Source organism: Crinia signifera, chromosome 8, assembly GCF_055691185.1.
Source record: "Crinia signifera chromosome 8, ASM5569118v1, whole genome shotgun sequence".
Taxonomy (NCBI): Eukaryota; Metazoa; Chordata; class Amphibia; order Anura; family Myobatrachidae; genus Crinia; species Crinia signifera.
Genome location: NC_139224.1, coordinates 53,030,035 through 53,174,213, shown reverse-complemented (window position 1 = coordinate 53,174,213; position 144,179 = coordinate 53,030,035). Strand labels below are relative to the sequence as shown.

At 44.3% G+C, this 144,179-nt stretch overlaps 3 protein-coding genes across 12 annotated transcripts in view; all 3 read right to left on the bottom strand.

Annotated features, from left to right (window-relative positions):
* STAB1 (stabilin 1) overlaps nucleotides 1–43,092 on the bottom strand; it is a 367,238-nt gene extending 324,146 nt beyond the window's left edge. For all 3 annotated transcript variants that reach the window (XM_083156377.1, XM_083156378.1, XM_083156379.1), the window contains exons 1-3: nucleotides 42,934–43,092; nucleotides 27,522–27,658; nucleotides 25,200–25,315 (exon numbers count right to left, since the gene is read on the bottom strand). In XM_083156377.1, the coding sequence (XP_083012503.1) occupies nucleotides 25,200–25,315; nucleotides 27,522–27,658; nucleotides 42,934–42,996 (316 nt within the window). In that variant the 5' untranslated portion in view covers nucleotides 42,997–43,092. The remainder of the gene's footprint in view (nucleotides 1–25,199; nucleotides 25,316–27,521; nucleotides 27,659–42,933) is intronic.
* A 9,293-nt stretch (nucleotides 43,093–52,385) lies between these two features.
* On the bottom strand, nucleotides 52,386–122,463 carry NISCH (nischarin). 3 transcript variants are annotated; one of them, XM_083156374.1, is made up of 21 exons: nucleotides 122,256–122,463; nucleotides 120,465–120,548; nucleotides 109,710–109,892; nucleotides 106,312–106,360; nucleotides 105,522–105,685; nucleotides 104,952–105,047; nucleotides 101,654–101,749; nucleotides 99,121–99,273; nucleotides 98,918–98,986; nucleotides 96,056–96,241; nucleotides 94,098–94,226; nucleotides 93,372–93,485; nucleotides 83,862–83,955; nucleotides 77,897–78,009; nucleotides 71,196–71,245; nucleotides 67,049–68,359; nucleotides 65,331–65,505; nucleotides 62,650–62,803; nucleotides 62,429–62,557; nucleotides 59,391–59,552; nucleotides 52,386–55,817 (listed from the first exon to the last, which is right to left on the bottom strand). In XM_083156374.1, exons 1-21 carry the CDS (start codon nucleotides 122,340–122,342, stop codon nucleotides 55,198–55,200), a joined length of 4,218 nt encoding a protein of 1,405 aa, XP_083012500.1. In that variant the 5' UTR covers nucleotides 122,343–122,463; the 3' UTR covers nucleotides 52,386–55,197. The 3 variants fall into 3 exon arrangements, with proteins under 3 accessions (XP_083012500.1, XP_083012502.1, XP_083012501.1); XM_083156375.1 differs by lacking the exons at nucleotides 52,386–55,817; nucleotides 59,391–59,552; nucleotides 62,429–62,557; ... (1 more) ...; nucleotides 65,331–65,505; nucleotides 67,049–68,359 and adding an exon at nucleotides 68,391–68,833 and having other exon boundaries at nucleotides 122,256–122,462; XM_083156376.1 differs by lacking the exons at nucleotides 52,386–55,817; nucleotides 59,391–59,552; nucleotides 62,429–62,557; ... (1 more) ...; nucleotides 65,331–65,505; nucleotides 77,897–78,009 and having other exon boundaries at nucleotides 68,222–68,359; nucleotides 122,256–122,462.
* Nucleotides 122,464–140,677: 18,214 nt separating this feature from the next.
* CHL1 (cell adhesion molecule L1 like) overlaps nucleotides 140,678–144,179 on the bottom strand; it is a 170,708-nt gene continuing 167,206 nt past the window's right edge. For all 6 annotated transcript variants that reach the window (XM_083156373.1, XM_083156369.1, XM_083156370.1 and 3 more), the window contains one exon: nucleotides 140,678–143,862. In XM_083156373.1, the coding sequence (XP_083012499.1) occupies nucleotides 143,685–143,862 (178 nt within the window). In that variant the 3' untranslated portion in view covers nucleotides 140,678–143,684. The remainder of the gene's footprint in view (nucleotides 143,863–144,179) is intronic.

Here is a 144,179-nt window from a genome sequence, read left to right as displayed (position 1 = left end):
ATTGGATGGTTGTTTTGATTCTGAAAGTGGCACCGGAGCAGCTGGACCATCAGAGTGCCGACATGGGTGGACATGTATGTATATATATATATATATATATATACTGTGTGGTGACCGGCACTCCCAAATAGCAGGCTCAATATATGCTAGCCTGGTGCCTTCCAGCATGGACCCTCCGGTCCTATTATATGGGGTAGGGATCAGGCGGCACTCAAGGACTCCGTTTCTTGTGCAAAAAGGTTGTTTAATCGTCCAACATGTTTCGGGCGTGCTGCCCGTCCTCAGGGATCCCTGAGGACGGGCAGCACGCCCGAAACATGTTGGACGATTAAACAACCTTTTTGCACAAGAAACGGAGTCCTTGAGTGCCGCCTGATCCCTACCCCATATATATATATATATATATATATATATATATATATATATATATACTCCTTTTAGGCGGCACTCTTGATGTCTTTTAGAAGAATTTAAGACCACACAGGTTTCATCATCTATCTGTGTGGTCTTAAATTCTTCTAAAAGACATCAGAGTGCCGGCTTAAAGGAGTATATGTATGCCACACCTGATGTGGAGTTGAGCTGAGGAGGGTACCTGGTGCACCATACATCCACCCAAGCGAAGGAGTTCCGGCTATTTTCATATATATATATATATATATATATATAGAGAGACACAATGCAGCGGCACTCCCACAGGACTTTCACCCAAAAAACTGTCAGACCACTCTGGGGTTCCGTTCGACGTTTCAGTCGGGTAGACTTTTATCAAGAACAAGGCATACACATATATTCTGTGGGTAGTTCAGCACTGCTGCTGAATGATATGAATGTCCGTGGTGCCTTTCCTAAATAAAATACCAATGCGGGACCTTACTGAGCCGGGTCAGGAACTCCAATAAGGTGGGCGGCACTCCAACGTAGTAAATTCACAAAAAGGTCTTTAATATAATCGTGCCATATGTCGACGTTTCGAGGCTCTTAGCCTCTTTTTCAGGGCGTGCAAATTTATCAAGAAAATACTGTAAAGTGCTTTCTTTGCACAGCACTTTATTTTCTTGATAAATTTGCACGCCCTGAACAAGAGGCTAAGAGCCTCGAAACGTCGGCATATGGCACGATTATAATAAAGACCTTTTTGTGAATTTACTACGTTGGAGTGCCGCCCACCTTATTGGAGTTCCTGACCCGGCTCAGTAAGGTCCCACATTGGTATATATATATATATATATATATATATATCTATATAATAAGTTGAAGAGTCTGTGTTCGTGTGTGCATGTGTGTGTGCGTGTCCGTTGCATTGCGGGTACACCGTGGCACTCAGAGCTGCCAAATTTGGCAACAATGTACCTCTGGACCTGGTGATGTGCATCTCAAAGCCGTTTTTGGGAAATTTAACTTAGAAATTTAAAAAACACCAAGTTTGAATTTCCCTTCATTGATGATCTGGGGAAAAAGATTGACGATCGGGAAAACCGTAGTCGAAGGAACAACTCCACACCTGATATCATTGCTGTCATTGAGTATGAAAGACACATTCTAACATTATGGTGAAGGGTTTAAACAATTATTAGGAATAACTGAGGATATACATAGACCACACATATCACACACACACGTACATATTGTACACGCACACACACACAGTACACCACATATGCACACAACACACATATATATAGGTAGCACACCTCACACACTTACACATTGGACAGATACACACAACAAAACACACACATAACACACCACATGCAGTACAACACAAACCCATATACACTACAACACACACCCAAAAACAGTACAACAAACACACAGAACACACACACTTAAACATTGTGCAGATACAGAAACACACAGAACACACACACTTAAGCATTGTCAGGATACGCACAGCACACTGCACGCACATATATATGTAGCGCACCTCACATCAGCAGATACACATAACACAACACACACACATAACACCCCACTCATGGTACAACACACACCCACATTCACTACAACACGCACCCAAAAACAGTACAATACAAAGAACACACACAAACATTGCACAGATACAAACAGCACACTACACACACACACAAACACACATTTATACGTAACACACCTTACGCACTTACACATTGGGCAGATACACACAACACACACATAACATACCTCTAACAGCACAACACACACCCACATTCACCACACTCACACACCCAAAAAACAGTACAACACACAAAACACATACTTAAACACTGCACAGATACACAAATGCACAACACACACATACACATACTGTATATACATAGCACACCACACACACTTACGCATTGGACAGATACATACAACACAACACACAACCACATACACTACAACACACACACAAAAACAGTAACACACACAAACACATAAAAAATAAATTTGCCATTTATTTAACAGTCTTTACCGGCTAATAAAAACTGTACCTAATGTACCAGCTTTTCTTTTTTCCCCATATCCATCTCTGCGAACCCCGGCCAGTTGCACTGAGAAATCTTTGTCCTGGCCAATGCACCAGTTGATCAATACAAAGTGGGTACACTGCACTCACCCTGTTAGTCAGTTGGATGTTAGGCACTGCTCTGCCTTAAGGGTTTCCCAGACTCTTTTGGTTCATAGATAATGTTTGGTCGATGGGCATGAGCGCTGCATGTATTTGTTTGAAGTTATGAGTGTAAGAAGTTGAAGAATAAGACTGAGATGAAGATTTGTCACGTTATAGTGTACAATTTACTCAATAAATCATGAAATAAATATGTGTACATAGAAGTACAATCAAGAAATGAAAGTAGAATTAAAAAATAAATTCTGATTCAAACTGATAATTGTTTGGATGGGGTGGGTTGCGAAACAAATCTATAGGTGGAGGGGGTATGGATATTGTGGGCATAATTAGTGTTTTATACACCCACAGGGGTCCCCAGTTGATGAGAAATTTTCACTTCAGTGTCACCATAAGGGTATTTCCAATTGGGGTTCAGGTGGTCTTTTAGGGGTCCCTTTACAATCCCGTTGGTCTCTTCTCCTAGAGCCTACGGTCTCCCTCAGTGATTGACTATCATTAAGGGAGACCGTAGGCTCAAGGAGGAGAGACCTACGGGATTGTAAAGGGTCCCTAAAAGACCACCTGGACCCCAATTGGGAATCCCGCTATGGTGACACTGTGACCGTGACACTGTACTGAATATCCCATCAATTGAGGACCCCCTGTAGGTGTACCAAACACCAATTATGCCCACAATATCCATACCCCCCCACCTATAGATTTGTTTCGAAACCCACCCCCATCCAAACAATTATCAGTTTGAATCAGAACTTATTTTATAATCCTACTGTCATTTTTTAATTGTACTTCTATGTACACGTATATATTTTTTCACAATTTATCGAGTAAATTGTACACTTTAACATGGCAAATCTTTATCTCAGTCTTATTCTTATTTTTAATTAATTATGGCACGGTAAGTAATGCCCACCCCGGTCTCCACGCACTCAGCACCTGTAATTACACACCCTAGAAACTGTACCATTGAAAGTATAGAAATGGAGGTGTGGCCACGTCCCTTTCTGATTTTGTACCAATTTCTGACCCTCAGATGTTGGACGGTATGTCATAGGTGCTAAATCTCAGGAGTGGATGTGGAATTCATCAACACATACAAGTTATCAACTCAGGAGCGTTGTGTTTCAAACAACAACACCACACCTGATTTCATTGCCATCATTGAGTATCAATGCAAACACATTCTAACATTATGGTGGAATCTATAACAAATTACAATCTTAGGTCTTTGGCACAGCGTACTGTAAGATGACATTTTTCAGCAATTTTGGAAATAAAAAAAACCCAAGGTTTACCCGGGCAACGCCGGGCGGGTCAGCTAGTATATATATATATATATATATATATATATATATATATATATATATATTCTCAGTTGTTTTCCTTTTTTATTTGTGCCCTTTTTGCAGCACCTCTTTCAAGTAACCAGACCATGTGGGGAAGGGGTGTGGTCACATAATAGTACCAATTCACATTACACCACACCACACAATAATGTCCGTTATTCACATCATTTTTGTGGAAGGCATTCTTCACTTGTGTAGTGACTGTGTCTGTGGTGAGTCACCAGTGGCGCCCTCGTTGCTCCCCGGGCTTTTTGTCACTCACTCACTGTTTCCATCTGTAAGAAGAGCCTTCCATTTTTTATTGTTATATCAATAAACCCCTATTTGAATTATTTGATCTGCTTGGGTGCTGTTTCCTTGACTTGGAGAAAAGAAACCATTATGGGCGGATACATCGTTTAGATGAAGTAAGATCACGTGAGCATCAATTTTAAAAGATACCTTTATAGGTTTTATGAAATACTGTGAATGTAAGCTTATTGTAAGCACCTTATGGTTGATTCAGCACGAAGGGTGATCCTATAAGATTTTATCATCACAAAGACCCATACTGGACGGATTTCATTCCATTTGGAGATTTTAACATAAGACTCTGTGACATTTAAAACAGTATTACACTATGTATATTTTTTCTCATTTTTTTGTATGAGAAATATTGGAGGAGTTGGGATTGTACTACATCTTAATTTTCACCTCGAGTTACCATACAAGGATACGTAACAATACTTCCCATCTTTTTATTGTATGTGCGCAATTATTATTTCACCGATTGCTTGTTTTGAATTGTAATTTCTGGGGGTTTGGAACTTCCCCCTTTTTTTGGTGTTATTACTATTGCTGCACTAGGGCGCAGTAGGTACTGTAAAAATCGTCTTTTTGGTTGTACTTATTCGCATCGTGCCAGCTAGAGCTATGTAGGCACACTGCGCCAGATTGAGCCCCTTGGACACTGTGCCAGGATTACGCACACCATAATGCTTCTGTGATGCAGATGATAATATGGTCAGATCATTTAGATCATATTATCCTTAGACCTTAAAACATGAGTACTCAACAATGATAAAATGGTAATCTTCAATTAGGAACTTAATATCAACAAGCATGGATACACAAAAAATTATAATTTTACGTTAATTATAAATCCAAATTTTGAACATCAGAACAATGAACAATTCACAACAGACAGCCATTCCGAGTCACACGTAGCAAGTGAATGCTTGAAATCCAAACATCTACCACCAAGAGTGGTCATCATCATTGTCAGTATGGGCTTACACCAGCCTACATAGAAACATAAAATTTGATGGCAGAGAAGAGCCATTTGGTCCATCTAGTCTGCACTTTTAGGGTGGACTAGTACCAAACGTTACTCATTTTTTAGCCTAGTACCACAATTAATGACAATGTAATCTTTTAATGAATTAGGAAGGGACTCCCATGAACCAGAAGTCTCATGGATTCAGTAAGAGATTTGGGATGGTATTTAATCAGAGATTCTGACTTGGCAACGTCCCGACAGTCGGAATCCCGGGCCGTTTTCATCCAGCTCGACAGGTATCCGACATACGAAACTCAATGTTCTGCCTGTCGACTATCAAAAAGTGGACATGTCGGCGAAAACGGACGTGGATTGTTGAAAAACGGCCGTGAATGCAACAGTCCACTGCTGTTTCTGACTGGTTTAAAGTCAGATCTGTTTTGTCGAGTTCAATGCTGTCCGAAGTAGCAGCATTGAATAGGCGGCTGGTGCTACAGATGTATCGGGCCTTATTGTTGCTGGCGATCCGCCAGCAGTATGCTGCTGGCGGATCGCCAGCAACACAGCGCCTCTATCTGACTGAGACGCGCGTGCGTCCCCCACGCACGCGCGTCTCAGTATCTGGGCGGCGGGGTGGCGAGGCGGACGCAATACTGTCCGCCTCCCACTCGAGGGGGCTGGGGGGGACCTCTGGCCACTGTGGGGGGGTGTGGTCGCCCGGTGTGGGCACCGGGCGGGCGACGGCAGCACCGTCGGAAGGGGACGCGCGCGCACCTTGTGCGCGCGCGTCCCCTTCCTGCATACAGATGGCGGCGGGGCAGGGGATGGCGATGGCGACGCCATCGCCATCCCCTGCAAAGATGAATCCCGCTACATCTGTATTTCCCCTGCCCGAAATAGCACCCAGGATTGAATACTCCCCATAATCGAATGAGACCATCTTCATATTATTGTAGCAACTTTTTTTTGCCTCTAAATAATAATTCCCACAAAAATATATGCACAAGACTTGCTTTTTAAAACACATATGTTTCTCTTTCTGTGGATAGGCTCCAAAGTAGATAGATTAGGCAATGGTCTAGACCAGTGGTTCTCAACCTCGGTCCTCAAGGACCCCCAACAGTGCACGTTTCCCAGGTCTCCACGCAGAATTATAGGTGAACTAATTAGCTCCACCTGTGATATTTTAAAATGTGTCAGTGAATAATGAGTGCACCTGTGCACCTGCCAGGAAACCTGGAAAACGTGCACTGTTGGGGGGTTGAGAACCACTGGTCTAGACCAGTAGCTCCCAAACTAGGCACCCTGGGGTGTCCTCTGGACACTTGCAGGAGTGCCTTGGATTGGAGGTCTAGGAAAAATTCCTAATACTGTAGTTATGGGTAAAATAATAGGCAAACAAAAGCAAATCTGGTTCCGCACATACATAATTGATACTATGGGTGCCTTGAAAAACATTCTTATACTCAGGGTGCCGTGGTTTAAAAAAATTTGGGGGCACTGGTGTAGTTTCATGGCGGCAGTTAAGTAGTCAGCATAGCGGCCAGTGTAGTGTTTCTGCGAGCATCCCTGTCACAATCAGCATAGCATAGTGTTCCCGCGGCCGCTTAACATAGCCAGCATCCCTGTCAGAGCCAGCGTACTGTTCCCGCGGCCAGCGTAGTCGGTCAGCAGTACGCAGTTCATGGTATCAGTTATGGCTGCCGACAAATTAACCATTTTTAACCTGCCGCAGACGGAGGAGGAGTCGGTGAATTTCTTGCAGCTTCACCACTTTCTTCCTGAGTCCAAGACGTGTCCTAATGGCCATCCAATGTGACTCAATGTAAAGGAGTGGATGTGGCGCTGCCACATAAGAAGCTGCGGTAAAAAGGTTAGCGTCTGGGCCGCACAGTGGTTTTGTGGATGCCATCTCACGTTCATGATGCTCATACGCTTCGTGTTTTGTTGGGCGGAGGAGCTAACCAGCATCACGTTTTGTGAGCGTCATTTCTCCATTTCGAAAAACATCGGTGCAGTATAAAAACCTTATGCGGGATGCCTGCACCGTGGACCTAATGTCGCAGCTGTATTGGTGGTCCTGGGAAAATAGTTGAGGTGGACGAGAGCCTCTTTGTACAGAGGAAAAGTCATGTGGGATGCATGCTGCCTCAACAGTGGCTGTTCAGAGGCATTTCCAGAGACACCGGTGAGTGCTTTGTGACACCTGTGGAAAGACGTGACGCCAGCACCCTGATGTCCGCCATCAACATATACATCGAACCAGGGACGACTATATACTGGGAATGCTGGGGTGCATATAACACCCAGCAGCTGGAGCAGGCAGGGTACTACCATGCACGGGTGATCCACAGCTACTATTTTGTTGATCTGGACACTGGGGTTCATACTCAAAACATTAAACGCCTTTGGGGATCGTGTAAGTGGCGTAACAAACATCAAAGGGGCACTGCGCGCCAGAATATGGACTCCTACCTACAGGAATTAATTTGGCGAAAGACTGTTGGTGCAGAAAACGCTTTCCAGCGTGTACTTTATGCCTTAACTCTGCTCCCAAAGGCTGACAAAGCAGACGACACAGATGCACACACAACTGCATCCACTTCTGCTGCAGTTTCTGTCAATGCAAAATCAGAAGAATAACGGTTTAATTCTTCTTCTTCGTTAACACATGTTGTCATTACTGTCTCAGATGTATGATATGGCAGGTGTGAATGTGTTCCTGAAACACCCCCACTATCCACGCCAGCCAGAAGCGTGGTGAGCGGACGCGTTACGGGCCCCCCGGACCTTTACATACCCCCACTATCAACGTATGTAACATGGAGCACTGGCAAATGACTCCTTTATTGTGCATGAGATGCACTTGCATCCACACCCTCTCTTTGTGCAGGAGACGCATGCGCTACCGAACCCCTAACCCTGTCGGCAGGGTTGCTGTACCCTGCCGCAATAGTTACTCAGACGCAGAAGTGTATCAAACGCTTCTGCATCTCAGACAGATGGAGCGTCTCTTTGCCGGCGCCAGCGTGATCCCCTCTCCGCCAGAGAGGGGATCATGGGGGCGCCGGCGCTGTGTGAGAGGCACTCACTAGGCTTGCCAGGGACGCCGGTAACAGAGATGCAGTTCCCGGCAACGTAGCTGCCTCACGGGGACACTATGCTGACTACGCAGGGTTGCCATGGAGTCCTGCGCTAGGCAGCCGTTGGGCTACGCTGATAACGTAGCTTAGGCTGCCGCCGTGAAATTACACAAGTAAGGCAGCCATTGGACTACGCTAATAATGTAGCTTCAAATGTAGCGTAAGGTGCCGCCGTGAAACTATAAGTACCGATTTGGGAACCACTGGTCTAGAAAATTTGGGGGAAATTTACTAAAGGATATTTGTAAAAAAAATAGGTGTATTTGTATCCAGAAATACACTTATTTTTGACATTTACTATCCCGAAAATACGGCATATGATGTGCTATCAATACGAATACGAATTACCATATTTTCGGGATAGTAAATGTCAAAAATAAGTGTCTTTCTGGATACAAATACACCTATTTTTTACAAATTTCCTTTAGTAAATTTCCCCCATAATCTTGATTTTATAAAAATGGGAATGTTGGGAGGAATGCATCTATTATTAGCACTACACAAGTATGAAAAGTAAATGAACCAGCCTCCATTATCTCGAGATACAATACAAGAGAAATGCAAAGCACAGAATCAGGTCGCAGCTCTGCCTACACACACATGTTTATATTATACTCTATGTGTGCAAACTCCATGCTGCTGCCCATTAGCTGATCGGTACAGATCCAGACAAGTTACATGCAACCACACAAGAAAAGAAAGTATTGCTGGGTGCACTAAGACGTCCTTTTTTTATAATTATAAAATATAACTTTTAATGATTTTGCTAATAAAAAGGTGAAATATTAAAACGGTAGCGACAGATGTGAGAAAGATAAAGAAATTGGAATAAGTGTATTAAAACAGTGTCGGACCACTGCCTCATTAAATCCTTAATTTGCTGGGATACAATGTCCCTGTGTGTTTTTTGTATATTTGTACAAGTACAAATAGATAATGATATACACCACCCTTCTCTGTGTGTCTTTAATGTACTTTTATTATTATTTTATAACCAATACACTTTAATTCAGACACAGTGAGAGTGTGTATTCTTATTTAACTTTTTTACCACTGTAATATTTATTTTTTTCGCAAAATTGTCAGAGGTGAAATATTTTTTATAATTTTTTTTTATCTTGCCGTTTTTAAGTTTTTTAATGGTTTTTATTATTTTTTTATATAGCCATTCATCATTGTGTGTATTGATAATTGATGTAATTATAACGTGGTATTTTTCTATATTGTAGTGGATACCCTCTATTTATATGGAAACCCATTGCTATATTTTGCACATTTGAACGGTTCTCTATCATATAAAAATGATTGGGATACCATGGACCGTAAGCAAGATCCCTATATGGAAAGAGGAAGTGTGGCAACATTCCACTAATATTGTGACGGGGAGACAGGGAGCCCACGATGGAAGTGGGGCAATATGTGTTTCCTCTGAACGGAGTCTTTTCATTGAGAACCACATCCGGAACTACACGGCTGAAAAACCGGAAGTTCCTGCTGATGACATAGTGGGACCTGGCGATTGGACACTTTGATCGGGACTTGCCCTATATGAAGTGGGCAAGATGTCACATAGCCATTCTCCTTGATAAAGGACACAGGAGTGTCCAAAACGTGTTGGAGTGGCTATACTGGGACCCAGGAGCGGAGAAGGATGGAACTTTCAGTCAATCTATGCTGTGGGACATTCTCGGGTTTTACCATCTATTCCCACTAATGCCGGTTTGAGAGCCTGCTGGGTTCCCCATCACATTCGGTATTATCCATCCTTCCCTGGGATTCCATGTTGTGTTTATCTATGTTGTATTTTATCTATGTATTTTAAATAAATGTTATTGCACTATACATATCTCTTTCTCTCGAGTTCACCGTTGCATGAATAAGAGTGAGTGACTTCAGGAGACAGTGGTGAGAGCCCGAACTGGGAGTGCACCTCCGTTTAAGTTGTCTGTATTGGAGAAGAGGAGTCGCTTACTAATCCTAAGGAATGTATGGTAAATATTATTCAAGAGCTGGTGTGAGGATCTAACCCTATTGTATCTCAGGATACAAATTTTCTTGTGTTTGTAATTTACTGACTTGAGGAGGTCGGTTGTGTGGGAACAGAACCACACACTAGCAGCTATTGGAGTGGACTGGAGTTGCGCAGAACTATCTCAAAGTTGTATCTCTTTATTATTTTTATATATAAATATATATAGAGACAAATTAAACACTTTAATCAACAATTTGACATAAAGGAATGATAAATAATAATTTGTGGAATTAGAAGGAATAGCGAACAGTCTGAAAAAATGAGGAAAATTATCAGAGACAAAATATGTAAGAGAAACATCAACACAACAACACATAAATAACTGAACCTAGCAAATTCTAATACCACATCTCAACAAGCAAAGTACCAGGATAAACAAAGTTAGTAATAAAGTGGCACAAAATGTCAAGATACCAAAATATAAGAGACTAAATCTAGCATATTAACAATTTTGGGGAAATTTACTAAAGAAAATTTGTAAAAAAATAGGTGTATTTGTAGAAATACACTTATTTTTGACATTTACTATCCCGAAAATACGGCAATTCGTAGTCGTATTGATGTGCTATCAATACGAATACGAATTGCCGTATTTTCGGAATAGTAAATGTCAAAAATAAGTGTATTTCTGGATACAAATACACCTATTTTTTTACAAATTTCCTTTAGTAAATTTCCCCCTTTATGTCCAGAATACACGGTAATGGAAGGGATACAGAGCCATCACTTACGTGAAAAAAGGGACACAGTAGAAACAGTAGATGAATGATCTTAATGTCATATTCTACTTGTATCATAAACAGAGAAGGTGAATATTAAAATGTAGCTAGGCCTTCTGTAGAGGGAGGATTTCAAACTAAGGACAATTAACCAATTAAGAATCTGAGCAAGGCAGATGTAGATAACAAGTGACAACAAAAACAAAACCACAAAACTGAAATGCAGTACACATTTGTTAGACCTCTCGGCAGGAAATTGGACCTGCAGGACAAATCCAAGTACTCCAATCAAAGTTACACCTTTTAAGAGAAGATGCAGAAGAAGCACACGCTGAACCAAACAGAAACACACAGCAGGGCCATCTTAACGCATGGGCTTACTGGGCAGCTGCCCTAGGACTCCATGATTCTCGGGTGCTGATGACTCTGGAGTTTCTTGTGAGGTTAGTAGAGATTGCTGCCCGCTGCTTTGATTGTGAATTACACAAAATCAGAGCTGCCAGGAAACATTTTCTACAGCCAAACAGTTATCGGCTGTAAGCATTCTTATTGTTAGATGGCTGATAGTACGTGGAGAGACACCGCAGGAAGGTATGATTTTTTTTTTACTTAAGTAGGGGCTCCTGTGCATTGCTTTGCATAGGGCCCAGGATGCCGTTAAGATAGCCCTGACACACAGTTAATGATACATATGAAATAAGAGACACAACAGGCATTTTCAACCTCAACTTATTTGATGCTGATAGCCAATATTATCAGGGATTTTGTTTTAACTGCCAGGAGGCTTGAGAAACAAAATCCCTGATTAGTGACATTATTTTTCACTGCTGCAATCGTGAAAACAATGGATTCAGGAACTTATACCAGATTTCTGCTATTGGTCAGTCTTCTGCTACTGCACAAAAAGGCAAAAAGTCCGGGAAACCCTCACTGCACACATGCACATCCAAGTACTCAACAGTGTTTGCAATGGTGAAGGGTTTTGTATGCCCTACGCATTTCAGGGTAGAGTCTGCAAGGTGACCTAAAGTGAAATAAAAAATGCTCTGTTTCCTGAGAGTGTTATGGGAGTATTAGGGACATATCTGGGAATAGTTACTGTTGTATTCCTTATTGCAAATATGTTGCTTTAGGGGCCATGTTTAGTTGTATTTGAGGAGTGCAACTAGGCTACCACAAATATCAAAACAGGCAAGACCGGATTCCTATTACACTGGTGCACTGCTGCCTGAGTTAGTGCCACAACCTGAAATGTCACCACATTCCAAAATACATAAAAAATAAAGGAGGGATGGACGCTATAAATTTCGCAATAAAGAATTAACTTTACAATATATCGCCTTATAGTGGAATCTCTGTTCATATGCTTGTTCCTTATCTTTTCTTGGATGTTTTGCTCCATGTGCCAAGCCATAAACAGGAAGGAATAAAAACATTTTTATATTGCCTGTCTAATCGTTTAAATACCAGGCTTTTCACACTCCAAACATGTCTCGACAAAGGTCCATATTCAACCGAAATGCATACAAGGAAGAGTGTAACAGCTAACTTTATACATAGTAGTAGTAGTAGTACGTTTATTTATAAGGCGCCACAAAGTGTCCGCAGCGCCGTACATAGCAAACAAAAAAAAAACAAATTACAAGGTAACGTACAGGGTGTGTAGAAAGATACAGTATAAATAGGGGTATAGCTGGTAGAACTAAAATCAGCATCAGTTCAGAAGTAGGTGTCAAAATAGTCAAGGAGACCGAAGATGAAGTAGAGGAAGGGAAGAACAGGACAGTAGCACAGGTGAGGTAATGAGGTAGGGTGAGTACGTGAGGAAGGAGGGCCCTGCTCATAAGAGTTAACATACTAAAAATAGGTGGGTGGACGAACGAAATACAATAGGATAAGTAGGAACGGAGGGGAACGGAGGCAGGATAGGAGGATCAAAAGAGGTTAGGAGGAGGGATAGGCTAGTCGAAAAAAGTGGGTTTTGAGGGAGTGCTTGAAGGAGGTAAGGGAATCAGATAGCCTGATGGGTGGCGGGAGGTTGTTCCAGTGCAGGGGGGCAGCGCGAGAGAAATCTTGGACACGGGAGTGGGAGGAGGTGATTAGGTGAGAGGTCAGTCGGCGGTCAGCGATGGAGCGAAGAGGACGGGAGGGAGTGTGGATAGAGATCAGTGAAGAGAGGTAGGGAGCTGTGGAGGAGGAGAGAGCCTTGTAGGTGGTGGTGAGGAGTTTAAAGAGAACTCGGAAAGGAATGGGGAGCCAGTGAAGAGATAAACAGAGGGGGGAGGCGGAGGTAGAGCGGCGGGAGAGGAAGATGAGCCTAGCAGCAGCGTTAAGAATGGATTGGAGAGGTGCGAGGCGGGTGAGAGGTAGCCCAGAGAGAAGGATGTTGCAGTAGTCAAGGCGGGAGATGACAAGAGAGTGAATGAGAATTTTGGTCGCGTCAGTGGAGAGGAATGGTCTGATGCGTGAGATGTTGCGTAGGTGAAAGCGGCAAGACTGTGAGAGAGCACGAATGTGGGGGGTGAAAGAGAGGGAGGAGTCAATGATGACACCGAGGCAGCGCGTTTGGTCGGTGGACGTGATCTCGGTTTCACCAATGCTGATGGAGATAGTGGGAGAAGAGGGGATGTTCGGGGGATGGAAGATTAGAAGTTCAGTTTTAGCCATGTTTAGTTTCAGGAAGCGTTGGGTCATCCAGGCTGAGATGGCCGTGAGGCATTCGGAGACCTTGGACAGAAGTGATGGGGATAAGTCGGGGGAGGAGAGATAGATTAGGGTATCATCAGCATAAAGGTGGTAATGAAAACCATAGGAGCTGATGAGGGTGCCCAGAGAGGTGGTGTAGAGGGAGAAGAGGAGAGGGCCAAGGACTGACCCTTGGGGAACACCGACTGGCTGGGGGGTAGTAGGAGAGGAGGAGCTCGGAGTGGAGACGGAGAAGGAGCGATCGGAGAGGTATGAGGTGAACCAGGAGAAGACCGTGCCAGTGATGCCAAAGGAGCGGAGGGTGTTGAGCAGGAGAGGGTGGTCAACAGTGTCAAAGGCAGCCGACAGATCAAGCTGGATGAGGATAGAGAAGAGGCCTTTGGATTTAGCCGATAGTAGATCGTTAGTGACTTTGGTCAGGGCAGTTTCAGTGGAATGTAAAGGGCGGAACCCGGATTGGAGGGGGTCTAGAATGGAGTTAGCAGTAAGGTGGCTTAGGAGACGATTATAGGTCAGACGTTCTAGGAGTTTGGAGGCAAAAGGGAGGAGGGAGATGGGCCTGTAGTTAGATGGAGAGTTGGGGTCCAGATTTGTTTTTTTGAGAATTGGGGAGACAAGAGCGTGTTTGAAGGAGGAAGGGAAGATCCCAGAGGATAGGGAAAGATTAAAGAGGTGAGCCAGGTGAGAGCAGACTGATGGACTGAGACGACGGATAATATTGGAGGGGATAGGATCAAGCGGGCAGGTGGAGGGAGAAGCGGATTGAAGGATAGAGTGGACTTCAGCAGCAGTGGTGGGGTAAAATGAGGACAGGGGTTGGAAGGAGGGGAGTGGAGATGTAGGAGGGGAGGAGGGAGAGGGTGAGGTCATGGCAGCAGTGATGGCAGTCCTGAGAGAGGAGATTTTGGTTGAAAAGTAGGTAGCAAAATCAGCGGCTACGATGGAGGACGGAAGAGCTGGAGGAGGGGGGGAGAGCAAGGAGTTGAAGGTGGCGAAGAGCCTGCGGGGATTGGATGATTGGGAAAGGATGAGGGACTTAAAGTAGGATTCCTTGGCCAGAGCAAGGGCAGAGCTGAAGGAGGAAAGAATGAATTTGAAATGGAGATAATCCGCAAGGGAGCGTGATTTCTTCCAGAAGCGCTCAGCAGTGCGAGAGCACTTTTTAAGGAATCGGGTGATGGGTGAGTGCCACGGTTGGGGGTTGGAGCATCGAAGGGGGATAGAGGAGGGAGGGCAGGCAGAGTCCAATGCCGAAGATAGGGTGTCATTATAGAGGGAGGCAGCGAGGTTCGGGCAGGACATGAGGGCGATTGGGGCGAGAAGAGGACACAGCGTGTTTGAGAAGGCAGCAAGATCAAGTGTGTTGACGTTATGCCGTGAGACAATGCGCTTGGGAGGGGGGGTGGGAGAGGGGGAAGCAGTGAGGGAGAAGGAGATGAGGTGATGGTCAGAAAGAGGAAAAGCTGAGATAGTGTAGTCAGTAAGGGAACAAGAGCGAGAGAAGACGAGATCGAGGGAGTGTCCTTGGATGTGGGTGGGAGAGGTAGTCCACTGGGATAGGCCAAGAGAGGAGCAGAGAGAGAGGAGTTTGGAGGTGCCAGGATCAGCGGGGTTATCCAAGGGGATGTTAAAGTCACCAAGAATGACAGATGGCAGGTCAGAGGAGAGGAAGTGTGGAAGCCAGGCGGCGAAGTTGTCAAGAAATTGGGAGATAGGGCCAGGGGGGCGGTAGATTGCAGCGACACGGAGGTGGTAGGGGTAGTATAGACGGATAGAGTGAGACTCAAAGGAGGAGAAAAGGAGAGAGGGTTCAGGGTGAATGACACTGTGGGTGCATGAGGCTGAGAGGAGAAAACCCACACCGCCACCTTGGCGACCGTCAGGCCTGGGAGGTAAGCTATATTGATTCTAATTGGATGGACTTTATTTTTTTGCTATCACTTTTTTTAATTTGTTACCCATTTTTATATATATTGTAAAAAAATTCCCTTTAATTACCTTCATCCTGAATGTTTGGGAACACTATTGGAATACATTTTTTTGCATACATTCACTAATCATTTTGATCTAATTTTATGGATGCAAGGATATTAACCTCAAGAGAACAAGTCCACCCAGTGGCAGTGGCGGAACTACCGTGGGTGCAGGGGGTGCAGCTGCTATGGGGCCCAGCAGCTGGGGGAGCCCGGGCCCCATGGAGAGCAAGCAAACACTCCCCTGCACCGTGACCGCCAATATAATAAATGCTGCCAGCCGCCGTATTAAAAGAACCGCCGCCGACATTATGCAGCTCGCGCCTGAGGAGAAACCAGGAAGAGGATGCCACCGTGCACTTTGACCCACCGCTGCTAGTATTAGCCCCAGGCCCGGCCGCACAATGTCCTGCTGTTTGGGAGAGACTCGCTAGATGATGATGTCATCATCTTGCGGGTCAAAGTGCAGCAGCACAGCGGTGTCCTCTGCCTGGCTTCTCCCCCAGACTGCCCAGCACAGGCAAGCTTCTGTTCCGCCTCCGAGTACTGCTGCTTGTATTAGCCCCTCCCCGGGCCCGGCCGTGCTGCAAGACGGACACACGTGATGCTGCCTGGCTGCTACGAGGGATCTGATCTGGATCCATCATCTGGACATCATCTGGCTGTTGTTGCAGACATTGACTGCAGTGTGGGCAGCCGAGGGAGGACTCCTGAAGCAGCAGCAGCAGCAACTAATATCTCTGGTGAGCTGGGCAATCTATTTATTACTGTATTTTTTGGAATACATGGGTCGCATAATGTGTAATGGGGTCGAGGCATGGGGGGTCGGGGCATGGGGGGGGGGTCGCGGTCGGGGCACGGGGGGGGGGTCGGGGCATGGGGGGCCCCATTATGAATTTTGCTATGGGGCCCCCAAAGTTCTAGTTACGCCTCTGCCCAGTGGCGTAAGTTCTTCCCAGTTGCCCTGAGGCAAATAAGTATTGGTGACCCCCCACACAGAAACTTATATAAATATATGTATGCATGTATGTATGTTATGTATATTATGTTTAAAATACAGTGAGTGTGACATCTATGGAGGGAGAGTCAGCCACAAAAGTGATATCTACGGCTTTCAATTAACTGATTTAAACTTGCAGGGGAGGAGAGGTGCCCCCTTGGGAGCAGGAGCTCGGTGGCAGATGACTCCATTGCCTTCCAAAGTTCTGCCTCTGAGTCCACCAAAGGCGCGTCATACTGTATGCATAAGAAAATATATAAAGGAAATCCACAGTGCTCTGTTATATGCTATACTGCTTCAAATTTCTCAAATACAATGTATTTATCAGCAACAACAGTGACTCTCTGGTATTTCAATCAGACATTTCTCAAAAGAACTCCTCCAAAATATATTGTTGCTTCAAAGCAAAAAAACTCCAGTCCTCAATTTGATGAAACCAAAAAACACAGTCATTTATTTAAAGTAAAATATAATCCTCTTTTAAAAAAACAGAATAAATCCAAATAGCAAATATAAAATATAAAAAAGTCACATAATAGGACATAGCTCACCGGACCTTCAGGGTTATAATGACTCAAATTTTCAAATGGAATTCCCGAGATCTCACCGCTGATTTTTGTTTAAGCCACACGCCCTATATCACAGGTCTCCAGTGTGCAGGGGAGAGTGGGACTTGGTGGATCATATATGGGGGATTTCCAGCCTCTGCCCCCAGTATATAGGAAAACTCCTCTCACCTTCCTCAAAACTCTGTTGTCCCTGTGTTCATGAAAGAAAAGCTGTCCACGAACTCCGACCTCTGCCACCGATCTGGAGGGACACTTTGTCACACTTTGGGGTATTGGTGGGACTGGCAGGAAAGGGGTAGCTGAGGAAGTGAGTGGATGGATATGATGTTCGGTGGTTGGATGTACTGCCTTCCAGGATAGAGGATGAAAGAAGGAGAACTTGGATAAGATTGAAGAGTTTAATGATCAGGTCAGGAATACAATCAATAGGAAGAATAGCACATAGCTGGTAACGAGGTAAATGAATGGTAATAACAACGGTAACAGTTTGTATAATAATGGATAGACTGTGATGTAGAACTTGCAGATACAACGATAAGGAAGTTGAAGATGATGAAGGGGTTTGAAGATCACTGTAAGAGTTCGTAGTAAAAGATAAATGGCGGGATGTATCAATACTCGCATTTCTGCAGTGAAGTGGAGTCCTTTTTTTCGTGGTCTTTTCGCGGGCTTTTTGCAGAGTTTTCCGCATTATGTATCATTTTTTCCCTCTGTTCCTAGGTCTGCGGTAATGCAGACCTCCGTCGGAATCTTTTCGTTGTTTTTTTTTTTTTTGCGCATGCGCAATGAAGTGTATTTTTCCTCTCATGCGCAGATCTGTTGAATTTTTTTTTCTATGCACTGGACATGGGGCAGCAGACATTATAGGAACTTTCCAAACACACAGCCAGCATAGCACTATTTAGCATGATGATAACATGATTACCTGAATGCTATACATAGCGCTATATAGCGCTATGCTGGCTGTGTATATGGGTGATGTGTTTGTAAAGTTCCTCTAATGCCCACTGGCCAAAAGTCCCTGCCGCTGATGCGTTTTTTTATATGTTTATCGCCTGCAAAACTAGGCGAATATTTCCAAGGCATAGCTGAGCGCTGCGAATGTTAATACATTACACAGCGCGTCAGCTTACATACAAATAAATGACAGTTACTACCGCGCCGGAAACGCCGCGATAGTACAAGCCGGCGGAGTTTTTTTACTAACAGCAATGCGAAACTTTATTGATACATCATGAGAAGACACTGCGGATGCGTAAAGGGGATGTCAGCGCTGCGGTAAGCGTTAGTACATCCCGCCATCTAGATGTACTAAGCTTGAAAAGTGATAAAATGCAGAGTGATAAACCACCAGCCAATCAGCTCCTCCCTGACATTTTTCAAACACAGCCTGCGACATGGCAGGCAGGAGTTGATTGGCTGGTGGTTTATCACTCTCAATTTTATCACTTTTCAAGCTTGGTACATCTGGCCCATAGACCTCGGAGATGACTATGGTAATTTGGTGCTGTGAAGGCTTGGAGCTCCTAGAAGCAGCTAAGGATAGCTGCGGCACTTGGACAACTGAGGCACTTGGAAATACTGTGGATACTGTAACACACTGTGGATACTGGAACTATGAAGACTGAGGCACTTGGGTTACTGAGGCACTTGGACATACTGCGGATACTGGAACTATGAAGACTGAGGCACTTGGGTTACTGAGGCATTTGGGTTACTGAGGCACTTGGACATACTGTGGATACTGGAATACACTGTGGATACTGGAACACACTGCGGATACTGGAACTATGAAGACTGAGGCATTTGGGTTACTGAGGCACTTGGGTTACTGAGGCACTTGGGTTACTGTGAAGACTTGGTACTGTGGAATACTGTGAATACTTGGTAGTGTGGAATACTGTGAAGACTGGATACTGTGAACACTTGGTGCTTAGAAGACACTGTAGACGCTTTAGTATTTAGAAGACACTTTAGTATTTAGAAGGCACTGTAGACACTTTAGTACTTAGACGACACTGTAGACAGGGCCGGTGCAAGGCTTCTCAGCACCCTAGGCAAAACTTCAATCTACTCCCACCCCCCCCCCCCCCCCCCCCCAAATCCCCCACACAATTTTTTTTAGATCATGTGGTCAACCAATCCCCGTGACCCCCCCACTCACCCCCCCGGAAGGTGGCCAAGACCCCTTCTTTTTCTGGAGGTTCTCTGCACCCTCCTCTTTGCCACCCACAACTGAATACAAGGAGGAGGGGCAGCAATGTAGGAAGTATGCCTCAAAGGAAAGTATAGAGGTCTTAGAAGTTCCACAGCCACCACCAGTATTAAGTACAACAAGGATCCTCATGGACATCTTTGATTTTATAATTTGTAGACTTGGTGGCGCCCCCCAGATCCCGGCGCCCTAGGCAGCTGCCTAAAGCTGCCTAGTGGTAGAGCCGGCCCTGACTGTAGACACTTTAGTACTTAGAAGGCACTGTAGACACTGTGATACTTAGAAAACACTTTAGACACTTTGAGGATACAGTAGACACTGTAATACTTAGAAGACACTGTAGACACTTTGATACTTAGAATACATTGATACTTTGATGACACTGTAGAACTGTAGACACTTTGGTATATGTCGACACTTTAGAAAACACTGTAGAACTGTAGACACTTGATATACTGTCGACACTTTAGAAAATACGCTAGAACTGTAGACACTTTAGAAAACACTGTAGAACTGTAGACACTTGATATACTGTCAAGACTTTAGAAAACACTGTAGAACTGTAGACACTTTAGAAAACACTGTAGAACTGTAGACACTTGGTAAACTGCGGACTTTAGCATACTGTAGACTTTAGCATATTGTAGACTTTAGCATACTGTAGACTTTGGAATACCTGGGTAATTGCTGAGAGTCTCTGAGGAACTTTGAAGGTAACTGTGAGGCACAGAACGGCAATCCCAACAGGAGAGAGGTGGGTCTGCTGCGGCACGCTGGAAGATCACTGCGGTACTAGGACTTTAACCCCTTCCCGACGAGGCCTTTTTTGTTAATTTTTTTTTTTTTCCTCCTCGCGTTCAAATAAGCGTAACTTTTTTAATTTTCCGGCTATATAGACACATGAGGGCTTTTTTTTTGCGGGACAAGTTGTACTTTTTAATGGTACCATTTACTATACCGTATAATATTCTGGGGAATCAGGAAATAATTCAATGTGGGGTAAAAAAGAAAAAAAACGCAATTCCACAATTTTGCGCTGGTTACGGTTTTTTTGGAGTTCATAGTTCGTTTAAAATGATGGGTTATCTTTATTCTATGGGTCGTTACGATTCCGGTGATACCAAACTTATATAGTTTTCGTTATGTTTTACCACTAAAAAAAAAATTGAAACTTTTACGGTTTTTCTAATTTGCGTCGCGTCGCCATGTTCTGCGGCTTATAACTTTTTTATTTTTCCACCTACGGACCTGGGTGAGGGCTCATTTTTTGCGGGCTGAAGTGTACTTTTAATTAATACCATTATGGGATATGGGCGACTTTCTGATCTCTTTTAGTTATTTTTTTTTGGGTAGGCGATGTGACCAAAAAACGTAGTTTTGGCGTTGGGAATTATTTTCCGTTTACGCCTTTAACCGTGCGGGATAACTAATGTTATATTTTAATAGATCGGACTTTTAGGAACGCGGCGATACCAAATATGTTTATTTTTTTTATTTTTTATTTATTTTTATTTGTGAAATGGGGAAAGGGGGGTGATTTGAACTTTTAATATTTTTTTATTTTTTTTTATTTTTAAACTTATTTTTTTTTTTTTTTTTACTTTTACTACAAGGCCCCCTAGTGTACTTGACCACTAGGGGGCGCGATCGCCTGTACTAGGTTCAGCCATAGAGCTCTATGGCTGAACATAGTGATTTTCAGCACTTCCTATTACATCCTGCCTCAGGCAGGATGTAATAGGAATGCTGACACGGCCAGCACAGGGGTCTACATTAGACCCCTGGCTGCCATGGCAACCGATCGGCACCCTCCGATCTCGCTGCGGGGGGCCCCGATCGGCGCCGGAGGGGGGCGCCCCCCCTCCGATCAGCTATTAAAGCGATGCGGGCGCTTTGCCCGCGGTGCTTAAAGGGTTAAACGGCCACGATCGGCGAACTCGCCGCTCGTGGCCGTGAGAGCAGGTACTTGGCTGTAATATACAGCCATTACCTGCTCTCTTTCAAGCCAGCTCACTCCGTGAGCTGGCTTGATTCCCCCGCAACCGACATATGACGTAAATGTACGTCATATGTCGGGAAGGGGTTAAGGTACACCGGATAGAAGCAGCAGCAGGTTAGGCAGGAACACTGTGGCGCACACAGCCACTGAACCACTCTCCAGGAAGTAGACTGAAGCACTGGCAGGGAAACATGGGCCAGACCCCTTTTATCAGGGAAAGACACACCGGATTGGCTGGAGAAACCCCTAGCAGGGGATTGGAGAAACCTTGGTCTCCAACATGACTGCCCCCACACTGGAGACAAGCAGCAGGTCTGCCCCGCCACTGCACTGTGTTACAATGGCGGCCTCTGTTGCCGCACCATGCTGCCTGGGACCTGCCTTCTGTGTGCCCCTGCTCCCCGGCATCCTGACCACACCAAGCGGCCCGCAGGGCTGACAGCGCGACCCCTACCTGTGGTAAGCCTCTGCGCGCTGACACAATTCAGCCCCAAACACTTTAGGGCTTACAGATGTCCGCTATTCTACTTCTGCCAACAATATGCCCGGCGGGTGTACTCTGGGGCAAATCTGTGCCGCTACATGGGTTACTTGTAGCGGTGTAAAGATGTTGGAGGCACACTCTCAAAGCTCCTTCGTCTGTCCTTATTTAAAAGAAGTTTAAAAGTCCCAGCACTGTAATCCCCCTGGCTTCCGACACAAAGCTCACTGGTTACCAGGAGACTGAATGGAGTTCAAAGAACTACCCTGACCATAATACCAAAATTACAGATTATTACAGATTCTGACTATCTCTATTATAAATGCACAGATCAACGTAGGTGGGCATCTCAGTACTCACATAATCCATCACATAATGGATCCTATTGTAAGTGTTGTGACTAAGAAGCATTTTCTGCATAATAGAAACAAATAAAGATGCCCAAAACTACAAAGCTGTATGAATGCATACTGTATGTGTATTGGGATGGGACCTAATGGAAAGTCTGGGGGAAATTTACCAATATGAAAAACCTAGTTTTTCGTATTGGTATTTCCCCTACGGTTGCATACGACTGTTTAAGTCGTATGCAAAGTCGTGTTCCGGAGGATCAGTTACAAAGCAGTCAGATACGACTGCTTTGTAACCCTCCGATGGTGTAACCATCCGTATTAGCGGCCGTATATAAGGCTGCTAATACGAATTATTTCTAGCAGTCTGCACGGATCAGTCAGATCCGTGCAGGCTGCAGAGTGTAAAAAAAAATAGAAAAATAAATAAATTTTAAAAAAAACGGCGTGGGGTCCCCCCCACAGCTGTAACCAGCACCAGGCTGAAGGAGCCAGGGCCGGTAATTAAAAATCAGGGAACCCGACAAATAGGGGTTCCCCGATTTTTAACAACCAGCCCCAGGCTCCAGGTCCGGGGCTGGTTCCCAAAATACGGGGGACAAAATGACTAGGGGTCCCCCGTATTTCAAGAACCAGTCCCAGGCACAACCAGCCAGCAGGGTAATGTCACAGCCGGGGGACACTTATTATATAAGGTCCCACGGCCAAAACATTAACCCTACCGACCAGTCAGCCTGGCCAGGGGCCCTGGGGGAGTGGGGACCCCCCCAATGAAGGGGTCCCCCCCCTCCAGGACTTACCTGACCAGGCTGAAGCCTGGTACTGTCCCCGATGCCCCTGGACGGTGGGCATCGGGCTGATTATGGTGTAAAAAATAGATTAAACTATTGTTTTTTACTGTGGCACTACAAGTGCCAGCAAGCCTCCCCAGCAAGCTGGGACTTGGAGAACCACTAGTCCCAGCCTGCTGGGCATTAAAGGGCCCGCTGGCACTTGTAGTTCCACAGTTAAAAAAATAGTGCACAAAACACACTGACACACTTTTAAAATAAAACTTTAATACATACAAAGCCCACACATACTAATACTTACCTATCTTCTTCCCATAGGTCGCCCTGGTCCTGTGTCGTCGTCTTCTGGTCCTGTGTCGTCTTCTTCCTCCATGTGGACCGTCACTGTCGCCGTCCGGATCCGACGAAATCCATTTGGGAAGCTGTGGAAGGAAACCATACTCACCTGTCCCAGCGCGACGTAGTCCAGGTAAGTGTCTTGGCAAAAAAACAAACCGACACCCGAATCCAGCCGGACAGCAGAGAGCCGCACGGTGTTTGTTTACATCGTGCGGCTCCGCCCCCGAATGCCGCTATTGGCCGCCTTGCGGCCTAGCGGCCAATCAGGAGCCGCTAGGCCGCAAGGCGGCCAATAGCGGCATTCGGGGGCGGAGCCGCACGATGTAAACAAACACCGTGCGGCTCTCTGCTGTCCGGCTGGATTCGGGTGTCGGTTTGTTTTTTTGCCAAGACACTTACCTGGACTACGTCCCGCTGGGACAGGTGAGTATGGTTTCCTTCCACAGCTTCCCAAATGGATTTCGTCGGATCCGGACGGCGACAGCGACGGTCGACATGGAGGCAGAAGACGACACAGGACCAGAAGACGACGACACAGGACCAGGGCGACCTATGGGAAGAAGATAGGTAAGTATTAGTATGTGTGGGCTTTGTATGTATTAAAGTTTTATTTTAAAAGTGTGTCAGTGTGTTTTGTGCACTATTTTTTTAACTGTGGAACTACAAGTGCCAGCGGGCCCTTTAATGCCCAGCAGGCTGGGACTTGTGGTTCTCCAAGTCCCAGCTTGCTGGGGAGGCTTGCTGGCACTTGTAGTGCCACAGTAAAAAACAATAGTTTAATCTATTTTTTACACCATAATCAGCCCGATGCCCACCGTCCAGGGGCATCGGGGACAGTACCAGGCTTCAGCCTGGTCAGGTAAGTCCTGGAGGGGGGGGACCCCTTCATTGGGGGGGTCCCCACTCCCCCAGGGCCCCTGGCCAGGCTGACTGGTCGGTAGGGTTAATGTTTTGGCCGCGGGACCTTATATAATAAGTGTCCCCCGGCTGTGACATTACCCTGCTGGCTGGTTGTGCCTGGGACTGGTTCTTGAAATACGGGGGACCCCTAGTCATTTTGTCCCCCGTATTTTGGGAACCAGCCCCGGACCTGGAGCCTGGGGCTGGTTGTTAAAAATCGGGGAACCCCTATTTGTCGGGTTCCCTGATTTTTAATTACCGGCCCCGGCTCTTTCAGCCTGGTGCTGGTTACAGCTGTGGGGGGGACCCCACGCCGTTTTTTTTTTTTCTATTTATTTTTTTTTCTATTTTTTACACTGCAGCCTGCACGGATCTGACTGATCCGTGCAGGCTAAAACGCAAATAGAACAGGAAAATGGTGTTCTATTTTCCTGTCGTATTTGCGTGGGTGTTTCACATCACTTAGCAGCCGTATTATCAGTACGGCTGCTTAGTACATCAGGAACCACCATTCTTTTGAATGGTGATTTCTGTCATATCCTATCGATGGTGTAGGACATTCGTATTTGTAACTACAAATACGAATGTCCCATCTTTAGGAATACGAATTGTTGTATTTTTGGGATTGTAAATCCCGAAAATACAAATTCGTAAAAAAAAGGTGTATTTCTCCTTACGAATACACCTTTTTTCTACGAATCCATTTTGGTAAATGTCCCCCTCTATTTCAATGTATGGTACATAATGAATGAGCAAATTATGAACAAGTTACTGTAGCTTCTTACCTGTGCAGTCAGTACCCCAGTATCCTTTGCAGCATGCTGGTTCTAGAATAGTTTTCTGACAGACGTGAGTGCAACCTTGTTGTGACAATACCACTCCTCCCATATCCACTGAATACCTACAGGAGATAACCAGAGAGACTTATTAAGGAATACATTTAATGCCTGTGTATCAATATTTTCTCTACTATAATGAAAAATTTAGTATATATATTATAATATATATATATTGTCCTGGGACGGCACTCCCCAGCAAATTGCAGACAAATTCTCCCTCCTAGGGAGTAAGCAAAAAGCCGGTGCCCTCCGTACTGACTGTGTTGGCAGTCAGAAATGTATGCAGATGGGGTGGCGGCGACACTCGAAATAACCACACAGCAGGCAGGTATATCTGCAGGTATATCTGCCTGCTGTGTGGTTATTTCGAGTGCCGCCGCCACCCCCTCTGCATATATATCCAATAGACCGGCACTCCGTAAACAAATAGTAATATAACCTGGTTGCCTTTCTCCAGTTCTGTGTAGAGCTGTATTAACAAGGGGAAAGTGAGGCGGCACTCCAAGGGTTTAAGAAGAGACTGACACGGCTGTGCTCTGCCGTGTCAGTCTCTTCTTAAACCCTTGGAGTGCCGCCTCACTTTCCCCATATATATATATATATATATATATATATATATATATATATAACAAATGGGGTGACCAGGGCCGGTGCAAGGCACCGGAGCGCCCCAGGCGAGTCAGGGTGGGGGTGCCCGGGGGGGTACCTGTGTTATAAAGCTGGCGGCTGGCACTGTTCATATAGCTTTCGGTGTCCATGCAGATGCTGGAGCGGGCAGGGGGGTCGTCCGTGCCGCGGGGGTACCTGCGGCGCTGTCACTGGGTATAAAGCTGCTGGCGGCAGTGGGGTCCATGCAGTGAATAGAGAATAACTAGTGCTATGCGCGTGGCGGCGCGGGAAGCGCTTCTGATTTTTAAAACACTTGCCGCACGCTGATAGGCTGAATCTCAGCCAATCAGCGTGTGGCAAGTGTTTTCAAACCCAGAAGCGCTTCCCGCACCGCCGCGCGCATAACGCTAGTTATTCTCTATTCACTGCATGGACCCGCTGCCGCCAGCAGCTTTACACACAGTGACAGCGCCGCAGGTACCCCCGTGGCACGGACACCCCTGCCCGCTCCAGCACCTGCATGAACGCCAACAGCTATATGAACAGTGCCCTAACCCTCCATGCTGGGGGTGAGGGGCGAACTGCCGCCCTCCAGGTGCCAGCGCCCTAGGCAAATGCCTAGAGCTGCCTAGTGGTGGCGCCGGCCCTGGGGGTGACCCCTTCCTGCGCTAGTGTAGTGAGAGCAGCACCTCTGAAGGGTCCTCTGTTAGGCAAGACCCAGATAATAGAAATGGAAAAAGAGGGGCGTTTCAGAGGGCGCTTATTTGTAAACAATAAATTCAGATAGAAATTATCCGTTTAATATAAAATATTCAGCAATAAAAAACCATATCATGGTATAACAAATATACAAATGGTGAACAAGTATAAATAAATGCTGCTCAGTTCAGAATCTTGATCAAAACAGCTAGTCCAACGCGTTTCGTCATGTCATGACTTCATCAGGGGCAGACATTGCAATCGGCAGTAACAATGAGTGTCTTATACACAAAGTATCCGGATACGGGTATTCCAGTCCGGTATGTTTCCAATAATCAGAAATTTATCAATGATCCTTAAATCACATAAGATTCAAATGGTTTTGCAGGATGAACAGTATCATCAAAATTTCACAGGAGATCTGTAGTAATAACATGCAGCAGGGGTTCACTACAGATCTCCTGACCAGCATAATGATGTGATAGGGGTATTAGTATCCAACCCTAACCACAAAGCCAGCACTAACCTCTGTGATCTGTTAGTATTCTGACCGTTGGGATCCCGCTGTCGGTCTTTTGGATCCCGATTGCTGGGATTTTTTTTGAGACTTTGAAATAAGCAACAGCAGTACATACAGTATATAGGCATTATAACATCGCCTAACTGGGTTCCATTCTGATTGCCAGGATTTTTACCACATCCCTAACATTAAATATAAGATTTACATTTACAGGCCTTGGTTTTGGAATGTTTCTATAAGCCTTTCCACAGGGTCAGGTCTTATTCTTTATGTTAATAAAATGTTATTTATATATTATAAATGGGATGCGGTCAAACCCCGGCAGTCAAAATATTGACGCCGGGATCCCAGCCACCACAATCCGACATATTCTCCCTCTGTGGGTGTCCACGACACCCATAGAGGGAGAATATATTAGTATGCCACATAAGTAACCTTACCTGCACCCAACATTTCCCATTCCAGAAGTTAATTTTGCTGTAGACCTTGGACAGGAATACTTAATAGCTGCAGCGCATGACATGCAGTCTGAGGTTATCTTTAGCGTCTTCCTCACATCACAACGCTTTGTTTTCAACTGCAACAAAAACAGTTATATTGAGACTTTGACACAAAATGATAAATTATCTTAGGTAAGATGTATCAAACCTTCGAGAGAGACAAAGTAAGGATGTTTTCATAGCAACTACTGTATCTATCATTTGTATCACACAATTTTTATAATGACAGAACCTCATTTTGGCAGGGGGAAGAAAAAGTTTTAGCTACACCACTGCCCTGTCCAGTACATAATGCAAGTCCTCTAGACGAGGTTAGCCCTGCTCAGTACATAATGCAAGTGCTCTAGACGAGGTTAGCCCTGCTCAGTACATAATGCAAGTCCTCTAGACGAGGTTAGCCATGTCCAGTACATAATGCTAGTCCTCTAGACGAGGTTAGCCCTGCTCAGTGCATAATTCAAGTGCTCTAGACGAGGTTAGCCCTGCTCAGTACATAATGCAAGTCCTCTAGGCGAGGTTAGCCATGTCTAGTACATAATGCAAGTCCTCTAGACGAGGTTAGCCCTGCTCAGTACATAATGCAAGTCCTCTAGGCGAGGTTAGCCCTGCTCAGTACATAATACAAGTCTTCTAGGCAGGGGTGAAAGTGCGGCGGTACAGGGTGGTACGGCGTAATGCTTTATCATAAAGTGCAGGTACCCCATACCGCCATTAGAAATACGGCAAGCGCTGACACTGCGCATGCGCCGGAATGCGCCAGAATGCACCTTGACATCATGGCGCCGGCGCGTCCTAATCTTGCGTGCCGCGTCAGCGCTTAAACTCTGCAGAGGATGAGTTGGCGGGCACCGGCGGGAGTTTTGTGATGCAGCAAACAGGAGGGGGAGGCCAGCCAGGGCAAGTTGGAGTCAGCTTGTCAGCTACTTTCAAAGTACCCACTAGTATCCTCATCTAGGAAGTACCATTATTAGTCCCCATGTTCCACGTGACATGACCCACACCTCCAAATTATAAACTAATAAAATATTAATCACCACTGTAATCTGTATCTTTCAACTTTATTCTGCAAACACACAACACCAGGGGTGCAAGTACGGCGGTACTCCCCCCCAAGTGTTTATTGCGCATGCGCGCATATGTAAGTGGCGGGGGGGGGGGTGGCCTCCGACGCCCAGCCACAACTGATTCCCTTCGGAGGGGAGCTCATCGCGCGTCTCTCCTTCCCCTCCCTATGTCACTGTGACTGGGCTGTCAGTCAATCAGAACTCGCAGGCCGGCAGCCAATCAGGAGCCAGCCCGTGAGATATGATTGGCTGACGGCCCAGTCACACAGTGAAGCCGGGGAAGGAGAGACGCGTGATGCGCTCCCCTCCGAGCGACTGGAGGGGGGAGAGGAGACCTCAGAGACCCTGCTCTGGGGGCATATGTGTGGTACGTACTGTGAGGGCATATCTGGCACTGGGGGCATACAGATGGCGCCGGGCTTGTCTTTGCTGGGGATGGCGGAGGACTCGCCACCCGCCATCCCCCGCCCCGCGCCATCTGTATGTCGGAAGGGGACGCGCGTGCACGAGGTGCACGCGCGTCCCGTTCCGACGGTGCTTTTCGCCGGGTCCCCGCCGGCTTCCCCGGGTCCCCGCCGGTCCACACCGCCCCCCCGCAGCCCTGCCCGTCTCCCTGAAGCTGGAGACGGGCAGGACTGCACCCGCCGCGCCGCCTCGCCGCCCGGCTATTGAGACGCTCGTGCGTGGGAGACGCACGAGCGTCTCATTCAGACAGAGCGCCAGAATGCTGGCGGATCGCCAGGGACACGGTCCTGGCGCTCCGCCAGCAATAATAAGGCCGGCGCCATCTGTATGTGTGTCACTGGGGGCATACTTACCACTGTGGGGGCATGTGTGGCACTGTGGGGGCATATCTGGCTCTGGGGGCATATGTGTTGCACTGTGGGGGCATATCTGGCTCTGGGGGCATACCTAGCACTGGGGGCATATGTGTGTGGCACTGTGGGGGCATATCTGGCACTGGGGGCATACTTACCACTGTGGGGGCATATGTGAGGCACTGTGGGGGCATATTAGTAATGGGCATCAGTTGTGCGGCAGCGGCTCAATGGGCATTATGGCATCTCTTATATATTTGGCTACATCTGTCACTCAAAGTGTGTCTGGAGCTGTAACGCTGGGTTGTGGACTTCCATCTTAATTTATGATTGTCATCACCTGTTTTAAACAGGGTAATTGATAAGAAAGGTGTTTAAGCACAGGTGATGGTAATCCATAAATTAAGAAGAAAGTCCAGAAACAGAGCAATGTGTCCCTCCTGGAGAGGGTCATGTTGGGAAGTATGCACCTCCCTCCCTCCCTCCCTCCCCCCCCCCATTCACGGCATCCCCACGATTAAATGGCACATGCAAAACACTGACATGGCTATGGTCGACAATGAAAAAGGTTGACAAGATTTATTTTTCACTTTTTCAATGTTTTTATATTCATTCTCATGTGTCAACATGGACACCAATGAAGTGCCACACTTATGTCAACATTTACATGTGTTGACCTTTCTGTGTAGATTTTTTCTTGTGGCGATTCGCGGCACCCCCGCGACCCCCCTCCCGCGATTTGCAGCACACCCCCCGCAATTCGATTCGCAGCCCCACCCCGTGACACCCCCTCCTCCTGCTATTCGCAGCACCCCGCGACCCCCCCTCCCACGATTCGCGCCAACCCCCCGGGCCCCACTCCTGCGGTTCACGGTGCCCCCCACGACCCCCCCTACCGCGATTCCCCACCCCTGACCCCCCTCCTGTCATTGCGGCAACCCCCCGCCCCCGCGACCCACCCTCCCGCGATTCACTGCAACCCCCCGCGCCCCCCCCCCCCCTCCCACAATTCGCGGCACCCACACCACCCCCCCCCCCCGCGACCCCCCCTCCCGCAATTCACGGCATTCACCCACGACCCCTCCTCCCGTGATTCGCGGACACCCCTCACCTCCTCCCTCCCCCCCCACCCCCGCACGCGATTCACGGCAACCCCAGGATTAAATGGCACATGCAAAACACTGGCACGGCTATGGTCGACAATGAAAAAGGTTGACATGAGTTTCTGAAGATTTATTTTTCTTTTTTTGAATGTTTTCATATTCATTCTCATGTGTCGACATGGACACCGATGAAGTGCCACACTTATGTCAACATTCACATGTGTTGAACTTTCTGTGTTGATTTTTTCTTGTGGCGATTCGCGGCACCCCCCGCGACCCCCCTCCCGCGATTTGCAGCACACCCCCCGCAATTCGCGGCACCCCCGGTGACTCCCGCAATTCGCGGCCCCACCCCGTGACACACCCCCCCCTCCTGCGACTCGCGGCACCCCGCGACCCCCCCTCCCACGATTCGTGTTTTAAGTCAGACCTTTTACTGCTACTATTACTGTTTATGTAAATGCATTCTGAATGACAGCAACAACCTACCATCCTTCTACAAGAATATATAAGCAACTAGGTGATTCATCGCGCCCCGTGCCCCCCCCTCCCGCAATTCACGAACCCCCCACGCACCCCCCTCCCGCGATTCGCAACCCCCCCTCGCGCAATTCACGCCCCCTCCCACGCTTTGCGGACCCCCGCCCTCTCCCGCGATTCACCGACACCTGCACCCCCCCTCCCTTGATTCACGGCACCCCCCGCGCCCCTCCCGCAATTCACGGCACCCCTAAGCCCCTCTTTAGTCCCCTGTATACTCACACACCCCTATCACTACCCAGCTTCCTGCTCTCCTGAACAGTAACTTCCACCACTGGGGAGTCGCTGACGCTGTTTTGCCAACATGCCCCTATCATGCCTCATAGCCCAGCCTCCTGCTCTCATGCACCCTAACTCCCAACCAGTAGGAGGAGACACTGACTCAGGGCCACCATCCTGTACTCCTGTACTGCCACGCTGGACCCTCACCCACTGGCAGAAGCTGCACAGTATCTCCCACCCTCCTCTTTAGTCCCCCTTATGCCCACACACCCCTATCACTACCGAGCCTCCTGTTTTCCTGTGTCGTGACCTCCGCCAGTGGGGAGCCGCTGACTTAGAAACACCCTACTATACTATTGCATACACACCTAAACAACATGCACACACAGCCCCCCCCCACACCCACAAATGTCACTGTACCATCCACACTATCAATGTGCATCTTACTCTGTAACCGCTTTTTAATGAAACAAAACAATACACCCCCCTTCCACATCATATGCTCTCTATTTAACACATTTCACCTATAACTCAAGTTGCAATACAGGCCATCTTTCATACAATTCTAACCATCTTTCTCATATGCAAATGTTCACAAATTAAGGGGGCGCAGCCCCTTACGACGGTGTGAAGAGCGCCCGTAGGGCGCGATGAATCACCTAGTGGGTATTATATGTATTGGATGTGTGACGTGTAACAGGCATTACTGTGTAATTTTCGGCGAGCAACATCCCTGTTTGTAGTTTATCTGGCTCCTACATTTTGTGTGCAGGATGCAATGCACAAGCCTAAACAGAAATGTCATTGTGTTTTAAAGTTTAGTCATGTAGCCACTCACCCTCGTGTCATATGACCACGCCCCTAACCACGCCCATTTTTCGTAGCACAGTACCACTAAGACATTTTTTCTAATTGCACCACTGCCTCTAGGCGAGGTTAACCCTGCCCAGTACATAATGCAAGTCCTCTAGGTGAGGTTATCCCTGCCCAGTACATAATGCAAGTCCTCTAGGTGAGGTTATCCCTGCCCAGTACATCATGCAAGTCCTCTAGGTGAGCTTAGCCCTGCCCAGTACATAATGCAAGTCCTCTAGGCGAGGAAGCCCTGCTCAGTACATAATGCAAGTCCTCTAGGTGAGCTTAGCCCTGCCCAGTACATAATGCAAGTCCTCTAGGTGAGCTTAGCCCTGCCCAGTACATAATGCAAGTCCTCTAGGTGAGGTTATCCCTGCCCAGTACATATTGCAAGTCCTCTAGGCTAGGTTAGCCCTTCCCAGTACAAAATAGAAGTTGCCTAAGCAAGGTTCACCCTGTCTGGTACATAATGCAAGTCCTCTAAGTGAGGTTAGCCCAGCCTAGTACATAATGTAAGTTGTCTAATACATAGTGATGAGTAATGGGGCCTACACATGTAGCGATTTGGATGCATCATTACATAGTGATAGCGATGTGCGGCCCCACGTAGCGTTATCGCCCAGTGATTAATATCCAGCATGTTAGATATTGATCGGTCAGGGCTAGTGTTCTCACCGGAGAACACTGGCCCTGATAGATTGCTCAGCACACATTGCTCTGTGCTGAGCAATCTTGCTGAGCAATCTAGCATCGCTCAGAAAGCTCAGAACATCTCCATGTGTGTAGGCCCATTTAGTCCTGTCCAATACACAGAGATCTGAATCATTTCCTGTTACTGCCACTACTGTATTATTTATTAACATTTATTTATATAGCGCCAGCATATTCAGGTGCACTTTACAATTGAAATCAAAAGAGTAAAAAAAAACAGGACTGGTGAAATAACTGTCAGACAGAGATAAAAGGGCCCTGCTCACAAGCTTGTATGATCCAGTCACATAGTAATGTTCACCTGGGATCAGTGGGTTGTGTGTTTGTAGAAACTGGATATACAGATATCTCCTCATATGTTGTTGCCGTGATGCGTACGCACAAGTGCATGTATTGCATTAACTCTGTGCAGTGCTTTGCTGCCTATGCTCGCGTCTTCGGTCCTACCATTCACTGTAAATGGATGTATATCATATTTTCATAGTCCCTAAATATATTTATATTTCCCTATACACCGTCACAGGCTTATTATACTATACCTTTAAATCAGGAGAACTCATCAATTACACAGGATCTGTGTGGCTAACTTCAAGCCTACATTTTGGGTGGTATTAATGAACCTCGGAACCTGTGTAATTCATGAAAGTCCTGGTTTAAAGGGACAGTGTGGTAAGCCTACCTATACACAAAAGGGTGTTTTGTGTGCAATGTGGCAGTCGCACACCACCATCTCAGAGTAGCTCCCTGTAACAGTAGAGGACTGGTGGATATTTTTTTGGTTTGTGTATTCTTCCCCAGTTCTCTAGAACCATTTAAAGGCCGGTCTGTCTGGGATTAACTTGAAAATATTCAGCAATACAGATGGTCTGGGCTGTAGCAGGTGGGGGTAGCGGGACTCTAATACCACTTTCACATCGCAAACCAGGGTCCAACCTGGGATAGCCAATGTCGTGCCCTTTTAATTGCACTTTTGACCCAGGTTATTGCCGGGTTGGCAGCTTTTCAGTCATCCCAGGTCAGCCATTAAAACACCATGTATGTCATTTTAAATGGACTATTTTTTGACTCGGAAAGATGACAAGTCAGAAGGGGACAAAAGGAGAGGGTAGGGCCAGCTCACAGCATTGCAGCAATCATGGCTGACAGATAGGGTTGCCACCTGAAGCATGTTTGATTCCTGGAGAGTCCCCCCCCCCCCCCCCATCTACTTAATGCGCTCCCCGAAAAGTGGGTGCGGTCATGTAAATGGGCGTGGCCTAACCAGAAAATGGGCGTGACCCCCGTTATACCTAAAATAAGCTTTTTGTCCATTACATTTACATAGCATACACACACAAAGATATATATATGTGTGTGTATATATATATATATATATATATATATATATATATATATATATATATATATACATACACACATATATATACACACACACACACACACACATATATATATACACACATGTATACATATATATATATATATATATATATATATATATATATATACACATATATTTGGTGACTATCCTGGTCTCTGTTTGGTTTGTTCCGAGTGCCGCCGCATCCCTTCTATTACACGTATCCAGGCAGTCCGGCTGGGCTGTCTGTTCTCTGGAGGGCACCAGGTTATTTCACTGTTTTGAAGTCGACAGGGGGGCATTATGAATATAAGTGGCATTACCAGGGGGCATTATGAATATAAGTGGCATTACCAGGGGGCATTATGAATATAAGTGGCATTACCAGGGGGCATTATGAATATAAGTGGCATTACCAGGAGGCATTATGAATATAAGTGGCATTACCATGGGGCATTATGAATATAAGTGTGAATATGCCCCACACACCTTGATGATTATTAATTAATGAGCATCAAGGTGTGGGGCATATGTTTAATGGGCATCATTTGTGTGGCATATGTTTAATGAGCATCAATGTGTGGGGCATATGTATAAAGGAGCTTCACGCTGTGGGGCATTTGTATAATGGAGCTTCACATTGTGGGGCATATGTATAAAGGAGCATCACGGTGTGGCATATGTATAATGGAGCATCACGGTGTGGTATATGTATAATGGAGCTTAATGTGGGGCATATGTATAGTGGGGCATGTGTGTCACCTGGCACTGTGGGGGCATGTGTGTCACCTGGCACTGTGGGGGCATATGGCACTGTGGGGGCATATGTGTCATATGGCACTGTGGGGGCATATGTGTCATATGGCACTTTGGGGGCATATGTGTCATATGGCACTTTGGGGGCATATGTGTCATATGGCACTGTGGGGGCATATGTGTCATATGGCACTGTGGGGGCATATGTGTCACCTGGCACTGTGGGGGCATATGTGTTATCTTGCACCCTGTGTCAGAATGTGAATTTTTACTCATTCCCTGTGTCAGAATGTGTATTTCAGCTTATTTTCTGTGTCACAATGTGAATTTTGGCTTATTCTGTGTGTCACAATGTGAATTTTTACTCATTCCCTGTGTCACATTGTGAATTTTGGCTTATTTCCTGTGTCAGAAAGTGAATTTTGGCTTATTCTCTGTGTCAGAAAGTGAATTTCGGCTTATTCTCTGTGTCAGAATGTGAATTTGTACTCATTCCCTGTGTCACATTGTGAATTTTGGCTTATTCTCTGTGTCAGAATGTGAATTTTGGCTTATTCTCTGTGTCAGAATGTGAATTTCGGCTTATTCTCTGGGGGAAATTTACTAAAGGAAATTTGTAAAAAATAGGTGTATTTGTATCCAGAAATACACTCATTTTTTACATTTACTATCCCGAAAATACGGCAATTCGTATTCGTATTGATGTGCTATCAATACGAATACGAATTGCCGTATTTTCGGGATAGTAAATGTCAAAAATGAGTGTATTTCTGGATACAAATACACCTATTTTTTACAAATTTCCTTTAGTAAATTTCCCCCTCTGTGTCAGAATGTGAGAAACAATGTCAAACATCTCACTAACTTCATTTCCAATTAAGTTTAATTTTTTAACTATGTTGTCTATGTTTTTTTTGGATGATCAGGTATCGTTACTGTTATTTTATTTTATGTGCGGCCCAAACCAAATTTTCATCTTCTAATGTGGCCCAGGGAAGGTGAAAGGTTGGACACCCCTGTTGTAGACATTCGTATTTGTAAATACAAATACGAATGTTCCATCCCTAGGACTACGAATTGTTGTATTTTCGGGATAGTAAATCCCGAAAATACAAATTCGTAAAAAAAAGGTGTATTTCTCCCTACGAATACACCTTTTTTCTACGAATCCATATTAGTAAATTTCCCCCACAATGAGAAGCCAATGAGCAGTTTACAATGAACCACAGGTGAAATAACCTGGGTTGGGCCATTTAACACTGCTTATATCCCTTTTTGAAATGCCAGGTTGCTTAACCTGGGATATTTAATAGTGGTGCATTTAGAGTCCACCTCAATCCAGGTTATGCAGCCTCAACCCGGCAATAACCAGGGTTATTTTGGCAATGTGAAAGGGGTATCAGAGTCCTCTGACCATCCTATTTATCAGCTCCCGGACTCCGTACCACCCTATGGGGCCCATTTATTATGGATCGTATAAACCAGGGGTGGGGAACCTCCGGCCCGCGGGCCGGACACGGCCCCCGCACCCAGTTTGCCCGCTCGCCGACATGAATGCAGTGCTTACCCTCCAGTTGGAGGTGATGCGCAGCCCGCCCGGATACGAGGAGAGCAATGCAGCAGACGCGCCGGCCGGCCAACACTGCGGCCGTGGGAGGTGATGCGCCAGCCAATCCCTGCGGGCGGTAGGGAGTCGGGACTCTCGCGATTATTGTGATGCGCCCGCCATGCACTGCATGGGCGGGAGGCGGGAGCATCAGCCCCAGCAGCAGCAGCCTCCATCAGCCGGACTCTGCCGGAGACCAAACGGTAAAAAAAAGTAAATGCTGCTGCTCTTGTGCCACTCCTCTCACCCAACTACTCCCTTCCCCAGTGACTGAGAGATCCAGGGGTTGTCATTTACCCCTGGATTCACCCCCAAACAGGTTTATGTGATTATCTCTGATTATCATAATCAGAGATAATCACATAAACCTGTTTGGGGGGTGACACTGTCACTTTCTCCACACTGCCGCTGCCCATGTGTCCGTGTGTATAATGCCCACATGTATGTGCCACTGCCCATGTGTCTGTATGTATCATGCCCACATGTATGTGCCGCTGCCCATGTGTCCGTATGTATAATGCCCACATGTATATGCCGCTGCCCGTGTGTACAATGCCCACATGTCTGTGCCGCTGCCCATGTGTCCGTATGTATAATGCCCACATGTATATGCCGCTGCCCGTGTGTACAATGCCCACATGTCTGTGCCGCTGCCCATGTGTATAATGCCCACATGTATGTGCCACTGCCCATGTGTATAATGCCCACATGTATATATCGCTGCCTGTGTGTATAATGCCCACATGCATATACTGCTGCCCGTGTGTCTATATGTATAATGCCACATGTATATTCCGCTGCCCGTGTGTACAATGCCCACATGTATGTGCCGCTGCCCATGTGTATAATGCCCACATGTATGTGCCGCTGCCCATGTGTATAATGCCCGCATGTATATATCACTGCCTGTGTGTATAATGCCCACATGTATATGCCACTGCCCATGTGTTTAATGCCCGCATGTATATACCGATGCCCGTGTATATAATGCCCACATGTATATATCGCTGCCTGTGTGTATCATGCCCACATGTATATACCGCTTCCCGTGTGTATAATGCCCAAGTGTATATGCTGCTGCCCATGTGTATTATGCCCGCATGTATATATCGCTGCCTATGTGTATAATGCCCACATGTATATGCCGCTGCCTGTGTGTATAATGCCCACATGTGTATATACCGCTGCCCGTGTGTATAATACCCGCATGAATATATTGATAATTTTTATATGGCCCCCGAAGGATTTTATAAATATCGAAATGGCCCTTGGTAGAAAAAAGGTTCCCCACCCCTGGTATAAACAATAGATTGCATTCAATAGATTGTAAGCTTGCAGCAGGGCCCTCCTACCTCCAAGTCTGTCTGTCTGTTGTTACCCAGTTTGTCTTATCACTGTCTACTATTGTAAAGCGCAACGGAATCTGCTGCGCTATATAAGAAACTGTAAATAAATAAATAAATTGTAATATGCAATCCTATCACAGGGATGTCCCATTCTTCACACGCAGAGACATGGCTCTGAAAGAAGCCTGTCTCTGCGGTGTGCTCAGCCGGATGCCAGGGGTTTTGCACATGCACAGTTAGCTTTCACCCCCACGACTCTACTGACTGCACTACTCCGGCAGAAGTGTGGTCTGTAGCCGATAGGCTACAGTGGGCTACCACAGAATGGTGGTAGCCCAGGGACTCAAAGTGATGCTGCCCGTTGTTGATGCATTGGGCATCTTCGAATCCCCCATAGTAACCTCTTGGGGATGAGGACGGCAGCGGTGCAGGAGGGATTGGAGAATCCTGCTGCGGTCCCTCCTGATACATTCAGGTGATACTTAATATTTGCGGCTATATGGGCCCCTATGTGGAGTCTCTGGTCAGTGCTGCTGACAGCAGACACTCTGAATTTATTGTTTGGTGGGCACACGTGCATTAATAGGTGGCGCTTTATGAACTCGGGGTATATTTATTAAGCTCGGTGAAGTGATAGTGTCTGGTTTTTATCACCGGCCAATCAGCTCCTAACTGTGAAGTAACAGGCTTGGTTGGAAAAATGGCAGGTAGGAGCTGATTGGCCGGTGATAAAAATCACAGACACTTTATCACTTCAGAGAGACTACCTGCCATTCTCTCACCAGGGCCGACTCCTTTTGCCACCTCCATAGTGGCAAGCGTTATGTCATCCGACATAGGGTAACCTGCACGACTCGGTTCATAGTCTACATGATCACGTGTCCGTGTGGGTTGCACTATGTCGGTAAGACTGAGCGTACGCTGAGGAGAGGATGGCTGGGCACAGATCATCCATCAAGGCAGCGTTGGCCAAAGGGCATAGTGACCAGCCCGTGGCCTGGTGGCCAAACATACTATCCCGATGCTTAGATACGTCATCATAGACCATGTACCTGTTGATATCCGGGAGGGCAATAGGTCACTCAAGCTCCTCCGCTGTGAAGCTCAGTGGATCCACAGGTTGGGGACACTGTCACCTAGGGGGCTTAATGAATCAGCGGGCCTTCATTGCTTCATTTGATACCTGTATATATCCTTAGATGCGTTATTCTGTTAATTTTTTCATTTTTATTGCAATCTGGATTAGGATGTTCTTCTGCCACTATATTTAGTATGTTCGCACTAAAAGTAATTTGTAGAGCTACTATAGGCTCAGATGTTAGTACTCAAATATCGTGTAATCTCTAGAGGAAGAGACCATGAGTGCTTTTTGTATTATGTTGTTTTGTCCACTCGCAATTTTTAATGCACATTTTCTTGCTTTTTGCTATTTCAAGCATGTCTTGTATTGTTTTGTTTAGAGGCAGCTCCGGTCGTCATGACTACCAGATCACGCCAGGACGCTGAGAGGCTGAGTGCAGGAGACCGTGAGTATGGGTAGCGTCACAACGTGGTGACGCACAACACATGAGCAACCAGTCCGGTCTTGATGACGTCACCTCACAGCGGGCGTGCTGGGAAGCGTACGACGGTGGGCGTATTGGTATGTATGTATTTAATGTCTGTTTTTACACTGGTGTCATTTGTAACTTGGTCCTGAAGAAGAAGCGTAATATTAAAGCTTCGAAACGTCGACCTAATCTAGGGGTCCGTGCCTTTATTGCTGTTTCACCGTGTGCCACCTCTACGCTGTCTATGTATTTGCCTGCCACCAGCAGGACTGTGGCGTGCACCGGACATTCACTCACGGAGAGGAGTGCTACTTCAATTGGGTCTATATATATATATATATATATATATAAAATGTATATATATATAATGTGTATATATCTATATATATATATGTGTGTGTGTGTGTAGAGATAAGATCGCACTCCATCCAGCAAAAAACATCTCCTTGGGTGTCATCCAGAACCCTATATATATATATATATATATATATATATATATATATATACAGGGCCATCTTTTCGTGTGGGCTTAATAGGCATTTTCCCAGGTGTATAAGGGCCCGATGCTGATAGCTGAGGATCCCCTTTTTCCCGGGATACCAGAATTTAGAAAATCGGCCCTGGGGAACTGTAGATATCCAACTTCAAAGCAGCAGTCCACATCCGACCTGTTAATTGCAATTCCCAATCATATTTCTCAGGTTCTCTCTAACTTATAGTTATTCTGAGAGTATATTCCAAAAGCTGGGACTCTCCCCTTTCTGTTGACACTAGCAGCTTGTCTCTATGATGCCCAGAACTAGAGATATCAGCCTTCCAGAAGCCGGTCCCTGCTCCAGCTCCAAACGTCTGGTGTACAGTTTTATATTTTTGGCAATGGATTGCTCTGGCTCCTGTTCTCTGATCCCAAGTTCCCAGCACCTCCTGAAAGTTGGGACTCTAGGTTTTTATACCATTAAAGGCTAAGAAATCTATTTCCAGATAATGGCAAAATCTGCAGTCTAACAAGCTGCACTTCCACCGGAAAATGCAGAAAATTAAGCCCACTCCATTATCCAACCCTCCCCTGTGTATAAAACACCCCCTGCCTCCCTGGAAGTCATTTACAAGGGACCCATCATTCAGCTCAGTGCTCCCTTCCACACGTTAGTGTTCACCCTCCCACCACCTGTGCAGTAAAGGAGTAATTAGCCGAAGTTACTGCTGCAGGTCCAACATGTTGAGTGGAAGATAGAGCACCCCCTGCCACCCGTAGGACATCAACGCTGTTGCTGATAGCACCCCCCCCCCCCCTAAGGAGGGGAGAATGGCTAAGGGCCCCAGTGCATTGCTTTATCCAGAGCCCCACACTGCTGTTAAGACGGCCCTGTGTATATATATATATATATATATATATTCATATTTACTAAATCAGGAATTTAACATACTAATTAAATTGAGTAAAATGTACATGGGAATGAACCTTTGCACACAATAGTTATTCATTCACAAGAAATGGGCCCCTGTCCAGTGATTATTATCAGTCCATATGACAGCAGGAATAATCCTTTTATTTACATGATTATACCCTCTATGTACAAACATTTTAAACATTTCTGTGAATTACTTCCTGGCACATTTATTTCTGAAAGATGCCACCACTGTGTGCATGTGCACAGGGTCACATGTTGTGAAACTCTGCGTCTGCAGGAGAGAGATCGTAGGATTGTAAGAGCCCTCAACTTTGAAATTCCTCCATATTTATTTATCTGTTAACAATTTCTTATATAGTGCACACATATTCCTCAGTGCTTTACACAGAATATTTTGAACACTCACATCCGTCCCTGCGTCCCTACGGGTTTAGGTCGACAGGTCATTAGGTCAACATGGGCAAGGTCAACAGTCAAACGGTCAACATGGGGTTTTCACTGTTTTTTGAACCGACACGTGCCAACAGGCGGTATTTCATGCTGTACCATCCACTAGGGCGTGGAGGGAGAATAAAATAGTGTGCCCAGCGTAGCACAGCGAGCCATGTGAGGGGACGCGGTGCTAGGTTACAGTGTCCATGTCGACTGTGTTGGCTTAAAAAACTGCGAAAAACCCCATGTCGACATTTTGACTGTCGACCTTGCCCATGTCGACCTATACCTATGTCTACTCAGACCCATGTTGACCTTTCAGCATGTCAACCTAATGACTAATGACCTAATGACTGTCGACCAAATGATCCACACCCGACAATCTAGGGTTAATTTTGTTGGTATCCAATAGCCTACCATTATATTTTTTGATTGTGGGAGGAAACTGGAGCAACCCACACCCACACAAAACCCACACAAGCACAGATGGGGTCATGGTGGGAATTGAACCCATGACCTCAGTGTTGTGAGGCAGCAATGCTAAACATTACACCATCCGTACTGCCCCATAGTCATATTTACCAATATCATCTGAGGATGGTGGTAACCATCTGGATAAAGCTTTGGCACTTAGCACACAAGGATCAGACTATAGTTCCTATTGAGAATAATGGGACTGCAGTGTGCAATGCTACAGTAGTTAGTTACTGACTTTTTGCAGGTTTTCGGTGAAATCTTCTGCATTTAGAAAGCAATACACATAACACCATGCACAACCTGTAGTATCTGACAAATGTTATGAAAATCTGGCTGACAAATATACCCCAATATGCTATTGTATGGTACTAATAGATACTAGAATGTATTGATTAAAAAAAAAAAAACATAATAATAACCATCTCCCCACTGTAGATAAGTAACATTTTCTTCTAATTGATGAAAGCAACTAAACATGTTTGTGCAGAATATTTTTTCTCATTATCATTTGGAGTTAATATTTAAAATGTATCGGAAATCTGACAAGTATTTACTGCATGTATCTGCCTAAACTAAGGCCCTTATTCTGGTTCACTCACAAAGGCAAATTCCTTCTCAAATGGACAAACTCATGTTCACTGCTGGGATAGGGGCAGATGTAACATGTGCAGAGAGAGTAACATTTGGGTGAGTTATTTTGTTTCTGTGCAAGGTAAATACTGGCTGCTTTATTTTTACACTGCAATATAGTTCTCACTTTGAAGTAAAAACCCCACCCAAATCTAATTATCTCTGCACAAGTTACATCTGCCCAGGGCCTTGCAACAGTTTTATCATGGCCAAATAGCAAAGCTGTAGGCAGGGCATGCCAGGATGTGTAGTTCAACAACAGCTGGAGGGTCAAAGGTTCCCCATCCCTGCTGTAGACTCAGACTGTACCACAATATATAAATAGGTCATCTAGCTTCCCACAATATGTAGCAATGGTTGCACAATGCCTGTTGTAATGCAGAATACAAGAGACATGACTCATCCTGTTACATTTGTCCCTAAGTATGAATGAAAACATAGAAGGATGTTCCAATATTCAGCCAACTCACCTGCGCTGCTACCATTCCTATACAGGCCATTAATAGTATACAGCCATTCCCAGGGCAGAGCATTTTTAGATGTGCCTGGAGTATGTCATCAGCTGCTGATATTGATCCGCGTCCCCTACGATAACGTACAAGTCTCAGAGTGTCATTTGGAGAACGAACTTCAGCATCTGAACTGGTCACAACAGTAATCCTGATCTACACAACCAACAAGCACAAACCTCCTCTCTTCCTTTTTCTATTTTTTAGAAAGGGGGGAGAACAGGAACCACTCCGGATTTCCTTTTTCATATCAGTTCAAAACACATGGAAGGAAACCCTGATCTTTTCAGCAAAAACGGCACCTCATGAAAATCTGTAAATTGATGAGAAAGCAGTTGGGAAAGTGACTTGGTCACTTTAAATAACTGAAGCGCATTAGAGACACGAGTGAGGTCCCAGAGTCTCGCCTGCTTAGTTCTAAGAATAACATACTATATTGTAACACAAGGACCAATGTGTACCCCATTAGCATGCTGACTGCACAGGCCCAGGGGACCTAATTCAGGGTCACACCTAAAAAACTATTTGTGAATTGTTTTTGTCTCAAGCTGCGATTTTTACCACTGTGTTGGCATAGGCGTGTGCAGCACATTTTATTAGGGGGTGCACTATATAAGGGGTGTGTGTGGCACCCCCTGTTATGCATGTCTATTACTGCCCATTGGGTGTGTCAATCAGGCGTGTCTACCATCAGCTATTGGCCCTGGCTACAATATAAAACATCTCTCAGCCACAACATAATCTCCTGCCTATTACAGTTTTAATCTTCTAATTACTCTGTGTAACAGTAAAGGCAAATAAAGTCATAAACATATATGGATGATGCAGTTATGTAGTGATATGACAATGGTCTAGTACAAATAACAATGCGAAACACGTAATTGTTTGATGGGCTCTTCTTTAAATGGAATACAGGTCTAAAAAGCAAAAGTCTTTGGTAAAAGGTATTGCAGATATTGCTAGCGGCAAGGAGGTTTTCATAAAATGGGCACAGCATTAGGGGGTGCCTGTGCACCCCTAATACTCAATGTGCACACACCTATGTGTGTTGGCAAATTCTCACAATCTGCATCTTTTTTTTTTCCAGTAACTTTAGACCCTGTGACCAGGAGCCTGAGATTGGGTATGGAATGGGTGTGGAGTCATTGTGAAGTAAAGGCCCCCATACATTACTGAGTCTTGGATAAAATCAGACAAGTGCATGGCCAGTTTAAACATATGTGTGATCAGAGTGAGGGTGCACTCACACCATAAGGTAAGGGTACGGCAGTGTGCAGCGAGGGGCGGATTTAGGGGTGGGGGCGCCCCTAGGCACAACAATAATGGCCGCCCCCACCTATTTGTATTCTTTTTATTGGTTACATATAAGCCCTCATTTGATTATAGCCAATTTAATGGATTAATACCACTAACTGGCATTTTTTATATGGATACATGTTTACTAAGTAGGGCAGTTTACAGGGGCAGTATCTGCATGTCCTATCCATTTACACTCCATTAAAGATGGAATATGGTAATGTACGATGGATATTTTGCAGTTACTGGTACATTTCAGGCTGACAGTACTATCACACGCATCCAAGTGTCACCACCAGGCAGGTGCCACTCCTAGGCACATGCCGAATGGGAAGTGCGGCTCTGTGTGCAGCTAAAACTGAATCATCAGAAGGGGTCTGAGTTACGTGTACTCTGTTATGATGGCTGCATGCCATTGGCTGTAAACTGTGAAAACACGCCCATTCAGGGACATGTTATTGCTGCGTTTCAGCCTTCGCATCCCTCTGTATGTGTACACTGACGTGATTGTGCAGGTTATAAGAATAATTCCTAAACCGTAATACTATTGTAGAAATTATTAAGGTTAATGAAGTATTCTAATAACCTGTACTATTATTAATGCATCAATCCGCTTATTTCAAAGTGATTATTTGTACTGATGCATACAGTATGATATGCTAAAAATGTATATGTGTTGTATTGTCAACAGTAATTTCTACTCATAGTTACATAGTCCTTCCTTAAACCGAAAATGGTACCTGACAGTTCTTTATATTGGCCCCTGATATATTTGAACATGTTTGGCATATCTCCCCTTAAACGTCTTCTTTCCAGCGTAAACAATCCCAATTCATCCAATATTTTCTTCTCCTTTATTTTACCAATTGAATTAAAAGTTATGTATTAATTACTACAACCAATTCCTCAACTAAGAGTGCCCCACAAAGCAATTTTTACTTCAATTGCATCTTTGCAATTTACTATTTCCTCAGTTACTATTACTGAATTGTGGGAGAACCACCAACCACTGCACTAGGAAATTGGGCTTTTATTCTGGTTTACTCGCAAAGGCAAGTTCCTTCTCAAATGGACAAAACCATGTGCACTGCATATGAAGGGGGGGCAGATGTAACTTGTGCAGAGAGAATTCGATTTGGGTGGGGTTCTACTCCAAGTGGGATTTATATTGCAGTGTAAAAATAAAGCAGCAAGTATTTTCCCTGCACAGAAACAAAATAACCCATCCAAATCTAAATCTCTCTGCACATGTTACTTCTGCCCCCGCCCCTGCAGTGCACATGGTTTTGCCCATTTGAGAAGGAATTTGCCTTTGCGAGTGAACCAGAATAAGGACCTAGGGGTTCAGTATTCACGTTGGTACATCATTGAATTTTTGAGTATAGTCTTTGCTAAATCTACCACATTGCCCACAATGCACAGCTAGACCGCAAAGTGGATGCATCTGCAAATGTTCTACACCCATTTGTGTACAGTCAATTATTATTTTTTTTTTTTTTACCTATTCCCATGAATAAGTTGGAAGAGGCCCTAGTGTATTGCTCTGCCCAGGGCCTACAATGCTGTTAAGACTGTTCGGACAATGGCACTTATTCAGATCTGATCGCAGTACAAATTTGTTCTCAAAATGGACAATACCATGTGCACTGCAGGTGGGGCAGATATAACATGTATAGAGAGAGTTAGATTTGGATAGGGTGTGTTGAAACTGAAATCTAAATTGCAGTGTAAAAATAATTCAGTCACTATTTACCCTGCACAGAAACAAAATAACTCACACAAATCTATCTCTCTCTCTATACATGTTACATCTGCCGCACCTGCAGTGCACATGGTTTTGCCCATTTTGAGAACAAATTTTTACTGCGATCAGATCTAAATAAGGGCCAATGTGCTGCTTATGTAACAATTCTTTGTTCCTTAAAGGGTTTAGAAAAGGCCACATGATATGAGCATATTACAACAAAGGGCATCAACAGATAAATAATCCCACAATCTCACTATTGGCCTAATTAAGACCTGATCGCAGGACAAATTTGTTCTCAAAATGGGCAATACCATGTGCACTGCAGGTGGGCCAAATGTAACCAGCGATGTGTGCTGAGCGATCTGTGCGGAGCAGCATTTTGTAGGCAAAACGCGGCACTCTTAGCAGCATATACAGTGCATGCACTGTCGATGCCTGTGGGTGATGCAGAGTAATTGTTATACCCTGTACACACAGAACGATCCAAGCTTACTTTCTAAGCATTCTAGTCAGATCATTCAAAAAATAGCCCCAAATCGCCCCGTGTACGGGCCTTTAGATTTGGGGAGGGGAGTTATTTTGTTTCTGTGCAGAGTAGACACTGGCTGCTTTATTCTTACACTGCAATTTAGATGTCAGTTACAACACACCCCACCCAAGTCTAATGCTGGCCACACATCAGACCAACTTTCCTCCAACCATCCAACTAGTTGGTTGGTTGGACTGAAAATCTGGTACTGTATGGGAGCAAATGCCAATAAGCAATTTGCTCTCAAACTCAGTAGAATGGACAAAAACTTTCAGTGACATTGTTTAAATCAAATACTGTAGGTCCAACTACAGTACATTGTCTGAGTGACAGTTGTTGTCCATTTTCAGATTTGGTAAACAAATGACTTAATCACAAATTACATTTGCACCTATCCAGTACCAGGTTTTTATTCCATCCAACCAACTAGTTGGATGGTTGGAGGAAAGTTGGTCTAATGTGTGGCCAGCATTACTTTCTCTGTACGTTACATCTGCCCATTCTTTAAAAAAGCCCTTTTGGAGGGCGAAACGCGTTAGAGTTACCCCCAGCGATTGGTGATATATTGCCCAGCAGCCTACAAACATCGAATGACCATTTCCAGAATTTTTTTATTTTTTTTTGCAAAGTTGCTTGGTCTCCATCTTCTACGGCAGCACCATCTAGCCGTACAAAGCCGCAAGCTTGGAGTCTAGCCGGAGAACGCCAGCAGGAGTACTAATCCAGCGTGGGTGAGAGACGCGCTGTATTATCACTGACAGCGTGAGTGCGCAAAACATCAACCTCACCCACCCGCCTAACATCACAGCTAACTCCGTACGGCGGGACACTCCAGACTCGCAAGGTGAAGGACTGTGTGGAGGTATAGGTGAGATATTTATCCAACAACACACCACCCTCCATAGCATCTGCTCTTATATACAAACTGTCCTCCCGCGAGCTATACTTCATCTATACAGACTCCCCGCTGTGTAGTGCCGTGGCCCGGCAACACTGTGGGTTCAGCTCGGCTTACCCTTTCCTTACAAGGAACAATATCTTCTGGCAAATTTGCTATATATATCATCCACTACCCTGGAAATATATCCAAAATTGGGAGGAAAATAGAAAGCCTAATTATATAAAAAGTCTTGTCTATACAGAAATTCATTGTATAAAGTTTTTATAATTATATATATATATATATATATATATATATATATGTCCGATTCACAGCGCACGCATCAATCAGGTTCAATTGCCGGGGTGCCCGTCCAAAAATACTTATATATATTGCGATGGGGACTGCACACACCGGTCCTTGTCTCAGGAAATAAATGACGCCGACCACAGGGGTCTTTTGGCAAGCTTTCGGGACTTTATTGACCCGTCTTCAGGCTCAGCATAACACACAGTGAGTAAACATACAGGTTACCTTAAAATACCTTCACGTTTCCTGGGCGGTTCTATCGGACCTCCTCCAACAGGTCTCTAATTGACATGCAGGTGAGCGGCTCATTCTGCTCATACCTGTGTAGATTGGCAGAGTCCCTAGCCGTCCAGGAATCGGGTTACAAATCACCAACACTGAAAGTAAAACATAAAACAATGAAACAATAAAACATATCAAACATAAGATGCATAGTGACAGATGTCACATCGCAATATTTAAAATACACAATCGTATAGTGAAATCCAGTACATAGCCTACCTCATATTGTATATGAATGAATATAATAAAATATATAATTGTTATCCAGTTGATAACTCTCAATACATCTAAAGTTCTTATACACATGCAATTTAATCCAATTTAGTGTTAAATTATCAAAAGTGGTGACGTGTTATATTACAGGAAGATACTATAATTTAAATGATCATTCAACCCTCGTGGTTTGAGGGTGTCAAGTATGTGGATCCACTTGGATTCACATTGCAACAATCTCCGGTGTCTGTCCACCCCTCGACCATCATCTGGCACATGATCGATGATCATGTGCCTGAAATTGGCCAGATTGTGCTTTGCCTGCACAAAGTGCCTGGCTATGGGTTGGTCGACACACTTTCCATTAATGGCAGCTCTTATGGACGTTCTGTGCAAGGCCATGCGCTCTTTAAAAGTGCGCATGGTCTTGCCCACATAGCAAAGCCCACATGGACATTTAATAAGATAGACCACAAAGGGTGTAGAACATGTCAAGGTGTATTTGATAGTATATTTGTGCCCGGTGTACGGGTGGTGGAAATTTTTCCCCACTATCATGTGGCTACACGTAGTGCAACCAGTACACTTATAGCACCCTGGTGCTCTTCTGGTGACTTTCTTCATGTTCTGGAGTTGCTTGGTGACGTCTGTGTGTACTAGCCAATCTCTGATATTCCTTCCTCTACGGTAGCTATGTCGAATATTAGTATACTTCAAACTCTTAAATTCATTCTGTACTACCGGCCAATTATACCTCACTACATCCCTCGTAGTTGTAGATTGTACATTGAATTTTTGTACCCAGTTCAAGGTGGGATTAATGGTTATATGTTGTTTAGACTTGAGGGTGTTAGCTCTTGAGATTTTTTCAACTTTGGCTCTAGCTCCTCCCAAGGTGATGTCATTATAGCCTCGATCCCTAAATTTGGCTGTCATCTGATCTAATGTTGTCTCTAGAGTTTCAGGATCGCTGGTTATACGTTTGGCCCTCAAAAATTGTGAAAAGGGCAGGCTCAATGTAGTAGATTTGGGGTGAAAACTATCCGCCCTAAGGATGGTGTTTTTATCTGTAATTTTTGTGTACACACTAGTGCTAATGTTGCCGTTATTCAATTTAATAGTGACGTCAAGGTAAGCAATTTCCTCCAAACTCATGTTAAAGGTGTATTTTATGGGGCAATCAGTATTATTAATGTTCTCCATCAATGTATGAAATTCGTCATAGCTGCCCCCCCAAAAGAGGATGACATCGTCGATATAACGCCTATAAAAGAGTATTTTATCACGTGTCTCTCTATTAAGGAAAAATCTCTCATCTATATGGGACATGTAGCCATTCGCGTATGTCGGAGATACGTTGGCACCCATAGAGACTCCTGTCTTCTGTAAATAATATTTTCCGTTAAAGAAAAAATAATTTCTCCTAAGGATACATTCCAATAATTTAAGAAAAAATGTTATCCTAGGTCCTTTATAAAGAGGGTTTTCACTGATCAAATTCTCAACAGCCCGAAGTCCATCTGTATGTGGTATGTTGGTGTAGAGGCTGGTGATGTCCAGGGTCACCATCCAAGTGTTATCCGGGACATCACCCAGCCCCCCCAACAAGATTAGTAATTCTGTTGTATCCCTAAGATATGTTGCACCCGCCTGTACACAAGGTTGTAGGTAGTAGTCTAAGTATTTGGAGATGTTACTGAAAAGTGAATCTCGTGCAGACACAATTGGTCTGCCAGGCGGGTGCAACAAATCCTTGTGGATTTTCGGGAGAGTATAGAGGATGGGGACTCTAGGTGTATCACATCGTAAATAGTCAAAAACATCTTTATCAATAATGCTCATATTTAATGCTTCAACAAGAATCACATCCACCTCTTTCTTATACTCATCTGTAGGGTTGTTCCTAAGTAATTCATACACCTCAGCGTTGTTCAATTGTCCATATATCTCTGCACAGTAGGTCTCAGTGTCCATAACGACCACAGCACCTCCTTTGTCGGCAGGTCGTATGCATATATCATCATATTTACTAAGATTTTGTAAAGCAGTCCATTCTTTATGGGATAGATTGTTTCTGTTTTCTGTGTCGTTGGTTGCTGCAATGTTTACTCGTGTGTCCAATACTCGCATAAATCCTGCTACAGCTGCATTGTTGGAGTGAGGATCAAAGTCAGATTTTCTCCTAAATTTGTACTCCTCCGTGGTATTAGCTGAAATAGACTTAGAATCAAAGAATTCTTTGCGGTGCAATTGTCTCTGCAAGAATTGTTGGTCTATCTTCCAGTCAAGTGTATTAAAGCTGGTAGTTGGAACATAGCCTAAGCCTTTATTGAGGACGGCATATTCATCAGGTGTCAGATCTCTTTTAGACAAGTTGTAAACTACTTGTTCGTCTTGCGTCCCCGTGTATTTCTTTTTCCCCCGTCCTTTGTTGCCTCTCCTGGTGCGTCTGTTCTTATTCCGCGTCCTGCACGGGTTCTGATCCCTAAAGGGGGCTTATTTCTGGAGGAGGGGCCCTCTCTTGGGTCACTAGTATCATCACCTGATGAAGTTTGGGCATCGCTGGAATATCTATTATAGCCCCTTCTGTTATTGAAACGTCCTCTGTTCCATTTCGGTCTCTCTGTCTTTCCTGACAGCCAGCGATAAACAGTAAGGTCCTCATAGTCCTTATTAACAGTTTCATATTTCAGGCACATGTGCCAGATGATGGTCGAGGGGGGGACAGACACCGGAGATTGTTGCAATGTGAATCCAAGTGGATCCACATACTTGACACCCTCAAACCACGAGGGTTGAATGATCATTTAAATTATAGTTACTATAATATAGTATCTTCCTGTAATATAACACATGTCACCACTTTTGATAATTTAACACTAAATTGGATGAAATTGCATGTGTAAAAGAACTTTAGATGTATTGAGAGTTATCAACTGGATAACAATTATATATTTTATTATATTCATCCATATACAATATGAGGTAGGCTATGTACTGGATTTCACTATACGATTGTGTATTTTAAATATTGCGATGTGACATCTGTCACTATGCATCTTATGTTTGATATGTTTTATTGTTTCATTGTTTTATGTTTTACTTTCAGTGTTGGTGATTTGTAACACGATTCCTGGACGGCTAGGGACTCTGCCAATCTACACAGGTATGAGCAGAATGAGCCGCTCACCTGCATGTCAATTAGAGACCTGTTGGGGGAGGTCCGATAGAACCGCCCAGGAAACGTGAAGGTATTTTAAGGTAACCTGTATGTTTACTCACTGTGTGTTATGCTGAGCCGAGCCTGAAGACGGGTCAATAAAGTCCCGAAAGCTTGCCAAAAGACCCCTGTGGTCGGCGTCATTTATTTCCTGAGACAAGGACCGGTGTGTGCAGTCCCCATCGCAATATATATATATATATATATATATATATATATAAATATATATATATATATATATACGCATAATAATTATCTTGAATTTTTAGTACATTATTGTGTCTTATTGTTTATAGGTGGCCGTCTATTAACATTTTCTATATTTGTCTAAATAAATTAGCTTTGATATTATACCGAGACAGTTTCCATCCAGTTATTTGAGTCTGTGCATTCACTCATGGTGTGTATTCCTTTAAGATATTACAAATAAATAGCGCAGCAATTCCCACTTTGGTGGCTACATTTTGATCTGCCCATACTTGCTCAATTTGTGTTTCTCCAGGATGGGGACAGAGCCTGGTGTCAAGCCGCGCCGCCATCAGTTTCAATGCCACGAGTTGTGGGTGTAGGTGGAGGGCTGGGGCTAAAATTAATTTATTTGCATCTTTAAGTCCTGCCCCCTCTGCGTACACCTGTGAATGCCGGAAATTAGCCGGCAGAGTAGGAGGATGTCGGGAGGAATGAGTGGGGATCAAGGGGCATGCAAGAGGCTTGCCCACCCTTCCGGGAGGCAGGGGGGGGGGGGGGGGGGGCGATTTTCGGGAGCCTCCCGACCTTTCCGGGAGGGTAGGCAGGTATGCATCTGCCCCACTTGCAGTGCACATGGTTCTGCCCATTTTAAGAACAAATCTGTCCTGCGATCAGATCTGAATTAGGCCCTATATGTCCTTGATGTATAATATTCCCTATAAATGAAAGCGTAACACGACACACCAAAAACACTGTGAACCTTTATTTGAAATGTCATTGTCAGAAAATGGAAACAGCATTAAAATCACACAGAATTGTGCCTTACTGTGTATTACCATTAGTTCAGCCATTTTGTTTGTGCATCGGTAGTGCTAGAAATGTACAGTATGTTTTAAATAATATTTATATTCATACAAAATCTTTGTTTTTCTGTATATATTTATTTATTTATATATTTTTTTATCCTTCTTTCTTTCCAGCACCCTTTCACTTTAGGCAGTGGCAGCAGACATGTCACTACTGTAGTTTGTCGTGAAACACTAGGCTAAATTCTAATCACGAATATCTAAACCTACATAATGGCTGCCTCTACTGTAGGTCATCCATACTGATAAAGTTGTTTATTTAACATCAAACCAATGCAATTAGAAAACAGCCAATTCTTCAGTTCTATAGCGCCTGCAAGTCTTACTAATACTGGGGCAGTTGTATTAAGCCTTAACAAGAGATAAATGCAAGGGTGATAAAGAGAGATAAACGTCCAGCCAATCAGCTCCTTACTGACTTTTTTCAAACTTAGCCTGTAACATGGCACTTAGCAGGTGATTGGCTGGGCATTTACCTCTCCTTATCACCCTTGCATTTATCTCTTGTTAAAGCTTAATACATCTGCCCCAATGGCTGCAGAGGAGAGGTGTTGACTTGAGGACATGAAAGAAGCTACAGTCCTTCTTATTGGTTTACATAGCCACCCCCACTCTGCGACTTCCAATCCTCTTCCCGCCGCTGTTTTGGCTGGTCTGTAAGAAAAACCACTGAGGTATATTTTCAAAATGACTGGGAATGTATGCTATACTGTAATGTAACTGGTCATACTGAGGGAATGCAATTCTAACAAACAAAAGAAAGTATTAGAGCACAGTTACCATATATTGTAGCTGGTCATTCGTACTACTGTATAATGCTGCTTCGATCTAAAATCGTCTCACAAAGGAAACATATCCCTACCGAATGCTACACAGCAGTGATGGTGCCCATACATGGTACAATTGGCAGGTGAGATGAGATGCGCGCTCCAGTGCATATCCCATCGTACAGCTCAAAAAGTATGTGCTGCACATCCTTTTTGTACTAGATTGCATCCCATTGCATTGCAAAATGTATGCTATGCGATGCGAGCTAGTCCAAATAATTGTACAGTGTATGGGCACCATTACCACCCATTAGTTCCACAGTATAATCAGTCATCTGTAGTATAAATGTATACTGTATTTAGAAACCATCTGTTACATAGATTTGCCTGTTTAACCTGAAATAAAATAGATAAATATATTGTATCTTTACATTTAATGCTACAAAAACAGACCTTTTATATAAAGACGATAGCTTATTTTAGACAGTTAATGGCAGCATATGAATATGTTACATATAAATATAATGTAAGTCATCAGAGTGAAATAGGCTCAATATAGCAGTTTTGTACAATAGTAAGTAAATTCACTGAGTTGCAACACACAAACAGAACAATGTAGTACAAAGAGTATACAACGAACAAAGGGGGTTATTCTAGTTCACTCTTTCTGACAAATTCCTTCTTAGATGGACAAAACCATGTGCACTGCAGGTGGGGCAGATGTAACATGTGCAGAGATAATTAGATTTGGGTGGGGTTTTACTTCAAAGTGAGATCTATATTGCAGTGTAACAATAAAGCAGTCAGTATTTACCCTGCACAGAAACAAATAACTCACCCAAATCTAATTCTCTCTGCACATTTTACATCTGTCCCCCTGCAGTGCACATGGTTTTGTCCATCTAAGAAGGATTTTGTCAGAAAGAGTGAACTAGAATAAGGCCCAAAGTGAGCTTTTTTTTTTCTTTGCGTGCACAATTACTGTAATATACAAAACCAATAACACTTGGTGCATCTCACAAGATTTTAGAGGTCAAGTTTGTAGAAATGTGTCTTAGCATGACAGGATAGAACATACATGGCTGGTTCACATTTACAGTCTATATCATTTCTGTTTTAGAACCGTAATGGTCCATACACACTGGGCGTTTTTGCCTTGCATGTATGGGCTGAAAAATGCTCAGTGCATACACACGTTTTTCACCCGTCTTAGCGATTTTTCCCAGGGTGGACGACTTTCCATAGCAGGACGCTATGGAAAGCCGTCCACTCCGCCACTCATCTGCTGGTAATACCATACAATACACACCGGGTGGCTTTCGAGCTGAAAGCAGCTCAAACAAGTAAACCAAGCGTCTTTCAGCTCAAAGTCGCCCAGTGTGTATGAACCTTAAGACTGGGTGCAGACCGACATAATGGCAGATCACTGGATCTGCAGTTACATCTGAAGATGCTTCGGGCAGTGTGTTCTCCATACACGTTGCCCGATCAGCCGTGACTGACAGCTCAACTGGACATGCACCCGCCAAGTTGTGCCGTCAATAATCCCCGGTTCATGTAGCGGGCATACTGATATATCGACCATTGGCTGTGTTGCAAAGACCGATGGACAAGCAATTTATACGCCGTTCAATTGAACGGCCGATATACCAGCCATGGTGTACGCAGCATAAGAACCAGTCAGTAAAAAACAAAACAACATTTAAGGAACCAGAACAAATGAGTCTTTAGACATGACGAAGCGTATGTTGTGGCAGGTAATATTTACAGTCTGGTTTGTCCAAACAGGGGATTTATGTGCTTAAATATAAACGTTCATAGAAAATATTCAGGGGCAAGCAGCATTGAAACGATGTGCAATGCTCTGTTATCTATTCCAGCCAACCCTGAGCTGCTTTATGTATAATGTATATAAATATCAGTTCATTTATCCTGTCAATTCTAAAGGTAACTCTCTGCCACAAAGTATCTCCCATTGTCGAGCAAGAAGGGATATCAGTTTCTCCCGACAATCTGCACTGGGAATAAAGATGTACCACTGCACTTCCTGAGTTCCGCTACATGATTTCTGAATATCAGATGAACCTAAGGGTTCGCTAAAATGATCCATAGATAAACTGTGCATTAGGTCCTGGTTACTGGAGTCATCAAACACAAAGGTAAGAGTCTGGGGGTAGGTCTGATAGCCCATCAATACCCGATCTAAATCTCGGATACGTCTCCCGTCCACTAACTGGTACTTGTCTTTTTTGGGGGGTTCTTTGGCAAAATCAGGAATAGGGTAACGGATGTAATCTTCATTGAAAAGGAATAAATCTGAACTTGTAAGAATAAGCGTTTTTGGCTGCAGCAAAGGCTCCTGGTCAGGTTCTTCTGCTGCGGTCACATGAAAAGCCAGGATGTACAGCAAGATATGGAGTGTTGGCAGGATCTCGGACGTGTCGTTCTGTTCAGTCACAATGTAAGTAAGATCGCCAATTTCTTCTTCGTTTGGGTAAATGAACTTTACTCTGCTGGAATGAATTAGTTCATAATTATCCATTTTCCCTGAAACAGAAAATACATGAATCATTTAATAATTTATACCTAAATTGCATATAAAAGGGCAATCGTTTTAGAAAACTACAATTCCTAGGAGAGAAATAAAATAAACATGACAGTCTTATTAATTGCATTTGTATGTAAATTAACTGCTAAATAACTATTTAGGGTGTATTCAATGCGGCGGCGGGAGGGGGAGGGGGATTCTAAGGCGAGGAGGGCTGATTTTCTGTGAAGAAAAGCCATCCTCACCATCCAACCCCCGTCGCTTTATTCAATGTTTGGGAGAAACAGTCGCTGTATTCAATGTTTGGGACTCTTATAACCCAAAGTTTTTGGATACATTCATTTGGGCCTTGCATACAGTAATTTTATGGAGGATGCCTGAGCACTGAGCCATGAATGCTGGCTGCTCTGAATTTATGCTCACCTGATACTATGTACAGAAATACTTGGAGTCCACCTAATAAAGTATGATGATGAATAAAATGATGTTCATTGTGCATGAAAGCCTTTATAATTCAGAACCAAATGCATAGGGGATGTCAGAGTGGGTATGAGAGATCATAGGCACACATGGAGGGGAAAAGGTCAGGGGAGGCAGTGGTGAGGAGCATTTATGGGGATGGGGTTTAGAGGTATATATATGGGGAATGGAGATGATGGGTGCACATAATGAGTTAGGAGGCAATGGCACTTGTGGGGAGGGGGTTGGAGGCATGCTTGGTGAGGCAAGGACAGAGGAACGTATGAGTATGGAAGGTCATAGGCACACATGAAAGGGGGGGGGTCACGGGAAGAAGGGAATTGGGGAAGCAGTGGCCAAGAGCATTCATGGGGATGGGGGTTAGAGGTTCATATGGGAAGGGGAGATGATACTGCACATAGGGAGGTAGGAGGCCGTGGCACTCATTTGGAGGAGCAGCGAGCCCCGCGAGGAGACGCGTATTACTTTACATGTATTACGCGTCAGCTCGCCACGCTTCAGGCTCGCCACACTATCTAAAATCAACTCCACGCCGACGTGGATAGTGGGGGTATGAAAAGGTCAGAGGACGCGTACCGCCACCGCTCGCCACGCTTCGGGTTGGCGTTGATCCTGAGGGTGGCGCTGACAATGGGGGGGCATTTAACATTGTAAGGACCCATCAGGTTGGTTGTACAATCAAAAATCGTATACCATTGCATCGTATGCCATTGGATGGCATACGATGCGATGCAATATTTTAATGTACAATATCGCATTGCACCGCATTGCATCGTATACCATATGTAGTGTTATGGTATACGATGCGATGGGCGCCGGGATAATACACAAGTACCAAATATTAAATTGCTGATCTACAAAAACCCTTTCCAAGCACATTAATCAATTTTCAGGTGTAGTTATTCTATGACGAAAAATAAAATGAGGGGTTGAGCCTGGAGTGCTAGCAGTTAGGCCCCCTTACACTTGTTCAACTTATTGTCCAACAAATTGAACCCGATTGACTCGAGATTTATCCTATGTGCAGGAGGATCAATCTCTTACAATCTCTTGGTTATACCCAATGGCACGGGATTGTGCATTGGGTCCTACACATCAGGCACATAAGATTTTGTCAAGCAGGCACATCAGATTTTGTCAGATAAATTGACTCAATCCACCTGAATTGAGTCAAATCTCACAAAATCTCACAAGTGTAAGGGGCCCTTTAGGGTTTTGGAGGGAATGCTGAAAGTTGATTACGTTTTTTGGCTTTCCTGTTGTTCAGAGTCTTTACATTGTTTCCTGCGCTACAAGAGAGCAGAATGCCTAATGTCAGCGGGCATTACACACTGGCCTTCCTGATGATAGAACATGCTTTATCGTATAAAAGAAACAGATATTCAGTCATAAATAGGCAAACCGTTCTGGAGTAACAAACGCTAGCTAAAAAGCAGAGTACAAATGAAAAATGGGTCTACCATAGTATTGAATTGCATTTTACTGGGAATTTCAATTTTCCTGACATTCTAAACGGCAAACTACCATGTAAATATCTACTAATTCAGTCTAAAAAAGTGTAGTCCATATGAAAGTGACAGAGCTCATAGATTTGTGCACAATGAACTTTAGAGTAGAATGATTCTAGTAAAGACTGATTCACAAAATCAACATGAAAATGTCCAAATATAGGGGCTTATTCTGGTTCACTCCTTCTGGCAAATTCCTTCTCAAATGGATAAAACCTGTGCACTGCAGGTGAGGTAGATGTTACTTGTGCAGAGAGAATTAGATTTGGGTGGGGTTTTACTGCAGTGAGATCTATATTGCAGGGTAAAATAAAGCAGTCAGTATTTTCCCTGCACAGAAACAAAATCACTCACCCAAATCTAATTCTCTCTGCACATGTTACATCTGTCCCCCCTGCAGTGCACATGGTTTTGTCTATCTAAGACGGAATTTGCCAGAAGGAGTGAACCAGAATAACCCCCATAATCTCACTGATTTCAGACCACTGTAACTGTGTGAAAACCAGATGAAACATCCTTTTTATTGCAATGGACAATGCATTTCAAGTTACTCAGAAATACAGTAGAAATGCATTACCAGTTGAATGAAAGGAAGACAGTTCAGTTAAAGTCAATTAAAGTCTCTTGTGGAACTGCAAGTCCCATCAAGCCAGGTTTCTTTGGGATTGAAGAACTATAAGCACCAGCAATCTCGATCAACAAAAAAAACACAATACGAATACATTTCTGTGGTATAAAAAAAATGGGGGTCGGTACGTTCTCAGCCAATTGCAAGCAGCCAGCAGATACTCATTGCTAATCATTGGCTGAGTTTTTCCTATTTATTTCTATAGGCAATGCATTTCAATAGGCTGCATTTTTCTAATAATAAGAAAAGCAACACGTTTGTTCTGCTGGTTACTCACTAACAATAAATTCTTGAATTAACAACATTTTGTTTATGTCTTTTACTTGAAATAGAGTGTGAAGAGTTTGAGAGCAGGGCCCTCCTACCATTTTGACTGTCTGTAATTACCTTGTTTGCTTTATCCCTATTTTCAATTGTAAAGCACAATGTGACTTGCTGCGCTGCATAATAAACTGTTACTAAATAATAGATTTATTTATGGCAATTATAAAACCTCTGGACAAAAAAGACAACTGATAGATCTTCCTATACATTTCTATTGTCAAAGCGAACATACACTTCATCTAATGCTGTGTACTGTACACAGCGAGACTTTATCAGTTGTCAATGAACTAGAACTGCAGCCGACTCCAAGAAAACAAGGCAGGAATAGCCACATTGATGTACCTTGATGGCTAACCTTGACACTACAGATGTTGTTGAACTACACATCAAAGCATGAATCAGATTTAGCATGGCCGAATAGCAAAACTGAAGCAGAGCATGCTGGGATGTGTAGTTCAACAACATCTGGAGTGTCAAGGTTAGCCACCAAGGTCCTAGTACAATCTTACAAGTGGCACAGTATGATTTGCTGGTAACCATAAGTTATATTATGGTAGTCAAGGTGAGAAGAGTATGAGCTCCTTTCCCATTGCTTGGATGAAGGCTAATCATGGGGGTTTGGCTCCTGTTACCTGTTTGCTTTTTGCCAAATTCTGAGTAGAAGTCTCTCTCTACTGGTTCTGGAGATGGTGCCCGGGTCAGCAGGGTCAGTGCAGACATTAGCTGTTGTATGAAAGTGTGCGTGGCATAGCTGTCTCTAGTCAGACACGTCACAACGTGGTTTGGGGAAGGACCTGTGGGAAAAACAAACAAAATCAAGACAATAATAAGTAATAAAACCGAATCAACTACTTCCATGTAACTATTGTTTACTGTTGTAGTGCTGGTGGTGTTTATCATTTATTACCATGTATTTATATACTGTAGCGTACACATATCCTGCAGCGCTTTACAGAGAATCTTTTGGCCATTCACACCAGTCCCTGCCCCAGTGGAGCTTATAATCTATATTCTCTACCACATGTGATGGCAGCCAGTTAGCCTAGCAGTATATTTTTTGGATTGTGGGAGGAAAACAGAGTACCTGGAAGAAACCCACACACACAAGCATGGAGAGAACATACAAAATCCACACAGTTATGGCCAAGGTTGGAATCGCACAACCTCAGTGCTGTAAGGCAGGGACGCGGAATACATGTGAAGTAGATTTCACTCAGCGTGCAGAGAATAAATTAACTAAATTAACTACTGAGATTTCACTATGCAGAATAGCCCACTAAGCAAATAGCTTAGTGGGTGCCTTGCTAGGAAACAAGTACCAATCCATGTATACTTACATTTTTCACAGTCTTGCCACCATGAATTGTCATCTTCTAATTCAACATTACATAGATCCTACATATCTCTTTCATTATTGGCTTAATTTAAATCAGCGGTTCCCAACCTTTTTTCTCTGCTGTACCCCTTGCTTAGGCTTTTCATTTATGACTACCACTCCTCTCTATCTGAAATATCCACAGTGCTTATGAGAGGAGTGGAAGTAAGCAGTATGCGTGTCTTTATATTTAGTGGCGGAGTAGCGTGTGGTCAGGACTCGGGTCCCTATGTCTAGACGCTGGCTGTGTACAGGGTTCCCGCTAATGCCTTTAGGATTTATGCCGCTACTTCCTCCATCCGTGTCAGCGCAGGGCAGATGACCACTGATGTCTGAGGGCAGTGCCGGTAGCTCTAAGTGGATTGCTGCTCAGGCAAAAGCACAAGGTGTCACTGATGACGCTGCAGACGGAATTGGAAATTATGTAACGTGGATTGTCTCCACGGTAATGGGAGACTTATTCTGCCATTGGGAGACTACTTCTTCTATGCACTAAGCTTCAAAAGTGATACAATGGAGAGTGATAAACAGCCAGCCAATCAGCTCCTACCTGCCATGTCACAGACCGTGTTTGAAAAATGTCAGACAAGATTTGATTGTTTATCACTCTCCATTATATCACTTTTGACACTTAGTGCAACTGGCCCATTATTTTCAAGTACCCCCAACCAGTCTGCAGAGTACCCCTGGTTGGGAACCATTGTTCTAAATGCTTTCTAGGCAGCCATCACAAACAACAAATAACATGGATTCAGAGATGTATGCAAACCCCAAATTATAGCATTTCATTGATTAGGCGGGATTCTCTAATCTAAATATGCGGTATAAAACACATTTTGATATGCAGCAAAACCTGCACGGCGGGTTTTCACTGTGTGGGGGTATCCCATAGAAGCCTATGGGCTTCTTAATGCACCCATGCCGCCCCGAACACAGCGCTGTGCTGCCTGGACCTGTGATCTCCTCCTCCCTGCACTGAAAATCCTCTTTCGGATGCAGGGAAGAGGAGAAGATCCGCCCACAGCAACACCAAAATAGCCAGGTAAGGGAGGGAGCCACCAGGACCCGCTGCTCATTGCTGGCACACCGCAAAGGACAGCTCTTAACGCAAGAGCTGTCCTTTGCTATATTTATCGCATATGTTAGAGCATATGTGATAATTATGTCTGCGGTAGCCGGCGATGTGCAGGGGACGGGGGGTGCGGATGTTAGAGCATCCCGCCCATTATCTGCAATCTGTCTGTGTACGCAGGCGTTGTATAACAACTAAATATTTCGGTACTTATGTATTATCTGGGCGCCCGATTTTTTCATTGCATGCCACTACTTAAGGCATGCGATGCGACGCGATTTTTCATTGTAAAGACCTGATTTTTAATTGTATAGTCAATCATGGGTGATTTCATACCCCCACTATCCAACTACGCATGAAATTGATTTTATATAGTGTGGCGAGCGCAGCGAGCCACCGTGCCCGAAGCGTGGGGAGCGCAGCGAGCCCCGCGAGGGGACGCGGATTACATTAAATGTATTCTGGCTGCGCTCGCCATGCTTCAGGCGCGGTGGCTCGCTGCGCTCGCCACACTATATAAAATCAACTCCGTGCGTAGTTGGATAGTAGGTGTATGAAATCACCCATGGGTGACTATACAATAAAAAATCGCATGGCATGAATTGTATGCCACTATATTGCATGCGATGCGATGTAAAAATCGGGCGCCCAGATATTACATAAGTACCATTATTTCCAACCAGCAGCTGTGAATGCATTTGTGTATATCTCTAAATCGGGTGTAGTATATGGTTCTGCAGTCTGGATCCTGACTCGCCGGACTGAGACAGCATGGCGAGCGCAACTAAGCCCCTTGCGGGCACGCTACGCTTGCCACCTACTCTATTCTCCCTCGTGGGGGTCATGGACCCCCACGAAGGAGAATAGCCGGTGGCCGTCGGGAACTTGGCTGTCGGCGTTTTAACAGTCGGGATCCCGACATTGGGTAAATGACTGTCGAGACTCTGTCCAGCACCCTCTGAATCAAGCCCACAATATGCAAACACCAGTGGACAGTGACAGACTGAGCAGGCATTCTGACAGTGTAACAGGAAAAAAATAACACAAGATTAGGTATTTTCTTTATAGGACAAGGGAATCAGAAATGATCACAAGGCAGATAGACCTTATGCAGGACAATTTTATATTGGCAATACTAAATAAAACACTTAAAAAAATAAAACATTTTTGTCAAAAGAGAAATCATATAAAGTTGTGAAACAGATTTGGAAAATAAATATTACCTGTTATTCTAAAGAACTGATCGAAGAGACCAATGTTTACAGACTGCAGATCGCTAAATGTGATCACAAGGCAGCAACAGGGGTAAAAGAGACAGCACTCAGGACCCGCTTTGTCTTGGCTGCAGTCATCTACAAAAATAAAAAACATTTTAATACATGAACAGAGCAAATAAAAAAATGCGCAGTTCCTTGTACTGTATTGTACCACGTCTCACACTTACCCTGTGGAGTCTGGTGTAAACTTTTATAGGTTTCATCCAGCACAAAATAGATTGCTCTTGTAGACAGCAAAATGCATGATGTCATTTCTAAGTCTGGCATTTGGTAAAATGTCACTGGTGACCACAGGAGGTACCGTAATTCCTCACTTTCAACCTGTACATAAGAGGTATGGCAAACGACAGGTAAGTAGTGCCTAATATACTGCTAATCTGACCCAATTATTATATATTCACTGCAAGAACTTCACTGAATAGATCCATTTATTTTGTGTCATTCTGCCGGGGTGTACGGCTAATGTGCAGTGTATCCACCACGCAGAGGTGTATGGCTAATGTGTACTGCATCCAGCATGAAGGAGTGTATGGCTAATGTGCAGTGTATGCAGTGCGCAGGGGTGTGCGGCTAATGTGCAGTGCATCCAGTGCGCAGGGGTGTACGGCTAATGTGCAGCGCTCCACCGTGCAGAGGTGTACGGCTAATGTGTACTGCATCCAGCATGAAGGAGTGTATGGCTAATGTGCAGTGTATGGCAGTGCGCAGGGGTGTGCGGCTAATGTGCAGTGCATCCAGTGCGCAGGGGTGTACGGCTAATGTGCAGCGCTCCACCGTGCAGAGGTGTACGGCTAATGTGTACTGCATCCAGCATGAAGGAGTGTATGGCTAATGTGCAGTGTATGCAGTGCGCAGGGGTGTGCGGCTAATGTGCAGTGCATCCAGTGCGCAGGGGTGTATGGCTAATGTGCAGTGCATCCACCGTGCAGAGGTGTACGGCTAATGTGCACTGCATCCAGCATGAAGGAGTGTATGGCTAATGTGCACTGCATCCACCATGAAGGGGTGTACAGCTAATGTGCAGTGCATTCAGTGCGCAGGGTTGTACAGCTAATGTGCAGTGCAGTGCATCCAGCATGAAGGGGTGTGCGGCTAATGTGCAGTGCATCCAGTGCGCAGGGGTGTACAGCTAATGTGCAGTGCATCCACCGTGCAGAGGTGTACAGCTAATGTGCACTGCATCCAGCATGAAGGGGTGTATGGCTAATGTGCAGTGCATTCAGTGTGCAGGGTTGTACGGCTAATGTGCAGTGCATCCAGTGTGCAGGGGAGTATGGCTAATGTGCAGTGCATTCACCATGCATGGCTAATGTTCAATGCACAGGGGACACTGGATCCACCCTGCACACCTATAACAAGCCTCACAGGCTCCATGCAGCGGGTCCCCTATGTAATGTGCTGGTGGTGCTGTAAAGATGGGGCAGCGATACAAGAGACTAACACTTCCCAAATAACAATGTTAATCTAGGCCAGCGGTGGATAACCCATAGCTCTTGAGCCGCATGCCGCTCTTCCTTTCCTTTCTGTGGCTCCAACACCGGCAGCCTCCACTGACTATCTGGCATTGTGAGCAATGTATCGGATAGTGTTTTGACTAGCCGTGCCAACAACACAACAGTGCGCTCCATCTCTCCCATCCATTGGGGTCGATTTATTAAACTCAGTGACATTATAAAGTGACTGGTGTTTATCACCGACCAATCAGCTCCAACCTGTCATTTTTCAAACCAAGTCTGTAACTTCACAGTTAGGGGCTGACTGGCCGGTGATAAAAAAACAGACACTTTATCACTTCACCGAGCTTAATAAATCTGCCCCATTGGGGGAAGTTTACTAAGATGTGAATTCTAATTCACATGTGATGTTGCTATGGCCAACTAATCAGATCCTGTCTACTATCGTCTAGAGCAGGGGTGTCAAACACAAGGCCCGCAAAACGTCTGCCCTCTAGCGCAGTGCCGCCGGTCGTCAACCCCTCCTCCGCTCCCACCTGCTGTATAGGAGCCAGAGAGAGGAAAGAGCAGGTCCGTCGTGGTGAATGGTGCTGCTGCTGCTGTGCGCTCCAGGTCACTTACTGCTGAGTGTGCACTGCACAGTGACCGGGAGCACGCTGCCCCCCACTCCTGGATAGATAGTGCGAGGAGCGCTACTCACAGGAGGGAGGGGGAAATGCGCCTGTGTGAGAGCGCAGCTGTGTCCTTGGTGGTGGAGCAGCTCAGACTGGAGTGGACGCATCAGAGCGGGTAAGTGTCAAACTCTCTGCCTAGGTGTGTGTGTGTGTGCACTGGCACATTGCAGCCCATCATTCATTGCTGTGTCCCATGATAATAAGCAGGACATATGCCCTAAGACTGAGTGCTGCCCCCCTGTGCAGGCAGCGTGTGCCCTAATGCACTACAGTTCACAGCAATAGCAGGAGGGAAATGCTACTGCTGAGTATACAATAATTGAATGCAGTGACAATAATTTATGATAATAAAGAGTGGACACATAGTCCTACAGATACAACCGGCCCTTTGAGGGTGACCAAACTGCTGATGCGGCCCCCAATGAATTTGAGTTTGACACCCCTGGTCTAGAGTGTGCTAAATAAATAAGTAGATTTTGATTGGGTGCCCATAGCAACATCACATGTGAAGTAGAGGTTTATCATATGAATCTGGTTTTTCCAATGTATTTTATACCAGGAACATGGCCTAGTGGACACAAGGCCACGCCCATTTTTGGCACATGCATGGTGTTGGTAAAAATATTATTGGGCTATTTGTCGCTTACTGATTGGCCACCCCTGATCTAGGCTGTCCACCCTCTAATAGGAGTGCTTACATCTGTTTCGCGGGCACATTACCTCAGAGATGCTGTTATGGAAGAACTCCACGATGCCTCGGCCGCTGAGTGCAGAAATAAAGCGAAGTGGCACGGATGCTGCCAGGTGGAATGGAACCTGATTCTCATCAGATAATTTCTGAATCAGGCTCTCACTGGGGTACATCATAGGTAATGCCATTTGAGGTTTACCATCTCTATACGCAAAAACAGCAAAATGATGATTGTTAGTACATAACCAAGAGTTAGATTAACTGAATACATTGCAATATGTGTACAATAATTAGATCAGAAATGTTAATATCTCCATTCTACTGCGTATTGGTACATCCCAGCTTGTCGTGAAGAATGAATGGTCTTTGTTTAACAGGTTAACTCATGAATAAAATCAGGGTGCTTCCTTCCACTGACATTTCAACTACTTTTTAGGAGGTTGTGATTAACCCTTTATGACCCATTGCATGTTCCCGATGTACACCACACTGGTACAGTAGATGAATGCGATCCCAAAAAATGATGGTTTGTTCATCTTGGTTTTATGGGGGTTAGTCAAACCTGATCACATGACTGCGAATTCACAGGCCGGCGATAATCAAATGACTGTGACATTAGCCCTGCAATATTTTCCCAAGCATTTGCAAGCCATGCACATTGATTCACAGGTTTGTACAGGGCAGGATTTTACTCTATCTGGGCCTTGATTATCTGATCGCAGGGCTCTGCAAATTAGCAGCCGTGCAATCAGTTCTGAAGAAACCCCTTAGTAAAGCATTGTAGATTGTACATCGAAACATTGTCATTCGTTCCCATTCAATACTTTGCTATTCGTAAAACTTTCAGATAATTTGAAATGGACAAGGGGTGATGAAAACAAAACACTGCAGGGGGGAAGCCACTTCACTTCAGGGCTGGTCGCGGGAGCGCGCTCCCAGCGACCATCGCCCCATACATACGGGGATAGGGTCGCCCCATACACATTGCAATTTTGGCTTAATATCTCTCAGTAATATATTGCTCAGCAACCATATTGCTCAGTGTACCGTTTTCATCAGTGACCAGCGATTTTGGTTAAAAGTTGCAAGCAATTCCATCTCATTCTGTCTCTACCTAATGTTGACTAGAAATCACTGGTCGCTGGTGCACAGTGCATTGTGCACCAGCGACCAGTAATTTTCAGCCATAATCGCAGGAGCATGCTCCTGCGACCAGTGACCATTACGGGCTGGCTGCGGGAGAGCGCTCCTAGCGATTTATCGAACACAACACAAAAAAAAACACTGGCGATATAGTCGCATTTAGTCAGTGATAATGGCTTTAATCGGACTATGAGGCTTAAGGAAAGAGTCTAAAGTACCATCAACCAATGATTTAGTAATATGTGCCTTTATGGGAGGTTTCATCTCTTTAGATTCACAAAAGGTGGGACAATTAACTGTTCTCCAATGTTTGCAATTACCGTATCTGGTAACTTCATGTTGGAACAATCACTGGGGGCAGATGTATTAAGCCTTAACAAGAGATAAATGCAAGGTTGATAAAGAGAGATAAACGTCCAGCCAATCACCTGCTAACTGCCATGTTACAGGCTGTGTTTGAAAAAGGGAAGTAAGGAGCTGATTGGCTGGACATTTATCTCTCTTTATCATCCTTGCATTTATCTCTTGTTAAGGTTTAATACATCTGCCCCATTATCCCATGTTATACATATTAAGTGTAATAAAAAAAATACAAAGACCTTACCCAACAGTCTCTACTGTGGCTTTGTTCGCTTCCAGAACACTACTGTGTGTGGACTTCATGCCAATTAAAGACTTAAAAACTACTATATTCTTAATATCTTGAAGGGAAGTCCTCAATAACTTATAGATTGAAAGAAAATGCAATCTATCCTTAGGTAAAACAAAGAAGGCAGTAACACATGTAGAATCCATAATGAACTGGATGACATGACTTTCTGGAAGGGTCTGCTTGTCATCAGTAGACTGTCGCATGGGATGTACAGCCAAAGAGGCAAGAGGAATCTTGCTTAGTCTGAAAGCGTTTTGTAAAGAACCAAACAATCTTTTATTCATGATCATCATACGGAAATCAATCCTGAGTATGAGAACATCTTGCTGTGTGAGAAACAACCAAACTGGAAACGATTCATCAGTATTTTGTTCAGAGTTGTTTGTGGAATAAAAAGTTGTAGAACGGAAATCTGTGGCCCATCTGGTCCTCTCCAACAGGAGATCTTGTTCAGTGCACTGCCCAGCATTGTCTTCATCGCAGTAGAAGAGGCAGACGGGAAAACATCCTTTCACCTGGCGGTCAGATAAATGGATTTGTTGTTCTTCAATAATATGTTGAAAGAACCCTTGGATGTCTGCCCCACTGACTAGGGGTGAGATACAGGGCAGAGAGATCGAGTTTTGAGAGCACTGTAGATATAAACAGTCATAAAACTCTTTCAAGTTTCGAGAATCTGTTAGAGCAAACACATACTCTTCACCATTTCTCACATTGAGAACTAAGCAGGTCTCTGGAATCAGGAATGTGAATTCAGTTAAGTCTCCATAATAAAAATAACCTATCAGTTTCATCAAAGAAGGAAGGAAAATAGGAGGCTGGTTTGGTTCCTCACCACTGACCTCAAACAAAGCAATTAAGGCATCTGTTAGCACAAGGCATGAAGAAAACGATTTAGCATGAGAACCTCCCTGAAGGTGAATTGAAAAGTTCCACAGTACCCGTTTAATACTGATGTGTGTGTCTTGGAGAGGTGAGGGAGGTCCATCTGAAAAGGTCCACTCAGCATTGTGCTGTCTCTCATGGAGACCCATTTCAAAGTAGCCATCTCCCGGCTCACAACTTCTAGACTCTTCTCTCGGATTATCTCTGGTATCATCTATCCCAACTATTTGCTGCTTCTGTTTTAATACATTCGCAATTGATGTGGAGAAGTAAGAATTGCAATCTTGATCAGTGTTATAATATGAAACACAAGGAATAGGAAAAAGGGACTTGTGAAGGTTTAATACTTTAGTGGATTCCTCTTCTACGTTAAACACGCTTTCCATTGAAATGACAAAAAGAGAAACAGATAATTAGTTTATTGTATCCCAGTAGTAAAAATAAAGAAAAAAAAAACATTTAAATTAACTGTCCATAAATATCAGCATCAGCAGACATAAATATTACAATGTTTTAATTATAAACACATATGAATGAGACTAACAGAAGCCAGTAGGAGCTTAAACTATCTGTGGTGAGAAGGATGTTATGGCCAGCATGGAATGAGAAGAAGGTTTGGGAAGGTGAGAGGAGAGGGGCTCAGAAGGTGAGAGGAGAGGTGCTCGGAAGGTGAGAGGAGAGGGACTGGAAATATGAGAGTGGCTTTGAGATTAGAGAAATGAATACATAAGGATGGCCGGCGAGTGGGATGCCGGTGGTCAGAAGACTTACAACGGCATCCCAATGGTAAGAATCCTGAAAGGGGTCTGGTACAGATGGAGCCTCTTTCTTCTTGGCCTTGAATAGGATTAACTGAGAAAGACCAGTCAAATTAATCCCTTTTAATCCCCTTGCTGCATTGTTCTAGATGAAAGGAAGCATTTTCTATGCCTAGGTGCAGGAACTTAGTCAAGAAGAACCTGGCTCTGTTAGTATACTTACCTTCTCCCAGTCCCCCTTACCCTAAACCTACCCACCACACAGCTTATCCCTTTCGCTACCCCCATAGTCTAACTCTAACTCCCCCTTTTAGTGCCTTACTAACCCTCCATGCAGCCTGTTCACAACCCCCACCCCAACCCACCCCTCTAGTGCCTAAAACTAAAACCGCTGCAGCCTAGGCATACTTATGTTCGGGATGCGGGCAGTTGGGATTCCGGCATTGAGAGCGATGTAAAGGTGCCCATACACTAGTAAGATTTATCTGCAGATCTAGCTGGTTGGAACAAAAACATGGTTATGGATGAGTGACAGTTTGTCAGTTTTCCAGCATTTCCAAGAAAATGGTCAACTCTCCTCCATAACCAGGATTTTGTTCCAACCAGCCAGATCTGAAGATAAATCTGCGTGTATATGGCCACCTTTAGCATTCCAGTGCTAGTCTTTCCCCTAGGGGAAGGGGTTGGGAAGGTACTGGAATTGTTAGATGAGAGGGGCTGGGGTCTCAGGATGAAAAGGGCTGGAAACGTAAGAGGAGTAGGGCTGGAATTGTGAGAGTAGAGGAGCAGCTGAGATCGTGAGAGGAGCGGAGCAGCTAAGATCGTAAGAGGAGCTGCTGAGATCGTGAGAGGAGCGGAGCTGCTGAGATAGTGAGAGGAGCGGAGCTGCTGAGATCGTGAGAGGAGCGGAGCTGTTGAGATCGTGAGAGGAGCAGCTGAAATAGTGAGAGGAGAGGAGCAGCTGAAATAGTGAGAGGAGAGGAGCAGCTGAGATATGGAGAGGAGCGGAGCAGCTGAAATTGTGAGAGGAGCAGCTGAAATTGTGAGAGGAGAGGAGCAGCTGAGATAGGGAGAGGAGCGGAGCAGCTGAAATTGTGAGAGGAGCAGCTGAAATTGTGAGAGGAGAGGAGCTGCTGAGATTGTGAGAGGAGCGGAGCTGCTGAGATCGTGAGAGGAGCGGAGCTGCTGAGATCGTGAGAGGAGCGGAGCTGCTGAGATCGTGAGAGGAGCGGAGCTGCTGAAATCGTGAGAGGAGCGGAGCTGCTGAGATCGTGAGAGGAGAGGAGCAGCTGAAATAGTGAGAGGAGAGGAGCAGCTGAGATAGGGAGAGGAGCGGAGCAGCTGAAATTGTGAGAGGAGCAGCTGAAATTGTGAGAGGAGCTGCTGAGATTGTGAGAGGAGAGGAGCTGCTGAGATTGTGAGAGGAGAGGAGCTGCTGAGATTGTAACAGGAGAGGAGCGGAGATTGTGAGAGGAGCTGAGATCGTGAGAGGAGCGGAGCTGCTGAAATCGTGAGAGGAGCGGAGCTGCTGAGATCGTGAGAGGAGAGGAGCAGCTGAAATAGTGAGAGGAGAGGAGCAGCTGAGATAGGGAGAGGAGCGGAGCAGCTGAAATTGTGAGAGGAGCAGCTGAAATTGTGAGAGGAGCTGCTGAGATTGTGAGAGGAGAGGAGCTGCTGAGATTGTGAGAGGAGAGGAGCTGCTGAGATTGTAACAGGAGAGGAGCGGAGATTGTGAGAGGAGCTGAGATCTTGAGAGGAGAGAAGCTGGGATCGTGAGAGGAGAGGAACTGGGATCGTGAGAGGAGGGGAACTGGGATCGTGAGAGGAGAGTAGCTGAGAACGTGAGAGGAGAGTAGCTGGGATCGTGAGAGGAGAGTAGCTGAGAACGTGAGAGGAGAGTAGCTGGGATCGTGAGAGGAGAGTAGCTGGGATCGTGAGAGGAGAGTAGCTGGGATTGTGAGAGGAGAAGGGCTGAAATTGTGAGAGGAGAAGGGCTAAGTTTGTGAGAGGAGAGGGGCTGGGATCATAAGAGAAGAGGGGCTGGGATCGTGGGGGTTATTTTGGTTCACTCCTTCTTGCAAATTCCTTCTTAGATGGACAAAACCATGTGCACTGCAGGTGGGGTAGATGTTACTTGTGCAGAGAGAGTTAGATTTGGGTGGGGTTTTACTTCAAAGTGAGATCTATATTGCAGTGTAAAAATACAGCAGTCAGTATTTTCCCTGCACAGAAACAAAATAACCCACCCAAATCTAATTCTCTTTGCACATTTTACATTTGCCACCCTGCAGTGCATGTGGTTTTGTCCATCTAAGAAGGAATTTGCCAGAAGAAGTTAACCAGAATAAGGCCCCGTGAGAGGATTGGAACATGAGGATAGAGGGGTTGGGACACCACAGGAAAGGGGATAGGTCGCAATAAGGAAGCAGTTCCAAAGATCTAAGTGTAAATTTCACCTGAAGTGAAGATTTTTGTTGGTGTCCTGTGAAACATCAGCAGCAGTTAGCTGAAACAAAGATACAGTTCATTAAATAAGTATGGTTTTTAAGGCTTTTTTTCTGATGGCAACAAGTGTCTTATACATACACTATTTCTACTATGCCTTTCTTAATAAATCCCCAGTAAAAGTGATCAGAACCCCCGATTGCTATACATAAATGGTGTACAAAGTATGTTTGCACTCTACAGGGTGTATGCAATCACTAATTACAAGTAATTGCTGCGCCAATAAGTTGGCGCGAGCCGCACGCCTTTTGGAAAATTTCTCCCACCTCCTGAAAGCAAAACAAGTACCCAAAAGTAACCCCATTTTTGGGCAAACAGGGTTATTACAGGTTGAGTCTCTTATATCCAAAATTAAGATTATTTTGTGCACATCTGAGATAGTGGCATCTTCTCTTTCTGATGGAACGTTGCATGCAAACTTTGTTTAATGCACAAAACTATTAAAAAATATTGTATACAATTATCTTCAGACTGAGTGTATATGTAACATAAATGTATTCTGTGATTAGACTTGGGTCCCATTCCCAATATATAATTAAGGTGAGCAAGTCATACAAAATACAGAAAAACCTGGTCCAATCTTGGTCCAAGCATTTTGGATATGTGAGACTTAAACTGTGCTAAAAGCGACAATAAACAATTTCAACTGTTGTATGTATTTGTCTATCTCTAACAACAAATGAAGAGGACATATTTCATCATTTTAAAGAGATTTTGAACTTATACCATTCATTGAATTAGCTGCTACTTGCTTGAATAAGTCACTGAAATATATGGGAGAAAAGGACATTTCAAAATTTGCTCCCAAATGCTGGGAAACAGACAATGGTTAGTCAGACAAACTGTTTAACCCTTTGAGTGCCAAGTAAATTTGTCAAAATTGGTGTGAAAACAGCCAAGCAAACATTTGTATTCATCATAATGACCTGTAATGTTTGCCTTATATAGGATATATAAGCTTTTCTTAAACCACATTTTTTTATTTGAATTTATGGAACAAAAGTGAGCGACACTGGCATTTTTAGCAGATATTTTGTACAATGCTCACAGTGATGTTGGCATTTTTCAGCAGATATTTTGAGCATCTCTCACAGAGATATTGGCGCTCAAAGGTTTAAATCAATCTGATATAAAAAATTTCCAAGCAATAGTTTGGCCTGTTTTTGAGCATTTGGGAGCAAATGGTGATTGTAATTTGCTCATATACATTTCAAGATTTGTTCCCAACGGACAGATTGGACAGATAAATAGTTGTGTGTGTACCCAGCTTTAGAGGGGTATTCAATCCCCAACGCTAATTCAGACATGGGAAATAGCAGCGGGCGTCTATTCAATGCAGTCTTTTCTGACAGCACTGAAGAGGCAGATCGACAGGACGGGCCCAACTTCAAAAGCTGTTGGGTCCGTTTTGCCGATAACGGCCATGAATTGTCACGATCATGGACGAATCTCGACAATCCATGGCCGTTTATGTGGACACGCCCACTTTTCGCCGATCAGCACAGGGACAGATTGACAGTGGTGACCTGGGATTAAATACCCCCGCTTTAATATTTGAAAACTTCAGTAAAACCAGGTATTTGCATCCTGAGCAGGAAGAAGCACATTATTTTAAACTGCAAGGAAAAAAATATGTAAAACTGCTTATGATCTTTCATAAACAAAGCACTAGAAGCAAATATACAGAAATAAAGAACAGTCAACCCCATAAATCTGCTAAACTGTAATATAATTGCAATCGAAAGTATAATAATGAGATTGGTTGTCGATAACAAAACATAGTAAGAAGTGGTAGGGATAATATGATATAAAACAAAATATGATCAAAATCTGCACATGACATGTTTAGGATAAGTTGGGGTGTCAAAATCTCAAGGCCATTCATTCACATCTGTGATCATCTAAGGATTGCCCATCATACATCTGGGAGAGGTCATATTTTTGGAAAGAAGTATCCTTTGTTATCCAACATGTTTATATTGGGGTGTGTCCACTGCTATACAGGAACTAATTCATTTATGTCATTACACTAACTTGATTTGTGCATTTGGCCTGTTCTCAGATCTGAAAAATCATTTAAAATGTACTATCTGCTAGTGTTGAAAATTGTACGTACGCCTGGTATGACACCAATACCTTCACGACCATATAAATAAAAGAGTCAATGAGTCAGGAAATGTTTAGAAAATCTTAAACATCAAGTTTGAGCACATATTCATGTGAGCTTCTGCCTAGTCAATGAGAGCTTGTTCATTTCAGCCCCTGCCTAGTCAGTGAGAGCTTGTTCATGTCAGCCCTTGCCTAGTCAGTGAGAGCTTGTTCATGTCAGCCCTGCCTAGTCAATGAGAGCTTGTTCATGTCAGCCCCTGCCTAGTCAGTGAGAGCTTGTTCATGTCAGCCGCTGCCTAGTCAGTGAGAGCTTGTTCATGTCAGCCCCTGCCTAGTCAATGAGAGCTTGTTCATGTCAGCCCCTGCCTAGTCAATGAAAGCTTGTTCATGTCAGCCCCTGCCTAGTCAGTGAGAGCTTGTTCATGTCAGTTCCTGCCTAGTCAGTGAGAGCTTGTTCATGTCAGCCCTTGCCTAGTCAGTGAGAGCTTGTTCATGTCCTATTCTGCCTAGTCAAGGATAGCTTGTTCATGTCAGCCCCTGCCTAGTCAATGAGAGCTTGTACATGTCAGCCCCTGCCTAGTCAATGAGAGCTTGTTCATGTCAGCCCCTGCCTAGTCAGTGAGAGCTTGTTAATCTCAGCCCCTGCCTAGTCAGTGAGCTTGTTCAGGTCAGCCCGCCTAGTCAATGAGCACTTGTTCATGTCAGCCCCTGCCTAGTCAAGGATAGCTTGTTCATGTCAGCCCCTGCCTAGTCAGTGAGAGCTTGTTCATGTCAGCCCCTGCCTAGTCAATGAGAGCTTGTTCATGTCAGCCCCTGCCTACTCAGTGAGAGCTTGTTCATGTCAGCCCCTGCCTAGTCAATGAGAGCTTGTTCATGTCAGCCCCTGCCTAGTCAGTGAGAGCTTGTTCATGTCAGCCCCTGCCTAGTCAATGAGGGGTTGTTCATGTCAGCCCCTGCCTAGTCAATGAGCACTTGTTCAGGTCAGCCCTTGCCTAGTCAGTGAGAGCTTGTTCATGTCAGCCCCTGCCTAGTCAGTGAGAGCTTGTTCATGTCAGCCCCTGCCTAATCAGTGAGAGCTTGTTCATGTCAGCCCCTGCCTAGTCAATGAGGGGTTGTTCATGTCACCCCCTGCCTAGTCAATGAGCACTTGTTCATGTCAGCCCCTGCCTAGTCAGTGAGAGCTTGTTCATGTCAGCCCCTGCCTAGTCAGTGAGAACTTGTTCATGTCAGCATCTGCCTAATCAGTGAGAGCTTGTTCATGTCAGCCCCTGCCTAGTCAATGAGTGCTTGTTCATGTCAGCCCCTGCCTAGTCAGTGAGAGCTTGTTCATGTCAGCCCCTGCTTAGTCAATGATCACTTGTTCATGTCAGCCCCTGCTTTGTCAGTGAAAGCTTGTTCATGTCAGCCCCTGCCTAGTCAGTGAGAGCTTGTTCATGTCAGCCCCTGCCTAGTCAGTGAGAGCTTGTTCATGTCAGCCCCTGCCTAGTCAGTGAGAGCTTGTTCATGTCAGCCCCTGCCTAGTCAGTGAGAGCTTGTTCATGTCAGCCCCTGCCTAGTCAAGGATAGCTTGTTCATGTCAGCCCCTGCCTAGTCAATGAGAGCTTGTTCATGTCAGCCCCTGCCTAGTCAATGAAAGCTTGTTCATGTCAGCCCCTGCCTAGTCAGTGAGAGCTTGTTCATGTCAGTCCCTGCCTAGTCAGTGAGAGCTTGTTCATGTCCTCTTCTGCCTAGTCAAGGATAGCTTGTTCAGGTCAGCCCCTGCCTAGTCAATGAGAGCTTGTACATGTCAGCCCCTGCCTAGTCAATGAGAGCTTGTTCATGTCAGCCCCTGCCTAGTCAGTGAGCTTGTTCATGTCAGCCCCTGCCTAGTCAATGAGAGCTTGTTCATGTCAGCCCCTGCCTAGTCAGTGAGCTTGTTCATGTCAGCCCCTGCCTAGTCAGTGAGAGCTTGTTCATGTCAGCCCCTGCCTAGTCAGTGAGAGCTTGTTCATGTCAGCCCCTGCCTAGTCAGTGAGAGCTTGTTCATGTCAGCCCCTGCCTAATCAGTGAGAGCTTGTTCATGTCAGCCCCTGCCTAATCAGTGAGAGCTTGTTCATGTCAGCCCCTGCCTAGTCAATGAGGGGTTGTTCATGTCAGCCCCTGCCTAGTCAATGAGCACTTGTTCATGTCAGCCCCTGCCTAGTCAGTGAGAGCTTGTTCATGTCAGCCCCTGCCTAGTCAGTGAGAGCTTGTTCATGTCAGCATCTGCCTAATCAGTGAGAGCTTGTTCATGTCAGCCCCTGCCTAGTCAATGAGTGCTTGTTCATGTCAGCCCCTGCCTAGTCAGTGAGAGCTTGTTCATGTCAGCCCCTGCTTAGTCAATGATCACTTGTTCATGTCAGCCCCTGCTTTGTCAGTGAAAGCTTGTTCATGTCAGCCCCTGCCTAGTCAATGAGAGCTTGTTCATGTCAGCCCCTGCCTAGTCAGTGAGAGCTTGTTCATGTCAGTTCCTGCCTAGTCAGTGAGAGCTTGTTCATGTCAGCCCCTGCCTAGTCAGTGAGAGCTTGTTCATGTCAGCCCCTGCCTAGTCAGTGAGAGCTTGTTCATGTCAGCCCCTGCCTAGTCAAGGATAGCTTGTTCATGTCAGCCCCTGCCTAGTCAATGAGAGCTTGTTCATGTCAGCCCCTGCCTAGTCAATGAAAGCTTGTTCATGTCAGCCCCTGCCTAGTCAGTGAGAGCTTGTTCATGTCAGTCCCTGCCTAGTCAGTGAGAGCTTGTTCATGTCCTCTTCTGCCTAGTCAAGGATAGCTTGTTCAGGTCAGCCCCTGCCTAGTCAATGAGAGCTTGTACATGTCAGCCCCTGCCTAGTCAATGAGAGCTTGTTCATGTCAGCCCCTGCCTAGTCAGTGAGCTTGTTCATGTCAGCCCCTGCCTAGTCAATGAGAGCTTGTTCATGTCAGCCCCTGCCTAGTCAGTGAGCTTGTTCATGTCAGCCCCTGCCTAGTTAATGAGTGCATGTTCATGTCAGCCCCTGCCTAGTCAATGAGCACTTGTTCATGTCAGCCCCTGCCTAGTCAGTGAGAGCTTGTTCATGTCAGCCCCTGCCTAGTCAGTGAGAGCTTGTTCATGTCAGCCCCTGCCTAGTCAGTGAGAGCTTGTTCATGTCAGCCCCTGCCTAATCAGTGAGAGCTTGTTCATGTTAGCCCCTGCCTAATCAGTGAGAGCTTGTTCATGTCAGCCCCTGCCTAGTCAATGAGGGGTTGTTCATGTCAGCCCCTGCCTAGTCAATGAGCACTTGTTCATGTCAGTCCTTGCCTAGTCAGTGAGCTTGTTCATGTCAGCCCCTGCCTAGTCAGTGAGAGCTTGTTCATGTCAGCCCCTGCCTAGTCAGTGAGAGCTTGTTCATGTCAGCCCCTGCCTAGTCAATGAGAGCTTGTTCATGTCAGCCCCTGCTTAGTCAATGATCGCTTGTTCATGTCAGCCCCTGCTTTGTCAGTGAGAGCTTGTTCATGTCAGCCCCTGCCTAGTCAATGAGTGCTTGATCATGTTAGCCCCTGCTTAATCAGTGAGAGCTTATTCACATCAGACTTGTCAATGAGAGCCTGTGCATATGAAATTCTTTGTCTTGCCAATCTTTACTTGTCAGTCTGGACACAGAATCCAATATTGATGTTGATTGATGTACCTAAAATGGTAGCAAATGAAATGTACATCACACTGCAGTACAGAAGAAGGAAGGAAAGGAAAAGAGCCTTATATCTACTGATTGGAAGCCCCCAGAAATAGATTGCCACTTCGAAGGTATAATGCGTGTCGGGTCACGGTCCATCACTTTCCTTTGTCAAAATTCCAGATACTGTTGTTCCAAACTAGGTTTTGTTTTGGTGAAAGAATAGCAATACCATAATCCTTGTTGGGCAGCAATATTTTCAGTTGTCACATGACCTGTCAGCAAAGTGCATCATGGGCCTCTTTATGGCGTTTGGTTATGCCAAGATGTTGAGTAATTCTTTATTTGATCATGACTTAACTCTTACTAGGCATCAGCTGTTAACAGGGTACAGACCATTCTAAACTAGGACATAGACTTATTCCACAGAAGGCTGTAGCAGTGTGGGTATAGTGGTAGTTTATTGGGGATTTTTTAAATATTTAAAATCAATATTTTCCTTTCTGCCATTCTTCCTTAATACAATACTATAAGATCATGTTTACATGTCATACCATGCATAGCGAACCTAAAAGCTTGTGTAAAATTCAGCCAGGCAAAGCCATAAGGAGTTCTTCATGTTAGTAAATACTGTAGCATCAATTGCTTTGTATACATCATGATAGAATTTACAGTAAAATCAATAATCAAGACAACACAAGAGATGTAAAAAAATATATATAAATAATCGAGGCTGTGCAAAAGCAGCAAGCGCTATTAGGCCACAGGCTTACCTCAAATTAGATAGCAAATTTGAGGTTTTATCATGCGGCATGCATGCATGGGCAACTGAAGCAAAAATGTGTGTATTCTACATATGCTTGTATTAGAGACTCGAAATGTCCAATAAATCACCTCACTATTTTGTCCCCCATCATGGACAGAATGTTGAATGTCGCATTTTCGCTGTGAACTTGACCGGTCAATGTGAGTCAAACTAGTGGAGAATCTGCTGACTGAGGACTGATCTATAAAATAGAAATTGATCAGTCATTCATTCATTAATTATGGCAGACAAATACTCAGAACAATATTTGTCTCAGACTTACGGAATGCAAATTTAGCTATTTAGGTTAAACATTACTTTAATTAAGCTGTAATTAACTTACATTTAATGTACCAACCACACCCAACAATTATGAAGAAACGCATTCTGTACTGAATTTAATACATGCAAAGAGAAGTCTGGGACTAAATTTTCACCTGTAATTTTGCACTAAAGTAGCAATCCCACCGTCTCCTTATTTTAATATTTAAAACCTTTTAAGTATGCATCTGTAATTATTCTTAGCGGTTGTCCTACAGAACATGATCTTCTTTCCAAAATATTATCTGGAGGGTACAAGTAGCTGAATTCTCAATGTTGTGGACATTGTGTATCATGTGTATATGTATAAAAAATGCTAACTGTAATATGGGCCTGTTCTTGAGATGTGGACTATATCAATATCTATTTTTCAGAGAACTAGGAGAGAAAACAAAAATACAAAAATGATTGATTCATTAAATGAACACGTGTAAGGCAACACAATTTCTAAATAAAAAATGTGTTGCAAATTGGTACAGATTTTAGAGCAATAAATCAAACCAATAAAAAATGGGTACTTGTTTCCTAGCACGGCGCCCATCGCATACCATGGCATAATGTATGCGATGCTCGAGTAAATGACCCGGAATGTACAATTAAATATCACATAGCATCGCTTGCCAGCAAATGGCATGCGATGCGATTTTTAAATGTACAACCACCCTGATGGGTGCTTACAATGTTAATTGCACCCCCATTGTCAACGCCACCCCCCACTATCAACGCCAACCCGAAGCATGGCGAGCGCAGCAGTACGCATCCTCCGACCTTTTCATACCCCCACCATTCACATCGGCGTGGAGTTGATTTTAGATAGTGTGGCAAGCGCAGCAAACCCCGGGTGGGGACGCGGAATACATGTTAAGTAATCCGCGTCCGCTCGCCATGCTTTGGGCTCGGTGGCTCGCTGCGCTTGCCACACTATATAAAATAAACTCCACGCCAACATGGATAGTGGGGGTATGAAAAGGTCGGAGGACGCGTACCGCTGCCGCTCGCCACGCTTCGGGTTGGCGTTGATAGTGGGGGCAGCGTTGACAATGGGGGTGCATTTAACATTGTAAGCACCCATCAGGGTGCTTGTACAATTAAAAATCACATCGCATGCCGCTATATTGCATGCGATGCACTGTGATGGAAATCGGGGGTGCCGTGCTAGGAAACAAGTACCCCAAATTTTTTTTCTGATAAATAGACCATAACCAATGCCCCCAAACAACCCATAATTAACACAAAAGCAGTGCAAGATGGAATTGTCTTTGGGATACATAGTACTTGTACTGTCCATCCCCACATTTGCAGATGTGCAAGTGTGAGACATGTTAGATGGACATATAGCTAATGTGGACACCCCTAGACTCTCCTCAGTGATTTCATAACAAATAGTTTGTTCTTCTGCTTTTTTTTTGGGGGGGGGGGGTTCACTAATTTATAGGTTCACTACTTTTTTTACATTGTGAAAGCTTTTGATTTCAGCTGCCCTTTCCTAAAATGTCTACCCCCTGTACACATCACCTTTAGTAGATGTTGCAGTTGAGAGTACCCCTCCTCCCCTTCACTTTACAAACTTAAAAGGGAAACTTTGTGAAGCAGTGCAGTAGCTTATCAGCTGATAAATAATAAAACTTGCTTTCCCGGGAGCCTTGCCTGCCTACAGCCTAACCATTAGATCTCCAACATAAAATGGCACTTATATAGGGATTTCTATAGGATCCAAAACATGTTCTGATTTGAACGAGGTGGGAAAGGCCGAGCCACAGCTGTGAAATTCACATATTTCAAATGAAAATATAAATCATGGTTGTGTTTCAGGTGCTTAAGGGCCTGATTCAGAACAGTTTGTTGAAGCGATTGCTGTGGCTATCTTTTGCCCTTCGCAATTGCGACGATAAGCTATTATGAGTAGAAGCCAACCTGGGCACAGATACGCCCACTGCTGTCACATCATTTTCATCCAAAGGCTTACAAATGCAGAAATATTAGTGCCATCGTTGGCAAAGCGGGTCATCGCACAGATTGTTAGTGCCTTAGAAACTGTGCAGGCTGAGCTGCTCTCCAGGGACGCAAAGGGATCTCCAGTAGCAAGTGAGTTGGCAAAGACTAATTTATGCTCGCCCAGAAAGGGCCGTCTGATAGGCTATGAAATGCTTGCATTCACCTGACCACTCCACATTCTAACCCCCAAAAGCTGCCAACGGTCACTGACTTTGTGAGTGCTATCACAATTCGATCACCGTGGCTCTGGCACATAAGGCCTAAGTAAACATGGACCATTCTGTGTACAATAGCCACTTTGCGGCTGCATCTGAATTAGGGTCACTGTTTACTTTAGTAAATATAACCCTTGGTCCTTTTATAAGACCCTTAGCACCTCCATGCCTTGTGTACCTCCAGCAAATTCCCCGCATCTTAGTCTTACTCCTCTTAGTGGCTCTTCACTTCAGCGGAGGGGACAACATGACATCACATATGCAGTGCCAGAGGAAGAAGCTGCTGGGACATGCTTTTCTGTTAGAATTACTGATTAGGACTGTGGTAGAGGTGGAACATTTATATCACCTTTTAAACTTGATTAACTGTTTTACAGCATGAGATGGGGCCACCTGCTGAGATTTATAGACTTTGGGCATGCTGTAAGGCAGATCATACCAGGGCAGCACTAGGGACGATCAGATATATTTACAGGCAAATTGAACACAATTAAACGGTTTAGAAAATGTACAAGTCTAGGGTGGCCTCAGATACTGTCCCGCTGCGTCTGACCCGAATTGTGTGGCTCTGTGGCAGTGTGTGGTGTCATGTGATGTCAGAGGTCACATTGCACAGCATGTCTGTTACACTGCCTACTAACTGCTACACCACCTGCTCCTGCCCGCCGCACAGCCTGGTTCCTGCTTGCTACCACCAGGTAAGTGACACTGCGCTGCTTCTAGTTTGGGGGGAAGAGATTGAATTCCAGTTTGTCATTACAGTTATTAACAAACCCAAACCTGGGTATCCCGGGATTGAGTATTTTTTCCAATCCTGAATATCCGGACTGAAAAAATGCCTGGGGATTGACATATAGAGGTTACTGTGGCTAGTCTAATAAGCATGGGTTCTTCATAGCAGCAAAACACCACACACAGTATAAAAACGTCAACACAGGTTACAGCATAATTATGTAGCTGGGGACTACAGAAATCTGCTGCCAGACTAATGTATTCCAGTTGGAGTAAGCTGCCGGCTAATGCAGGATTTTCACATTGGATCTGTGATTTCTTTTTCCACTGCTGCTGCGTTTTTTTATTTTAATGCAAGATGCTGCATGTGTGGACAAGTGCAGGGTACAGCACCTCCTAAGGTCACAATACATCCATACAAACAGCCTTAAAAGCAGTCTAGGTATATACTGAATTTCACATAGAAATATATAAATTTCAATTCCTTTGCTTAAATAAGACATATTTGTCTTATAACAGGATACCTATTGGTATTCATTTTCCTGCTCCCTGATGTCTCACAATTAACATTGTGACAGCATTTTCTTAAACGCATGCATGTCCTAGAATACCATTGTCTCTAGCATTACCTTACTCATTGACATTTTTGCTCGTTGTGTACATCAATTCTTCCATTTCTTTTGTTTTGGCATGTGTTTTTACTAACATTTTTACTACCACTAGTGACACACAAACGGGTAGAAGTCATAATGATGGGAAACCTGAATTAAAAGTCAGTGCCTCTGCCGCAAGAGAGCTGCTACAGTGTAAGTAACAATACCTTAGCCGTCAATCTTCGTGATAAATAGATCTATCGCTCATAACTAGCTTTCGAATTAAAGTGGACTTAGGACAGCTTAACTCTTAAGCCTCGTACACACAGGGCGATCCTGCCTTTTTGGCCGGGCGACCTGCTTCACCATGCTCGCTCGGCACATATCGCAGGTTGCACCGTAATGCTATGGGCTGAGTGATCGTGCTGAGCGGCCTTTACCTATTTTTCATAGGCAATGCCCCGCGATTTAGGGTAAGCCAGTAGTGCAAGGAATAACTTTCCCTGCAGGCGATAGGGATGCACAGGGCTGTGCATCGCCAGTCGGATCCCTTAGAAAAGGAAAGGGACTGAAATCTCCCCATGTGAATGCCCATTTACTGTTAAACTAGAACAGATTTAAAAATATGCTTGTTTTTTCTACCAAGCATCACAATTAATAATAATAATCCACAAATCTTCTTCTCAATTGTGTGAAATATGTGATTTTAAGCTTTGAATTGAATGTATAGATAAGAAATTTTCTCCCACGGGACCCAAAGTTGCTTTACACACATCAAACAATAGTACATTAATACATTGTGCAAGGTATTAGAATGATAAGAAGCTGAAAAACACACAGAAATAATAAAGAACAATAAACCTATAGAGCACAGTAAGAATGATGCAGGCATTTTGTGTAATAACTTCTACCAGTTATATATTCCACCCTAACAAGGTACCAGGTGAGGCAGCCATCTTGAGCCTATGCAGTGCGCATAGGAATACCCTAGGTGGAATTGGTCATTTCTAGAAAAAAAAAATACACAAAATGGGGTGATTGCAGCACAAAGACACCAGCAACAGATGGATCCATGTATTTTTCATCCCATCCACGAACGCACCAAGTGAGGCAGCCATGTTTGGCACTCTAAAAAAGGTTATGCAGTGGGAGATAAGCTGTACAAGCACCTGATGTATATATGGGATAATGGATATATCATATATGAATAATATAACACATGTATCAGACTATTGATACCCTGGACTGTGGGGATTCCAGTGAAGGCATTTGCAGTGATATCGGGATTTCGGCACCAGTGTTGTGGCCACTGATTGGGATTCTGATGCCGGGACAATATGTAATAATTCACAATTATTCTATGTGCAATGGTCTACTTTCGTTGGACAAAACTAGTATTCACACAGATCCCAACTGAACCCATGACCCAGCGCTGAGGCAATGACAACCACACAGCAACCGCAACATCAAATTATTTGCCAAATGTAATCGGATGTGAGAATAAAAAAAAGTGAGAGATTTTGGGTGAGTTTTCCCATTTCTTTAAAGCGGCAATCATGTACATGGCAAAATCAACCTGGTTTTTAAGTGTAAATGATTGCCGCTTTAAAAAAATAATAAATGGGAAAACTCTCCCAAAATCTCTCCCTTTCTGATTCTCACACCCGATTACATTTGGCCCTATATGTCTTAAGTGGGTGTGCAAAATCTTCTTGTGTGTAACTCTTCTTATTTTCCCCAGTACTAATTAGTGCCTCTCAAAAAACAAAGTGGAAAGAGGAATAAAGAAAGGTACAAAATAAAAGGGAATTCAAGTCTGCCTGTCACTCACACACAGAAGGCAATAATTACAAACTCAAGAGTATTGTTCCCAAAAATGGTCATCTCCATTGTGTTTAGGTGACAGGTCCACTCTAAAAGTACATGAAAGCCAAAAGATGTTGTGTGTGTATGAAATTAGATTCATGTTAAATGGGTCTCTTACAGTGTCCAACAGTGAAACATTAAGGGGTACATTTACTATAGCTTCTAAAAAAGGTGAAGTTGTCCATAGCAACCAGACTTTGTCTACCATTTTCTAGGAAGCAAAAGAGAAATGATAGAATCTTTTGAGAAGCTTTAGTAAATGTACCCGTGAGAGAAGAAATTTGTTAGAACTGGTGATTGTACATTTGATATGAGTGATTTATCATGATTACCTTGACTGGCGACAACAGGCCGAGAAAGAGGAGAAGAGGGAGCGTTTGCAGGGAAAGAGGAGCTGGCAGTAGGGAGCCGGAAGTCCTCACTCATCTGACAAATAAAGTGATAGAAGACAGCATGACATGAGCAGGAAAGCACTCAACAATAAGCAAGAAAACGATTAGAAGCACTCTCCTTACATACTGTATAGAACCCAGTAAAGTTTAATAAAAATCGGATCATGACAGTGCAACCTTTAAGTGTCATATCCCGTACACATGGTGCGATTCTCACTAACATTCAGTCGATTTTGACAGCCACATTCGATGCAGATTCAATCCCGATGCACATTCCTGTTTAGTCTATATCAAATAGAAAAATAAACTCTGCAGACAAGACTATATAGTACAGATCTGTACTATGTAGTCAAAATTGAATGCGTTTTGCTTGCCGTGCAATTTGATCCCCATGCAATCACAAGGAAATTGCACTGTGTGTACACCCTTAATGATCTCGCAATCAGGGAAACTGTTCATTGCACAGATTTTATTTTTCTTTACAGGCCAACATTGTTTTAAAAACTCTATATTTAAAAAAAATTACCTTTGAAGAGCCATTTAAACAGAATGAGAGAACTGGCATTCATTGTTGTCTAAGTACATTTTGTATTTACTCTAATATTAAATACAAAGTTATTTATTAACAATCCTTTATAAAGCACCTACAGGTTACATATCTAGAGTCCAGTAATGACTTCTTTCCCCTCTGTACACAGTTTGCGGACATCGCTGATGTCTCCGACATCCATCATGGAAGGCCAGTGATGTCAGGAAGATGACAAGTCAAGACATGTGGTTCCTTTTTGCGACTTAAGTGGTTTTAAAAGGAAGCCAAATATAAACGGGAAGGAGGAAAGAGGAAACGATAAATACACTTGCAGACCTACACAAATATATGTGATGGGAAGAAAGCGGCTTTGGGGGATACTGAGCTGTGTAACAGAATCTCCTGGTTTGTGTCAAATCTACTTTAAAATCCAGTGCGCTAAAAGGCAGCAGCATGCTGATGTTTCACTATAATGGATGGTAGCAGCATTCAAATGGGAATTCAGAGGAACATTTCTTATAGGAACTGTGCCTGCTTTTTGTCTGCTGTGATTTATTCGCTATTTGCCCTAGAAGTAAGAGCTGGCAAAATCATAAATAATTGCCTAGTGGATATCAGAGCTCTGGTTGCTATGTCATTAAATGCAGTCAGGGTCATTAATATCGCATGAATAATGTTTTCCTTGTGAGCAGTTTGTTGCATGCTTTATTTAAATCAAGAACTTATGTGTGTTCTGGTTTGGTGTGTGCGGGGCTAGCAATGACTACACTCCTGGGTCCGAACCATCACTGAACCTGTGCGGATGGTCCTAGTTCCATCAGATTTTCCAGGGTAACCAAACAAAGTGAAAAGCTAATCGGGCCATATTCGGCGGGGATCACCGAAAACAAGTGATCCTCACCGTTTAACCCCCGCACCGGCCACTCACCCTATTCTACATTCAGGGGGAATCCTCGCTGTCATAGGACAGCACGGATTCCTCCAAACAGCGAGGCTTGTGGCTAATGCAGGGAGCATGCTGCATTTAGCCACGAGACTCACTGTTCTAGCGGTCGCACGCACCGTTTCCCTGTCACTGCAAAATCCTAGGGGGAAATGGCGTGTGCAGGGAGTCCGTTATATACTGACCCTGCGAGCTGTGACAGCACTGCACGCTGTCACAGCTCACAAAAAACATTGAATACACCCCATAAACTGTCTCACACCATTGGGGCAGGTGACCTAAGTTTGTCCATCCCGGTCATGGAAAAATAAGGTGGAAAGCCCAAATCGCAGGTTTCCTCAAGCCTAAACTCCACTACAGTAATTATTTAATGTGTATCTGGAAGTCCCCAAATGTATTGCACTATAAAATGAATCTATTAAATCAGATCAGCCATTAATGAAAATATGATTTTATGTTATTTCTTCAAATAACGCAAAATGCTAGAAAAGAGTATAATTTCATATATTTTTATTTCTCTAATGGCAGTAATATACAAAACATCACAACATTACATACAATATTAAACAGGTACAAAAGGCAAGAAACACAAACTCACACATACTTTTTCATCTGACAAGTTCATACATTCATTATGATCATTATTATCAAGTTTAGTTTGCATACATACATTATCAATTACAGCACCATTAAATCAAATATAGCAAAACAGCATGAAGTAACAATAAATTGGATGTTCAATCTCTAACAGTTGTTACTCCTCAAAAAAAAAAAGGAAACAAAATATCCTCTGCCAAACTCAAATGACTCCATAGGATCAGAGGTCACCTCTGGACCATGTTGGTTTCCAGAAGTGAGAGCAGACAGCATGGAGTGCGGCTGTGTGAGTTATTCAAATTAGCTGGAACTGCAATGCTTTATGGAGTGGGTTATAGCAGCAACTGATTGGACAAAAGCCATCCAATCAGACACCACATTTACTCCACACCTCCTATCACAGCATATCAAGTCTTTATAGCAGTTTAAGTCCTCCTGCAGATTTCAAGCTCTTCACTTTCCACCTTCTTTAATATAGTAAACAATGATGAAACAGGATAACATTCTCCTACTTTACAGGTCACTACCTAAACTGGTCAAACCAAAATTATGTCACCAAACCTAATAGGACCCCAACCACTAGTGTGATTTGGCCACTTTCCATCTGACTTCGAGCTTCTGGAACAAGGGATCGAATGAAAAAAGTGCCATATTGCTGCAATTTCCTCTGACTATGATCCGAGGCACGTTATGGTTCTCCTTAGATCGGAGTAGCAGATTGTCATGGCTACCACAAATATTTATCATATTCCACAGCCATGACGGGGATCGCATACAATACAGGTTATGCAGATGGTCCGCATAAGATGTATCGTATGTGATCCTGCTGCTCGGGAGATGCCCGTTGGTGGAGTATACAGACTTTGTACAGTTTCTAATTCTATTTGTCAAGAAGCACAATGGCAGCACAGTTTAGTGTATAAATAAATGTATACAATTACTCTGCACAAATCACACTAGGCCTGATTCAGAGGTGCACGTAATGGTACCGCATGCAAGTGACCAGTGTTTTCAGTCTGCATATGCACCTGAGGTCGATATTGCATGCGGATACATGGGTGGGTAGCTGAACGCAGGTGTGTCGTGGTTAGAGAATGCATCTTGTTGCAGTTACACCGACACCAGTGGCTATGGTCAGATTGTGGCTCCGTAGGATTGGTGCAGTGTTCAATGGTGTCTTAATATGCACAGCGACGCGTGGTCATCTTAACAGGAAGACCATTGGCAGCAGCAAAACCATACAGATGCAGTTGCAACAGCACCTGAGTCCACTCTGAATCAGGCCACTGCCTCACATTGTAAAAGTCAGATACTGTATGTAAGAGTGTTAAACAGTGCTGGGAACTGCACAATGTAGTTTTCTTCCTGGACTGTGCAATATACAGATTTAACAGCGTTAAAATATAGAACAGGAAACTTCAGAACTTCTGTGTTCTCTTTCTTCAATAAAGTAATTTATACTATGAGTAAAATATATATATATTTATTTATTTGTACAACACTATACACTCCACTCACTCACTATATACTTATACTAGCCAGTGAGCTGAACATAAAAGCTGAGACATACAAGTGTTTTACATAATAAGGCACTTTAAATACAGCTCTCACCACAACCTAACATGAGGTAAATCTAAAATCATAAGACAATAAAACATTTTTAAGCCATTATTTACTAAGAAAACATTAGCCAACATGAAGAAAACCATTTAAAAAACTGGGGGATTATAGATCTACCCCTCTGGTTTGTACACCCAAACTCTTCCAGATCAACAGATAATGTAAGATAGGTGTTATTTATAAAATTTCCAATCATTTATTCGTCATCACAAGTGCTGCCACCTCTGCAGAAGTGCAGAACCTTTGGCAGCTGGATCTGATGCATCAGACTATAAGTGAATAGGGAAGACAGAGGGTGTGTATGAATAACCACACACATCCAGAGAGTGCCACACAATTGTTATTGATTTATTAATACATACACAAAATAAAAATATACCAAAAAGGGGGGAAATGGGAAATAAAACCTCTGCAGCAGTAGGTACTGCAGTTCCTTCCGGAGGGACCCTGAATTTGGAGATCAAAACCCATCAAATGGTCTCATAATAGCAACAGGGTGCTGCCATAGACAACATATATGAGCCAATAGTATCAAGGGGAAGGGGGGGGGGGACTTTCTCTTTGCTGGTGCGCTGAAGACATTCTGTATGGTGCTAGCAAACAACCTTTCCTTTCCCTTTCTTGACTCTATAATAATAATAATAATAATATTTATATAGTGCTTTTCTCCCAATAGGACTCAAAATGCTTTACCATTGTCTTTACAGCTCGTAATACAAAACAAGCTTAACAGTGGATGTCAGTGAAATGCTTGAGTAAATAGGTACGTCTTTAGTCTATTTTTAAAGGATTCTACAGTGGGGGCTTCTCGCACTGTGCGAGGAAGAGAGTTCCATAGAGTTGGAGCAACAAAGTTGAAAGCTCGACCCCCAGATGAATTCAGGGAGATTCTGGGTACTGTTAGTAGTCCTTCTTCAGTGGATCGTAGTGATCGAGTAAAAACAGTAAAGAATCAGAAGCTGCTGAAGGTACCTTGGGCCCTGGTCATGTAGGGCCTTGAAAGTGAGTAAGCCAATCTTGAAATCGATTCACCATTTTAAGAGTAGCCAGTGAAGGGCGTAGAGAATGGGAGTTATGTGGCAGGAGCGGGGCTGGTTAGTTAATAGTCTGGCGGCTGCATTTTGTACCAGCTGCAAGCGGTGCAATTCTTTTGATGGGAGACCCAGGTAGAGAGCATTGCAGTAGTCTAGTCGTGATGATATAAATCCATGAATGACTTTAGGCAGGTCTTCTGAGGGAATTAAGTGCTGATTCTGGCTATGTTTCTCAGATGAAAAGAATGAGGATTTGAATTGATTGTGACGGACACCTGATGTTTAAGTGTCAGGCCACTATCCAGGACAACAGCAAGATTCCGTTTTTTAGTGCGGTGCCCAGCTTAAGACCTGTCAGTTGGCTATGCTGCAGTCTTGTCCTGTGATTTATCATCAGGACTTCTGTTTTATCTGGGTTCAGTCTCAGCCAACTGGCACTCATCCACTGCACTTTAGAAAATGATAGACAGAATCTGATTGGTTGCTATGGGCAACATCACATCATTTCCGTTTTAGAAGCTTTAGTAAAATTACTCCTTGGAGTCCATAAATAAAAGGTGGGGGATATGATTTACAGATGGAAAAACACTAAGATGGTATGACAATCTTCCCAGCATATTCACCCTAAAATCCCCTTCTCTAAAAAAAAAAAAAAAACATTTAGTATAGGTTTAGGATCATTAGTTTAAGGTGGACATTCAATCTCCCGCCGCTATTCCCGACAGGGGAAATAGTGGAGGGGCCCTATTCAATGTTGTCTTTCTCGACAGCATTGAACAGGGATCTTGGCAGAACAGGTCCAACGTTAGAAGCAGTCAGGCCCGTTCTGCCAAGAATGGTCTTGGATTGGCGAGCTCCTGGCCGCAGCTCAACGATCCATGGCCATATCTCACGGCCACACACCCTTTTTGGTGTTTGGCAGGTGGGACATTGAATCCCGCCTGCTGATTCTTAGTCGAGCCAACTGAGAATGGGACAGGGTCACAGCAATTGGGCCAGCCCAACAGTCATGACCCTGGATTGAATATCCCCCCCCCAAGACTGAACACACATAGGGGCCAATGCAGACCCATTTGTTACGGTCAAATTTGTCCCCGTCCGCGATGCTCAGGGTTTGCGAATGCGCAAACACTGGGAGCAGATGGCTCCGGCGAGTTTCACACTCACCGAGCGGTTTGCTCTGGGAAAGGAGGGCCAGACAGGGCTTCGCCCAGCGTTTTATGGATGCGCTCAAAAAAACGGTAGGTGCGCCCAAGAAAACGCGTGAAAAGGGCGTGCCCCTAAGAACACAGGTGTATCGGTGTAAATTTGGCGGATATCGCCCAGAATACAAGTCAGTCTAGACTGACTTTTATTACCGAAAAATAATTAGATGACGAGCGACTCTACTGCGTTATGTAACATGAAGAAAGGGGCACAAGTGTGTAATGTGACCAATCCCCCTTCCCGCAAATCCATGCCCTGCTTTTTGGAAACTACTACAGTGCGCAGTGTTCCTATTCAGAATATTGGGAGGACCAAAATGTCTAGTTACGGGAGTGTAAGTGACTATAACCGTAGAAAGGTTGTTAATGCCAGATAAGGCAGTTTCAGTAACTCAGAAAGTGCTGGAATGTTCACATAAAACAGTGTCTAGAGAAAAAACATTCAGAGACATCCAGAGAGCTGCAGTTCGGTGGACGAGAAAGCCCAGTCAGTAAGATAAGTCAGTGGAGAATGGTCAGACTGGTTCAAACAACAGGAAGGAGACAATAGGGGAAATTTACAAAAATGTGTATTCTACTTCACATGTGATGTTGCTATGGGCAACCAATCAGAACAGGTCTACTATTTTCTAGAGAATCTAGAGGGTGCTAGAAAAATAAGAAGTAGATTCTGATTGATTGCCCATAGCAACATCACATGTGAAGTAGAATACACATCTTAGTAAATTTCCTCCAGTATCTCCAGTAACTATTCCTCACCAGGGCCAGATTTCCCACTAGGCACGTGAGGCACGGGCCTATGGGTGGCACCTGCTGGGGGCGGCAAACAGTTGCATGATTTTTTTTTTTCTTTTAAAAATATAATTACCTCACGGAAAGTGCCCACCTACAGCTGTACCTGCGGCACACTAGCGCCGGGGATCGAGTGTTGAACACCCGGCGCCAGAAAGGCAGCCCTTTAGTGCCAGCGAGTCAATGACAGGAGCTTTGCCCTTCCGGCGCCGGGGATCGAGTGCTGCTGACCTGACAGTCAACAGCTTCCGGCGACCATGAGACGAGAACAGCCCTGGCAGAAGGTGCCGGGGACCACAAAATGAGCAGCGGCGGCAGGCGCAGGGGAGGAGGAGAGAGAGAGGAGCAGTTTCAGGTGCCGGGGAACACAAGATGAGCAGCGGCGGCAGGCGCAGAAGAGGAGGAGAGAGAGGAGCAGTGACAGTTGCCGGGACCACAAGAGGAGCAGCGGCGGCAGGGGACAAGGAGAGAGAGGTGCAGCGGCAGGCAGCCCTGTGGCACAGGGATCAACTTCTGCTGAAGACCTGGCGTAAGGGGGATGCCACATTGCTATGCTGGGGAGAGGGAGCTGAAGACCCGGTGGGAAAGCAGCCCTGCAGTGCTGTTGAAGGTACATGCACTGTTTTGGAGTGGGCAGAGCTCTGCCTATCCCCCCTCTCCATCGCTCTCTCTCCTTCTCCCCCTTCTCTCCCCCTCCCTATCTCCCCTTCTCTCCCCCTCCCTCTCTCCCACTTCCTTTCTCTCTCCCCCTCCCTCTCTCCCACTTCCTTTCTCTCTCCCCCTCCCCTCTCTCCCTCTGCCTATCCCTCTCTCTCTCCCCCTCCCTCTTTCCCCGCTCTCCCCTCCCACTATCTTCCCCTCCTTCTATCTACCCCCTCCCTCTACCCCCCTCTTTCCCCCCTCTCTCTCTCCCCTCCTCTCTCTCCCCCCCCTCCTCTCTCTCTCTCTCTCTCTCTCTCCCCCTCCCCCCTTCTCTGTCTCCCTTTTATCTCCCTGCCTATATTGAGGGGTGGGGTGGGGGGGGCGGCAAAAAAAGTGGTGCCTAGGGGCGGACTAACACTTAAATCCGGCCCTGTTCCTCACAACACTAGTATGCAGAAGAGCGTCTCTGAATGCACAGCACGTTTACCCTTAAAGTATATGGGTTACAGCAGCAGAATAATATTCCTGTCATCTAATAACAGGAATCTGATGCTACAAGTGGGCACATGGTTCACAGAACTGGACATGTGCCACCTAGTCTGATGAACCTCAATTTCTGTTGAAAAGTCCAGATGGTGGTGTGTCCAGTTGGTTTATAATGGAATGCATGATGGGCATGTACAGCAACTGTGTGGGGAAGGTTTTCTTTGCATTCATATTGAGCATTGATTAAATGTCACAGCAGTTATAGTACACATTTAATCAATACAGAGCTCAGATACTTCCAGACCCTGCGATTAAGGGGTTTATTTACTAAGATGGGAGTTCTATTTCAGATGGGATGTTGCTATGGGAAACCTCTCAGATACTATCAATTATCTTCTAGAACAGGCATGTCCAACATTGGCCCTCCAGATGTTTTGAAACTACACATCCCAGCATGCTTTGCAATAGTTTTAGCATTCTCTAATAGCAAAACTGTGGCAAAGCATGCTGGGATGTGTAGTTTCACAACATCTGGAGGGCCAACGTTGGACATGCCTGTTCTAGAAGGTGCTGAATAAGTAGATCCTGATAGGTTTCCCATAGCAACATCTCATTTTCAATAGAACTCCCATCTTCGTAAATAAATCCTAAGACTCTAGCAGTTGGTTGTAATAATGGGTAGCACAGAACAGCACATTCTGCCAAATATCCTAATTCTGGTTGTACATGTTTTTATTGAACTGGACCAGAATGTAAAAATGATGTCCACTTTAGGGGCGGTTTATCACCGGCGGGCACCTACCAGTGTTGTATGTGGCATATTACAGGTGCAAGAGGTTGTAGAGCTTTATAAAGAGATAGCAGGCAGGGTTACTGGGGTATAGCTAACAACACCCACTCAGTAGTTGTCAGCACATTCTCCACCATCATGGCCAGGGACAACTCACAGACTGCAGCTACAGTATAGGAGACAGTGCCAAATCTCATCATTACCCCCAGAGGTGTAGTCAAGGCAGTGATCAGGGGCCTTTCCTCTCGCAGAACGCTTCTTCATGTTGGCTTATGTTTTGTATAATAAACAATGGCAAAGTAAAATATGTTACATGCTATCCGTCATAAGGTATCCAGATGGCTGACAGACAATGTCTAAGTTGACAGCCAAAAAGTTGACCCATATTTTTCTTCGTTATTTGGACTTTGTCATGCACAGGGAGGTCGATCGGGACAGGTACATTGTGTTGACCACAGCGGTAGTAGAGTGAGGCACCTGGTACACAAATTGGGGGTCCACATGCTCAGGTTCCACAGGGACACCCCAAAAAAATAATGCAAAAATTCATGTCGATCTTTTCATGCGTCAACCTTTTGCCAAAGTGCCGGTCTACATATACATTGTGTGCTATACCCGTCATAAGAGGGCTAAATCATTAAACACCTTCTTCCCTAGACGGTATATGCCTGGGGAAATCACTGCAATTAAGAGTAACTGACAACAGAAAATTCCGGATACGTACAAACAAAATAAAAAATCAGGACACAACATTTTTAAAACTTGGATGGTTTGTGCTTAAATGTTTTTAGAAGACAAGCTTTGTGTTATACCTTTTTATCAGCATTGTTCAGTTTATTTTTTGCTTCCTTTGCTTTTTGGATGGCCTTCAGCACTTCCACTGTATCCAGCTCCCGCTCAGTTGTGTTGGTGTTGTCCAAACAGACCTGTCAGAAAGAGCTTAGTCAGCAATCCAAATAACAATTCAAACCACATGAGCACAATCTGTCCGTCCCGTACACAGTCTTATTCGTTCTCGTGTGCAGCGGGCCAATTTGGGGTGGACGACAGAATCGTGAGCAAAAGGGTTTGCAATGAGGCATGAATTGGCGATGCCTTCTGGCTAATCCTGTAGCAGGGCCAACCAGAAGGCACAGCAAACAATTGGACTGTGTAAATCGTAGTACAAAGTGCCCGATATTCCCAATTTGCCCGGAAATGACAAATCGGTACGATATTGGCGTAGCATGTACCCAGCCTTATAAGATATTTATGGTGGAATTAAATTAGCCACAGTAATTATTGCTATTAATTGATCCCTGGGGGTTTATTCATTAACTAAAATAGCCGGCAGCATTAGGGATTCTTCTCTGCCTGCCAGGGGGCAGGAAATAGAATCTCCGACCACTGAACTCTTTTTTTGGCTGTGAATGTGAAAGCACATGGATCCGGGAACTTAGCAATGAAATGATACGTGAGCAATTGAATTCACCATTCATACAACTATAGACAAGCGTGACAACTGAATAGAATACATTACAAATTGGCGCTGCTCTCACCTCAGCTGCTCGATCTCCAAATTGTGCAAGAACTTTGGTTCTGTAATCGGGAACAATGGTCACAGGGTTTTCAGTCAAATTCACAGTTTCCAAGCATGGGAGGTTGCCTAGATTTCTTATTTCTTCTACCTGAATAAAAAGAAGACTCCTTAAAATGTTTTCAGCTTGTATATGACATTATAGTGCAAATGAGATTGGCACAAATGTAAATACGCCCCTTAACCAGGATAACAGGCATTACTTAGGAGGGTAAAAGGATGTGAGGTTGACACATGAAATAAGTCGACAGGTTTGGGGAATCGACACAAGCATTCGGTCGACAATGGCTACGTCGATAGTCAAATGTCCACATGACATTTTTATGGGTTTTTTTTCAGCCGACAAGTGCCGCGACATGCAGTATTTTTTGCCCTACCATACACTAGGTTGTGGAGGGAGAGTAGAACAGTGTAATGGTGTATATCAGTAGTAAATGGCCATTCAATTCGTTATTTATTAAAGCTGACCGTTTACATACAAGTGGAAGGATAATGGGGCAGATGTATTAACCAGCGTTAAGTGCAAAAATGCACTTAACGCTGGTTAACTGGGGGGGGGATTACGTCTGTCCCTAATGTATTACTAGCGCACCTAACGTGCGCTAGTGACAGCCCGCCGAGTTACGCTCAGCGGGGCTGTCCCTGCAATCCCCCCCAGGGATTAACGGCCGGGGCGATGTATTAACAGCCTTCAAGGCGTTAATTCGCCCCGGCCGCTTCGCCAGCTCAGGGCTAGCGTTGTCCTATCCCCACTATGGGGACAACGCTAGCCCTGCGTCTGGCTTGGGCTGCGCTGGAGATCTCGCACATGCCCAGTGCGGCCGGCCGGGGGACAGGAGATAGCGCATCAGTATTAACTGATGCGCTATCTCCAGAAAGGGACATCGCCGAAGGGGGGAGTTAACGCTCCCCCGCTTCGGCAGACAAGATGTTAATACATCTTGTCGATGTCCCTTCCTGCTTCGCCTCGCTATTGAGGCGAAGCAGGAAGTATCATAGCGGCGCGATAAGCGCTGCTATGATACATCTGCCCCAATGCCACCAAAAATAAAGTTGGTAAAGGTACACAATAAATTATAATGAAGATTATAGCGATGTCGTCATATACAGGTAGTGTCTACACTCCAGATGCTCCCAGAAGAGTAGTGTATGGTGGGGCTAAGGCTCTTATTCTGGTTCACTTGCAAAGGAAAATTCTTTCTCAAATGGACAAAACCATGTGCACTGCAGGTGGGGTTGATGTTACTTGTGCAGAGAGAATTAGATCTTGGAATTTATCCTCCAAGAAATATAGAGGTGAATACAATTTGCTGCGGCAATTTATGCAAACTCATTAATCCCCCAAGCTATTCAAGTAGCCCTGACTGCAACCAGGAATAAACAGGAATTTCTTTAGGCTCTGAGCAGCCCCAAACAGAAATCCCCGATAAATAGGCGGCTATCGGGCGCCGGACACCCGTTAACAGATAAGTCCAGCAACTTATCCTAGATTCTATGTGCTAACATCTGATAACAGGCTAATAAAACAGGTGGGAAAAATGGGCTTTATTTGAATAGCTCTGGCCGTTAAAACGACCAGGGCTACCAAATTTTTACACGCCTGGTAATCAGGGCTAATTGAATTCACCCCACAGATTCAATCAATATAAAAAATTCAATCAATTTAGAAGAAAACCCACTGCTTATAAACCTACAGGTGTCCTCATATAGCTAGCCCCAATATGCCTCGATGCACAAGATGCCTGGTGCAAATGAGTCCCCAGGTCCCATGCAACATGCCAAAAAAACACAGCCAGATGCCAGCAGAGTCTCACGTGACCTGGCGCACTGAGTGGGACAGTTTGGCGCGGCTGCAGCAGTGATGTATGAGGACACATCTACAGTTTTGTGGTGGTTACTCAAGAGCAGAAATGGGAATACCTCTTTGATGTTGTTGTTGCTCAGATCCAGGTTCACGAGAGAATATAACTTATGAAGGCCTCTGAGGCTCTCAAGAAGATTTCCTGCTAAATTTAAAGTTTTAATATTTCCAATCTTGGAGTGGACGCCTTCCAGTGCAGAGAACTTGTTGTAGGACAGATCCAAGTGAATCAGATTGTACAGATGCTACACAAAGCAGGGAAGACAAAAGAATGTTGTACTTCAGCCATCATTAGAATCCGCAACACATCAGCATTTACTTTTACAGTTACAGCTATGAAATTTAGGTACTAATCAACATAACTGAATGTTCTATGACAGGGCTGTCTTAACTGTGGACAGGCAGGTCTAATGTGTTGGGATTGGAGACTGAGGGGGGTATGCAATGTGCCGCCGCTACTTCAGACGTGGGAAATAGCGGCGGCTCCCTATTCAATGCTGTCATTACCGACAGCATTGATGCTGGGATCACGGCAGAATGGGCCCGACTTCAGAAGCGGTCAGGCCCATTTTGCTGATAACGGCATGGATTGTTGTTATCCGGGCCGCAGATCGACAATCCACGGCCGTTTCCGCAGCCACACCCCCTTGAATCCCGTCTGTCGTTTTGCGGTCGATCTGACCGCAAACGGGCCTGGATCACGGCTGTCAGCGAGGAATGACAGCCGTGATCCCAGATTACCCCCCTGAGTATGTATTACAAGGACCATGCTGTATTCACAACCCAATATTCCAACCAGAGTTAAACATTCAGTAAATATGGGAAGAGAGAACATGTACTGTATGTAGCAATTGTCTGAGGGGAGCATGACATAACCTACAGCAGTGGTCCCCAAACATGGTCCTCAAGGAGACATAATGATCCAGGATTTAAGTATATCCATGCTTGGCCACAGATGAATTAATTAGTACCTCAGTCTGTGCTGAGCCAGGGATATACTTAAAACCTGGACCGTTCGTGCTCCTTGATAAGAAAGTATGGTAACCACAGATCTATAGGACTTTATTATGAGCATATTTTTTAATGTACATTGGAAATAAATGCAATCAATTGTTCTTATGGATAAATTGCATAGAAATGTAGATGTTCTTGAAAACTGCAGTAGATTTTATTTCAGAATGTTAAACTACACTATAGCTATGAAAAGTGAAAAATAAAAAAGATTTTAACATTGTCGAATGTCGACATTGTCCTGCGATTGTCTGAGCTTACAGACTTTCCGAGAAAGGAAATAGTTGCTGCTCGCCTAGTGGGTGTGTCTGTGACCGCAGTAGCCAGTTTATTTGGGATATCGTGAGGAACTGTATGAAAGGCAATAATGACACATACCGTTTCCAAAAAGCATCATCAGCTAAACACAAGTGTGGGACAGAAGGGCATTGAGGAGGATTCTGTCCAAGAATAAGAAGACAGCCACTGCAAAAGTGTGAATTTGTTTGTTCCACACACTCCTCTGTCTATAAGTGACAGTATAAGTGACTCTATAACAGTGAGGAGGGAACTGCAAAAGTATGATATTCTCGGGTAAGCTGCAGTTCCCACTGGTAAACTCGGTGAATCCAAAGAAGCGGACAGAGTGGTGTAACACTCATAAATCCTGGACTACCGAGCAATGGAAGACTGTCCTCTGCTGAAATGAATCGTACTTCACCTTGTGCCCAACCTCAGGATGAGTTTATGTGTGGAGAACACAGAGCCAAGAATAGAATTTCTGATGTGAAGAGTAAAGCATGGTGGAGATGATGATGATTTGGGAGCTAGATCATAATATTTTCCTGGCCTCAATATCACCATGCACGGTTCGGTTACATTTTGGCCGTCTAACACTAGTTTTGCCTGTCAGTTTGACCATAAATAATTGTAGGTGCAGATTTATTAAGCCTGGTAATGTCATAATGTGGAAGGTGATAACACAGCAGCAAGTCTGCTCCAGTTTTAAACCTCAGGCTGTAACTTGATAGTTAGGAGCTGATTGGCTGGTGCGTTATTACTGCGCACTTTATCACTTCACCAGGATTAATAAATCTGCTCCTTGATTTGGTCCTAGACCTAAGGGGTTATGGACTTTTAGATCTACAGTGTCTAGGTCAGGCATGGGCATGCCTTGCCACAGTTTTGATATAAGGGAATGCTAAAACTGTGGCAATGCATGCTGGGATATGTACTCTCTCAACAGTTGGACAGCCACAGGTTGGCCAAGTCTGGTCTAGGTCTAAAATCAAAAAAGAATTTGTGGACATAGGTTGGTATGGACACCATATAAGTGTACCGCTGCACTCGCCATGCTTCAGGCGCGGTGCCTCACTGCACTTGGCACACTATTAGAATCTAACTCTATGCCCGCCAAGTGGATGGTAAAGTATTTTTAAAAAATTAAATCCAGAAAAACTCATGTCGACCAATAATAGTCAACCTTTTCATTGTCTACCTAGACACTGTAGAACTAAACGAATACCACCTGAGGCACCCCTGAAAGAGCCTCAAGCAACCCAGGGAACCAATGACCTAGGATATTACCACTTTCTTTTATTTCACAACTACAATCCACGTCAATATATTTAAAATGTTATTTTCACAGAAGTAAACATAAGCCCCACTGCTCATTTTGATTGGCAGGAGGGTGAATCTTGGTGTAGTTTCTTTTGAAACCAACCAAGCAGCCACGTTCATCTACGGTCTTGCTCTACCAGGTAAATGACCCTGGAATAGTGCAGCAATGTATAATGTGAGTGCAAGGTCTGTAACCTGGCTCCAGCCTCCAGTTGCTGGGGCCCACCATGGATTTCCCAGTTGCCTGTGGGCCAGACGAACCTGTCTTTAAATGGAAAAGTTTTGTCATGTCATTTAATCAAGCCCCTTACCTGTAAATTCTCAATTGAGGACAAGTTATTGTGACTCAAGGCCATAAATTCTATTTGTGGAGTAAGTTTCTGCAAAGAGACAAACGTTAAAAATAGGTAAAATAAGCCACTTAATATTTCATGTAAAGGACATCTTTAACAAGAATTATTTTCAAGCACCATTAATTACACAGCTCAATTTTGAAAAGTAATAATTGTCTTACCACTGAATCATCAATAGCAGCGATCTGGTTGTGGCTCATATCCACAGTAGTGAGGGTTCTCCATTTTGGAACCACAGCTGTAATAGGAGAGTCCGAGGATGAACCTTCTGCCTCCCAGTGATCGAATTCAAGAGCTTCAGGCACTAATATTTCCTGAAGATATAAAACAATTCAGTTGTATAATATTTGCACTATACATGTACACATGTGACGACACACACACAGCTTCCATTAACATGTCATTTAGAAGCCCTTTAAACATTGTATTTCCCAGACTTCAATAATGTGAGCGGATACGTACGCAAGGAGTTCTAATAATGTACGTTTCTGCACTTTCACCACTATGTGGGACCAACGTCAACTACTTCAGTGCCTAAAAAGAAACCCGCTTTGGCTATGGCATTGAGGAAAGAAAGGGCAATTAAAACCGCTGCATTTTAACTGGAATACACAAGGAACAAGTTTGGGTTGATGAATCGAGTTGTGAAAAGAGGTGAGAAGTAGGCCGCAACAACCTTTGAGGTGTGATGGAATCGGGATCCCGGCACTTGGTATGTCATCGTTCGGACGTCCAACAGCGATACTCAGGATCCCTTTTAAGTATGCAGGCTAACCCTTCTCTACCCCCTAACCCTCCCTTCCCCGCAGCCGAACCTTAAACCACAACGATAGGACAGTATACTGGTCCGAGCGCTCTCATGGAAATTTGCACGGCAACGCAATGTTTTTATTTTGTGCATGCGCTGTGTACGAGCGGCCATGGCGAACAGAGTGTTCGGCGGGCGATTGCACACAACAGTGTGAGAGGTAGGTGTGGGGTAGAAGGCAGGTGGATGCGCCCATGGGAATGCCCAGCGTTTCATGGGTGTTCCCATGAAAACACTGGGAGTTCTCATGCTAATGCCCCGATGATGTGGGTGCCGGGGGTGGGCAGCTGACATCACCGGATGTTTATGCAAAACATCCATTCGCAGCCTTGCGGGTGAATTTGCCCTGCGAAGGGGTGTGGACGGCAACGCGAGCGGGTGGGCTTAAAAAGACATGCAGCGCTGCGAACTTCTAATCGCTGCATGTCAACCAGAATAAGGTCCTTAGAGCCTAACGCCAACAGTCCTCTCATCACAGCCTAACCCTAAATGTGCACCCTTAGTGCCTTACCCTAACAGTAATTCTCCCTCTAGAGCCTAAACTTCTGGAATAATGAAGATCACAATGCTGACAGTAGTTAGGATTCCAGCACCTAAGTTTCCACTCCCGGCATCCTGTACCCAGGTATGCTAACCGGATCCTTTGGTCATAGGTACAAGCTTAGTTGCTATGAGCAACTTTTCACTGGTACACCTCGCCACTCTTTTCACTGCTTGATAAATCAACCTCTTTGACAGGCGTGTACCCAACCTAAAGGTGCCCACAGACGCATCAATTATCGAATGCTTTTTGTACTTTTTAAGCACAAATTGCATCTTATGTACAATTATTGGATGGTGTTTATGTGCTTGTGCGATGCGATGCGCGTTCCCGGTAGCCCGATATTGTATGTCTAAAAAAGTACGTGCTGCACGTACTTTTTAGACTTCATCTGAAATTTAACATTACAAACATGGGTTCATCACATCACATCTTATGCATCCAAGTGCACATCTCATAGCAAGCTGGAAGAAAAATTGTATAGAACCATTGTACAGACAAAAACGCATAGCACAGTACAATTGTAGCATCTGTGGGCAAAGACAGACACCACACTGACCGAATGACCAATCAGATGAGTGTACATATATTTTTGATTTGCCGCTTGATACGTCAGTCCCTGTCATGCAGCTGGGCAGGCATTTGAAATTGTTCACCCAGCTGTGATGTCAAGCCCTGCAGCAAGTGTACTGACTGCCCGTACACACAGTATGATTGGCTGTGCTGCAAGGCCGACGCAATGGGGGAAATTTACTAAAGGAAATTTGTAAAAAATAGGTGTATTTGTATCCAGAAATACACTTATTTTTAACATTTACTATCCCGAAAATACAGCAATTCGTATTCGTATTGATAGCACATCAATACGACTACGAATTGCCGTATTTTCGGGATAGAAAATGTAAAAAATAAGTGTATTTCTGGATACAAATACACCTATTTTTTTTACAAATTTCCTTTAGTAAATTTCCCCCAATATGTCTGAACAAAGTTGTTACAGACATATTGCTGGTACTTTCCCACCTATATGCCCTCTATATTATATAGGCCACTGTGTTTTCAGTGTAAGAAAATAACTTGGCTTCATGTAACAAATACTTTTTATGCAATAAAATAAGATCTGTTGCAATTCCTAGAGACTTCCTCATTTGCCATGAGATTTAGGAACAGGAATGGGTTTCCCTATCAGCGTAACCTATTCTGACCTTACTATCAACTACAGGAAATGTTCTATAGGAACCACACAGGAAGAATTCAAATGACACCGACAGCTTTAAACTGTATAAAGAGAAATACATCACAAAAGTAGTTTAAATATTATGAAATAGCAGATGAAACATCGCACCTTCATCGATGATGTTGAAAATTGAACGGTCATGGTTGCCAGGCTCTTCTTGCAAGAAGTGAATCCTTTAATGAGTTTTGCATCAGAATGTAAGATCTGAAAAACAGGTTGTTAATGTGATAAGACGCCAATACTCTGCTTACAGAGAACAATAGCTGGCTCAGGCATTTCCTGAAGGTTTTCCATAATTATCTATGCTGAGTACATCCAAATAAATGCAACGTAAGGGAATTGTGGTGACAGCATCAGTAGCGTCATGTGATAGATGTACGCTTGGCTGGAAGGTATCCTGCAGTTACAGCCCGGACAGCAATTGTCTAGAAAGTTCACAGAAAAAAAAAAAAAACTGACAAATTCCAGTCAGATGAAAATATTCCCAGAAAGGCTACAGGGAGTTTGTGCTTGTACATGGCCTCTCTTACATCCATAACTTCCTGAGCTGCTTGTGCACTTATAACCTCATGTACATTCAGCAGATAGAATGGAATCTCCCACAACGGTACTTGTTTCACAGCATGGCTCCCACTAAGCTAATTGCTTAGTGGGCTATTCTGCGTAGGGAAATCGCATCGCATGGGCCATTTTAGTGCTGTACGATGTGATTTTTTAATGTAATTTATTCACTGCTCTGTGCGCCCCAGGGGATCGCATCGCATTGCACCCCCAGCAAAATCGTATGCGATCACATGCAATTTTATAGGGTGTGTGATGCCATTACATTAGCTATACAATAATATGATAATGTCATACAAAGAGGTTGTAGGCGCCTCCCCACTATCCACGCCACCCCAAAGCGTGGCGAGCGTACCCCCACTATCCACGTCGGCGTGGAGTTCATTTTATATAGTGCACCGAGCCCGAAGCATGGCGAGCGGACGCGGAATACATGTAAAGTAATCCACTGCACTCGCCACGCTTCGTGCTCGGTGGCTCGCTGCGCTCGCCACACTATATGAAATCAACCCCAAGGATAGTGGGGGTATGAATACGTCGGAGGATGCGTTCCGCCATTGCTCGCCACGCTTCGGGGTGGCGTGGATAGTGTGTGTGGGGGGGGGGTTGCGTAAAACATCATTGTATGTCATTATTGTAAAGCTAATGTAATGGCATCGCACACCCTATAAAATTGCATGCGATCGCATGTGATTTTGCAGGAGGTGTGATGCGATCCCCTGGAGCACACAGAGCAGTGAAGAAATGACATGAAAAAAATCGTATTGCATCGCATGGCACGGCACTAAAATGGCCCATGCGATGCGCTTTCACTACGTCAGCGTACGTAGAAAATCTGGGCGCCGTGCTAGGAAACAAGTACCCCCACACCAGTGCATTCCTCTTGTATCTAGGGAATACCCCCAAACGTATCCATTCTTCCTGTATCTTTGAGTGGGCATCTCTCAAAACCAACATGTTTATCTTGAGGAGATATATATACGTGATGTATGCTGGAGAAGAGCATTGCCCAAACCCAACAGGTCCTGTATCTTAAAGAGAGGAGACAGAACCCCAGACACACATTCCCTTCTCCTGTATCTTATGGAGAAGAGTGGGTATTGCCCAAACCGAACATGTGTATATTGAGGAGACTGATAACCCCACATTCACCCTCTCCTGGATCTTAGTGCCAGATGTTTCATACTTCAAAAAGTGATAAAATGGAGAGTGATAAAGCGCCAGTCAATCAGCTCTCAGCTGCCATGTTACAGGCTGGGTTTGAAAAATGACAGGTAGGAGCTGATTGTCTGGCTGTATATCACTTTGTGAAATTTGATACATCTGCCCCTTGGAGAGGTTTTTTGCTCATAGCAATACCCCTCATCTTTCTCACACCCTCATTTCCCTTACACGCAGCTATGTGCTTTTTTAATCCTTGTATAAATATAGGTCTGTCCTATATCCAGCAGGACCTATATATATATATATATATATATATATTGGGGGGGGGGGGGACACACAAATTTACTTTGTACTCCATATCTCTTGTACCTGGGAGAGATGTACGCAACAGAGGTCTCTACCTATAAATATCACTGCATATGGGGGTCAGCACAGAGGGTCTTTCTTCTGTAAAGAAGAGACAAATGATCCTACTACACCCATGGACAGAATGAGTGCCACAAGTGAGGTCAGCTGTATGAAATAACTACATGGTACAGTAAACTAATAGCTCATTGGTGGTAAAAGGTTAGCAACATTTTCACAGAAGTTCAGCAACTGACTTATCTGCCTTATACAAGTTAATTAGGAAATTAAGCGTTTGATTTGTTGATATTGTTTACTGCAAACTTTGCACCTAAACATAAATGAAAAGAATATACAGGTGCACTTTTTACTTAGAATTTCAGGAATGTACACCAGGAAGTAAATTCAATTCTGAGTGCAGAAAACCTGCATATACAGTAGGCTAAATCTGTGCATTTTAAGATTGGGCAGCAGTTGGGAAAGTTCTGGGGGTGGGTGCAGGTTGCGGCTTGGGCAGTGCAGGGTGAATGCAAAAGTTGGGGTAGAGCTGGGTGATGAAGAGGGGGAAACATCAGACAGCAATTGGGGTACTGCTTTGAGCAGGTAACAGTTGGAATAGAGAGGGATAAGAGCATGCAGCATTTGAGGTAGGGTAGGGGTAAGGATATATAGAAGCTGGAGCAGTACTTTGGGCAAGGATCGGATTAGGGGCAGGCAGTGTGTAAGTGTACATAGCAGTTGGTAGCCCCAGGCATGGTCACATTTGTCCGCTTCTAGCTTGAATTGCAGCCCCAGCTTGTATCTCAGCACCTGGTTCTAGACCTCCAGCTATCATGATCTGGAAAGCGCCCACCCTCCCTAGCCTCCTGTGTGCAAGCAGATAGGGATGAAGTTCGGGCTGCTTGAGGGGCCCAGTACAATTGACATAATGGGGGCAACACTGCTGCTGCAGCCAGGAAAGGTGCAAGGTGCTTTGACGGAGGTGGTGCACAGAGCCAGAGGAGATAGGGAGTAGAACCTTCTGAGAATGAGAAGCTGGATTCCTAGGCTAAGCCAGGGGAGGAGGATGTCACACGCAGAGCTAGATCCAAATTGCAGAAAGGCTATAGCGTGTATTTCTGGTCATTGCTGTAACCTTAAATGCATGATGTAGAGGTGCGTTAATGGGGTTTACAATGACACATTGCTGGCATCATTCCGGGAGTCATGGCGTGAAATAAATCAAAAGTGTAGTTAAGTGTGGTAGGTATACAGTGATTATTCAAATAATAGTAGCATAACTAGTAAATGGAGGAAGGACTAAAAGAAAAATGCAGTTAAGTCATAAATGACTAACCTCTATTTGACAAAGTGATTTAAACACAGACAGGTCATATGGCAGTAAGTGCTCTTGTATATTGCTGGTTCCAACAGGACCTCTTGTACCGCTGATCTAAGGAAGAACATGAGAAAACATCTCTGTAATAACACAAAGTAGCTAGTAAAAAAATCTGTGCTGCAAACTACAAATGAATTGTATTGCTGAAGATTAAATTACTGAGTTTTAACATGGTGGTTGTAATGCCACCAAAAGAAGAATGTAATGGGCCCAACACATGGGGAGATTTCAGCGCATTTTCTAAGCGATCTGACTAGATTGCTTAGAAAACTACCCCAAATTTCTCTGTGTGTAGGGGCCATAGCGAAAGCGATTCCCGACCCCGCGTGTCGCTATTCCTGAGCATGCATACAGGATAAATCTAATCAGATCGCCGGTCAGGGTCAGTGTTCTCACCAGAAAACTGGCCCTGACAATTCGCTCAGCACACATCGCTGTGTGCTGAGCACAGTCTTCTCGTGTGTAGGTCCAAAGAAACAAAAGTGTACAATTTTTTTTTTTTAAAAGAAGGCCCAGAATATCTCCTACCTTTAAATATTTGAGCCTACATGTAAAGTCAAGGATATGTCCCAGGTCGGTTTTGGCATCTCCATTGACGCATGTTGGTTTGGTGTGTCGTAGCAACTGTGTCACTGCGTACAACTGCAGAGGTCTCATATGGAACACTTCTCCTGCTACAAGTAACTGCTCACCTTAAAGGAAACACAAAAGATCATTCAAGCTAAAATAAAATAGTACAACACATTTTGGGATTTTAACATAATATCTCCAAGAGTTTTGCAGTACTAATAAGCATTGGATACCAGCAGATGAGCAGCAACGTGGACAGCTTTCCATAGTGTCCTGCTATGGAAAGTCGTCCACTCCTGGGGAAAAATAAAAAAATAAAAAAAATAAAAATCGCTCAGCTTGCATGCATTCAGGGATTTTCAGCCCATCGATTTTCCCCATCACCGCTGAACAAACATGCTGGGAAAAATCGCCCAGTGTGTATGGACCTTTAGTAATACTGAAAATGATGGCATCTGGTTGGAACAGATCTTCCAGCTCACAGTCCACCACTATATAAATATGGAGCGCTTCAGTCATTAGTCAGACCTGCACGTAGGGCTCTGGGATCTGCCCTGGGCCGATATGCAGATTTTAAATGGTTAATATGTACTTCTTTGCCCATATGATTTACCACAAAAGCCACTCAACCACAACCATGGCACTAAACCATAAGTCCCTTCTGGAAGGTTCTCTGAACTTTATGTCAGAGAATTCATCACTTTTATACAAATTATCACTGGGGGGGAATGAAGACATGTACTTTTACCATTGTGATAAAGCTCCTCGGCCAGAACAGCTGCAATTCCATGGATTTCCTGAAAGCACAAATGATCCATTATTACACTTGAGGAAAGCATAAGACAGTCACGGGTGTGTGAACCTGCGGCCAATCAGCCGTGCAGTGATCCAAACTCCACACGTGACAGGAAATAGCTCTGCATTACAGCACTTACAGTAATATTAGCAGCCTGAGAACATACAGGAATAGAATAGAAATGTGGATGCACAACACATTTATTATTTATCTATTTCAGTAATATATGAACGGTAACATTAATAAACAAAACAAGACATTAATTCATCAACACACGCAAAGCATCTACTGTATTAATCACTGTGGGTATTTGCAGATGTTTGTACATACACAGCTAGAACGTACGGTTTGTAACCTTGACAAAACAATATTACGATGCGAGGTAAAAAGTTTACAACGTGCAGTTAGTTTCAAAGTTACGGAGCATGGGGATAAGGGGGGGTGGTGTTATTCCTTGAAACCCCAACACTTGGAAAGAGGTATTTTTAGTACTGTTGCTTATTCCAATTGTGGCACAAGGGTTCTGCTGTAATGTACATAGGGATAACACATAAAAGCTACTGCACTCCTAAATAAAATCCAGCAGTATTCAGCAGTGTCAGTATAAACCGAGCAACCTGCTGAACTTGTGACTATGGGATACTCCATACAAAAGCATAATCTGTTGCATTTAGAACACACCCCTTGTACTCCTGCAGGGAAGCATACTGTATTTGTATGCTCACTTAAATCAATGCATCAAACACACACAAAAGTAAAAGACAAGTCCATGGTTTTATCATGATTAATGTCAGATATGAATGACAATTAACCGAGAAGAAGAATTTAAATGTTGAAGTGCCCTATATAAGAAACGGTTTTAATAAATAAAATAAGTCCCTTTTGACACTTCATCCCATGTCTGACCCGGGATACTGAACATGTATTGAAGATACTGAACAAGTACTAACTCTTTTGAGACTGCTGGATGGTCTGAGGGAATGCAGTTAATATCCCGGCGGTCGGGATCCCGGCGTTCAGAATCCCGACGCCGGAATCCCGACCGCCGAAATACCGACACATTCTCCCTCCGTGGGTGTCCACGACACCCCTGGAGGGAGAATAAATTAGTGTGCCAAGCGTAGCGAGGCACCGGGCCCGCTGCATGGCGAGCGCAGCGAGCCCGCAAGGGGGGCGATCCACGTCCCCCCCTTGTCGGCATTTCGGCTGTCGGGATTCCGGCGTCGGGATTCTGAACGCCGGGATCCCGACCGCCGGGATTCAGTACTGAATCCGGTCTAAGGCAGTTACAGTTTTCAATAGATTACGTCATCTCCAAGCGCTCCTGAACCAGCCAGTCTGTTTCTTTTAGGTGTACCTTTCACACTGCAGACTAATTGGGTCAGGCCCAGGATTAAAATAGAGAATTGTGTGTTGCACAATTATCAGCAGCTGGCACGGGGTAGTCACTTCCCAAGTAATAAAGCTACTAAAGAAGAAAATGTATATGTGAAAGCGCTGGCTGAATAATTTACAAGAATGTTCATTTAAAAATGTACAATTTTAATATCTAAACATAAAACACATTAACCATCCACGTTATATAAAAAGTGCCAGTGTGCATATGAAAATACCACAACATATGTAACATCAGCTGGGGTTGGATTGCTGTTAATATGAAGTGAATCACAAAAGTATTACGAATCCACAGATAGAATGTGTGTTGCCGGAGTTTGCGAATTCGAAGGGTGCACCCACCTAACATTGCAGCCAATGGGTGGGGGGGGGCCGGGGGGTCTAAACATATAATCTTCAACGCGATTGCCCCAACTTAATATATTATAAGCGATTTCCATAGAAGGTACCTTCACTACCTTTAGGGATGTTACTACTTGCCAGTATCGCGACTTTCAAAACTATCGCCAGTGCGCGCCCGTGGCAACGGAGCTCCCAACTGCCGTCCACCACCTCCCCCGCCAACAGAGCCACTGCTGCCCCAACCCCCCCCCCCCCCTTACCCTGTCCATCTCCCTGAAGCAGAGATGGGCAGGGACCCGCTGCCCAGCCACAGAGTGCGTGTGAGACTTACCTGGGTTTCCTCCAGGTACTCTGGTTTCCTCCCACAATTCAAAACTATACAGGTAGGTTAATTGTCTTCCAACAAAATTAACCCTAGAATGTCTGCGTGTGCATGTATAGGGACTGATGTGAATGTTCAAATATTCTCTGTAAAGCACGAATATGTGTGCACTATATAAATAAATGCTAATAAATAACACAGCCGTGGTTGCACAGAGAATATAGGCATGCCTATATTCTGTGTGCAACCTATATGCATAGCAATGCAGTGAGATGCATTTTAGACTAGAATAGCTGTTTATCGTGACAGCAGCATGGATGTACACACATCATTACTCCCTTTTTTGACAGCAGCTGTAACAAATACACACCACTGTAGACATTCAGAGCCATGTGTTTTCTATAATGTCAATTCTATAGTGTCACAATGTAATTACACATCTGAGGATTTTAAGTATGTGTATCTGTAAAGATTGTGCTCTTGTTTGTATCTACTCTATATGAAAACATTTGACCTTTGTAATGTTGCCATAATCCATTGTATACACCCTTGTGACAGCTTCTAAATTAAAGATAAAAATCTGTAACCTAACGATCCTTTTGGTTTAACACCAGGTGCAAGATCTAACAAAAATTTGGTACATCTACTCTGGAAAAAAAAAAAAAAGGATTTTTACCAACTTTTCACCCTATCCACAAAGTGCCTCTAATGCACTAAAAGGCAGTTCCCTCTACTAAGTTGTATGCACCTTACTACAAGCATTAAGAAGACCAGAAATGGAGGGGGAGGGGGGCATGGACAGATGCATTCTAAAGCAATAAAATCAGGGGTGCCATAATTTACTGGGTCTACATTCAAATTGGTACAGTATGACTTGCATGGCTACAAAATTATTCCCACACATTTCCTTAGTTTTTTTTTTTTTTTTGGGGGGGGGGGGGGGGGGGGGGGGGATGCACATGTGCGATTTGGTGAGATTTTTTAGACATCTAAAAATAATCGTCGGAACTTATATGTTAGTTGGGCGCCCACTATAGTTAGTACACTCATACCCCCACTATCCATGTCGGCATGGAGTTTATTTTATATAGTGTGGCGAGCGCAGCGAGCCCGAAGCGTGGCGAGCCCCGCGGAAAACTAAGCAAATAGCTTAGTGGGCGCCCAACTAATATATAAGTACCGAATCGTCTTCCTCAGCAAAGAGGTTAACAGACCTAATTGGAAAAACAAACTATCGTTTTAGGTATACTCTTTAAAAAGATGTCATATTAAACAGATGTAATTAACTTACATATAAATGAAAGTGCAAGAAATGTGACAAAGCCCTTGGTACAGTGAGAGGAAACTTTGCGAGTAGGGCTTGTAGATAGACCTCCAGGTCCTTCTGTCTTCGTTCCACCAAGCTTTTGGAATTCTTTCCAATAATCTTTTTAGGAGGCAGCAAGTTCCACTCTATTTTGTTCTCTGCCGTAAGCTGCAAACACAGTGACATATGAATTGGTGCAAACACACTTGCAATAAAACTGCTCATTAACAATGTGTGGTTCTTTACGTAGAAGTTAATTAAATGTAATTCTATCTTACATAGATACAATGGACGAAATGAAATTTTCAAGAGCAGGTATGGAAATTTTTATTGAAAACTAAATAGGCAATAACACTTTAAAATTAATTGGCTCCAAAAAAAAAAGAAGAACCTTAGCATTATTGAACATAACTTGTAAGCTGCACTGGGGCAGGGACTGCTGCGAATGACCAAATATTATCTGTAAAGCTCTGCAGAATATATGACTGCTATATAAATAACGTAATAATTTGATTTTTTTTGTGCAGGTAAATACTGCCTGCTTTCCATGTAGCCTATAAGTGTTAAAAAGATTTTTTTTTTTTTCAATACTAGATTTTTATTGAACTTTAAACAATATGAAACAGAAGAAAAAACTAAAAAGGGGGAGAGGAAGAGTACACACTTAACACAGTGATAGTAATACCCCTTTTACACAAAGGAATAACCCAGGTCAGCGTTGGTGTAAAAGGGGCCAACCCAGGTCCAGTAACACTGGTCTCCTACCCAGGTCCTGACCAGGGTTGAACACTGGTTGGACCTGGGTCGTGGGCGGTGTAAATGGTCCCAACCCAGGTTGGGACATCCGGGTAGTGCTGAAAGGATACCAGAAGCGCTGGATGCCTTTACACAGTGCGCTGCAGTGGCAAAAGACAGCATCCAAGAAGGATACGGGCAGTGCATACAGAAATCATAATTGGATGCAGTATCATTTATATTATTATTATTTTTTGGGGTTAGGGGGGGGCTTGGGGGAGCACATGGGAGATTCGGTCTGTTGCTGCTGGGGAGAGCACATGGGAGATGCTGCACTTTTATACCGCTATGTGTGCTTGAGCACTGAATAAAACTTTTTGGAAAATATTTTACAATATAAACCAACCAACATTTTTCAATGCTAACTTGTCATGTCTTTTAATTTTTATTTTAAATCATTGAGGGAAAGTTGGATGGCAGTTTATCAGACCTAAAATGGACATTTTTAATGTCATCCATACGGAAAAGCAGTGCTGACCCAGGTTCAGTGTAAATGCCACAGACCTGGGTCCGACCTGGTTCACAGTGCTGTGTAAATGGGGTATGAAGCTGGGTCCAACCCTGGAAACTCCTGTGTTCAAAGACCAGGGTCCGACCAGGGATTTTGGTGTAAAAGGGGTATAAGTCTAATAAAAACAAAACAACAGCATACTGCAGACACATTAATACCCCTTTTACACCAAAAACCCTCCTGGTCGGACCCTGGTCTTTGAACACTGGAGTTTCCAGTGTCTGACCCTGCTTTATACCCCATTTACACAGCACTTTGACCTGGGTCGGACCTGGGTCTGCACCATTTACACTGAACCTGGGTCAGCCCTGCCTTTCCTCGTGGATGTCGTTAAAAATGCTTGCTCGTTGCCAAGGGTGGTATAAGAGATATATATATATATTATTACTGCTTGAATAAAAATTTTGAGGGGGTAGATGGGGGAAGCTGTCCCCGGGTGCTGGGAGGAGGGGTCCCTGCGGCTGCTGAGGGGAGGAGGGGTACCTGTCAGCCTGAGGTCGGAGGGGATGATGTGCGCTGCTGCTGTACCTCCCCCCGCAGCCGCGAAGTTCCTGCGGCAAATGGACAGTCAGTGGCGGGGGTCCCTCCAGCACATGGGAACTAGTACTAGTTCCCATGTGCTGGAGGGACCCCCGACACTGACTGTCCATTCGCCGCAAGGACCAGCTGCCGGGGGGAGGTACAACAGCGGTGCACATCACCCCTCCGACCTCAGGCTGACAGGTACCCCTCAGCAACCGCAGGGACCCCCCTCCTCCCGCAGCAGCTGGGCACAGCTTCCCCAGCACTGCACGCTGTGGACCCGCAGCGGGTCCTATCCGGGTTCTACCCAGGTCAGGACCTGGGTAGAGGACCCGTGTAAATGGACACGGATATACCCAATTTACACCGCCGATGATCCGGGTCTGACCCGCCGCTGACCTGGATTTTTCGGCGGTGTAAAAGGGGTATTATAGTAACATTACTGTATTCCCACTTTATGCCCACTTGGATAGTAAAGTATGAAAATCCACCTTTTTTCTGAAAAAAATCATGAAAACCTCATGTCGACCATAAGTCACTAGTCACTGTCCAAGGTGTCCATCTAGTCACTGTCGAACCATTAGTGGTCAACCTAGTGACCGTTGACCTAGACATTGTCTATCCACTGACCGGATACCCTGAAAAACACGGTGCTGCGGATCACTGGGTATGGTTGTCAGCACATATATATATATATATAAAACATACAACATTACATGTACATATGCTAACTGGTTCCCCCATGCAATGTGTGGTCAGTACTCCAAATCAGGGACAGCAGCAGCCACTGCTCCTCGATCACCTTCCCCTGTAAGCTCATGACCCACCTGCTGCCTCTGCACCGAATGCATCTCCCTCCATTAGCCATTCTTGCATACACTCCAGGAACAACCGGGAGGCTCCCGAAGGTTGGGTAGCCCTCCCAGCTCCTTGGGGCAATAGACAAGTTTCCTGGGTCATGCCGCACAGGCCCCACCCCCAGGTAGCCCCTGCACCTGGCCATCGAATATTAAAATGGATAGATGCAACAAAAAAAAACATGTAGTAGTCAGGGGCGCCTGTTGGCGCCCCTGACTACTACATACATAATAACACCTTTCCTACATCCACTCCTCAAAAATCTTATTTTCTATATGACATTAGTTTTATTATTTTATTGAAAAATGTTTCTTTTTATTCATAAGGATAAAATTATGAGATATACTGTTGCAGTAATGGAGATCCAAATAACAAGATATGAAAAGATCAAATATAAATCAAATTAAACCTTTATTCTATAACTTTTAGTGTAAAACAATGTAAACTTCATTAACTATATAAAGAGGGACAAACTGTCAGCAAGGCACTGGTAGAGTGATCTCACAATAGCTTGTGATGTCACAATAGCTAGTGATGTCACAACAGCTAGTGATGTCACGATGGAGCTTGGAGGGTAAAAAAAAAGCAGCGCACTGCACAGAGAGCATTATTGTTGCAGAGTCACGGGACATAGAAGCAGCTCTGACAGATTTTGTCTTATTATCTTCTCAAACCATGGCGGAAATACCCTGCAACGTAGCGGTATACAGTACCTTATGTTTGGATGACCAAAAGATCGACTTGGTGTATTCAGTTTCAAAGCGAGTATGTGATGATGGTGAAATAATTCACCCAGGAGATCTACAAGAGGACCAACTGATGGTGACTATCAGGGATGGCTCTACAGAGATTGAGATGGTTGGTGCTCCAAAAGCATGGAGCTATGATCGTTATTTAGGCTGGATAGAAGAGGCACATAACTATAGTGCCATGTGGACGCTCACAGAAAGTCTACTGCCTCATACTGTCAGCACGGACGTGACTGGCGATGATAGGAGTGACAGAGAAAGGAGCGGACAGCTGGAGGAAAACATACAAGAGACTCCAAATGACGACATGATGGACGCATTACAGCTCAAAAGAGAAGTGGAGGAGGAAATAAAAAAGAAAGAAGCTGAACTTAGAGAACTCCATCAAGTGAAGGAAAGTTTAAATGACATTCTAAAAGAAAAGACCCCACGCTCAGGCTGGCGAGGCTTCGTCAGCAGCATTAGAGGGTCAGTGCGCAATATATTCAGAAGACGCAGCAGCACTTATTTCCTCACTACAGAGGGTGAAGCAGGCCCACAGGCTGAGACAGACATTAATCAATGTCTGGGAATGACATATTCCCAGCTCCTATACTAGATCATATTTGTCCGTGGGATAGGCTGAGCTCATCTAGGTGCACACATTCCACACCTCAGAGATGAGCATTGAAGTCGCAAGGCTGAGCTCATCTAGGTGCAGACATTCCACACCTAAGAGATGAGCATTGAAGTCGCAAGGCTGAGCTCATCTAGGTGCAGACATTCCACACCTGAGAGATGAGCATTGAAGTCGCAAGGCTGAGCTCATCTAGGTGCAGACATTCCACACCTGAGAGATGAGCATTGAAGCCCCTGCCCCTTACACACCCTCTGCTGCACTACATTATCCTGGAACAGAGATTCAACACCTGAGATCATCACATACAGCACCTGGGGATTAGGGCTACTGGCGAAACCCCATTAAAAAAAACGACACAGTGCAGCCACCTCATGGGTGTGTTGGAAGAGTTGCTAATTATTTATAAAATGTTGACAGTTACATCTAACTTGTTGATAACTTATAATACCAAAAAATAAGTTGCAGTTCCGATATGTCAATTAGTACCAAAATTAAAACAATAACACCAAATAAATGAATTATGGTGATCACACCGAAGATTTGGTAGTGCAGCTCCCAGAAGTAATTGGAATAGATTACTTGCAGAAATAGTTTTAAAAGGACAGAGAGTGCAAAACCAAAATCTAAATATTTGTTATAGGTTGATTAACCAGCAAAAAACAATTCGAATATGCATTTGTAAATATATACAATAAAATACATTTATTACTCACTGGTGCCCATCTATTTAAGAGTGTGACTCTGTTAAATAAAATAAATAATGTATTTTATTGTATATATTTACAAATGCATATTTTAATTGTTTTTTACTGGTTAATAAACCTATAACAAATATTCAGATTTCGGTTTTGCGCTCTCTTTCTTTTTAAAAATATTGTTGGTAACTTAATAACCTAAATATTTAAACCCAGGCAACGCTGGCTACTTCAGCTAGTGCAGTGATTCCCAACAGTGGTTCCCTTGAGTGCCACCTGACTCCTGCAGGGGTGTCGTCTTGCAGTAGGTTGTTGGTCAAGTTCCAAATCTAATTATTCATGGTTAAAACTATTGGCAAAACCAGCTCTAGTGGCTGCCAATGATAAAACATGTGGACAAAAAGATGCACAACTATCAACCACAACAGAACTAAATAATGACAGGTAGGCAAAATTTACTTCATTTAATATTTTTCCCAAATTTGTCAATAAAAACAGCTTTTATCCTAGGGATGCCATAAACAAAAGTGCTGATTCTCTAGGGTACAGTGATTCAAGTAAGTTTGGCAACCATTGAGCTAGTTTAATATATGTGGTGGCTGTCATACCCAATGAACAGCAGCACCGCTCTGCTTCGCTGACCTTGCCGCAGCATAGGACACCGCGCTCAGCTTGCCTGTCTTCTATAAGCCCACCCCCAGATTCCAGTAGGCTACTTTCCCTGGAATCTGGGGGTGGGTTTATAAAAGATAGACAAGCTGAGCGCTGTGTTCCGTGCTACAGCAGGTCAGTGAAACACGGTTACGGTATAGATGATAGACAATGTCTAGGTTGGCAGTCACTAGGTCGACACAAGCTTATGGTCGACATAGGCAAGGTCAATAGTTAAAAGGCTGGTACTGTATAAGGTTTACATGATTTTTTTGGTGTCTATGTAATCATACATCGACATGGAGACCATATATGTACCGCTTTGCTTGCCATACTATTATATTCCCACTTTATGCCCACTTGGATAGTAAAGTATGAAAATCCACCTTCTTTCTGAAAAAAAATCATGAAAACCTCATGTCGACCATAAGTCACTAGTCACTGTCCAAGGTGTCCATCTAGTCACTGTCGAACCATTAGTGGTCAACCTAGTGACCGTTGACCTAGACATTGTCTATCCACTGACCGGATACCCTGAAAAACACGGTGCTGCGGATCACTGGGTATGGTTGTCAGCACATATATATATATATAAAACATACAACATTACATGTACATATGCTAACTGGCTCCCCCATGCAATGTGTGGTCAGTACTCCAAATCAGGGACAGCAGCAGCCACTGCTCCTCGATCACCTTCCCCTGTAAGCTCATGACCCACCTGCTGCCTCTGCACCGAATGCATCTCCCTCCATTAGCCATTCTTGCATACACTCCAGGAACAACCGGGAGGCTCCCGAAGGTAGCCCCTGCACCTGGCCATCGAATATTAAAATGGATAGATGCAAAAAAAAAAAAAACATGTAGTAGTCAGGGGCGCCTGTTGGCGCCCCTGACTACTACATACATAATAACACCTTTCCTACATCCACTCCTCCAAAATCTTATTTTCTATATGACATTAGTTTTATTATTTTATTGAAAAATGTTTCTTTTTATTCATAAGGATAAAATTATGAGATATACTGTTGCAGTAATGGAGATCCAAATAACAAGATATGAAAAGATCAAATATAAATCAAATTAAACCTTTATTCTATAACTTTTAGTGTAAAACAATGCAAACTTCATTAACTATATAAAGAGGGACAAACTGTCAGCAAGGCACTGGTAGAGTGATCTCACAATAGCTTGTGATGTCACAATAGCTAGTGATGTCACAACAGCTAGTGATGTCACGATGGAGCTTGGAGGGTAAAAAAAAAGCAGCGCACTGCACAGAGAGCATTATTGTTGCAGAGTCACGGGACATAGAAGCAGCTCTGACAGATTTTGTCTTATTATCTTCTCAAACCATGGCGGAAATACCCTGCAACGTAGCGGTATACAGTACCTTATGTTTGGATGACCAAAAGATCGACTTGGTGTATTCAGTTTCAAAGCGAGTATGTGATGATGGTGAAATAATTCACCCAGGAGATCTACAAGAGGACCAACTGATGGTGACTATCAGGGATGGCTCTACAGAGATTGAGATGGTTGGTGCTCCAAAAGCATGGAGCTATGATCGTTATTTAGGCTGGATAGAAGAGGCACATAACTATAGTGCCATGTGGACGCTCACAGAAAGTCTACTGCCTCATACTGTCAGCACGGACGTGACTGGCGATGATAGGAGTGACAGAGAAAGGAGCGGACAGCTGGAGGAAAACATACAAGAGACTCCAAATGACGACATGATGGACGCATTACAGCTCAAAAGAGAAGTGGAGGAGGAAATAAAAAAGAAAGAAGCTGAACTTAGAGAACTCCATCAAGTGAAGGAAAGTTTAAATGACATTCTAAAAGAAAAGACCCCACGCTCAGGCTGGCGAGGCTTCGTCAGCAGCATTAGAGGGTCAGTGCGCAATATATTCAGAAGACGCAGCAGCACTTATTTCCTCACTACAGAGGGTGAAGCAGGCCCACAGGCTGAGACAGACATTAATCAATGTCTGGGAATGACATATTCCCAGCTCCTATACTAGATCAGATTTGTCCGTGGGATAGGCTGAACTCATCTTGGTGCAGACATTCCACACCTCAGAGATGAGCATTGAAGTCGCAAGGCTGAGCTCATCTAGGTGCAGACATTCCACACCTGAGAGATGAGCATTGAAGTCGCAAGGCTGAGCTCATCTAGGTGCAGACATTCCACACCTGAGAGATGAGCATTGAAGTCGCAAGGCTGAGCTCATCTAGGTGCAGACATTCCACACCTAAGAGATGAGCATTGAAGCCCCTGCCCCTTACACACCCTCTGCTGCACTACATTATCCTGGAACAGAGATTCAACACCTGAGATCATCACATACAGCACCTGGGGATTAGGGCTACTGGCGAAACCCCATTAAAAAAAACGACACAGTGCAGCCACCTCATGGGTGTGTTGGAAGAGCTGCTAATTATTTATAAAATGTTGACAGTTACATCTAACTTGTTGATAACTTATAATACCAAAAAATAAGTCGCAGTTCCGATATGTCAATTAGTATATATATATATATATATATATATATATATATATATATATATATATATATATATATATATATATATATATATAAAAACATACAACATTACATGTACATATGCTAACTGGCTCCCCCATGCAATGTGTGGTCAGTACTCCAAATCAGGGACAGCAGCAGCCACTGCTCCTCGATCACCTTCCCCTGTAAGCTCATGACCCACCTGCTGCCTCTGCACCGAATTGTATATATTTACAAATGCATATTTTAATTGTTTTTTACTGGTTAATAAACCTATAACAAATATTCAGATTTCAGTTTTGCGCTCTCTTTTTTTTAAAAAAATATTGTTGGTAACTTAATAACCTGAATATTTAAACCCAGGCAACGCTGGCTACTTCAGCTAGTGCAGTGATTCCCAACAGTGGTTCCCTTGAGTGCCACCTGACTCCTGCAGGGGTGTCGTCTTGCAGTAGGTTGGTGGTCAAGTTCCAAATCTAATTATTCATGGTTAAAACTATTGGCAAAACCAGCGCTAGTGGCTGCCAATGATAAAACATGTGGACAAAAAGATGCACAACTATAAACCACAACAGAACTAAATAATGACAGGTAGGCAAAATTTACTTCATTTAATATTTTTACCAAATTTGTCAATAAAAACAGCTTTTATCCTAGGGATGCCATAAACAAAAGTGCTGATTCTCTAGGGTACAGTGATTCAAGTAAGTTTGGCAACCATTGAGCTAGTTTAATATATGTGCTGGCTGTCATACCCAATGAACAGCAGCACCGCTCTGCTTCGCTGACCTTGCCGCAGCATAGGACACCGCGCTCAGCTTGCCTGTCTTCTATAAGCCCACCCCCAGATTCCGGTAGGCTACTTTCCCTGGAATCTGGGGGTAGGTTTATAAAAGATAGACAAGCTGAGCGCTGTGTTCCGTGCTACAGCAGGTCAGTGAAACACGGTTACGGTATAGATGATAGACAATGTCTAGGTTGGCAGTCACTAGATAGACACAATCTTATGGTCGACATAGGCAAGGTCAATAGTTAAAAGGCTGGTACTATATAAGGGTTACATGATTTTTTGGGTGTCTATGTAATCATACATCGACATGGAGACCATATATGTACCGCTTTGCTTGCCATACTATTATACAGTAGTCCATCAGAATAGCAGTTATCCATTATAAAAACACTAATAAATCTACAAGTATTATAACATATTTAGGAGGAAATTTACTAAGATGGGAGTTCTAGTTCAGATGGAATGTTGCTATGGGCATCCAATCAGATACTATCTATTATCTTCTAGAAGGTGCTAAATAAATAAGTAGATTCTGATTGGTTGCCCATAGCAACATCCCTGAAATAGAACTGCTATCTTAGTAAACTTCCCCCTTAGAATCAGACAGCATAGCCTAAAACAAAATAGAATAATATGGTATAATAAGAGGCTACCGTGTAGGGATACAGTTATAATACCGATGCCGGAATCCCGACACTTTCTCCCTCTATGGGTGTCCACGACAATTAGTGTGCCGAGCGCAGCGAGGCACCGGGCCCGCTGCATGGCGAGCGCAGCGAGCGATTTCGTATCAAACCCACAGTGTACTTCAAAAATTATTAATTTAATAAAAGGACACCAAGGGCCAAATGTAATAGGGTGAGAGTTTCAGAAAGTGAGAGATTTTGGGAGAGTTTTCCCATGTTTTTTAAAGCAGCAATCAATTACACTGCAAAACCAGGTTGATTTTGCCATGTAATTGATTGCTGCTTTAAAAAACATGGGAAAACTCTCCCAAAATCTCTCACTTTCTGAAACTCTCACCCTATTACATTTGGCCCCAAAAGTCAAGGGTCACTCATTGGACACTCCAATGTTTAAGAATATGGTTATTATGAGCCCAATATTAGCTCCATCGAAATGAACAATGTAGGTATAGAGGATGAATATTGGCAACCTGCAGTCTTGAACTCGTAATGGGCTTACACCCTAATTTTTACAGTATATATACCCGGTAGGCCAGAACATAGCCAAATGCCAATGTTTAGCAATCATGATCAGCAGTTGTTATTACGATATGCCCCAATATATAAAAGTTATTAATAGTAAGGTCCCCATGATATATATGAAATATATGCAGTAAGGGATTTGGAGATATGGCGACGTTTAGGACCTTAGAATTAAGCGTAAATACTAACATCCATAAGTGAGAAAAAGCAGGGCAAGACACAAATTTGCCAGCATAGGTTTAATCTCAAAGGTCAAATTATATGTAATTTTTCTGGCGTAGCATACATTCTATAAAGAAGTTTATAGGGATTGTTCAACATGGTCATCACATTTAGATAATCGAAAACAAGTACGAAATATTGTACTGACTGACAGGGGCTATTCTCCCTCGTGGGGGTCCCTGACCACAGAGGGAGAATAGAACCTGTGGTGAACACAGCGAGCTCACAAGGGGCTCTTTTGCGCTTGCCCCCTGTCTGAGTACCGGCAGTTGGTATTCTGATGTCAGCAAAATGAATGTCAGAATCCCGACTGTTGGTTTGTCATACCACACCCCTGGAGGGATCACTACTAAATTATGCAATAATGTAATGTATTCAGTACAGTATAACCATTTTTATAAAAGTGCTACATGTTAACAGATAAATGAGATAAAAAGTTTGTACACTGCTAATAACAGGATGTTTCATTTATTCACCCAAGTTTAGGGATGTAGGACAGCCTGGGAAACAAAGCTGTTCTGACAGAAAATATTTCCATGGAGGGGGCTGCAGCGTGTAGCACCATGACTTCATTACAACTAATTCTCACCTTTTCATGAAGATCATAGAAGTCACTGTAACGATGCTTTACTTTCCAATTATAAATCCCACTGTAAACCTCAATAACATATACCTAGAAACAGATCGAATAAATCACATTAAAAGGATGCAGGTTGCAATAAAAAGCTTTTATATTTAATGTTGTGGTGAAATATCTTAAACTTCTTCATTAACTTGTTGTTGTAATCTATTAAATATACAATGCTCAGTACAGTACATTGTGACAACTAAATTGTCACTTCTATGACGCCAAATAAAAAGATGATCCAGTTCATTACAAATTTTTACACTTTACAAATCTTTCATTTAAAATGTGCCCATATATTATACATCCTTCTCTGCTGGAGGTTAAAAAAATTGCATTCTGTACCACCCAAATATTATAATTTTAGTATGGCTTTGGACAGTGCAGGTGATTCAAACTGGCTTTGTAAGCAGCGCACATCCGCTGCTTACCGTGCGGTTAGATGCCGCCCACCAAGCGAACTCATGTCCCCCTTCCCCAACTGAATGGCCGCATTTGAATGCGAGTGTACATAGTAAAAAATAATTAGATGGTCGGCGATGTTCCACCCGTTCACAAGCTTATTGATGAAGAAGAAGTGGACGTCTGACATCCTGTGACCTCAGCCACTCGTCTCAAAGCAGACATCTGCCCGCCAGCGTCCCCAGGGGCACACCCAACGTATTCACGGGGATGCCCATAAAACACTGGGTGTTCCCTTGCATTGGGCCGATGTCCGCCCCCCTCCCTTTCCTACCCATGCGAACACCTCGCGGAGTGTGATACTCAATGAAGGTGTCCATACCGCGGCCCTGCGTGCGCATGCGTATATTGGTATATATGCATGTGCAAAGCTGCACCATCGGTTCCTGAACCAAATTCGCAAACCCAGGAAAACATGGGGAGAGATAGAGCCCTGGTCAAAATAATAATCATGGCTTAAGTGAAGTATGCTAATAATGATAACCACTGTACACCACAATATAAGTGTTACATTTTGAGTATATGGAAAAACTAAATTACTCTAATAGAGCTGTAATCATTTTGCATTAACACTCTGACTGTTACTATACCTATACTATAGACCCAGATAACAGCTCTGACAGCTGGGAGATACTGTAACAGAGATTTCATTAAAAATTGGACAGGCTGTACGAATGATGTTTTGTTTGAATGAAGCTGTTGTCATAAAAAAAATTATCTCAATGAAAAAATCTAATTGCAAGTAAACATTGAGAGTGAGTGTGTGTGGGCAGTATATTGTATCTTTCCATTACAAAAAAATATATAATGGTGGTCCTGGTGGAGGGTTCTATGGTTCATTGCAGCTACACAGAATTTAGAAGAATACAGGGAAATGCTTAAATCACCCCTTATAAAATAAGCAATAGATATCTGTAGGAAGCCGTGGAAAATGCTTGAGTTCTAATAACAATATACAATGTATTTGTGAATATTCAAGGTGCTAATAGAAATTATATATATGGAGGCAGACACTGTATGGCAGTGTATATTGTATGGAATATCTAATGCATGTTTCTGTTGACACTAGGGTGATACACTACTAAAGTATATACAGTAGGCACAGACACACAAAATAGACTCATAAGAAACTGTGATGCGTTTTTTACACGTCTTGTCAATCGAGATGTTAGAGGCAATAGGTGTAGCTGTGTGTATGAGAGCTCAGCTAATATAACAGTGGCTGCGCTGGTGGCTTGTTCATTGCACACTAGAACATATCTGTCTTATCCCGGCCGGAGTCTGTCCACCTACCGTGTAATTGTCCACTAACTCCGAGCCGACGATCTTCACCCCCCGGTACTCATCGCTGTCTTCCATGAACCCGGCCATCCCTGCCATTATGCCCGGTACATAAACAATATCCCTGCATACACAGGATACTCGGGATCTCCGGTTATACGTTCTCTCTCGCTACGGGAGTCGCCATGTTTGTTTACTGTCAGATGTCTTTTCAACCAACTTTATTGACACGTTCAAACGCGGACACAGGGCAGAAAGAAGCACAGTGGTTAGTTACATAATATTACACATACAGTACACTACAGTAGGAGGTCAGCAGACCGTACATCAGCGGGTGAGAGATATTGTGAGATAGATGTATGGACTCAGTTCATAGTTGCCTACTCTCCTGCATTCTGCAGGAGACTCCCTGAAATAGCAACAACCTCCCTCTCTCCCTCATTAGTCTAGAAATCTCCCTGATTTCACCTAGCCCACATTACACTTAAATTTTTTGGGGAAAAAGGAACGAGAGATAGATACATTTAAATTGCATAATTTACCAAGTATAGTAGCTCTTATTAACTGCTTTGGGGCTCATCTACACTTGGATATAAGTCATTTTAAAAGATCCCTCTCAGATGTAGCAGTACACTCCCATGCTTCTAGGTGCCACGTTCACAATAGAGATGGGTCGTCCGCGAACGAACCGGTTCTTTTGAACGGATCCCATCAAAGGACGAATGAGCCGCCGATCCCAAAAAGGTGATCCGTTTCAGTTTACAATGCATTTTCCTGATCTCAGTGCTGCCACCTGTGGCAGCTAAGATGTACTACCTCTGTAGACTGAGTACAGTGCTGTGACTACAAGTGATAGAAAGATTAGCTGCTGCTGCCAGGGATGGCCATCGGTGCAGACGCCATCGATGGCGATTCTGCACCCAGCGGACCCGTCTAAAAGATCCGTATCTGTCAACTGATAGATCCGCCGGATCCCGGCTCAGCTTAATGATCCGTTTTGCCCATCTCTAGTTCACAATCTCTTTTCACAATCACTCCATATATAGAACTAGACACGCCCTTTGGGTGGAGTATGACACGCCCCCTCAATGGGGCGATGCGCAAAATTCTACTACCAACTATAATCTCCCTGAAACTGTTTTTCAAAAGTAGGCAAGTATGACTCAGTTGTTATAGTTGTCATGAATAGTATATGGGGGTGTGATGATAAAATGTAAAATCAACTGCAACAATTTGAAAATCATATCTGTATACTGTATAGTTGCCTACCCTCCTGCATTATACAGGAGACTCCCTGAAATAACAACAATCTCCCTCTCTCCCTCATCATTAGTCTAGCAATCTTCCTCATGTAACCTAGCCCACATTACACTGTTACATTTTTTGGGAAAAAAGGAATAAGAGACAGATACATTTACATTGAATCATCAGCATCCTTTCCCAGCACTTTAGCAAGGGACTATGTAAAAACCGGACCCGGACTAAACCTCGGACCGGACATCAAAATATGCAGTCCGGAGCTTGTGGTGTCCGGTCCGGGTGTCCCGTCCGGGGGTGTCTTGTCCGGGGAGGTCCCTTTGATAGCTATCATCAGGGACATGGGGAAAGGGAGATTACAGCCTCCCCGTGTGGTCTGGACCGTCCGGTTTTTGCTACATGCCCGGACCATACAGGGAGGCTTTATTCTCCCCCTCCTCCTCTCCCTGGTGACAGGTGTCACAGGTAGCCCCCCGGACAGCACACCCCCGGACAGGACATCCCCCGGACCGGACGCTACAAGCTCATACCTCCCAACAGTCCCGATTTTAGGGGGACAGTCCCGATTGTCAGGGCCTGTCCCGCTGTCCCACCCGCGGGCGGCAGTGTCCCGCGGTGTGTGGGGGCTGTTGGGAGTCCCCCCTGTCAGCTGCTAAGCAGCAGGGAATAAACGCTGTGCGCATGCGCACAGCGTCTATTCCCGCAGCCAGGGGGCTGGGGGCATGGCTAGAGGCTCACAGAGCCTCTGTGTCATGCCCCCATAGCGGCAAAATGGGGGCGCGGCCTCGCGGGAGAGCCGCTGGTATAGACCACGCCCCCAAATTAGGCCACACCCCCGAAAAGTCCCGACTGCTGAGCTGCAAAAGTTGGGAGGTATGCAAGCTCCGGACTGCAGATTTTGATGTCCGGTCCGGCGGTCCGGGGGGTCTTGTCCTGGTCCGGTTTTTACCCATACCCCTTTAGTATAGTAACTTAAGGCCCCCATACACTAGCCGATTTTGGTCAGATTTCAGCCAGATCAGTCGGATCTGGCCAAAATCGGACCAAAATCGGCTAGTTTTGATGTCCCCTCAGATCCGATGCGCGGTCCCGTGCGCATCGGATCTGCGTCGGGTGGTCGGACCTGCTGCACGTCCGACCACCCGACTTGGGACCTAGTGGGGCGGCGCGGCGGTGGAGGGAGCAGGGGGGGCTGGGGACGCTGCGGGGGACACGTCTGTGTCCCCCGCTGCTGGGGACGCTGCGGGGGACAGCGTCTGTGCGGCGAGAAGGTAGAGGGAGCAGGGGGGGCTGGAGACGCTGCGGGGGACACAGGCTGCATAGAGCCGGGCAGGGGAAGCCGGCCGGGAGCTGTCAGTAATGAATAAAAAAAAAAAGCCCATACAATGAATGGGCAGCCTGTGATTGGCTGCTGAGCGCTCTCTCAGCCAATTGCTGACTGGCTGAGAGAGCGCTCAGCCAATCACAGGCTGCCCATTCATTGTATGGGCTTTTTTTTTTTATTCATTACTGACAGCTCCCGGCCGGCTTCCCCTGCCCGGCTCTATGCAGCCTGTGTCCCCCGCAGCGTCTCCAGCCCCCCTGCTCCCTCTACCTTCTCGCCGCTCAGACGATGTCCCCCGCAGCGTCCCCAGCAGCGGGGGACACAGACGTGTCCCCCGCAGCGTCCCCAGCCCCCCTGCTCCCACCAGCTCCCACCTCTTAGCGCCCCCCCCCTGCTCCCCGGGTTTTTTACAAGTGATAAATCGAGACGATTTATCACATGTAAAAAATGGCACATCAAGTGCCAATCTAATCAAGCTCCCCCGGGGAGCAGCCGGGGAAGCTCAGGGGGAAGTCGGGGGCGACTTGTCCTAAGGACAAGTCGCCCTAGTGTATGGGGGCCTTTAAGCTGGCAATACATCAGAAAGATCGATCTTAAGGTGGCCATACATCAGAAAGATATTGTACCCAATCATACAATCTCAATTGATTGTAAGATGGATTGTATGCAGATTGTGTGCACATCTTGTGTACACAATCATACAATCGATCAGCAGATGGATTGTATGACTGATTGTATGATGGATTGTATGCAGATTGTGTGCACATCTTGTGTACACAATCATGCAGCAGATGGATTGTATGACTGATCATGTGATCGATTGTGTGTAGATTGTGTGTCCAAAAACCACCAAGGACTGCCTGGAATTTCAAGGGAAATTGTACACAATCATGAGCGCAGTCGACCTTAACCCCTTCCCGACATTTGACGTATATATACGTCATGGCCGGGAAGTACTTCCCGACACATGACGTATATATACGTCATGACTTCAAACTGTCACTGCGTCTAGAGACGCAGTGACAGAGGGACGATGTCTGCTGTCCCTGACAGCAGACATGTCCCTGCATGCCCAGGGGGGGCTGCGATGCCGCCCCCCCGTCGGCGATCGCTGTGATTGGCTGTTCAGTGTGAACAGCCATTCACAGCGTTTTCTGTGTCACCGGCGAATAACGTTCGCCGGTGACACGGGATCGGAGGTGATTGGTGCTGTAAAGTACAGCACCAATCACCGCGGGGTGTAAGGGTGACACTGGTGTCACCCCACCTCACCCCGCCCGCCCCCAAAGGCCGTGATTGGTTCGTCGGACCGACGGACCAATCACAGCCATGGAGGGGGGTTTAAACTAACGGTGACTGCACTGCAGACGCCATTCCGGTCTGGAATTGCGTGCAGTGCGGTCACCGTGCCCAGCTGCCGCCATATACTGACCAGAACCTTGCTAAATACTTACCTGATCACTGCCTGGATCTTGCTTCTTCTTGTGACATCCTGTGCTGTGTTGTGCTGTGTTGTGCTGCTGCGAGTTATTAGATAGAGAGATAGAGAGAGAGAGATAGAGAGAGATAGAGAGGCCTAGTGACAGAGAGTGCTATATTTTGTGCTGCTGCAGTGTAATAGAGTTATAGATAGAGAGATAGAGAGAGATAGAGAGAGATAGAGAGAGAGAGATAGAGAGATAGTGACAGATTGTGCTATATATTTTTTATATAACTGACTGCTGCCCCCCCTTTTGTGCTGATCAGTATAAATTAACTGATCAGCAACTTTTTAGGGGCGCAGGTTTTTTTTTATATATATATATATACCTGTCAGTGCTGCTGCTGCAGTGTCATAGAGTGATAGATAGTGAGAGATAGAGAGATAGAGAGAGATAGTGACAGAGAGTGATAGAGACTGCTATATTTTGTGTCTCCTGCCCCCCTTTTGTGCACCCCCAGCAACTTTTTGGGGGTGCAGGGGTTATTTTTCATATATATAACTGTCAGTGCTGCTGCTGCAGTGTCATAGAGTGATAGATAGTGAGAGATAGAGAGATAGAGAGAGATAGTGACAGAGAGTGATAGAGAGTGCTAAATTTTGTGTCTGCTGCCCCCGCCTTTTGTGCTGATCACTATATCTGAGGTGATCAGCAACTTTTTGGGGGTGCAGAGGTTTTTTTTTTATATATATATATACCTGTCAGTTGCTGCCAGTTGCACTGTCAGTTGCACCAAAGGTTGTGCACCTGCTGCCCCTCACTGGTAATCAGTGTCGCATCACTGATCACCTTTTCTTTTTTTTGTGGGTGCTGTGGGGTCTTTTTTAAATTTTTTTTTTACACACACTGTGATTTTGTGGGTGTCCTGTGGCCACTGTGCGCTGATCAGTGACGTACATCACTGATCAGCTTTTTCGGCACAGGGTTGATCTATTTTTTTTTTTTTTGATCAAATTCCTGTTGCCTTTGAGCGCTGTTCAGTGACGGACGTTACTGACCAACATCTGTGCTCAATTTTTGGCGCAGGACCTTTTTTTTTTTTAACCCCTTCAATTTTTTTTTTTTAACCCCTTCAATTTTTTTTTTTTAACCCCTTCAATTTTTTTTTTTTTTGTATAAAGTATTTTTTTTTTCTGCACTACATACACACTACACACTACATACCCCCCGGGTTGAAATAAAGTTTGTACCCCCCCCCCTACACTATACACGTGTTGAAACATTTCACTACCAGTAACACAAAAATAAAAATGGCATCCCAAATGTCATCCCAAATGTCATCCCAGTCATCCAGAAGAATGTATTCAGCGGAGGAGGCATATGCCATGCTTGCCACTGACTCTGACACAGCCAGTGATGCAAGCGGGGAATTTGAAGGATTCGTCTTAAGCTCCTCTTCCTCCTCTGGTGATGAGGGACCCCCTCAAAGACGCCCCCGTAGAGCAGCTGAGACCCCCCCCCCCCAATAATTGATCTCGTATGGACCCCACCACCAGACAATTTTGAGCCCCAGGTTCCTGAGTTTTTGGCCATGCCAGGAATCCAATTTGATTCCACAGGTCTCAGAGAAATTGACTTTTTCAAATTATTTTTCTCTGATGATTTTATAAATTTAATGGTGGACCAAACTAATTTATATGCCCAGCAGTTTATTGCTCAAAACCCCACGTCATCATTTGCTAGGTGGACCCCTGTAGATGCAGTAGAGATGATGACGTTTTGGGGTCTGGTGTTTCATATGGGCATAGTAAAAAAGCCAGAAATTAGGCAATATTGGAGTACAGATGTTCTGTACAGCACCCCATTTTACCGTATGGCCATGCCCCGGGCTCGATTTGAGACGATCCTTAAATTTTTGCATTACAACGATAATGCACAGTGCCCAACCAGAGATGATCCCACCTTTGACCGGCTATTCAAAGTCAGGCCGGTCATTGATCATTTCAGTGCCAAATTTGAAGAGATGTACATCCCAGATAAATTCATTTGCATAGACGAGTCCCTTATACATTTTAAAGGAAGGGTTAAATTCCGCCAGTACCTTCCCAGTAAGAGGGCAAGGTATGGCATAAAAATGTATAAGCTGTGTGAAAGCACCTCAGGGTACACTCACAGGTTTAGGGTATATGAAGGGAAGGATTCAAGAATTGAACCGCCAGAATGCCCCCCCTCCCTCGTAGGTGTTAGTGGAAAAATTGTCTGGGATTTAGTGCACCCCTTCCTGGATAAAGGTTATCACCTCTATGTGGATAACTTTTACACTAGCATCCCCCTGTTTAAGGCCCTTGGTTCAAGAGGTACAGCAGCTTGCGGTACTGTGCGCAAGAACCAAAGAGGCCTCCCAAAAACGCACATTGCCCAAGTAATGAGAAGGGGTGAAAGCAGGGGAATATGCACCGAAAATATGTTGTTGGTCAAATATAAGGACAAGAGGGATGTCCTTATACTGACAACAATTCACGGAGACAGTACCACCTCCGTCCCTGTACGAGGTACCAGTACCCACACCTCAAAACCTAATTGTATCCTGGATTACAATAGGTACATGGGCGGAGTGGATCTTTCAGATCAGGTACTGAAGCCGTACAGTGCCCTGCGGAAAACAAAAATCTGGTACAAGAAGCTGGCCGTGTATATCATCCAGATGGCACTGTATAACGCTTACGTGCTATTCCGTTCTACCGGCCAGAGGGGGACATTTATGCACTTTCAAGAGGAAGTCATAAAGGGCCTAATATTTGGGAACCAGCAGGCAGAGGGCCCCAGTACTTCTAGTACTGGCCCCCGTATTGTACCAGGGCAGCATTTTCCGAACGAAATCCCCTCCACTGCAAGAAAGGGCAGGACACAAAAAAGGTGCAAAGTTTGCTATAAAAAGGGAATAAGAAAGGAAACTATTTTCCACTGTGAAACTTGCCCCGACAAACCCGGCCTATGTATAAAGGAGTGTTTTAAAATATACCACACATCTATGGATTATTAGGTTCATCATTTCACCGTGCTTCTGGGGTCTTGCTAATGCCACATAGCACCCACCAACATTCCACCAGAATCTGAGCTGCAAAATCCAAAAATTACTCCTTCCCTTCTGAGTCCTGCCATGCACCCAACTGGTATTTTTTGGTCACATATGAGGCATTGCCATACTCGGGAGAAATTGGGGCACAGATTTTGGGGTGCTTTTTCTCCTTCATACCTTCTGAAAATGAAAAATTTTGAGCCAGAACTGCATTTTTGTGTAAAAAAATGTAATTTTTCATTTTCACTGCCCAGTTGTACCACAATTGGTGAAACCCCTGGGGGTTTGAAATGTACACTATACCCCTAGATGAATTCCCTGAGGGGTGTAGTTTGCAAAATGGGGTCACTTGTGGGGTGGTTCCACTGTATTGGTGCTTTGGGGGTCTTGCTAATGCGACATAGCACCCACCAACATTCCACCAGAATTTGTGCTGCAAAATCCAAATATCACTCCTTCCCTTCTGAGTCCTGCCACTTTTTGGTCACACATGAGGCATTGCCGTACTCGGGAGAAATTGGGGCACAGATTTTGGGGTGCTTTTTCTCCTTCATACCTTCTGAAAATGAAAAATTTTGAGCCAGAACTGCATTTTTGTGTAAAAAAATGTAATTTTTCATTTTCACTGCCCAGTTGTATCAAAATTGGTGAAACCCCTGGGGGTTTGAAATGTACACTATACCCCTAGATGAATTCCCTGAGGGGTGTAGTTTGCAAAATGGGGTCACTTGTGGGGGGGTTCCACTGTATTGGTGCTTGGGGGGTCTTGCTAATGCGACATAGCACCCACCAAAATTCCACCAGAATCTGAGCTGCAAAATCCAAAAATCACTCCTTCCCTTCTGAGTCCTGCCATGCACCCAAATGGTATTTTTTGGTCACATGTGAGGCATTGCCGTACTCGGGAGAAATTGGGGCAAAGATTTTGGGGTGCTTTTTCTCCATCATATCTTCTGAAAATGAAAAATTTTGAGCCAGAACTGCATTTTTTATGTAAAAAAATGTAATTTTTCATTTTCACTGCCCAGTTGTATCAAAATTGGTGAAACCCCTGGGGGTTTGAAATGTACACTATACCCCTAGATGAATTTCCTGAGGGGTGTAGTTTGCAAAATGGGGTCACTTGTGGGGGGGTTCCACTGTATTGGTGCTTGGGGGGTCTTGCTAATGCGACATAGCACCCACCAAAATTCCACCAGAATCTGAGCTGCAAAATCCAAAAATCACTCCTTCCCTTCTGAGTCCTGCCATGCACCCAAATGGTATTTTTTGGTCACATGTGAGGCATTGCCGTACTCGGGAGAAATTGGGGCACAGATTTTGGGGTGCTTTTTCTCCTTCATACCTTCTGAAAATGAAAAATTTTGAGCCAGAACTGCATTTTTGTGTAAAAAAATGTAATTTTTCATTTTCACTGCCCAGTTGTATCAAAATTGGTGAAACCCCTGGGGGTTTGAAATGTACACTATACCCCTAGATGAATTCCCTGAGGGGTGTAGTTTGCAAAATGGGGTCACTTGTGGGGGGGTTCCACTGTATTGGTGCTTGGGGGGTCTTGCTAATGCGACATAGCACCCACCAAAATTCCACCAGAATCTGAGCTGCAAAATCCAAAAATCACTCCTTCCCTTCTGAGTCCTGCCATGCACCCAAATGGTATTTTTTGGTCACATGTGAGGCATTGCCGTACTCGGGAGAAATTGGGGCACAGATTTTGGGGTGCTTTGTCTCCTTCATTCCTTGTGAAAATGAAAAATTTTGAGCCAGAACTGCATTTTTGTGTAAAAAATGTAATTTTGCATTTGCACAGCCCAGTTGTATCAAAATTGGTGAAACCCCTGGGGGTTTGAAATGTACACTATACCCCTAGATGAATTCCCTGAGGGGTGTAGTTTGCAAAATGGGGTCACTTGTGGGGGGGTTCCACTGTATTGGTGCTTGGGGGGTCTTGCTAATGCGACATAGCACCCACCAAAATTCCACCAGAATCTGAGCTGCAAAATCCAAAAATCACTCCTTCCCTTCTGAGTCCTGCCATGCACCCAAATGGTATTTTTTGGTCACATGTGAGGCATTGCCGTACTCGGGAGAAATTGGGGCACAGATTTTGGGGTGCTTTTTCTCCTTCATACCTTCTGAAAATGAAAAATTTTGAGCCAGAACTGCATTTTTGTGTAAAAAAATGTAATTTTTCATTTTCACTGCCCAGTTGTATCAAAATTGGTGAAACCCCTGGGGGTTTGAAATGTACACTATACCCCTAGATGAATTCCCTGAGGGGTGTAGTTTGCAAAATGGGGTCACTTGTGGGGGGGTTCCACTGTATTGGTGCTTGGGGGGTCTTGCTAATGCGACATAGCACCCACCAAAATTCCACCAGAATCTGAGCTGCAAAATCCAAAAATCACTCCTTCCCTTCTGAGTCCTGCCATGCACCCAAATGGTATTTTTTGGTCACATGTGAGGCATTGCCGTACTCGGGAGAAATTGGGGCACAGATTTTGGGGTGCTTTGTCTCCTTCATTCCTTGTGAAAATGAAAAATTTTGAGCCAGAACTGCATTTTTGTGTAAAAAATGTAATTTTGCATTTGCACAGCCCAGTTGTATCAAAATTGGTGAAACCCCTGGGGGTTTGAAATGTACACTATACCCCTAGATGAATTCCCTGAGGGGTGTAGTTTGCAAAATGGGGTCACTTGTGGGGGGGTTCCACTGTATTGGTGCTTGGGGGGTCTTGCTAATGCGACATAGCACCCACCAAAATTCCACCAGAATCTGAGCTGCAAAATCCAAAAATCACTCCTTCCCTTCTGAGTCCTGCCATGCACCCAAATGGTATTTTTTGGTCACATGTGAGGCATTGCCGTACTCGGGAGAAATTGGGGCACAGATTTTGGGGTGCTTTTTCTCCTTCATACCTTCTGAAAATGAAAAATTTTGAGCCAGAACTGCATTTTTGTGTAAAAAAATGTAATTTTTCATTTTCACTGCCCAGTTGTATCAAAATTGGTGAAACCCCTGGGGGTTTGAAATGTACACTATACCCCTAGATGAATTCCCTGAGGGGTGTAGTTTGCAAAATGGGGTCACTTGTGGGGGGGTTCCACTGTATTGGTGCTTGGGGGGTCTTGCTAATGCGACATAGCACCCACCAAAATTCCACCAGAATCTGAGCTGCAAAATCCAAAAATCACTCCTTCCCTTCTGAGTCCTGCCATGCACCCAAATGGTATTTTTTGGTCACATGTGAGGCATTGCCGTACTCGGGAGAAATTGGGGCACAGATTTTGGGGTGCTTTTTCTCCTTCATACCTTCTGAAAATGAAAAATTTTGAGCCAGAACTGCATTTTTGTGTAAAAAAATGTAATTTTTCATTTTCACTGCCCAGTTGTATCAAAATTGGTGAAACCCCTGGGGGTTTGAAATGTACACTATACCCCTAGATGAATTCCCTGAGGGGTGTAGTTTGCAAAATGGGGTCACTTGTGGGGGGGTTCCTAAATTTTAGCATCTTATGGTGCCTAGAAACCTACATGGTGCCTAAAAAATAATCTCATAAAAAGGAGGCTCCAAAATCAAGTAGGTGCTCCTTCTATTATGAAGCCTGTGGTTTGGTCAACGTGCACACTAGGGCCACATATAGGATATTTATGAAAACAAAAGAATTGGGGGAATCAATTTTTAGTCAAATTTCTCTAGTAAAATGTACTGTGTTCCTTAGAAAAATGTATTAAAATTGCAAATCTGCAAAAAAAATGAAATTTCACCTACACTTTGTTTTAATTCCTGTGAAACACCTAAAGGGTTAACAAACTTCCAAAATGCTGTTTTGAATACTGTGAGGGGTGCAGTTTTTGAAATGGTATCATTTATGGGGGTGTCTCACATACAAGTCCCTCAAAGTCACATCAGAACTGAACTGGTCCCTAAAAAAATCAGTGTTTTAAATTTTCTTGAAAATTTGAGAATTTGCTATTCATATTGTAAGCCTCCTAGTGTCCAAAAAAATTAAAAGGAAGTTGAAATAATGATGGAAACATAAAGTAGACATATGGTCTATGTTAGTTATTAACTATTTTGAGTGGTATGATTATTTGTCTCACAAGCAGAAAATTTAACATTTTGCAAATTGCTAAATTTTCCATTTTTTTACGACATTTTGGTATTTTTCACAAAAAAACACAGACTGTATCGACCCAAATTTACCACTAATTTGAAGTACAATGTGTCACGAAAAAACAATCTCAAAATCACTGGGATAAGTAAAAGCAAAAAAAAGTTACCCCCACTTAAGTGATACATGTCAGATTTGAAAAAAAGGGCTCTGTCAGGAACGCAAAAACTGGCTCTGTCAGGAAGGGGTTAAGATCGATCTTTCTGATGTATAGCTGGGTACACATATGTACAATTTCATTTTTCTTGCGACCGTTCGATCGACCGAATACACGTTCGACCGTCCAAAACATACGACCGATCTGCGCGTACACATATGTACAATTTTACTTGCGACGTCCGATGTACTCCCGTCCAAACAATCGCAAGAAAAAGATTGTACCACCGTACACACTCTCCCGATCTGGCTATTCGCACGATAAAAATGCACACAACATTATCATAATGGGCTGGATTAAAAGAGCATACCAAAACTTTGATCACAGAACAAAGAATCGTTCGTGTAGTACAGTGAATAGAGCCGTGACTATTCAGATCATTGCTAGCTGTACAGGATATACGTACGTACGTTTGTCTATCGGTGCATTTGGCCCTTTTTACAAACAATTTAATTATGAGCTTGAGGAGAAGGAAGGCTTGTGCGTGCATTTTTGCTGCTATGGCCACTAGATTGCAGGCTATTAAAAAAAGAAAAAGGACCAAGAATCGGAGCTGCTGGACCAGAGACTGGCTTCTGAGGAGAGACACCTTCTCCCACATGCCATTGCTACAGGAGATACGGGAGAACAATCCTGATGACTTTATCTCCGTATGGATGACGCTACCTTCATGGAGGAATGATCGCAGGAACGGGCTGCATATCGATCGAACGTGCGTACACATGTCACTTTTCTTTCGATATGGAGCCGTCCTGTCGGAAGAATATTAAGCAGCAAAGAACCTTCGACGACCGACCGTGGACGGCCAAGAGCGTTTTTGGCCGTTTATCGATCGCAACAAAGGGATCGGGACTGCGTACATATATATACAATCGAACGGCCGTTCGTCCGCAGAACGGAAGAACGGCCCGACGATTGTACATATGTGTACCCAGCTTATGGCCAGCTTTAAGATCGATTGCGCTCATGATTGTGTGCAATTTCCCTTGAAATCCCTGGCAGTCCTTGGTGGTTTTTGGACATACAATCTACTCACAATCCATCATACAATCCATCATACAATCCATCTGCTGCATGATTGTGTACACAAGATATGCACACAATCTGCATACAATCCATCATACAATCAGTCATACAATCCATCTGCTGATTGATTGTATGATTGTGTACACAAGATGTGCACACAATCTGCATACAATCCATCTTACAATCAATTGAGATTGTATGATTGGGTACAATATCTTTCTGATGTATGGCCACCATAACTGCTTTGGGGCTCATCTGCATTTGGATATAAAGTAATTTTAAAAGATAACTCTCAGTACACATCCACTCTTCTTGATGTCACTTTCACAATCTCGTTTCACAATCTCTCCATACAGTATATGTAGACATGCCCTTTGGGAGGAGCATGTCAAGCCCCTAAATCAGTGGCGTAAATTTGTCCCAGTGGCCCGGAGGCAAGATAAATATTAGTGCCCCCTAAATAGTTCAGTAGTAAGGTGTCTGTCTCCAGCAAGACAGGTTATGGGTTCTAATATAGGGTGTGCCACTTGCAAAAATGATGTTAAGAGGGGGAGTTAGCCACAGAAGCCATATCGACAGCTTTCAATTGAATGATTAAAACTTGCAGGGGGGAGAGGTGCCCCCTTGGGAGCAGGAGTCCGGCGGCAGGTGACTCCATTGCCTCCCAGAGTTACGCCTCTGCCCTAAATAAAGCGCTGTGCAAAATTCTATTACTAGCTATAATCTCCCTGAAACTAGTTTTCAAAAGTAGTCAAGTATGTTGTATACCAGATGCTCCATGGTATCCCATACCTCCCAAGTGTCCTAATTATAGTGGTACAGTCCCTCTAATTGGATCCTGTCCCGCTGTCCAAAAGCAGGTTTCAGTGTAGATGCTGTGGGCACAGATATCACACCAGGGATGTAAGTTCATACCAGGCACCCAGAGCAAAATAGTCAGGGCCTACGGAGCCAGTGACATTCATTCAGGCCAGTGTAGGCAGAGCACCAACTATCATACTCCAGTATACGCCAGAGTTTTTACTAGAAAAAGATTGGAATAATATAAAGAAGATATTCCTAACTCATTTTTGGTCATGGTCGTGCTCCCTGGTCCTCTCACCATCTACATTACTCATTCCCTGCTTCCATGGCTGAGCCCTTGCACCTCTTCCTCTTGCCATCCCTCTCACCACCTATATTACACACTCCCTGCTTCCACCACTGAGCCTCTGTACCTCTTCCTCTTGCTATCCCTCTGTCACCATTTACATTACTCATTCCCTGCTTCCACCACTTAGCCCCTGTACCTCTTCTTCTTGCCATCCCTCTCTCATCATTTGGTCCTCTCACCACCTACACTCCTAGCTTCCACAACTCCTGCACCTCTCACTTTCTCCATACCTCTCTCACCCCCTGCTACACTCTCAAGGTCTTCTTTACTTTCACCCACTGCACCTTGTATTCTCCCCATTCCGCTCTCACTTCTTGTTCTGGAGAAACTTTCTACTCCCCACTCCCCAACTCCCTTCCGGTCCAGTGGCTGCCTTAATTCCATGAGGCTCCTCCTGCTGAGCTATCCTATCAGCAATCTTGGCTTTTCACATTGCAGTGCTGGACTGTAAGAGGACCATCCTCCCTGGCTGGAATGGCTTCTGAAACTGAGAGGCTGCCCTTCTGAAATTGAGATGGCTAGCCATCGCTGGCTGTTTGCAAGTTGAGTGACAGCCAGTAGCCGTTTGGGGGTGACATGCCGGCATTTTTCTGGGAGTGGCCCGGAAAATGCAGGTGGCGTCCGGCTGTTGGGAAGGAGGGCCGCTGACGTCAGCAGTGGCCTCCTCCCCACGGCTATCACAGTGCTGAGTACATCTTGGCTTACTCACGTCTGCTAAGAGGGGGTAAACCATTAGATGGTGAGTGATTACGAATGGTTTCCCCATATGTGCTGTTCCCCCGGCTGCTAAGAGGGAGGGCAGCTGACATCATCAGCATCCTCTTTCTCCCCACGGCATTTGCAGCGCTGAGGAGGTCCAGCGTTCTTGGTGCTTGCGAGCAGGGGGAAAATCATTTGATGGTGAGTGATTTTTCCTATGTTCACAGGTGCAAACCCAATCGCAGACGTGCATGGGGCGGTGGAGCTCGGCAGGGTGGGTTTTACCTGCTCAATGGGCTTGTAGCCTAGTGAGCAGGTCTGAATCGGGCACCAAATCAATTATTTGAGCTGGGTTCACTACCTTTCTCCATACCTAAGCTGTTTTAAAGAACAATATTCTAGTAAATCACCCTCTGGCGCAGCAGCTAAGTTAGTCTCAAAACGTCCACAATACAAACAATTTCAGGTGGAAACACACTAGCGCTAAAAATATGGAATGTTACTTCCCTTTTTCTTTTTATGGTATATATGTGAAGTCCAAATGATTTGTTCACAGGTGAATGCGGTGATCCTCCCAGACTAGGTTTCTCATTAAAGTTAGTACATGTAAAAGAACATATAGGCAATATGGTGAAGTATGTCCACAAAGCTTCTTAGATATTATATCCACACCCGTGCAGATATATGAGGACTGTGGGAGAACTCCTTCCACCAAAAGAAAAGGGGGCAAGACTTGTACCCGACTCACATAAATATTTATGTGTTGAAACCTGTCAAGGTATCTTTTTTTTAGGGAAATCGTACCCCAACAGATGTTCTTTCTTATAAAGGTATCTTTAGGGATCACCATAGGAAAAGGGAGTGTTGTAATGCGTACCCAACTCACTGATATAAACAGCTTGATGTTCCCATAAAGGTTTCTTTAAATCACACGATACCAGGTCACAGAAGAAAAATGTAATCCACTTTTCCAACATACAAAATTAAAAACACAAAAAGAATATTGAGGGTATCTCAAAGACTTCACGACTTTTGACAGGGCAAATGTAAAAACAAAGTCTACAACCTGGGCGCAATCCGGAATAGCATCCCAGGAGTTTCGGTCACTCCTGGGACCTTTTTCAAATGACACTTTTTGAGAAGAAAATATACAGTAGTATATAATTCCCCTCGCAACTACCAGGTAACGCCTGTGTTTTCTGGGGGACGCAGAGAAAATTTGGCCTGAAGGGTGTCAATCACCCTGCGAGCAGCGAGCGAAGGCCTTCGATTGGTCGCCTCACGCACGCTGTGTACCGTGCATGTGTGCAGTTGTCCGGTAATCGCTCAGGCTGCGAATCCACAGCCAAGCGAATGGGTCTGAATCAGGCTCTGTGTTATTAGGGTCTAATTCAGCACGTTTTGCAGATGCGATCTATCGCACATTAATTACGATCACAATCTGCAAACACTTTAAGCCAACCATACTATGTCATCTGTGATTACTGTGACAGATATTGCAGAGGAAGCCAACGTCCATTGCACGCAATCCTACAAAGTTAAAATTGCCATCATTTTATTTTAAGACATGACAACATAATAAAACTGTTACTAGTTTGTACAATGTGAAGAGTTAATGAATGTAATTTGGCATGAAGACTACACAGAATTCCCTGCATCAGCTGGCTGTGATTATGTAATTATCAGCCTGAGCATTGCTCAGTGCTGCTATCAGTGCTTCCAGTCTGTGGTAGCTCTGTGCAAATAGGCCCTTATTCTGTATCACTCGCAAATGCAAATTCCTTCTCAAATGGACAAAACCATGTGTACTGCAGGGGGGCTATATTGTTTCTGTGCAGGGAAAATACTGACTGCTTTATTTTGACACTGCAATGTAGATCTCATTTTGAAGTAAAACCCCACCGAATCTAATTCTCTCTGCACAAGTTACATCTGCCCCGCCTGCAGTGCACATAGTTTTGTCCATTTGAGAAGAATTTGCCTTTGCAAATGAACCAGAATAAGGGGCATAATGCGTTTCTGCGCATGTGCAAACCCTGGCACCGAATTGCTTCGGAGAGTTAAACACTCGCCGGGCCATTCGTTGTAGGGAGAGAGGGTCAGGCCAAAACAGCCCTGGACCAAGGGGACGTTCTCATCGGAACGCAGACGGGCCGATGCATTGCGGAGGAAATAAGTAAATGGTGCTTGTGGAGTATCACGGCTCCCATCGTATGGCATCGTATGCCATATGTAGTGGCATACGATGGTATACGATGCGATGCGATTTTACCGATTTTTCTGCATTTTTGGTCAAAAATCGTATGCGATCGCATCGGATGCCATACAATGGCATCCGATGCGATGGCATACATTTTTTATCTTAAATGCATCCAAATGCATTAAAATTAGTATGAAACATGTTAATTGGCCCCCAACTGTCATTTTTCACTGTGTACCACCCCCAATATCAACGCCAACCCGAAGCGTGGCGAGCGCAGCGAGCCCGCGAGGGGCGGCGGTGCGCGTCTTACGACCTTTTCATACCCCCACTATCCACGTCGGCGTGGAGTTGAGAATAGAAAGTATGGCGAGTGCAGCGAGCCACCGAGCCCGAAGTGTGGCGAGCGGACGCGGATACCTGTGAAGCCCGCGAGGGGACGCGTATAGCTGTGAAGGTATCCGCGTCCCCTCGCGGGGCTCGCCACGCTTCAGGCTCGGTGGCTCGCTGCGCTCGCCACACTTTCTATTCTCAACTCCACGCCGGCGTGGATAGTGGGGGTATGAAAAGGTCGGAGGACGCATACCGCTGCGCTCGCCACGCTTCGGGTTGACGTTGATAGTGGGGGTGGTACACTATGAAAAATGGCATTTGGGGGCATTTCACATGTTTACTACACATTTCAATGCATTTTGATGCATTTCTGTGCAAAATCGGGTGCGATCGCATGCGATTTGATCGTATGCGATGCGATTTTTTATCATACGATCAGCATACGATCAAGGTCGTGGGAGCCGTGATACTCCACAAGTACCAAGTAAATTTCAAGGTAGTTTCAAGTCAGTAGACATCATTCGATGGTCGGTGACCATCAAATGATTTCTGATGCTAGCGGCAACATGCGAGGGGATGTGTTAGCGAGCACATCTCCTCGCATGGTACCAAGGGAATTCGGTGGTGGGGGCAGGCATTCCGCCAGGTAGAGCTCGGTAAGCAGTGATTTACGCTGTTTACCGATCTAACAAGAAGCAGGCCCTAAATGTCTTACAATATATCTGTGGCACTATGTACACCTCTTGCAAAGCAACACCAGATGTACAGTATATTTGCAACCTTTAACCGGATTTGCTCCTAACATTAATGTGGCTTCATCTGTATGTTACGGTATCTAAGCCTTTATGCTTGGTGTGACTGATGAATGGCTTGGCTGGTATCAAAATTCTTATTTGCTCATTGCGTTTTAGCAGATCCCAATGCTTTTTCATAGGGAGGAAAGTAATAGGTTGTAGCAACAATAAAATTGCTGGAACCCACTAAGAGTTTTTAGAGAGTTTCCGTGTTATGTAATTGATTACAAGATAAACCAGCCACTGTTTGCATATGTGTGGCAGGGTAACAAGCACCTCACTGGCATTCTATCTTGAAACACACTCTTTTGATTAGCGATTGTGCCTAGGCTTATCTAGGAGAAGTACATGAGGTCCCTTTGGGTCCAACCAGCCACATTGCCAATAGCACTCAGGCTCATCTCTTTACCCCTGGTGGTGGTGGGTACAGAGGTAATTGTGGTTTTCATTTGGGCCAGAATCACACCCGTAATTATTTTTTTATCTAAAAGTATCTATTATCTCTGGGGTACAGAGAAGAGCTCTAGGGTTGGATCCACATTACTTAATGATACCCAGATACCTTTACCCTTTGAGTGCCAACATCTCTGTTAGATGTGCAAAATATCCACTAAAATTTTCAGCGTCGCTCACATTTGTTATATAAATTCAAATAAAAAATTTTGTGTTCAAAAAAAGATCATATTTCCTGTAAAAGGTAATCCTTACAGGTCATTATGATGAATACAAATGTTTGCTTGCCAATTTCCCCACCTATTTTTACAAATTCCCTTGGCGCTCAAAGGGTTCACACAAACATGTAAAGAAAAACGCAGTCTTTGAATTTGTATTTTTATATTTTATCAAAAAAAAAGCAAAATACAAACAATGAAAAAAACACAAAATGTCTGACTTGTTCCACTCTAGCAGCATCTAAAACTCCTTCAATTGCTGTCCCTAAAGTTACCTAATCTTCCATAGTAATTATGAAGTGGTGCAAAAGTGGCATCAGCACAAATAATAGTGCAGTTCAATCTGAAATATCTGTAGGCTGAAAATATAGCTGTTATATCTCATGATGGAACAGTTTTAGGGCTGCAAGTGCATTTCTGTCTTTTAAACATATTGAAACGATTGATGTATACACATGTCCCATGTATAAATTCTGTTCCGTTTGCAGAGTACACCATTTACTTTTTGTATTTTATATTATACAGCTTATTACTTTATTTATCGCAGGAGGCTTCCGCACCATAGTGGTAACGGTAATGGAGGTACCAATATTTACCCTATCAGTATACTAGGAACTAGCGACTTTAACAAGGCATGAGACATTGACTAGTTCTTAGTGAATGGATAAGCTGTATTCTTATGAGTGTGTTGTGCAAACGTTATGTACTTGTGCTTCCTTGAGTCTTTTTTAGAAAAGGCAAAGCAAAGCTGAATATAAAGGGTTAAATATTTGTACCGTTAATCAAGCTGAATGCTGTCTTTCTTGTCCTGTTTTTTTGCATTAATGATGATGATTTTTCCTTAATTTGGCTTTAAGAGGGAAATTAATCCCCTACACACCCTGCAACAGGGGGGAGTCAAGGATGACAACCGTGATGGGCCCCAGCCATAGGTGCCAATTCTGTGGGTGCTTGAGGGCCCGATCACCCAGGGAAATTGATGAGCACCCACTCGCTCAGCAGCGGCCCACCCACCCGTGTCTCACTGCACTCCCCCTCCCTCGTCGCTGGCACAGGTACTGTGTGGGCATTTATGTACCTGCACTGTGGGGGCATTTTTGTATTTGGCACTGTGGGGGCATTTATGTATTTGGCACTGTTGCCATAATTTGAATATTGGAGACAACTGTGCTGCGGAATATAACATCAGTATTATTTTGTGGCCACGCCCCTTTCCCATGAAGCCACTCCCCTATATTTTTGGCTTGAGCACCCACCAGCAAAAACATAAATTGGCACCTATGGCCCCAGCAATCTGAAAAGCCTCATAGCTTCTGTGCCCAGCTTGGCTGTCGCTTGTTCTAGCTTGCCTGTCAGTGACCCCCGCGGCAGGATTTGGAGCTGCGAAAGGTTAGGTGAAGCTCAAGAGGGTTGTGTGGGTTTGGGATTAGGTGGTGTGATGGAGGGCCCCAGAAATATTAGTGTACAGGGCTCCAAGATTTCTGTTGCTGGCCCTGCCCCTACATAGAGATTTAGCTTGTAGTGTAAATATATAGGGTTCATGTGCAGCTGTACAAATGCGTGTTCATGCAAATGGAACCAAGGAAGTCCTGTACACAGATGCGTAATACACACTGATGGTGAAATGTGGCAGAAGCTTCCGATTGGTTGATTGACAGTGGACACCTCCTACTGATATTATATGATGTCACAACCATCAATATTTTGATTGTGTATAAATTGGATAATATGACTTTAGCATGTAAATTGTATTTATCTTGGACTGATCCTTGTGCATATGCTGCTGATGTACAACTGGTGCATATTCTATGGTTCCAAAGCTCTATGCATCTTATTTTGGGATGTACTTTAAACAAAATGGGTCAAACTCTATATGAGCCCTATAACGTGTTATGTATGCTTTTAGTTGGCTGTGGACTGCAACAGAGAGCTGCTAGCTTGCTGAATGGTATGTAACGTGCAATGGTAACAGTCATAGCATGCCTATTTATTAACAGCAATATCAGTCATGCAGACGTTGATCAGGCAGAGAGAATTTCTAGTGACAAACTACAAGGTTTATGGTTGGCGGAAGATCATTTACAGGTTAAGTGGGTACTGGTCATCAGTATGGCATTTTGGAAAGGTTTTGGTATAGAGGGTCGACGGGGTTTAGTTCGACCATGTTATAGTCAACCACCCTAAGTTGATGGCCGCTGGAGTGGCAGTAACGCTAGTTAGACACCATCGGGTGATTGGTGGGACCATGACCAATGGTCACTTGGTCCACAGGACTGTTTCAGGATTTTTTGGTGACGAATGTCACAGGGGTCTCCGGAGACACTGTACATGTTCACAGTGTCCCCTCGCATGGCTCGCTACACTCACCATTTTGGGCACGGTGCCTCGCTACAGTCGGCACACTATTATATTCTAACTATATGTCCACTTGGATAGGTAAGAATGATCCAAGTGGACCAAGGGATGGTTGACCATACCATGGTCGGTCTAAAGCACTTCGATCTGGTGTCTGGATACCTTTTGGAAAGGCCCCATTGTCTGTCTATTATATTAACTTGTAGTTAGGTTAGAAGAATGAAAAGCTAAGACATCTGAAAGAGGCCATAAAACCATATGTTCTGAATATGGTCATTTAGATTCAATGTAGTTAGAGTTTGCTATGGTCTCATAATATGTAGATATACGGGTAGCGACATAAAATACTGACACAGTGGGCATCACATGAAATAGAGTTGCACTCCATGATGTTAATGTTATACGTGTGCCTATCTCCTGTCGTACCTGGTTGAATGTCCAATAGCTCTGTTGTCACATCAATGTGCTTATATTAGCATGTCCTTCAAAGATACATATACTGTCACTCTCATTTTTATGTGCACGAGTAAACAACTATTTGTAACAGTCATAGATAATAAATGAAGGCCACGTAGGATGATGTAGAGATAGTTGTTGATTTTCCTGTCCATTCAGTTTGAGCCATGCTCGAGAACGTTGAAAGAGAGTTCTTTTGGCTACTAAAGATTTTGATAATGAAATAACCAAGTTCTTGTCATTATTTACTGAATTTGCCATTCAGAGGTACTTTAGGAATCGGTGTAACATGTAATCTCCGTGTATACTGGGACTTTATTAGGAGCGCAGGGACTGTACTTTAACATTTCTCCTCTGTAGGTTTCTCCTTGGATTCTGTGTATGCCCCAATAAAGGAACCATCCTCGTTGAAGTGACTGTGTTCTCCATCACTGTATTGTACAAGGCTGTCCACACTGTCATAGGTTTTAATGTCCAGGCTCAACGAGTCCATGCTTCCATTTATTGCCTTCTTATAACTGGAACAAAGAGAAAATGATAGTAAACGTAAAGCAGAGGTTGGACTTCACTGACCAGGATCAGTACATTCAAGTTCTTTGATGGTCACAGCTTTTTATGGTCAACCTTGTTGCTATCTACTGGGGGTATAATCATAGATACTTCATATAACTCTGGGTTCTAATCCTCATAGTCTACTAGTTATCTAGCAATATCAATCGCATGGAATATGATAGAGAAGGGAACTTGGGTCTATAAAATTGGATAAGGTCACTAGGTCGACACTATGAAGATCAACATACATTAGGTGGACCACTAAAGGTCGACAGGGCTTAGG

Bases quoted from the DNA above. Each gene is read 5' to 3' on its own strand.
- NISCH (XM_083156374.1), bottom strand. From the start codon at position 122,342: ATGGCAGGGATGGCCGGGTTCATGGAAGACAGCGATGAGTACCGGGGG. The intron at 120,549-122,255 runs GTAGGTGGACAG...ATCTGTTTCTAG, and splicing joins AGTTAGTGGACAATTACACG to GTATATGTTATTGAGGTTTA. The intron at 109,893-120,464 runs GTGAGAATTAGT...CTGTGTTTGCAG, and splicing joins TCTATGATCTTCATGAAAAG to CTTACGGCAGAGAACAAAAT.